The sequence below is a fragment of the Hyla sarda genome, chromosome 5 (genome assembly GCF_029499605.1).
Source record: "Hyla sarda isolate aHylSar1 chromosome 5, aHylSar1.hap1, whole genome shotgun sequence".
Taxonomy (NCBI): Eukaryota; Metazoa; Chordata; class Amphibia; order Anura; family Hylidae; genus Hyla; species Hyla sarda.
Window position 1 is genome coordinate 9,657,000 of NC_079193.1, and position 144,179 is coordinate 9,801,178.

Sequence of the window (144,179 nt, forward strand, 5' to 3'; positions counted from 1 at the left end):
ATAGATATGAGATAGATAGATATGAGATAGATAGATATGAGATAGATAGATAGATAGATATGAGATAGATAGATAGATATGAGATAGATAGATAGATAGATAGATATGAGATAGATATGAGATAGATAGATATGAGATATAGAGATATGAGATATAGAGATATGAGATAGATATGAGATAGATAGATAGATATGAGATAGATAGATAGGAGATAGATAGATAGATAGATAGATATGAGATAGATAGATATGAGATAGATAGATATGAGATATGAGATAGATAGATATGAGATAGATATGAGATAGATAGATATGAGATAGATAGATAGATATGAGATAGATAGATATGAGATAGATAGATATGAGATAGATAGATAGATAGACATGAGATAGATAGATATGAGATAGATAGATATGAGATAGATATGAGATAGATAGATAGATAGATATGAGATAGATAGATATGAGATAGATATGAGATAGATATGAGATAGATAGATAGATAGATGGATATGAGATAGATAGATATGAGACAGATAGAGAGATAATCCATGACACCAGCAGCACACGAAATTAGTGCAAAAATAGTGAAGATTTCTTACATAATTCCAGTGTTATACAGAAGCATCTTTCCGCAACCCCTTGTCGCCATTTTCAAGCTGGACGACAGGTCGCGGAATCATTGCTTCTGTTTCACAATGTTTTTATTGAATTTTATAAACATAAGAAATGTAACATATAACATATTATGACATCAGATGTGTCAGAGTTTACATATGAACATGCATAATAACCTTGACTGGTGGAGCATAATTGTTCATCCAAACAGTGTTATGCATATTCACAAAGGATCTATCAGGTCCAAAGGGACCTCAATTGAAATTTGAGAGCAAGATAATAACAATAAGAAGGAAAACAATAAAACAATAAAATAGTGAGTCTCCATTGATTTTGTAGGAATCATTGCTTCTGTACAACACTGGAATGATGCAATAAATCTTCACCATGTTTGCACTAATTTCGTGTGCCACTGGTGCCTGGCATGGGTATTTAGTTTTGGGCCATTCACCAAGGCTCCCAACCAGCGTGCACCATTTACGTTTGTACTTTATTAGTTGTGCTGCTCTTCTGGACTTTTTTAGATAGATAGATAGATAGATAGGACACATAGACAGTTTTCTACCTGTCACAGATGTATGGGAGCAGACATGTTTTCTTCCCTGTACTGAGAACAAGAGAGAGGTGCCGCATGTGAGGACTGGAGATGCAGCACCTAAAATGTTCCCCCAGGAAGGTAGTGGCTGCCATGAACCTGAGGCTCTCACTGCTCCCAGCAGGACAATGTTAGAAGATGCAAAAACTGCTTCCTCTCCCAGGAGATTACACGTAAGCAGGAGGGCTGTCACAGCTGTCGGGTAAGAGCGATGCAATAACTGCTTCCTCTCCCAGGAGATTACACGTGAGCAGGAGGGCCGTCACAGCTGTTGGGTAAGAGCAATGCAATAACTGCTTCCTCTCCCAGGAGACTACACGTAAGCAGGAGGGCTGTCACAGCTGTCGGGTAAGAGCGATGCAATAACTGCTTCCTCTCCCAGGAGATTACACGTGAGCAGGAGGGCTGTCACAGCTGTCGGGTAAGAGCGATGCAATAACTGCTTCCTCTCCCAGGAGATTATACGTGAGCAGGAGGGCTGTCACAGCTGTCGGGTAAGAGCGATGCAATAACTGCTTCCTCTCCCAGGAGACTACACATGAGCAGGAGGGCCGTCACAGCTGTCGGGTAAGAGCGATGCAATAACTGCTTCCTCTCCCAGGACACTACACATGAGCAGGAGGGCCGTCACAGCTGTCGGGTAAGAGCAGACGCCCATGCCAGGACAGTCACTGACCCTAGAGGGTGCACTGGGTTATACATCCCCTAGATCTATATGAGGGGACTGATACATTGTCACAATGACCTAGACAATCCTCTGTGAGCCTTACATATCAGTAGCACAAATCTCTCTCCTGTCCTGAGAGTTTGTTACAATGTATCAGTGCAGGTAGATTGTATTCTTATCCTGCAGATCATTGCCTAGACTGGATCCAATTGTGGGGACCCTCAGCTGTACGAGGGTCAGTATATGCTCCACAACCCTGGTGTCTGATTGCAAAGACCCCTCTGCCTCATAAGAAGACCCCGGTATTGTAGATGTCACATGATAGCCTAGGCAGGGGCCATTGTTATCAGATTTATGCCATCAAATTCTGGCTGTAAAACAGAGGGTTTCCATTCACTGACAGCAAGCAAGTTATTGAAAAAGTAAATGTAAAAATGTGCAGACGGTTCCTTACGCAACAATCTGACCTGATAATAGAGTTTGCCGCCTTTCTTGCAACAAAAAAAAAAAAAATACCGGTCATGCTAATTTACATAATTAATGATATTTGAGTGACATCACAGGATACACATGTGCGGGGGAAATTTTGTCCTATTCTGACCCCTAGAACTTTTTTTTATTTCTTCTGTATGAAGGGTCATTTTTTTGCGCCACAATCTGTAGATTTTAACAGGACCATTTTTGTTTTGATCGCTTTTTTTGTATTAAATTCGGGAGTTGCGGTTAGTTACTCACTACAACTCCCAGCATGCCCTGATACAGCTTGTGGCTCAGCATCTGCCACAAACGAAAACTACAACTCCCAGCATGTTGGACTATATTGTAGTATGTAGTATAGGTCAGTGTTTCTTAACATGGGGGGCCTCCAGCTGTTGCAAAACTACAACTCCCAGCATGTTGGACTATATAGTAGTATATAGTAGAGATCAGTGTTTCTTAACATGGGGTGCCTCCAGCTGTTGCAAAACTACAACTCCCAGCATGTTGGGCTATATTGTAGTATATAGTAGAGATCAGTGTTTCTTAACATGGGGTGCCTCCAGCTGTTGCAAAACTACAACTCCAAGCATGTTAGACTATATTGTAGTATATAGTAGAGATCAGTGTTTCTTAACATGGGGTGCCTCCAGCTGTTGCAAAACTACAACTCCAAGCATGCCAACGGCTGTCCGGGCATGTTGGGAGTTGTAGTTTTGCAACAGCTGGAGGCACTCTGGTTGAGAAACACTGGTGTAGGTTATGGTGCAACATTCCAGGAGTTGTAGGATTGGTTGGATAAATATCAGCCATTGCATTGCCAGTATTTTTAATATAAAAACACCAGCAGGGTGACCAAAATATCGTCCGTGCCAGAAAAATACCGTCCAGGTGGCCACCCTAGGCGGTGGAGTGGGGGGGGGGGAGACCCTGGGCACCCTCTGATGGCCATTTGGATATTTTTGTCATCACTCGGGGGCAGTACAAATTAATCAACTTCAAATTATTTGCTGTATTCGCACAAATGTTTAATTAACTCCGCCCCTAATGTGATGGTCGGATCGGCTTCTCTATCGGGGGACGTGGGATGTGGCCTGGGACTGCTGAGTCTGCTTTTCCACGTTTATGTCAAAAGGTAGCTTGCCCCTGTTGGTAGACTTTCCCCCCCCCCCCCCCCCCCGAAGGTAGCTTGCCCCTGTGGGTAGGTGGTCCCGCCCGGAAGGTAGCTTGCCCCTATGGGTAGTCTGTCCCCCCTGAAGGTAGCTTGCCCCTGTGGGTAGGTGGTCCCGCCCGGAAGGTAGCTTGCCCCTGTGGGTAGTCTGACCCCCGTGAAGGTAGCTTGCCCCTGTGGGTAGGTGGTCCCGCCCGGAAGGTAGCTTGCCCCTGTGGGTAGACTGTCCCCCCCCCCCTCCCCGAAGGTAGATTGCCCCCGTGGGTAGTCTGTCCCCCCCTGAAGGTAGCTTGCCCCTCTGGGTAGTCTGACCCCCCTGAAGGTAGCTTGCCCCTGTGGGTAGGTGGTCCCGCCCGGAAGGTAGCTGGCCCCTGTGGGTAGACTGTCCCCTCCCCCTCCCCGACGGTAGATTGCCCCCGTGGGTAGTCTGTCCCCCCCTGAAGGTAGCTTGCCCCTTTGGGTAGTCTGTCCCCCCTGAAGGTAGATTGCCCCTGTGGGTAGTCTGTCCCCCCTGAAGGTAGCTTGCCCCTGTGGGTAGGTACTCCCGCCCGGAAGGTAGCTTGCCCCTGTGGGTAGTCTGTCCCCCCTGAAGGTAGCTTGCCCCTGTGGGTAGTCTGTCCCCCCTGAAGGTAGCTTGCCCCTGTGGGTAGGTGGTCCCGCCCGGAAGGTAGCTTGCCCCTGTGGGTAGTCTGTCTCCCCCCCCCCCTGAAGGTAGCTTGCCCCCTCTATGTAGGACCCATGGGCATAAATTGAAGGGGTACATAGATATGTAGTTTGCCCACTGTATGTAGGACATCCCATTAGGTAGTTTACCCCTGCAGGTAGGACTCCCCTTTAAAGGTTGCTTGCCCCTGTAGGTAGTTTGCCCCCTGTAGGTAGGACCACCTGAAAGGTAGCTTTCGCTCTGCAGTTAGGACACTATGGAAGGTAGATAGATTATTTTAAAAAAAGAAATACTTACCTTCTCAGCTCCCCCCACAGTCACCACTGTCTTCTCCAGCCTTAGGTTGCAGACGGCTTCTTCCTGCAGCCACTAGAGGCTTCTCTAACTACAGGATGTGCTTGATGATGTCACTCATTGTGCGAGAGGCTCCTGGGCTCTAGTGGCTGCAGGCGTAGACGTGCTAGGACACCGGTGGCAGTGCTTAAAGGGGTACTCCGGCACTAAGACATCTTATTCCCTATCCAAAGGATAGGGAATAAGATGCCTGATCGCGGGGGTCCTGCCGCTGGGGACCCCCGTGATCTTCCACGCTGCACCCCGTTAGAATCAGCCCCGGAGCGTGTTCGCTGAGCGTCTGATTACTGGCGATCACGGGGACGGAGCATAGTGACGTCACGGCTCCGCCCCCTCCATAGGCTTGCATTGAGGGGACGGAGCCGTGACGTCACTATGCTCCTACCCCCGTGATCGCTAGTAATCAGACCCCCAGCGATCACACTCCGGGACTGATTCTAACGGGGTGCGGCATGGAAGATCACGGGGGACCCCAGCTCAAAACCTACAAATCCTGTGTGACTACTGGACCCAAATCCCCCCTAAATTCAGTAGCACATTGGATGGCAGAATCCAAGCTCATTCAACTCAAAAGTCCCAGCAAACCTGTGAGGAGCCTGAACCACGGTCCTCGTACAAAAGACCATCTGCTATCTCCAGTTGCATAAAATATGCAGGAAAGTTATTCCTGGTTTACTTCAACTTCTGCTGCGGACATTCCTTTATTCCTCCCTATTGTGGTGGCCCGGTACCGTATTGCATACCGTACCTAGTGTAGAGGTCCCCAAAGTCAGAGTAACTACGCTCAGGTAGGGTCCCTCAGGTGGGACAGCCCCTAGTCTCCTCTCCTTAAGTCTAATTCTTTAATGCTAATAAATGTATATATTTAATAATAATGTATATTTAATATAATGTATAGTTTAGCGTCGCAGGACCTTCGGTCATGTGACCATGTTAATAACCTTTATGGTATGTTGGAAGACCTTTGGAGGTCCTTGGGTCACGTGTTACCCACAAGCCTTTGTAATGGTGATTTACATCAGTATTGGACCAATTAGCACTAGTCCAGCCCCTGCCCATATAAGGGAGCTGTAGCCAATGATCGCTCTCTTGGGTTGCTGCTCTCGTGGATGCCTGACTAGCGGGACGAATCTGCGCAACTTTCAAAGCCACGCTAGGCCTGAAAAACCTACCGGCCTCAGCTGAACCAAAACCGTGAGTTCTAAACTAATCCCTGCTAAAGCTAGCGTGACTACTGGACCGCAACTAAATCCCCTAAATCAGGTGGAACAGCGCATATTACCTTAAAGACTCTAAATTGCTAAAGTCCCAACCTTTGTCAATCTCCAAAGAAAGCAGTTTGTATGCATAGAGACTGTTCAGTTTATGAAGCTTGCAGAAAATCTTCAGTAAAAGTTATACCTGTTTCAGAAAACTCTCCGGTTGTGGACATTCTATTATTAACTACCTCCCTATCGCTCTTGGGAAGGGTGGCGGTAGGACAAGCATTACAGAGGAGCCCACACCCTGGCGTCACGAATAGCAAGGGTTAACAAGCACCCTTTAATTACCGCACAGCTACACTCCCCGTACCCTACATCCCCCAGGTTATCACACTATCGTCTGTGGGACGGGTGGCGGTAGGACTATTGCATTGAGGAACCCGCACCCTGGCGTCACGACAACAAAGGGTTAATACCAGCACCCTACATCACTACCACTCGCAACACCCCATTGCATCCTTCACCCCAGACTACCACACATCTTGTCGCCATCTTCCCTACCAGGATGTTACGGAGCCACTGGTCTATTGCCTTGGGGGCCAAATGGTGTCAGCCGTTCCCCGCCCCCATTGTGGAAGGACGGTGCCTTCTGCACCCCCCCGATACAGACTCCATCCCCCCTCTATCGCTTTCTCCATCCATCCCCCTGTCTCCCTCTTTCTTTATTTGGCACGGACCGGGATCACATCTTAACCTCAAATAATATTATGTTCCTCTCTTTTCTAGACATTCATTTCCTAACCCCGTTGCCAACCTCTGTCGGCCTCCCGGTTGGCGCACGGCTGAGTGTTATGTGGTAAAGGGGGCCGCTCCCGCCAATATACTGACGGTGAGGATCACCGCGACCAAAAATGTCTCAGTCCAAACCGATGGGGGGCGAATGATGTAACCGACACGTATGAGAACACGTAGAATATCAACAATTCGTGGGTCCGTATGGGGGGCTTGTTTTTTGCGGGATGAGTTGCAGTTTTTATTGGCTCCATTTGGATGTACATAGAATTCATTGATTTGTTTTTTGGGGGCATTGAACAAAAGCAGCAAGTCCATTATTTGGGCAATACCTTGGTATATTACACCCCATGCTACAGTGGTCCCAAAGTGTGGCCCTCCAGATGTTGTAAAACTTCAACTCCCAGAATGCCTGAACACTAAAGGTCTGTCTGCCTCTTCCAGAGGATGCACACTGTCCTTGAAAGATAAATCAAGACTTCCCTCTTATCTTATCCCTTAGTACAGTGGTCTTCAAAGTGTGGCCCTCCAGATGTTGCAAAACTTCAACTCCCAGAATGCCCCAACAATAAAGGTCTGTCTGCCTCTTCCAGAGGATGCACACTGTCCTTGAAAGGTAAATCAAGGCTTCCCTCTCATTTTATCCCTTAGTGCAGTGGTCTTCAAACTGCAGTCATCCAGCTGTTGCAAAACTTCAACTCCCAGGATGCCCGAACACTAAACCTCTGTCTGCCTCCTCCAGAGTATGCACACTGTCCTTGAAAGGTAAATCAAGGCTTCCCTCTCATTTTATCCCTTGCAGTAGTTTTCAAACTGAGGTCCTCCAGCTGTTGCAAAACGTCAACTCCCAGCATGCCCCAACACTAAACCTCTGTCTGCCTCTTCCAGAGGATGCACACTGTTCTTGAAAGGTAAATCAAGGCTTCCCTCTCATTTTATCCCTTAGTGCAGTGGTCTTCAAACTGTGGTACTCCAGCTGTTACAAAACTTTAACTCCCAGCATGTCCGGACATGCTGGGAGTTGAAGTTTTGCAACAGCTGGAGGACCACACTTTGAGACCACTTCCATACTATGAACCAAGTTCTATATACCGTCAGTGTTAAAATATCCATAAGGGATCAGAGTCATCTGTGGAGAACGTTGTCTGAGGAGCTCTCCTGCGTTACGTTAATGAATGCGCCATCATGCGACATTGATTGATACATAAAGGGGGACAAACTGCGATGACCTCTTGTAAATCCGCGTCCTGTATGCGCCATCATGCAACATTAATATTCCGATAATGACAATTCATAGGAGGCCGGGGGTCTGTCAGTACAATATATATATAAAGGGGGTCCAACTTGTGTCTCCCTAATAAAGTTCCCTGAGGGTCCTCTACGGGTTTTCTGCTGCGTATTTGAAAGTGGGCGGGCTCTTCTCGGCTGTCCGTAGCAGATTTTCCGTGGCGGAACTTATGCTGCGGAAAATCTGCCGCAGTCCCTACTAACTTCAATGGGGCTTGCGGCAGATTTTCCACAGCGTAAATCCCTCCGTGGATAATCTGCTGTGGAAAGCCGAGAAGAGCCCGCCCACTTTCAAATACGCAGCGGAAAACCCGCAACAAATAGCATGTGAACGCACCCAAAAAGGGGTACTCCACCAGAATTATTATTATTTTTTTTTTTTTTTTAATCAACTGGTGCCAGAAAGTTAAACAGATTTGTAAATTACTTCTATTTAAAAATCTTAATCCTTCCAGTACTTATCAGCTGTTGTATGCTCCACAGGAAGTTCTTTTCTTTTTGAATTTCCTTTCTGCCTGACCTCAGTGCTCTCTGCTGACACCTATGTCCATGACAGGAACTGTCCAGAGCTGGAGAGGTTTGCTAAGGGGATTTGCTTCTACTATGGACAGTTCCTAAAATGGACAGAGGTGTCAGCAGAGAGCACTGTGGTCAGACTGAAAGGACATTCAAAAAGGAAAAGAACTTCCTGTGGAGCATACAGTAGCCAATAAGTACTGGAAGGATTAAGATTTTTAAATAGAAGTAATTTACAAATATTCTTAACTTTCTGGCACCAGTTGATTTGCAAAAAAAAAAGTTTTCCAGTGGAGTAACCCTTTAACATTCATACAATTAAAATAAACAGGCCCAGGGTCTGTCCTTAAAGGGGTACTCCGGTGGAAATTTTTTTTTAACCTCTTAAGGACCCAGGGCGTATGGATACGCCCTCACACCCTGGGCCTTAAGGACCCAGCAGGCATCCAGGGCAAACGCCGAGGGGGGCCATGTAGGCCCCCCATGTGGGCGATCGCCGCAAATCGCAAGGGAAATCGCCCTTGCGATCTGCGGCAATACCGGGCTGATTGGGTCCGACCGCCCGGTAATTTTGCATGATCCCGGTTGTCACAGACAGCCAGGACCAATCGCAGGGGGGGGGGGGGTTACTTCCTCCCGCCCTGCCCGGCCCCTGGAAGTCCGGAGAGGACGGGAGGAAGACCGGAGGAAGCGGCGGGGGACAGGGGAGTGCTGGGGACCGGCCCCGGTACTTACCTCGTCCCTGAAGACCCGGATCCCGGCGATGAAGACGGCGGCGGCGGCGGCGACAGGTGAGTTGATCTTCAGCCGCGGTCGGGCCCTTTACAGCAATGCACGTCGCCGTAAAGCGACATGCATTGCTGTAATTGGACCCTGTAAACTACAACTCCCAGCATGCCCAGACAGCCCTTGGCGTCTGGGCATGCTGGGAGTGGCAGTTTTGCAACATCTGGAGGTCCACAGTTTGGAGACCACTGTGCCCTTCCAGATGTTGCAAAACTACACATCCTCAGCATGCCCTTACTGTCCAGGCATGCTGGGAGTTGTAGTTCTGTAACATCTGGCCCTTCAGATGTTGCAGAACTACAACTCCCAGCATGCCTGGACAGTTTTGGCATACTGGGAGTTGTAGTTTTGCAACATCTGGAAGGGCACAGATTGGGAACCACTGTATTAGTGGTCTGCAAACTGTAGTCCTCCAGATGTTGTAAAACTACAACTCCAAGCATGCTGGCTCTAAAGATGTTGCCGAACTACTACTCCCAGCATGCCTGAGAATGTTTGGGAGTTGTGGTTTTGCAACAATTGGAGGCACACTGGTTGGGAAACATTGTCTGTTTCCTAACTCAGTGTTTCCCAACCCGTGTGCCTCCAGCTGTTGCAAAACTATAACTACCAGCATGCACTGATAGACTGTACATGCTGGGAGTTGTAGTTTTGCAACAGCTGGAGGTCCCCCCCCCCCCCTGTGAATGTACAGGGTTCATTCACATGGGCAGGGGGCTTACAGTGAGTATCAGGCTGCAAGTTTGCGATGCAGAAAATTTGGCGCGGCAGCTCAAACTCGCAGCGGGAAACTCGCTGTAACCCCCCGCCCCGGCCGCCCGTGTGACTGTACCCTAAAAACACTACACTACACTATACTAACACAAAATAAAATAAAAAGTAAAAAACACTACATATACACATACCCCTACACAGCCCCCCTCCCCTCCCCAATAAAAATGAAAAACGTCTGGTACGCCACTGTTTCCAAAATGGAGCCTCCAGCTGTTGCAAAACAGCAACTTCCAGTATTGCCGGACAGCCGTTGACTGTCCAAGCATGCTGGGAGTTTTGCAACAGCTGGAGGCACCCTGTTTGGCAATCACTGGCGTAGAATACCCCTATGTCCACCCCTATGCAAATCCCTAATTCAGGCCTCAAATGCGCATGGCGCTCTCACTTCGGAGCCCTGTCGTATTTCAAGGCAACAGTTTAGGGTCACATATGGGATATCGCCGTACTCGGCAGAAATTGTGTTACAAATTTTGGGGGGTATTTTATCCTTTCACCCCTTATGAAAAGGTGAAGTTGGGGTCTACACCAGCATGTTAGTGTAAAAAAATTAATTGTTTACACTAACATGCTGGTGTTGCCCTATAATTTTCATTTTGACAAGAGGTAAAAGGGAAAAAAGCCCCCCAAAATTTGTAACGCAATTTCTCCAGAGTACGGATATACCCCATATGTGGGCGCAAAATGTTCTGGGGGCGCACAACAAGGCCCAGAAGGGAGAGTGCGCCATGTACATTTGAGGTGATTTGCACAGGGGTGGCTGATTGTTACAGCGGTTTTGACAAACGCAAAAAAACCAAAACCCCACATGTGACCCCATTTCGGAAACTACACCCCTCACGGAATGTAATGAGGGGTGCAGTGAGAATTTACCCCCCACTGGTGTCTGACAGATCTTTGGAACAGTGGGCTGTGCAAATTAAAAATGTTGTACAGCCCACTGTTCCAAAGATCTGACAGACACCAGTGGGGGGGCAAATGATCACTGTACCCCTTGTTATGTTCCTCAAGGGGTCTAGTTTCCAAAATGGTATGCCATGTGTTTTTTTTTGTTTTTTTTGCTGTTTTGGCACCATAAGGGCTTCCTAAATGCAACATGCCCCCCAAAAACCATTTCAGAAAAACGTACTCTCCAAAATCCCCTTGTCGCTCCTTCGCTTCTGAGCCCTCTACTGCGCCCGCCGAACACTTTACATAGACATATGAGGTATGTGCTTACTCGAGAGAAATTGGGCTACAAATACAAGTAAAAATTTTCTCCTTTTACCCCTTGTAAAATTTCAAAAATTGGGTCTACAAGAACATGCGAGTGTAAAAAATGAAGATTGTGAATTTTCTCCTTCACTTTGTTGCTATTCCTGTGAAACACCTAAAGGGTTAAAACACTGACTGAATGTCATTTTGAATACTTTGGGGGGTGCACTTTTTATAATGGGGTCATTTGTGGGGTATTTCTAAGATGAAGACCCTTCAAATCCACTTCAAACCTGAACTGGTCCCTGAAAAATAGTGAGTTTGGAAATTTTGTGAAAAATTGGAAAATTGCTGCTGAACTTTGAAGCCCTCTGGTGTCTTCCAAAAGTAAAAACACGTAAATTTTATGATGCAGATTTAAAATAGACATATTGGAAATGTGAATCCAAAAAAAAAAATTATTTGGAATATCCATTTTCCTTACAAGCAGAGAGCTTCAAAGTTAGAAAAATGCAAAATTTTATAATTTTTCATAAAATTTGGGGATTTTTCACCAAGAAAGGATGCAAGTTACCACAAAATTTTACCACTGTGTTAAAGTAGAATATGTCACAAAAAAACAATCTTGGAATTAGAATGATGACTAAAAGCATCAGAGTTATTAATGTTTAAAGTGACAGTGGTCAGATGTGCAAAAAATGGCCGGGTCCTAAGGTGTAAAATGGCCTGGTCCTTAAGAGGTTAAAATTAACTGGTGCCAGAAAGTGAAACAGATTTGTAAATTACTATTAAAAAAATCTTAATCCTTCCAGTACTTATTAGCTGCTGAATACTACAGAGGAAATTGTTTTCTTTTTGGAACACAGAGCTCTCTGCTGACATCACGAGCACAGTGCTCTCTGCTGACATCTCTGTCCATTTTAGGAACTGTCCAGAGTAGCATATGTTTTCTATGGGGATTTCCTTTTACTCTGGACAGTTCCTAAAATGGACAGAGGTGTCAGCAGAGAGCACTGTGCTTGTGATGTCAGCAGAGAGCTCTGTGTTCCAAAAAGAAAATAATTTCCTCTGTAGTATTCAGCAGCTAATAATTACTGGAATAAGTACTGGAAGGATTAAGATTTTTTAATAGAACAAATTTACAAATCTGTTTAACTTTATGGCACCAGTTGATTTAAAAAAAAAAAAAAAATTTCCACCGGAGTACCCCTTTAAAGTATCCCTAACAAAGTTGCCTAAGGGCCTCATGAGTTCCTGCCCTGCAGCGCCATCATCCAACATGAACATTCACAGAAAGATGCCGGGGTCTGTCAGTATAATAAACATAAATAGGGTCCAAATTTGTGTTTCCCTAATAAAGTTGCCTGAGGGACCTCTATGAACCTTGCCCCTGTCTGCACCATCATGCCACATTAAAGGGGTATTCCCGGAAAAACTTTTTATATTATATATATATATATATATATATATATATATATATATATATATCTCAACTGGGTCCAGAAAGTTAAACAGATTTGTAAATTACTTCTATTAAAAAAAATCTTAAACCTTCCAATAATTATCAGCTGCTGAAGTTGAGTTGTTCTTTTCTGTCTGGCAACAGTGCTCTCTGCTGACATCTCTGCTTGTCTCGGGAACTGCACAGAGTAGAAGAGGTTTGCTATGGGGATTTGCTTCTTCTCTGGACAGTTCCCGAGACACGTGTCATCAGAGAGGACTTGGACAGAAAAGAACAACTCAACTTCAGCAGCTTATAAGTACTGAAAGGATTAAGATCTTTTTTTTTTTTTTTTAATAGAAGTAATTTACAAATCTGTTTAACTTTCTGGAGCCAGTTGATATACATATAAAAAGTTTTTTCCTGGATAACCCCTTTAACCTTCATCCAGAAGGAAGAGAGTTTGTATATGTCCGGCACCGCTGATGTAGAAAGCAACAAAGCAGTGAGCTGGGTAAAGGGAATCAATGAATGTACCTGTGATATCGCTATAATGTTCCCCAGGTGGCGGTACGATAATCCAAATAGGCAGAAAGGCAAATGCAAACTGTGCAAACATACAACAGGCACACGGGGAGCTGTAGATGGAAACAGGCAGGGGGCGGCAACTAGTTTCACGCACGTAGGCGCTTCCTCTGGCTCGTACGAGCCAGAGGAAGCGCCTACGTGCGTGAAACTAGTTGCCGCCCCCTTCACGCCCCCTGCCTGTTTCCATCTCTTGAGCCCCTGCCCTGTGTGCGCCATCCTGCAACATTAACATTCACAAAATAACCATCCCCAGAAGGTCTGTTAGTACAAGCTTATTTTATTCAGAAATCATCCTCCAATTTATTTACAATACTGACGTGCCGGATAATAACAGAGCATCGCAGCTAAGCAGGAAAGCGATTCCTATAACGTCCAGTCCTAGGATACAGCAGCCGCCGTCTGACAACTAACAGTGTTACCGAGCAACGAGCGAGCGAATATCGCAGTCTCATCCTGAGAAGTTTACGGTCATATACAAAAAAATTTTACCCCCCCGGTGGGCGCCAGGATCCTGGAACTCAAAGGGTTACTCAGAAAATGAAAAAAACATTTACAGAAAATGCCTTAAATGGGTCCTAGATGTTGTATGGACAGTTGGCGGATGGTGGTGCGATTAGTCTAGGCGCGGATTATATATTACTCCTTTATTGTTGTTAGGGTTTTTTTTTGTTGTTGTTGAAAACAAAATCCATAAAAATTTTTAATTTTTGTCAAATATTTTTTTGTAATACCAACAAAACATAAAAAATTACATTTAAGAGGCGACTATTGCATTCAGGAGGCAACTCTGTATCATATTCTTAAGACAATGTTCCCACACAGTAAAAGCGGCCACGTTTTCCCCCCCATAAACAGCTGAAAATGATTAAATTCACGATTTACAGTTTAAATTAAAAAAAAAAAACGCTGGGCGTGAAATTTTGTTCAAAAGTGTAAATTTTCGCCAAAAATTACAGAAATTTCCCATCATTTCTGCACTGTATGAAATATTAACACCTTCTCGCTCGCGACCTTTCTATATTTTACACGACATGCAATTCCCATCTGGCTTGAAACTGGTTGTACAGAAAAAAAATATGGCTGCTTTTTTCCCAAAAAAAAAAAAAAAAGTTCAACAGCGCCACTGCGGTCTACAGGTTGCATCTGGTATTGCAGCTGATGTGCATTAAAACGGGAACCACCTGCACTACCACACGCAACCTGTGCACAGGCGTGGCGCTGTTTTTTTTTCTTCTCCTGTAGAACCTCTTTAATACATTTATATACCGTATATATATTTTATATTTAACTTCCTGTGATGAATAGAAAGTGTTTACAATTCTACCGATGTAATACCTATTTCTGCCACTTCACTGAGTGTTGGCGCTGTTGTGTCATTATTTTTTAAAGAGGTACTCCACTGGCCAGCGTTCAGAACATTTAGTTCTGAAAGCTGTGTGCGAACTACGGGGGGGGGGGGTCGGCCACGCCCCCTCGTGATGTCACACCACGCCCGCTCAATGCAAGTCTATGGGAGGGGGTGTGACGGCTGTCACGCCCCCTCCCATAGACTTGCATTGAGGGGGAATGGTGTGACGTCACGAGGGGGGCGTGGCCTAACCCCCGCAGCGCACACCCAGCATTCGGAACTAAATGTTCCAAACCAGTGGCGTACCCCTTTAATCTGTGATTCCCGTTACATCATGTGATCTATCTAAGCTCCTCCCTATGATTTTTTTTGTTGTTGTTGTTGTCCCCTATTGATATGTAGCATGCAATCGCCTATAAAAAGTATAAAATCTTACAGTACGTCTTGTATGGTAATCGCGAGGTTAGGGCATAAACGGCAAAAGGCGAAAACAAAGCACAAAATTTAAAAACAAACTGCGAAAAAAAACAAAACCCATTTTGGAATATTTTTGTTTCTTTTTTTTTTTGTACAAATATATGTCCATAATACTGACGCCTCCAGAAGTTTTTGTGTTTTTTTTTGTTTTGTATCGCTCTTCTTTATTTTGGTTTCATCTCCATGCGGGCGTTGTCTTCGCCGTCCAGCTCGTACTCCTCCACCTGTCCGTTGGTCCAGACCTTTAGGCGGTCTGTTAAGTCGCTGGTTCTCGGCGCTAAGATGAAATCATAAATAATGGCGGCGGCTGCTCCTCCGATCATTGGTCCAACCCAGAAGATCTGGAGGGGTAAAAAATAAATAAATAAATAATATGTTAATTTGAGATGACTTTTAAAGGACCAGTCCAGGGATATGCTGATAGACTGGAAAGGGGCGGAACTTGACACTTGAATTCAAAGATGAGCTAGGTGTCATGCTCCGCCCCTAGTCAAATAACTAAACAAGACTGTATGTAAAAAAAAAAGAAAAAGCATCTATCTACACTGCTCAAAAACATAAAGGGAACACATAACCAACACAATGTAACTCCAAGTCACCGACACTTGTGTGAGATCCCACTGTCCACTCAGGAAGAACACTGATTGACAATCGATTTCACATGGAACAGACAACACGTGGAAATTATAGGCAATTAGCAAGACACCCCCAATAAAGGAGTGGTTCTGCAGGTGGTGACCACAGACCACTACTCAGTTCCTATGCTTCCTGGCTGATGTTTTGGTCACTTTTGAATGCTGGCGGTGCTTTCACTCTAGTGGTAGCATAAGACGGAGTCTACAACCCACACAAGTGGCTCAGGTAGTGCAGCTCATCCAGGATGGCACATCAATGCGAACTGTGGCAAGAAGGTTTGATGTGTCTGTCAGCGTAGTGTCCAGAGCATGGAGGCGCTACCAGGAGAAAGGCCAGTACATCAGGAGATGTGGAGGAGGCCGTAGGAGGCAACAACTCAGCATCAGGACCGCTACCTCCGCCTTTGTGCAAGGAAGAGCAGGAGGAGCACTGCCAGAGCCCTGCAAAATGACCTCCAGCAGGCCACAAATGTGCATGTGTCCACTCAAACGGTCAGAAACAGACTCCATGAGGGCGGTATGAGGGCCCGACGTCCACAGGTGGGGGTTTTGCTTACAGCCCAACACCGTGCAGGACGTTTGGCATTTGCCAGAGAACACCAAGATTGGCAAATTCACCACAGGCGCCCTGTGCTCTTCACAGATGAAAGCAGGTTCACACTGAGCACATGTGACAGAGTCTGGAGACGCTGTGGAGAATGTTCTGCAGCCTGCAACATCCTCCAGCATGACCGGTTTGGCGGTGGGTCAGTAATGGTGTGGGGTGGCATTTCTTTGGGGGGGGTCGCACAGCTCTCCATATGCTTGCCAGAGGTAGCCTGACTGCCATTAGGTACCGAGATGAGATCCTCAGACCCCTTGTGAGACCATATGCTGGTGCGGTTGGCCCTCGGTTCCTCCTAATACAAGACAATGCTAGACCTCATGTGGCTGGAGTGTGTCAGCAGTTCCTACAAGAGGAAGGCATTGATGCTATGGACTGGCCGCCCGTTCCCCTGAATCCGATTGAGCACATCTGGGACGTCTCGCTCCATCCACCACAGACTGTCCAGGAGTTGGCGGATGCTTTAGTCCAGGTCTGGGAGGACATCCCTCAGGAGACCATCCTCCACCTCATCAGGAGCATGCCCAGGCGTTGTAGGGAGGTCATACGGGCACGTGGAGGCCACACACACTACTGAGCCTCATTGGGACTTGTATTAAGGACATTACATAAAGTTGGATCAGCCTGTAGTGGGGTTTTCCACTGTGATTTTGAGTGTGACTCCATATCCAGACCTCCAGGGGTTGATGATTTCCATTGATAATTTTTGTGGGATTTTGTTGTCAGTGCATTCAACTACGTAAAGAGGAAATCATTTTTTTGAGCAGTGTATTTATGCTGAATGGAAAGAGAGAAAAAAAAGAAAATGTCCTGGGAAGCGGCCTGGTCTAGGGGCCCAAGGGCAGCAGTGAGGGGAAGGTTAACTGCGGAGATAAGGGCAGCACAGGTGGAGTCTTACCCAGTGATACTGGAAGTTTTTAGCAACTACTGCAGAACCGAAAGACCTTGCAGGGTTCATTCCGCACCCAGTGTAATCGATCTGTGGAAACAAAACATAAGAGAGTGTGACCCATCAATAAGACCCCGGATCTACAGGAGGGAGTCTATAGGGGGCAGTATTATAGTAGTTATATTCCTGTATATAGGAGCAGTATTATAGTAGTTATATTCTTGTATATAGGAGCAGTATTATAGTAGTTATATTCTTGTATATAGGAGGCAGTATTATAGTAGTTATATTCTTGTATATAGGAGGCAGCATTATAGTAGTTATATTCTTGTATATAGGAGGAGTATTATAGTAGTTATATTCTTGTATATAGGAGCAGTATTATAGTAGTTATATTCTTGTATATAGGAGGCAGTATTATAGTAGTTATATTATTGTATATAGGAGCAGTATTATAGTAGATATATTCTTGTATATAGGAGCAGTATTATAGTAGTTATATTCTTGTATATAGGAGCAGTATTATAGTAGTTATATTCTTGTATATAGGAGCAGTATTATAGTAGTTATATTCTTGTATATCGGAGGCAGTATTATAGTAGTTATATTCTTGTATATAGGAGCAGTATTATAGTAGTTATATTCTTGTATATAGGAGCAGTATTATAGTAGTTATATTCTTGTATATAGGAGCAGTATTATAGTAGTTATATTCTTGTATATAAGAGCAGTATTATAGTAGTTATATTCTTGTATATAGGAGCAGTATTATAGTAGTTATATTCTTGTATATAAGAGCAGTATTATAGTAGTTATATTCTTGTATATAGGAGCAGTATTATAGTAGTTATATTCTTGTATATAAGAGCAGTATTATAGTAGTTATATTCTTGTATATAGGAGCAGTATTATAGTAGTTATATTCTTGTATATCAGAGGCAGTATTATAGTAGTTATATTCTTGTATATATGAGCAGTATTATAGTAGTTATATTCTTGTATATCGGAGGCAGTATTATAGTAGTTATATTCTTGTATATAGGAGCAGTATTATAGTAGTTATATTCTTGTATATAGGAGCAGTATTATAGTAGTTATATTCTTGTATATAAGAGCAGTATTATAGTAGTTATATTCTTGTATATAGGAGCAGTATTCTAGTAGTTATATTCTTGTATATAGGAGCAGTATTCTAGTAGTTATATTCTTGTATATAGGAGCAGTATTATAGTAGTTATATTCTTGTATATAAGAGCAGTATTATAGTAGTTATATTCTTGTATATAGGAGCAGTATTATAGTAGTTATATTCTTGTATATAGGAGCAGTATTATAGTAGTTATATTCTTGTATATAAGAGCAGTATTATAGTAGTTATATTCTTGTATATAGGAGCAGTATTATAGTAGTTATATTCTTGTATATAAGAGCAGTATTATAGTAGTTATATTCTTGTATATATGAGCGGTATTATAGTAGTTATATTCTTGTATATAGGAGTAGTATTATAGTAGTTATATTCTTGTATATAGGAGCAGTATTATAGTAGTTATATTCTTGTATATCAGAGGCAGTATTATAGTAGTTATATTCTTGTATATATGAGCAGTATTATAGTAGTTATATTCTTGTATATCGGAGGCAGTATTATAGTAGTTATATTCTTGTATATAAGAGCAGTATTATAGTAGTTATATTCTTGTATATAGGAGCAGTATTATAGTAGTTATATTCTTGTATATAGGAGACAGTATTATAGTAGATATATTCTTGTATATAGGAGCAGTATTATAGTAGTTATATTCTTGAAAATAGGAGCAGTATTATAGTAGTTATATTCTTGTATATAGGAGCAGTATTATAGTAGTTATATTCCTGTATATAGGAGCAGTATTATAGTAGTTATATTCTTGTATATAGGAGCAGTATTATAGTAGTTATATTCCTGTATATAGGAGCAGTATTATAGTAGTTATATTCTTGTATATAGGAGGCAGTATTATAGTAGTTATATTCTTGCATATAGGAGCAGTATTATAGTAGTTATATTCTTGTATATAGGAGGCAGTATTATAGTAGTTATATTCTTGTATATAGGAGCAGTATTATAGTAGTTATATTCTTGTATATAGGAGACAGTATTATAGTAGTTATATTCTTGTATATAGGGGCAGTAATATAGTAGATATATTCTTGTATATAGGAGCAGTATTATAGTAGTTATATTCTTGAAAATAGGAGGCAGTATTATAGTAGTTATATTCTTGCATATAGGAGCAGTATTATAGTAGTTATATTCTTGTATATAGGAGACAGTATTATAGTAGATATATTCTTGTATATAGGAGCAGTATTATAGTAGTTATATTCTTGAAAATAGGAGCAGTATTATAGTAGTTATATTCTTGTATATAGGAGCAGTATTATAGTAGTTATATTCCTGTATATAGGAGCAGTATTATAGTAGTTATATTCTTGTATATAGGAGCAGTATTATAGTAGTTATATTCCTGTATATAGGAGCAGTATTATAGTAGTTATATTCTTGTATATAGGAGGCAGTATTATAGTAGTTATATTCTTGCATATAGGAGCAGTATTATAGTAGTTATATTCTTGTATATAGGAGGCAGTATTATAGTAGTTATATTCTTGTATATAGGAGCAGTATTATAGTAGTTATATTCTTGTATATAGGAGACAGTATTATAGTAGTTATATTCTTGTATATAGGGGCAGTAATATAGTAGATATATTCTTGTATATAGGAGCAGTATTATAGTAGTTATATTCTTGAAAATAGGAGCAGTATTATAGTAGTTATATTCTTGTATATAGGAGCAGTATTATAGTAGTTATATTCTTGTATATAGGAGCAGTATTATAGTAGTTATATTCTTGTATATAGGAGCAGTATTATAGTAGTTATATTCTTGTATATAGGAGCAGTATTATAGTAGTTATATTCCTGTATATAGGAGCAGTATTATAGTAGTTATATTCTTGTATATAGGAGGCAGTATTATAGTAGTTATATTCTTGTATATAGGAGCAGTATTATAGTAGTTATATTCTTGTATATAGGAGCAGTATTATAGTAGTTATATTCTTGTATATAGGAGCAGTATTATAGTAGTTATATTCCTGTATATAGGAGCAGTATAATAGTAGTTATATTCTTGTATATAGGAGCAGTATTATAGTAGTTATATTCTTGTATATAGGAGCAGTATTATAGTAGTTATATTCCTGTATATAGGAGCAGTATTATAGTAGTTATATTTTATACATGGTGCAATGTGATAGAAGTATTTTGTGTTTATAAAGGGCAGTATTATTTTCCTTGGAGTTTGCCCCTGATGAACCCCTCTATCATACAGGAGGAAACACATTGGAATATCCTATAACATAATGGAATCTTTCTGCAGGTGACATTTTCTCACTTAGCGTCTGTATTTACTTTCTGGACGTCCCTATTGTGTATCACTAGGTTATTGGTTGTGCAGTTGTGACTCTGTGGTGTTGATCTTGTGCTTTTTTGCTGCTTTCATGCCAATTTGTTTTTTTATTCCTTTTTAATAAGTAAATGAATGTCACAGTCCCGTGGTATGTGCAATGTGATTAACCCTTTTATGAAACAGAATTGTGCTCAGAGCATTTATTTTCCTTGGCAGATGACACACAGAGCATTACTCAGCAGAAGACGATGTTGAGAAAGGAGAAGGGACCTACCAGCATATACAGAATATGACATATGGGCTCTATGCTGACATATCTGAAAGGATAAAGTGTATACAGTATATATATATTTGCCTGTGTATGCGTTTGTGTGTATGTATGTATGTCTGTATATGTGTGTGTATGTGCATATGTGTGTGTGTATGTATTTGTGTATATGTATGGGTGTGTGTGTAGGTTTGTGTATTTATGTGTGTATTTGTATTTATGTGTGTGTACATGTGTTTGTGTATGTGTGTGTATGGGTGTATTTATGTGTTTGTGTATGGGTGTGTTTGTGTGTATGCGTTTGTTTATGTGTGTATTTATGTGTGTGTGTTTGTGTAGGCATGTGTGTATGTATATTTATGTGTGTGTATGTGTGTGTTTGTTTATGTGTGTATGTGTATTTATGTGCATGTATGTGTGTGTATATGTGTGTTTGTGTAGGCATGTGTGTATGTATATTTATGTGTGTGTATGTGTTTGTTTGTTTATGTGTGTTTGTGTATTTATGTGTGTGTGTATGTATATTTATGTGTGTGTATGTGTGTGTTTGTTTATGTGTGTATGTGTATTTATGTGCATGTATGTTTGTGTATGTGTTTGTGTATGTGTATTTATGTGTGTGTTTGTGTGTGTGTTCTTTACAATCAGTGTTACATTGTGGAGATGTCCTATGATCCTGCGATGACACAGACAGGACAGGTTGTAGATGTCATTGTTTTTTCTTACCGCAATGAGATGTCCGAGGGCAACAGAGAGTCCTATGGCCAGAGGAACGGACCCCGAGATATCGTGTCGTCTTCTGTCTGTGACAGCAACAACGCAGAGGACCAGCTGGAAGGTGACCATGATCTCCACCCCAAGACCCTGCCCGGCCGTCACCCCGTCACTCAGCTGAAATACACAAGAAGATACAACATTACATGATAGGGAATGTGGCTTCTCACAGATTGTATCAAACAGAAAAGGCTTAGATACACTTCTGCAGAAGTAGACAGTATCGCAAACCATGTGCTTAGATACATTGGGTCACAGGTGGAATCACAATGTACAACACAATACAACAGCCCGCACTATTTATATGATGGTTTATCTGAGCAATCACACTATCTGGAAGCTGTATGACACTATGTATCTGAGCACTGTATGACACTATGTATCTGAGCACTGTATGACACTATGTATCTGAGCACTGTATGACACTATGTATCTGAGCACTGTATGACACTATGTATCTGAGCACTGTATGACACTATGTATCTGAGCATGGTATGACACTATGTATCTGAGCACGGTATGACACTATTTATCTGAGCACTGTATGACACTATGTATCTGAGCACTGTATGACACTATGTATCTGAGCACTGTATGACACTATGTATCTGAGCACTGTATGACACTATGTATCTGAGCACTGTATGACACTATGTATCTGAGCACGGTATGACACTATTTATCTGAGCACTGTATGCCACTATGTATCTGAGCACTGTATGACACTATTTATCTGAGCACTGTATGACACTATTTATCTGAGCACTGTATGACACTATGTATCTGAGCACTGTATGACACTATTTATCTGAGCACTGTATGACACTATTTATCTGAGCACTGTATGACACTATTTATCTGAGCACTGTATGACACTATTTATCTGAGCACTGTATGACACTATTTATCTGAGCACTGTATGACACTATGTATCTGAGCACTGTATGACACTATGTATCTGAGCACTGTATGACACTATGTATCTGAGCACTGTATGACACTATGTATCTGAGCACTGTATGACACTATTTATCTGAGCACTGTATGACACTATTTATCTGAGCACTGTATGACACTATTTATCTGAGCACTGTATGACACTATTTATCTGAGCACTGTATGACACTATGTATCTGAGCACTGTATGACACTATTTATCTGAGCACTGTATGACACTATTTATCTGAGCACTGTATGACACTATTTATCTGAGCACTGTATGACACTATTTATCTGAGCACTGTATGACACTATGTATCTGAGCACTGTATGATACTATTTATCTGAGCACTGTATGACACTATGTATCTGAGCACTGTATGACACTATGTATCTGAGCACTGTATGACACTATCTGAGCACTGTATGATACTATTTATCTGAGCACTGTATGACACTATGTATCTGAGCACTGTATGACACTATGTATCTGAGCACTGTATGACACTATTTATCTGAGCACTGTATGGCACTATGTATCTGAGCACTGTATGACACTATTTATCTGACCACTGTATGACACTATGTATCTGAGCACTGTATGACACTATTTATCTGAGCACTGTATGACACTATGTATCTGAGCACTGTATGACACTATGTATCTGAGCACTGTATGACACTATGTATCTGAGCACTGTATGACACTATTTATCTGAGCACTGTATGACACTATGTATCTGAGCACTGTACGATACTATTTATCTGAGCACTGTATGACACTATGTATCTGAGCACTGTATGACACTATGTATCTGAGCACTGTATGACACTATTTATCTGAGCACTGTATGACACTATTTATCTGAGCACTGTATGACACTATGTATCTGAGCACTGTATGATACTATTTATCTGAGCACTGTATGACACTATGTATCTGAGCACTGTATGATACTATGTATCTGAGCACTGTATGACACTATGTATCTGAGCACTGTATGACACTATTTATCTGAGCACTGTATGACACTATGTATCTGAGCACTGTATGACATTATGTATCTGAGCACTGTATGACACTATTTATCTGAGCACTGTATGACACTATGTATCTGAGCACTGTATGACACTATGTATCTGAGCACTGTATGACACTATTTATCTGAGCACTGTATGACACTATTTATCTGAGCACTGTATGACACTATTTATCTGAGCACTGTATGACACTATGTATCTGAGCACTGTATGACACTATGTATCTGAGCACTGTATGACACTATGTATCTGAGCACTGTATGACACTATGTATCTGAGCACTGTATGACACTATGTATCTGAGCACTGTATGACACTATTTATCTGAGCACTGTATGACACTATTTATCTGAGCACTGTATGACACTATGTATCTGAGCACTGTATGACACTATTTATCTGAACACTGTATGACACTATGTATCTGAGCACTGTATGATACTATTTATCTGAGCACTGTATGACACTATGTATCTGAGCACTGTATGATACTATGTATCTGAGCACTGTATGACACTATGTATCTGAGCACTGTATGACACTATTTATCTGAGCACTGTATGACACTATTTATCTGAGCACTGTATGACATTATGTATCTGGAGTTTGTATGACACAATTTCTAGATGCTATATGGCACTATTTATCTGGATCCTGTATAACACATTGTTATATCTTCCTGAATGTTACTGTTGTTACATACACTATTTGTCTGGACGCTGTTCACATTATGTGCGTACAGTGTGGACATATTCATATTGGCATGGTATAGAATTATCTAGTACTGTAACCTGGGGACTGTATGGAACTTCCTAAGAGGTTGGTTTGGATAAATAGATCGATAAATAGAAAGATAGATATTTTTGAGATAGGTAGATAGATAGATAGATATGAGATAGATAGATGAGATAGATAGATAGATATGAAATAGATAGATAGATAGATAGATAGATATGAGATAGATAAGAGATAGATAGATCTGACAAAGATATGAGAGATAGATAGATATGAGATAGATAGATAGATAGATAGATAGATATGAGATAGACAGATATGAGATTGATAGATAGATAGATATTATATAGATAGATAGATATAAGATAGATAGATAGATAGATATGAGATAGATAGATAGATAGATAGATATGAGATAGATATGAGATAGATAGATATATATATATATATATCTCATATCTATCTATCTATCTATCTATCTATCTCATATCTATTTATCTCATATCTATCTATCTCCTATCTATCTATCTATCTATCTATCTATCTATCTATCTCATATCTATCTATCTATCTATCTCATATCTATCTATCTCCTATCTATCTATCTATCTCATATCTATCTATCTATCTCATATCTATCTATCTCATATCTATCTATCTCATATCTATCTATCTCATATCTATCTATCTCAGATAGATAACAGATATATATATATATATATATATCTCATATCTATCTATCTATCTATCTGTTATCTATCTGAGATAGATAGATAGATATGAGATAGATAGATATGAGATAGATAGATATGAGATAGATAGATAGATATGAGATAGATAGATAGATAGGAGATAGATAGATATGAGATAGATAGATAGATAGATATGAGATAGATAGATAGATAGATAGATAGGAGATAGATAGATATGAGATAAATAGATATGAGATAGATAGATAGATAGATAGATAGATAGATAGATAGATAGATAAATAGATATGAGATAGATAGATATTAGATAGATAGATATGAGATAGATAAATAGATATGAGATAGATAGATATTAGATAGATAGATATGAGATAGATAGATAGATAGATAGATAGATAGATATGCTGTTGTAATGCAGTATATACAGGGCCCATTGTAATTCTGTCCCCCAGAGGCCGATATAATCCTGGATGTGATTTGCGCCGTGTGATGTAAATTTGACTCATGTATTTGATCCTAATGTAAAGAGATGAAGTAATGGGAAATCTCCGGCCGCGTTCACACAGCGCAGATAGATACGGATTAGGCTGCATTTACATCTGAGATGGGGGCAGAATACTTGACACTCTTGTGGCTCTCCCCCGGCCGCCATGCTGCGGACAGATCACGGTGTCTCTGACATTTCACGCCGTCAGCAGCGCATTTCTCGGGCCGTCAGATAACTCTCCAGAGTTCCGTAACCATGGCGTCCATTCTGTGCCCCTATACCCGGCTCATTAATAATCAACCTTTTATTGTTTCTTGTATTTTGTGCTCGCAGTGGCGTTTACTTTATACACGACGCGCCAAATTACAATAACACTGGAAAAATCTCCCTGTACGATTAGGAACGCCCGTCCCTCGCCTGTGTGAGTGCGGATGCCATAGCGACTGCATCAGAAATGTTTATCGCCACTTTTGGGGAACTTTTTGTTGTGGTCCCATGAATAGAATTTTTCTTTTCCTAATTCCGAGCGAATTTTCCGCCGCGGATATGGTAACGCAGATGTTTCCATTGGTGTTTTTTTTTGTGCATTAAAGGAAGGTCTCATGATTTCATCGGGGAGGGGTTTTATATGGTGGTGGCTCCTGTTGTTTATGGCGCGCACGAGGACAGAATCAGGATAAGCCACTCTTTCATCGCCATGGCGGGCGTGTTCCCTGCGCACACTATAGCAAATGTCCTGGCACAGCGAGAGGCTGTGAAAATCTATGACTAAAGCCTCTATTCATGGAGCCCCCGGCCGCATTCCTCCGCTAACCTTTAAGAAAAGCATCGGGAGCTATAGGTATTCTGTGCCGCCATTTATCACACAAATATCACAGCCTAAGCGCATTAAAGGCCGTTCACGCATTCAGCGCTGCAGCCAAAATTTGACAGGAGAATTTTGGGTCTTTTTGAACTTTTTCCAACTTTCCTTCTTTTATTTATTTTTTCTCTTCCCGATAGAGGAGGAAGTCAATGTGATCGCTACGTTACATCGGATCTGCAGTTGTCTTTATAATCAACATGATTTATGTATTAAATAAAAGAAAATAGAACCCGAAACGCGTTGTCTGTAACTTCAGTCTGCAATTTCATAAACGTGCGGCGGATCTCTGCTATGTGACATTCTGCCCTGAAAAGTATCTATTCTTCATCCGGGGCACATAGTGCTATATATCAGACACTATACACCACCATATAATGCTTTATATACACTATATACCGCCATATCATACACTATACACCACCATATAGTAATATATATATCATACACTATACACCACCATATAGTACTATATATATCATACACTATACACCACCATATAGTACTATATATATATCATACATTATACACCACCATATAGTACTATATATATATCATACACTATACACCACCATATAGTACTATATATATATATATCATACATTATACACCACCATATAGTACTATATATATCATACATTATACACCACCATATAGTACTATATATATATATCATACACTCTACACCACCATATAGTACTATATATCATACACTCTACACCACCATATAGTACTATATATAACATACACTATACACCACCATATAGTACTATATATATCATACATTATACACCACCATATAGTACTATATATATATCATACATTATACACCACCATATAGTACTATATATATATATATATATATATATATATATCATACACTATACACCACCATATAGTACTATATATATCATACACTATACACCACCATATAGTACTATATATATATCATACACTATACACCACCATATAGTAATATATATATATCATACACTATACACCACCATATAGTAATATATATATCATACACTATACACCATCATATAGTACTATATATATATCATACATTATACATCACCATATAGTACTATATATATATCATACATTATACACCACCATATAGTACTATATATATTATACACTATACACCACCATATAGTACTATATATATCATACACTATACACCACCATATAGTACTATATATATCATACACTATACACCACCATATAGTACTATATATATCATACACTATACACCACCATATAGTACTATATATATCATACACTATACACCACCATATAGTACTATATATATATCATACACTATACACCACCATATAGTACTATATATATATCATACACTATACACCACCATATAGTACTAAATATATATCATACACTATACACCACCATATAGTACTTTATATATATCATACACTATACACCACCATATAGTACTATATATATATCATACATTATACACCACCATATAGTACTATATATATATATATCATACACTATACACCACCATATAGTACTATATATATATATATATATCATACACTATACACCACCATATAGTACTATATATATCATACACTATACACCACCATATAGTAATATATATATCATACACTATACACCACCATATAGTAATATATATATATCATACACTATACACCACCATATAGTACTATATATATATATCATACATTATACACCACCATATAGTACTATATATATATCATACACTCTACACCACCATATAGTAATATATATATATATCATACACTATACACCACCATATAGTACTATATATATCATACACTATACACCACCATATAGTACTATATATATCATACACTATACACCACCATATGATATTATATATATCATACACTATACACCACCATATAGTACTATATATATCATACACTATACACCACCATATAGTACTATATATATCATACACTATACATAACCATATAGTACTATATATATATCATACACTATACACCACCATATAGTACTATATATATATCATACACTATACACCACCATATAGTACTATATATATCATACACTATACACCACCATATAGTACTATATATATCATACACTATACACCACCATATAGTACTATATATCATACACTATACACCACCATATAGTACTATATATATCATACACTATACACCACCATATAGTATTATATATATATATATATATCATACACTATACACCACCATATAGTACTATATATTATACACTATGCACCACCATATAGTACTATATATCATACACTATACACCCCCATATAGTACTATATATATCATACACTATACACCCCCATATAGTACTATATATATCATACACTATACACCACCATATAGTACTATATATATTATACACTATAAACACCATATAGTACTATATATATCATACACTATACACCACCATATAGTACTATATATATCCTACACTATACATCACCATATAGTACTATATATCATACACTATACACCACCATATAGTACTATATATATCATACACTATACACCACCATATAGTACTATATATCATACACTATACACCACCATATAGTACTATATATATCATACACTATACACCACCATATAGTACTATATATATATATCATACACTATACACCACCATATAGTACTATATATCCTACACTATACACCACCATATAGTACTATATATCATACACTATACACCACCATATAGTACTATATATATCATACACTATAAACACCATATAGTACTATATATATATATATATATATCATACACTATACATCACCATATAGTACTATATATATTATACACTATGAACACCATATAGTACTATATATATCATACACTATACACCACCATATAGTACTATATATATCCTACACTATACACCACCAGATAGTACTATATATCATACACTATACACCACCATATAGTACTATATATATCATACACTATACACCACCATATAGTACTATATATATATCATACACTATACACCACCATATAGTACTATATATATCATACACTATACACCACCAGATAGTACTATATATCATACACTATACACCACCATATAGTACTATATATATCCGACACTATACACCACCATATAGTACTATATATATCATACACTATACACCACCAGATAGTACTATATATCATACACTATACACCACCATATAGTACTATATATATCCGACACTATACACCACCATATAGTACTATATATATCATACACTATACACCACCATATAGTACTATATATATCATACACTATACACCACCATATAGTACTATATATCATACACTATACACCACCATATAGTACTATATATATCATACACTATACACCACCATATAGTACTATATATATCATACACTATACACCACCATATAGTACTATATATCATACACTATACACCACCATATAGTACTATATATATCATACACTATACACCACCATATAGTACTATATATATATATCATACACTATACACCACCATATAGTACTATATATATATATATATATATATATATATCATACACTATACACCACCATATAGTACTATATATCCTACACTATACACCACCATATAGTACTATATATATCATACACTATACACCTCCATATAGTACTATATATATATCCTACACTATACAGCACCATATAGTACTACATATATCATACACTATACACCACCATATAGTACTATATATTATACACTATACACCACCATATAGTACTATATATCATACACTATACACCACCATATAGTACTATATATCATACACTATACACCACCATATAGTACTATATATATCATACACTATAAACACCATATAGTACTATATATATATATATATATATATATATATCATACACTATACATCACCATATAGTACTATATATATTATACACTATAAACACCATATAGTACTATATATATCATACACTATACACCACCATATAGTACTATATATATCCTACACTATACACCACCAGATAGTACTATATATCATACACTATACACCACCATATAGTACTATATATATCATACACTATACACCACCATATAGTACTATATATCATACACTATACACCACCAGACAGTACTATATATATCCGACACTATACACCACCATATAGTACTATATATATCATACACTATACACCACCATATAGTACTATATATATCATACACTATACACCACCATATAGTACTATATATCATACACTATACACCACCATATAGTACTATATATATCCGACACTATACACCACCATATAGTACTATATATATATATATTATACACTATACACCACCATATAGTACTATATATATCATACACTATATACCACCATATAGTACTATATATATCATACACTATACACCACCATATAGTACTATATATATCATACACTATACACCACCATATAGTACTATATATATATTATACACTATACACCACCATATAGTACTATATATATATATCATACACTATACACCACCATATAGTACTATATATATATCATACACTATACACCACCATATAGTACTATATATATCATACACTATACACCACCATATAGTACTATATATATATCATACACTATACACCACCATATAGTACTATATATATCATACACTATACACCACCATATAGTACTATATATATCATACACTATACACCACCATATAGTACTATATATATCATACACTATACACCACCATATAGTACTATATATCATACACTATACACCACCATATAGTACTATATATTATACACTATACACCACCATATAGTACTATATATATCATACACTATACACCTCCATATAGTACTATATATATATCCTACACTATACAGCACCATATAGTACTATATATATCATACACTATACACCACCATATAGTACTATATATATCCTACACTATACACCACCATATAGTACTATATATATATATCCTACACTATACAGCACCATATAGTACTATATATATCATACACTATACACCACCATATAGTACTATATATATATCCTACACTCTACAGCACCATATAGTACTATATATATCATACACTATACACCACCATATAGTACGATATATATATCCTACACTATACAGCACCATATAGTACTATATATATCATACACTATACACCACCATATAGTACTATATATATATCCTACACTCTACAGCACCATATAGTACTATATATATCATACACTCTACACCACCATATAGTAATATATATATATCATACACTATACACCAACATATAGTACTATATATATCATACACTATACACCACCATATAGTACTATATATATGATACACTATACACCACCATATAGTACTATATATATATCATACACTATACACCACCATATAGTACTATATATATATATATATCATACACTATACACCACCATATAGTACTATATATATCCTACACTATACAGCACCATATAGTACTATATATATCATACACTCTACACCACCATATAGTACTATATATATCATACACTATACACCACCATATAGTACTATATATATCATACACTATACACCACCATATAGTACTATATATATCATACACTATACACCACCATATAGTACTATATATATCCGACACTATACACCACCATATAGTACTATATATATATATATTATACACTATACACCACCATATAGTACTATATATATCATACACTATACACCACCATATAGTACTATATATATCATACACTATACACCACCATATAGTACTATATATATCATACACTATACACTACCATATAGTACTATATATATCATACACTATACACCACCATATAGTACTATATATATCATACACTATACACCACCATATAGTACTATATATATCATACACTATACACCACCATATAGTACTACATATATCATACACTATACACCACCATATAGTACTATATATATCATACACTATACACCACCATATAGTACTATATATATCATACACTATACACCACCATATAGTACTATATATATCATACACTATACACCACCATATAGTAATATATATATCATACACTATACACCACCATATATTACTATATATATCATACACTATACACCACCATATAGTACTATATATATCATACACTAAACACCACCATATAGTACTATATATCATACACTATACACTACCATATAGTACTATATATATCATACACTATACACCACCATATAGTACTATATATATATCATACACTATACACCACCATATAGTACTATATATATCATACACTATACACCACCATATAGTACTATATATATATCATACACTATACACCACCATATAGTACTATATATATCATACACTATACACTACCATATAGTACTATATAAATCATACACTATACACCACCATATAGTACTATATATATCATACACTATACACCACTATATAGTACTATATATATCATACACTATACACCACCATATAGTACTATATATATCATACACTATACACCACCATATAGTACTATATATATCCGACACTATACACCACCATATAGTACTATATATATATATATTATACACTATACACCACCATATAGTACTATATATATCATACACTATACACCACCATATAGTACTATATATATCATACACTATACACCACCATATAGTACTATATATATATATCATACACTATATACCACCATATAGTACTATATATATCATACACTATACACCACCATATAGTACTATATATATCATACACTATACACCACCATATAGTACTATATATCATACACTATACACCACCATATAGTACTATATATATCATACACTATACACCACCATATAGTACTATATATATCATACACTATACACCACCATATAGTACTATATATCCTTCACTATACACCACCATATAGTACTATATATATCATACACTATACACCACCATATAGTACCATATATATCATACACTATACACCACCATATAGTACTATATATATCATACACTATACACCACCATATAGTACTATATATATCATACACTATACACCACCATATAGTACTATATATATCATACACTATACACCACCATATAGTACTATATATATCATACACTATACACCACCATATAGTACTATATATATCATACACTATACACCACCATATAGTACTATATATATCATACACTATACACCACCATATAGTACTATATATATCATACACTATACACCACCATATGATATTATATATATCATACACTATACACCACCATATAGTACTATATATATCATACACTATACACCACCATATAGTACTATATATATCATACACCACCATATAGTACTATATATATCATACACTATACACCACCATATAGTACTATATATTATACACTATACACCACCATATAGTACTATATATATCATACACTATACACCACCATATAGTACTATATATATATATCATACACTATACACCACCATATAGTACTATATATATTATACACTATACACCACCATATAGTACTATATATATCATACACTATACACCACTATATAGTACTATATATATCCTACACTATACACCACCATATAGTACTATATATATTATACACTATACACCACCATATAGTACTATATATATTATACACTATAAACACCATATAGTACTATATATCATACACTATACACCACCATATAGTACTATATATTATACACTATACACCACCATATAGTACTATATATATCATACACTATACACCTCCATATAGTACTATATATATATCCTACACTATACAGCACCATATAGTACTATATATATCATACACTATACACCACCATATAGTACTATATATATCATACACTATACACCGCCATATAGTACTATATATCATACACTATACACCACCATATGATATTATATATATCATACACTATACACCACCATATAGTACTATATATCATACACTATACACCACCATATAGTACTATATATATATCCTACACTCTACAGCACCATATAGTACTATATATATCATACACTATACACCACCATATAGTACTATATATATCATACACTATACACCACCATATAGTACGATATATATCCTACACTATACAGCACCATATAGTACTATATATATCATACACTATACACCACCATATAGTACTATATATATATATATCCTACACTCTACAGCACCATATAGTACTATATATATCATACACTCTACACCACCATATAGTACTATATATATATATCATACACTATACACCAACATATAGTACTATATATATATCATACACTATACACCAACATATAGTACTATATATATATCATACACTATACACCACCATATAGTACTATATATATCCTACACTATACAGCACCATATAGTACTATATATATCATACACTATACACCACCATATAATAATATATATATCATACACTATACACCACCATATAGTACTATATATATCATACACTATACACCACCATATAGTACTATATATATCATACACTATACACCACTATATAGTACTATATATATCATACACTATACACCACCATATAGTACTATATATATCATACACTATACATCACCATATAGTACTATATATATCATACACTATACACCACCATATAGTACTAAATATCATACACTATACACCACCATATAGTACTATATATATCCGACACTATACACCACCATATAGTACTATATATATATATATATTATACACTATACACCACCATATAGTACTATATATATCATACACTATACACCACCATATAGTACTATATATATCATACACTATACACCACCATATAGTACTATATATATCATACACTATACACCACCATATAGTACTATATATATCATACACTATACACCACCATATAGTACTATATATCCTTCACTATACACCACCATATAGTACTATATATATCATACACTTTACACCACCATATAGTACCATATATATCATACACTATACACCACCATATAGTACTATATATATCATACACTATACACCACCATATAGTACTATATATATCATACACTATACACCACCATATAGTACTATATATATCATACACTATACACCACCATATAGTACTATATATATCATACACTATACACCACCATATAGTACTATATATATCATACACTATACACCACCATATAGTAATATATATATCATACACTTTACACCACCATATAGTACTATATATATATCATACACTATACACCACCATATAGTACTATATATATCATACACTATACACCACCATATAGTACTATATATATCATACACTATACACCACCATATAGTACTATATATATATCATACACTATACACCACCATATAGTACTATATATCCTACACTATACACCACCATATAGTACTATATATATCATACACTATACACCACCATATAGTACTATATATATTATACACTATAAACACCATATAGTACTATATATCATACACTATACACCACCATATAGTACTATATATATATCATACACTATACACCACCATATAGTACTATATATATATCATACATTATACACCACCATATAGTACTATATATATATCATACATTATACACCACCATATAGTACTATATATTATACACTATACACCACCATATAGTACTATATATATCCTACACTATACACCACCATATAGTACTATATATATCATACACTATACACCACCATATAGTACTATATATATCATACACTATACACCACCATATAGTACTATATATATCATACACTATACACCACCATATAGTACTATATATCATACACTATACACCACCATATAGTACTATATATATATATCATACATTATACACCACCATATAGTACTATATATATATCATACACTATACACCACCATATAGTACTATATATATATATATCATACACTATACACCACCATATAGTACTATATATCATACGCTATACACCACCATATAGTACTATATATATCATACACTATACACCACCATATAGTACTATATATCATACACTATACACCACCATATAGTACTATATATATCATACACTATACACCACCATATAGTACTATATATCATACACTATACACCACCATATAGTATTATATATATCATACACTATACACCACCATATAGTACTATATATATCATACACTATACACCACCATATAGTACTATATATATCATACACTATACACCACCATATAGTACTATATATATCATACACTATACACCACCATATAGTACTATATATATCATACACTATACACCACCATATAGTACTATATATATCATACACTATACACCACCATATAGTACTATATATATATATCATATACTATACACCACCATATAGTACTATATATATATCATACACTATACACCACCATATAGTACTATATATTATACACTATACACCACCATATAGTACTATATATATCATACACTATACACCACCATATAGTACTATATATATATCATACATTATACACCACCATATAGTACTATATATCCTACACTATACACCACCATATAGTACTATATATATATCATACACTATACACCACCATATAGTACTATATATATCATACACTATACACCACCATATAGTACTATATATATATCATACACTATACACCACCATATAGTACTATATATATATATCATACATTATACACCACCATATAGTACTATATATATATCATACACTATACACCACCATATAGTACTATATATTATACACTATACACCACCATATAGTACTATATATATATATCATACATTATACACCACCATATAGTACTATATATATCATACACTATACACCACCATATAGTACTATATATTATACACTATACACCACCATATAGTACTATATATCATACACTATACACCACCATATAGTACTATATATATCTAACACTATACACCACCATATAGTACTATATATCATACACTATACACCACCATATAGTACTATATATATCATACACTATACACCACCATATAGTACTATATATATCATACACTATACACCACCATATAGTACTATATATATATATATATATATATATATATATCATACACTATACACCACCATATAGTACTATATACCATACACTATACACCACCATATAGTACTATATATCATACACTATACACCACCATATAGTACTATATATATATATATATATATATATCATACACTATACACCACCATATAGTACTATATACCATACACTATACACCACCACATAGTACTAAATATCATACACTATACACCACCATATAGTACTATATATTTCATACACTATAAACCACCATATTAGAGTATATTGCAGTGAATAACAACCAGGGTGTCTCCAGCTGTTGCCAAACTACAACACCCAGCATGCCCGGACAGCCAACGGCTGTCCGGGCATGCTGGGAGTTGTAGTTTGGCAACAGTGAGTGGCATCCTGGCGTATTGTCCTACAGAGATCCCTCCTGACCTTCTACTGATAACCAGCTGAATCCCTGGCTCAGCATTTCTCAGTTTCCTGGCTCTAACAGTAAAGAATCCTTTCACAATCTGAGATGTAATCTCTCCTTTCACCTTCAGAGGGCGACCTTGAGACTTTAGGTCGCTCATCTGCTCTAGTCATCTGCCAGTGCTTGTGGTCCAGAGTTTCCTGTATATATTTATCTATCGTTTGATCCTCCTGTGACTCCTCCTGGCCTGACTGTGTTATCCTGCCCTCACGTGTGACTAGGTGAACAATCCAGGACAGTCAGCCATAAACGTATCATCGAGCATTATCTCATCCTGCAGGGGCTACTGATGCCTAAAAAGGGATTTTTGGAGCGTGCATTAAAACTGGACCGAATTTCATCATGACACCCATCCAAGATGGCGACTGCCAAGTCTTTAAAACTGATGCCAATTACTGTAACAGTACGAAAACAATGGCCGTTGCTATATATCCTGATTCCATAGAGATAGCAGCAGTATACAGATAGAGCTAGAGGGAAGGGGTATGCCTACTATATATCCTGATCCCATAGATATCCGCAGTATACAGATAGAGCTAGAGGGAAGGGGTATGCCTACTATATATCCTGATCCCATAGATAGCAGCAGTATACAGATAGAGCTAGAGGGAAGGGGTATGCCTACTATATATCCTGATCCCATAGATAGCAGCAGTATACAGATAGAGCTAGAGGGAAGGGGTATGCCTACTATATATCCTGATCCCATAGAGATAGCCGCAGTATACAGATAGAGCTAGAGGGAAGGGGTATGCCTACTATATATCCTGATCCCATAGATATCCGCAGTATACAGATAGAGCTAGAGGGAAGGGGTATGCCTACTATATATCCTGATCCCATAGAGATAGCCGCAGTATACAGATAGAGCTAGAGGGAAGGGGTATGCCTACTATATATCCTGATCCCATAGATAGCAGCAGTATAAAGATAGAGCTAGAGGGAAGGGGTATAACTACTATATATCCTGATCCCATAGATAGCAGCAGTATAGAGATAGAGCTAGAGGGAAGGGGTATAACTACTATATATCCTGATCCCATAGAGATAGCAGTATATTGGTATACTGCTGCTATCTCTATAAAATCTGGATAAATAGTAGTTAAAAACCTCCCCTCTAGCTCTGTCTGTATACTGCTGCTATCTCTATGGGAACAGGATATATATATAGTAGTTATACACCTCCCCTCCATCTCTATCTGTATACTGCTGCTGCTATCTCTATGAGCAAGTATCCAATCTCATGTATCTGCCCCGCCCACTAATGATTATATAGTATTCACGTTATGATTACATTGTATCTGGTCTCATGTATCTGCCCCGCCCACTCATGATTATAAAGTATTCACGTTATGATTACATTGTATCTGGTGTCATATATCTGCCCCGCCCACTAATGATTATATAGTATTCACGTTATGATTACATTGTATCTGGTGTCATGTATCTGCCCCGCCCACTAATGATTATATAGTATTCACGTTATGATTACATTGTATCCGGTCTCATGTATCTGCCCCGCCCACTAATGATTATATAGTATTCACGTTATGATTACATTGTATCCGGTCTCATGTATCTGCCCCGCCCACTAATGATTATATAGTATTCACGTTATGATTACATTGTATTTGGTCTCATATATCTGCCCCGCCCACTAATGATTATATAGTATTCACGTTATGATTACATTGTATCTGGTCTCATATATCTGCCCCGCCCACTAATGATTATATAGTATTCACGTTATGATTACATGGTATCTGGTCTCATGTATCTGCCCCGCCCACTAATGATTATATAGTATTCACGTTATGATTACATTGTATCTGGTGTCATATATCTGCCCGCCCACTAATGATTATATAGTATTCACGTTATGATTACATTGTATCTGGTGTCATATATCTGCCCCGCCCACTAATGATTATATAGTATTCACGTTATGATTACATTGTATCTGGTCTCATGTATCTGCCCCGCCCACTAATGATTATATAGTATTTACGTTATGATTACATTGTATCTGGTCTCATCTATCTGCCCCGCCCACTAATGATTATATAGTATTCACGTTATGATTACATTGTATCCGGTCTCATGTATCTGCCCCGCCCACTAATGATTATATAGTATTCACGTTATGATTACATTGTATCCGGTGTCATATATCTGCCCCGCCCACTAATGATTATATAGTATTCACGTTATGATTACATTGTATCTGGTCTCATGTATCTGCCCCGCCCACTAATGATTATATAGTATTTACGTTATGATTACATTGTATCTGGTCTCATCTATCTGCCCCGCCCACTAATGATTATATAGTATTCACGTTATGATTACATTGTATCCGGTCTCATGTATCTGCCCCGCCCACTAATGATTATATAGTATTCACGTTATGATTACATTGTATCTGGTGTCATATATCTGCCCCGCCCACTAATGATTATATAGTATTCACGTTATGATTACATTGTATCTGGTCTCATGTATCTGCCCCGCCCACTAATGATTATATAGTATTCACGTTATGATTACATTGTATCTGGTCTCCTGTATCTGCCCCGCCCACTAATGATTATATAGTATTCACATTATGATTACATTGTATCTGGTGTCATGTATCTGCCCCGCCCACTAATGATTATATAGTATTTACATTATGATTATTTTGTATCTGGTCTCATGTATCTGCCCCGCCCACTAATGATTATATAGTATTCACGTTATGATTATTTTGTATCTGGTCTCATGTATCTGCCCCGCCCACTAATGATTATATAGTATTCACGTTATGATTATTTTGTATCTGGTGTCATATATCTGCTCCGCCCACTAATGATTATATAGTATTCACGTTATGATTACATTGTATCAGGTCTCATGTATCTGCCCCGCCCACTAATGATTATATTGTATTCACGTTATGATTACATTGTATCCGGTCTCATGTATCTGCCCCGCCCACTAATGATTATATAGTATTCAAGTTATGATTACATTGTATCCGGTCTCATATATCTGCCCCGCCCACTAATGATTATATAGTATTCACGTTATGATTACATTGTATCCGGTCTCATATATCTGCCCCGCCCACTAATGATAACCTCTCGGCTGATACAGATTTCCTAATTTTCATGACTTGCAGTAACTCCTCCAGGGTCCTTATTAGTGTTGTGGTAAAATTTCTGGATCCCTAATATTTACCTCTGACCTACAAGGATGAGAGAAAACACCTGCGTAATTCCCAGGACCGTACACAGCGCTAGCTACAAACTCAAAACAGTAATATATGCAACATAGACTCACATTATTTCTCCCATACAGTACTTTACATATCTCTGCTGACTTTACAGGTGCTCTCACAGTGCAGTATACATCTCCTCTCACTTTACAGGTACTCTCACAGTACAGTATACATCTCCTCTCACTTTACAGGTGCTCTCACAGTACAGTATACATCTCCTCTCACTTTACAGGTGCTCTCCCAGTGCAGTATACATCTCCTCTCACTTTACAGGTGCTCTCACAGTACAGTATACATCTCCTCTCACTTTACAGGTGCTCTCACAGTACAGTATACATCTCCTCTCACTTTACAGGTGTTCTCACAGTACAGTATACATCTCCTCTCACTTTACAGGTGCTCTCACAGTACAGTACACATCTCCTCTCACTTTACAGGTGCTTTCACAGTACAGTATACATCTCCTCTCACTTGACAGGTGCTCTCACAGTACAGTATACATCTCCTCTCACTTTACAGGTACTCTCACAGTACAGTATACATCTCCTCTCACCTTACAGGTGCTCTCACAGTACAGTATACATCTCCTCTCACTTTACAGGTGTTCTCACAGTACAGCATACATCTCCTCTCACTTTACAGGTGCTCTCACAGGACAGTATACATCTCCTCTCACTTTACAGGTGTTCTCACAGGACAGTATACATCTCCTCTCACTTTACAGGTGCTCTCACAGCACAATATACATCTCCTCTCACTTTACAGGTGCTCTCACAGGACAGTATACATCTCCTCTCACTTTACAGGTGCTCTCACAGTACAGTATACATCTCCCCTCACTTTACAGGTGCTCTCACAGTACAGTATACATCTCCTATCACTTCACAGGTGCTCTCACAGTACAGTATACATCTCCTCTCACCTTACAGGTGCTCTCACAGTACAGTATACATCTCCTCTCACTTTACAGGTGCTCTCACAGTACAGTATACATCTCCTCTCACTTTACAGGTGCTCTCACAGTACAGTATACATCTCCTCTCACTTTACAGGTGCTCTCACAGTACAGTATACATCTCCTATCACTTTACAGGTGATCTCACAGTACAGTATACATCTCCTATCACTTTACAGGTGCTCTCACAGTACAGTATACATCTCCTCTCACTTTACAGGTGCTCTCACAGTACAGTATACATCTCCTCTCACTTTACAGGTGCTCTCACAGTACAGTATACATCTCCTCTCACTTTACAGGTGTTCTCACAGTACAGCATACATCTCCTCTCACTTTACAGGTGCTCTCACAGGACAGTATACATCTCCTCTCACTTTACAGGTGTTCTCACAGGACAGTATACATCTCCTCTCACTTTACAGGTGCTCTCACAGCACAATATACATCTCCTCTCACTTTACAGGTGCTCTCACAGGACAGTATACATCTCCTCTCACTTTACAGGTGCTCTCACAGTACAGTATACATCTCCTCTCACTTTACAGGTGCTCTCACAGTACAGTATACATCTCCTCTCACTTTACAGGTGCTCTCACAGTACAGTATACATCTCCTCTCACTTTACAGGTGTTCTCACAGTACAGTATACATCTCCTCTCACTTTACAGGTGCTCTCACAGTACAGTACACATCTCCTCTCACTTTACAGGTGCTTTCACAGTACAGTATACATCTCCTCTCACTTGACAGGTGCTCTCACAGTACAGTATACATCTCCTCTCACTTTACAGGTACTCTCACAGTACAGTATACATCTCCTCTCACCTTACAGGTGCTCTCACAGTACAGTATACATCTCCTCTCACTTTACAGGTGTTCTCACAGTACAGCATACATCTCCTCTCACTTTACAGGTGCTCTCACAGGACAGTATACATCTCCTCTCACTTTACAGGTGTTCTCACAGGACAGTATACATCTCCTCTCACTTTACAGGTGCTCTCACAGCACAATATACATCTCCTCTCACTTTACAGGTGCTCTCACAGGACAGTATACATCTCCTCTCACTTTACAGGTGCTCTCACAGTACAGTATACATCTCCCCTCACTTTACAGGTGCTCTCACAGTACAGTATACATCTCCTATCACTTCACAGGTGCTCTCACAGTACAGTATACATCTCCTCTCACCTTACAGGTGCTCTCACAGTACAGTATACATCTCCTCTCACTTTACAGGTGCTCTCACAGTACAGTATACATCTCCTCTCACTTTACAGGTGCTCTCACAGTACAGTATACATCTCCTCTCACTTTACAGGTGCTCTCACAGTACAGTATACATCTCCTATCACTTTACAGGTGATCTCACAGTACAGTATACATCTCCTATCACTTTACAGGTGCTCTCACAGTACAGTATACATCTCCTCTCACTTTACAGGTGCTCTCACAGTACAGTATACATCTCCCCTCACTTTACAGGTGCTCTCACAGTACAGTATACATCTCCCATCACTTTACAGGTACTCTCACAGTACAGTATACATCTCCCATCACTTTACAGGTGCTCTCACAGTACAGTATACATCTCCTATCACTTTACAGGTACTCTCACAGTACAGTATACATCTCCTCTCACTTTACAGGTGTTCTCACAGTACAGTATACATCTCCTATCACTTTACAGGTGCTCTCACAGTACAGTATACATCTCCTCTCACTTTACAGATGCTCTCACAGTACAGTATACATCTCCTCTCACTTTACAGGTGCTCTCACAGTACAGTATACATCTCCTCTCACTTTACAGGTGCTCTCACAGTACAGTATACATCTCCTCTCACTTTACAGATGCTCTCACAGTACAGTATACATCTCCTCTCACTTTACAGGTACTCTCACAGTACAGTATACATCTCCTCTCACTTTACAGGTGCTCTCACAGTACAGTATACATCTCCTCTCACTTTACAGGTGCTCTCACAGTACAGTATACATCTCCTCTCACTTTACAGGTGCTCTCACAGTACAGTACACATCTCCTCTCACTTTACAGGTGCTCTCACAGTACAGTACACATCTCCTCTCACTTTACAGGTGATCTCACAGTACAGTACACATCTCCTATCACTTTACAGGTGCTCTCACAGTACAGTATACATCTCCTCTCACTTTACAGGTGCTCTCACAGTACAGTATACATCTCCTCTCACTTTACAGGTGTTCTCACAGTACAGTATACATCTCCTCTCACTTTACAGGTACTCTCACAGTACAGTATACATCTCCTCTCACTTTACAGGTGCTCTCACAGTACAGTATACATCTCCTCTCACTTTACAGGTGCTCTCACAGTACAGTATACATCTCCTATCACTTTACAGGTGCTCTTACAGTACAGTATACATCTCCTCTCACTTTACAGGTGCTCTCACAGTACAGTATACATCTCCTCTCACTTTACAGGTGCTCTCACAGTACAGTATACATCTCCTCTCACTTTACAGGTGTTCTCACAGTACAGTATACATCTCCTCTCACTTTACAGGTGTTCTCACAGTACAGTATACATCTCCTCTCACTTTACAGGTGCTCTCACAGTACAGTATACATCTCCTATCACTTTACAGGTGCTCTCACAGTACAGTATACATCTCCTCTCACTTTACAGGTGCTCTCACAGTACAGTATACATCTCCTCTCACTTTACAGGTGCTCTCACAGTACAGTATACATCTCCTATCACTTTACAGGTACTCTCACAGTACAGTATACATCTCCTCTCACTTTACAGGTGCTCTCACTGTACAGTATACATCTCCTATCACTTTACAGGTGCTCTCACAGTACAGTATACATCTCCTCTCACTTTACAGGTGCTCTCACAGTACAGTATATATCTCCTCTCACTTTACAGGTGCTCTCACAGTACAGTATACATCTCCTATCACTTTACAGGTGCTCTCACAGTACAGTATACATCTCCTCTCACTTTACAGGTGCTCTCACAGTACAGTATACATCTCCTCTCACTTTACAGGTGCTCTCACAGTACAGTATACATCTCCTTTCACTTTACAGGTGCTCTCACTGTACAGTATACATCTCCTCTCACTTTACAGGTGATCTCACAGTACAGTATACATCTCCTCTCACTTTACAGGTACTCTCACAGTACAGTATACATCTCCTCTCACTTTACAGGTGCTCTCACAGTACAGTATACATCTCCTCTCACTTTACAGGTGCTCTCACAGTACAGTATACATCTCCTCTCACTTTACAGGTGCTCTCACAGTACAGTATACATCTCCTATCACTTTACAGGTGCTCTCACAGTACAGTATACATCTCCCCTCACTTTACAGGTGCTCTCACAGTGCAGTATACATCTCCTCTCACTTTACAGGTGCTCTCACAGTACAGTATACATCTCCTCTCACTTTACAGGTGCTCTCACAGTACAGTATACATCTCCTCTCACTTTACAGGTGCTCTCACAGTACAGTATACATCTCCTATCACTTTACAGGTGCTCTCACAGTACAGTATACATCTCCTATCACTTTACAGGTGCTCTCACAGTACAGTATACATCTCCTATCACTTTACAGGTGCTCTCACAGTACAGTATACATCTCCTCTCACTTTACAGGTGCTCTCACTGTACAGTATACATCTCCTATCACTTTACAGGTGCTCTCACTGTACAGTATACATCTCCTATCACTTTACAGGTGCTCTCACAGTACAGTATACATCTCCTCTCACTTTACAGGTGCTCTCACAGTACAGTATACATCTCCTCTCACTTTACAGGTGATCTCACAGTACAGTATACATCTCCTCTCACTTTACAGGTACTCTCACAGTACAGTATACATCTCCTATCACTTTACAGGTGCTCTCACAGTACAGTATACATCTCCTCTCACTTTACAGGTGCTCTCACAGTACAGTATACATCTCCTCTCACTTTACAGGTGCTCTCACAGTACAGTATACATCTCCTCTCACTTTACAGGTGCTCTCACAGTACAGTATACATCTCCTCTCACTTTACAGGTGTTCTCACAGTACAGTATACATCTCCTCTCACTTTACAGGTGCTCTCACAGTACAGTATACATCTCCTCTCACTTTACAGGTGCTCTCACAGGACAGTATACATCTCCTCTCACTTTACAGGTGCTCTCACAGTACAGTATACATCTCCTCTCACTTTACAGGTGCTCTCACAGTACAGTATACATCTCCTCTCACTTTACAGGTGCTCTCACAGTACAGTATACATCTCCTCTCACTTTACAGGTGCTCTCACAGTACAGTACACATCTCCTCTCACTTTACAGGTGATCTCACAGTACAGTATACATCTCCTCTCACTTTACAGGTGCTCTCACAGTACAGTATACATCTCCTATCACTTTACAGGTACTCTCACAGTACAGTATATATCTCCTCTCACTTTACAGGTGATCTCACAGTACAGTATACATCTCCTCTCACTTTACAGGTGCTCTCACAGTACAGTATACATCTCCTCTCACTTTACAGGTACTCTCACAGTACAGTATACATCTCCTCTCACTTTACAGGTGCTCTCACAGTACAGTATACATCTCCTATCACTTTACAGGTGCTCTTACAGTACAGTATACATCTCCTCTCACTTTACAGGTGCTCTCACAGTACAGTACACATCTCCTCTCACTTTACAGGTGCTCTCACAGTACAGTATACATCTCCTCTCACTTTACAGGTGTTCTCACAGTACAGTATACATCTCCTCTCACTTTACAGGTGTTCTCACAGTACAGTATACATCTCCTCTCACTTTACAGGTGCTCTCACAGTGCAGTATACATCTCCTCTCACTTTACAGGTGTTCTCACAGTACAGTATACATCTCCTCTCACTTTACAGGTGATCTCACAGTACAGTATACATCTCCTCTCACTTTACAGGTGCTCTTACAGTACAGTATACATCTCCTTTCAATTTACAGGTGCTCTCACAGTACAGTATACATCTCCTCTCACTTTACAGGTGCTCTCACAGTACAGTATACATCTCCTCTCACTTTACAGGTGCTCTCACAGGACAGTATACATCTCCTCTCACTTTACAGGTGCTCTCACAGTACAGTATACATCTCCTCTCACTTTACAGGTGTTCTCACAGTAAAGTATACATCTCCTCTCACTTTACAGGTGCTCTCACAGTACAGTATACATCTCCTCTCACTTTACAGGTGCTCTCACAGTACAGTACACATCTCCTCTCACTTTACAGGTGCTCTCACAGTGCAGTATACATCTCCTCTCACAGTACAGTATACACCTCCTCTCACTTTACAGGTGCTCTCACAGTACAGTATACATCTCCCCTCACTTTACAGGTGCTCTCACAGTACAGTATACATCTCCTCTCACTTTACAGGTGCTCTCACAGTACAGTACACATCTCCTCTCACTTTACAGGTGCTCTCACAGTGCAGTATACATCTCCTCTCACAGTACAGTATACACCTCCTCTCACTTTACAGGTGCTCTCACAGTACAGTATACATCTCCTCTCACTTTACAGGTGCTCTCACAGTACAGTATACATCTCCTCTCACTTTACAGGTGCTCTCACAGTACAGTACACATCTCCTCTCACTTTACAGGTGCTCTCACAGTACAGTATACATCTCCTCTCACTTTACAGGTGCTCTCACAGTACAGTATACATCTCCTCTCACTTTACAGGTGCTCTCACAGTACAGTATACATCTCCTCTCACTTTACAGGTGCTCTTACAGTACAGTATACATCTCCTCTCAATTTACAGGTGCTCTCACAGTACAGTATACATCTCCTCTCACTTTACAGGTGCTCTCACAGTACAGTATACATCTCCTCTCACTTTACAGGTGCTCTCACAGGACAGTATACATCTCCTCTCACTTTACAGGTGCTCTCACAGTACAGTATACATCTCCTCTCACTTTACAGGTGCTCTCACAGTACAGTATACATCTCCTCTCAATTTACAGGTGCTCTTACAGTACAGTATACATCTCTCACTTTACAGGTACTCTCACAGTACAGTATACATCTCCTCTCACTTTACAGGTGCTCTCACAGTACAGTATACATCTCCTCTCACTTTACAGGTGTTCTCACAGTACAGTATACATCTCCTCTCACTTTACAGGTGATCTCACTGTACAGTATACATCTCCTCTCACTTTACAGGTGCTCTCACAGTACAGTATACATCTCCTCTCACTTTACAGGTGCTCTCACAGTACAGTACACATCTCCTCTCACTTTACAGGTGCTCTCACAGTACAGTATACATCTCCTCTCACTTTACAGGTGCTCTCACAGTACAGTATACATCTCCTCTCACTTTACAGGTGCTCTCACAGTACAGTATACATCTCCTCTCACTTTACAGGTGCTCTCACAGTACAGTATACATCTCCTCTCACTTTACAGGTGCTCTTACAGTACAGTATACATCTCCTCTCAATTTACAGGTGCTCTCACAGTACAGTATACATCTCCTCTCACTTTACAGGTGCTCTCACAGTACAGTATACATCTCCTCTCACTTTACAGGTGCTCTCACAGTACAGTATACATCTCCTCTCACTTTACAGGTGCTCTCACAGTACAGTATACATCTCCTCTCACTTTACAGGTGCTCTCACAGTACAGTACACATCTCCTCTCACTTTACAAACCTTACGTATGTGAACACAACACATTTCCTGAGGTAAGGGAGCTCCGGCAGTCATGTCAGCTGAATGGGACCCACATCAACCCATGGGGGTCCCAATCAGTGAGAGCATTATAGGGCAGGTGCATAAAAAGGGCAGGGGCCCCCTTTTTAATCTATGTGTGCACATCCCAGCTGTCACTACCCTCATATCTAAAACGTAGGACCAGCTTAAAGGGGCACTCCGGTAGTAAACATCTTGTTTTTATTTATTCAACTGGTGACAAAATTTTAAACAGACTTGTAAGTTACTTCTATTAAAAAATCTTTACCCTTCCAGTACTTATTAGTGGCTGTATTTCACAGAAAAAGTTCTTTTGTTTTTCGATTTCTTTTTTTTCTGTCCACAGTGCTGACACCTCTGTCCCCATTAGGAACTGTCCAGAGCAACATAGGTTTGCTATGGGGATTTTCTCCTGTTCTGGACAATTCTTGATACGGACAGAGGTGTCAGCAGAGAGCACAGTGGACAGAAAAAAAAAAAAGAAATCCAAAAAGGAAAGAACTTTCTCTGTAGTATATAGCAGCTAATAAGTACTGGAAAGATAATGGCTGTCCGGTAGAGATGAGCAAACTTACAGTAAATTCGATTCGTCACGAACTTCTCAGCTCGGCAGTTGATGACTTTTCCTGCATCAATTAGTTCAGCTTTCCGTTGCTCCGGTGGGCTGGAAAAGGTGGATACAGTCCTAGGAGACTCTTTCCTAGGAATGTATCCACCTTTTCCAGCCCACCGGAGCACCTGAAAGCTGAACTAATTTTAGCTGGATAAGTCAGCAACTGCCGAGCCGAGAAGTTCGTGACGAATCAAGTTTACTGTAAGTTCGCTCATCTCTACTGTCCGGGCATGCTGGGAGTTGAAGTTTTGGAACTGCTGGAGGAGGGCAGTTTGAAAACCTCTGCACTAAGCGATAAGATGAAAGGGAAGTCTTGATTTACCTTTCAGGGACAGTGTGCATCCTGTGGAGGAGGCAGACAGACCTTTAGTGTCCGGGCTTGCTGGGAGTTGAATTTTTGCAACATCTGGAGGGCCCTGAGTTTAGGAGTCCAGTGGGTGGTCCTACTCTGTAATTGGCAGTTATCTAGATAGACAGGAGCGCCCCCTGGACTCCCAAGCCCAGAAGAAGCAGAGATTGAAGCAAACAAATATCAAGTTTTTCTGAATCTTTTTCTCAGCAGTGTCACGATTCGGCAGGCTGGAGGTGGATCCTCTGTGCCAGAGAGGGATTGGCGTGGACCGTGTCGGTGGACCGGTTCTAAGTTGCTACTGGTTTTCACCAGAGCCCGCCGCAAAGCGGGATGGTCCTGCAGCGGCGGTAGCAACCAGGTCGTATCCACCGGCAACGGCTCAACCTCACTGACTGCTGAAGATAGGCGCGGTACAAGGGAGTAGACAAGAGCAAGGTCGGACGTAGCAGAAGGTCAGGGCAGGCAGCAAGGATCGTAGTCAGGGGCAACGGCAGGAGGTCTGGAACACACAAGGAAACGCTTTCACTGGCACAATGGCAACAAGATCCGGCGAGGGAGTGCAGGGGAAGTGAGGTAATAAAGCCAGGGAGCAGGTGGTAACTAATTAGGGTGATTGGACCGGGCACTAATCATTGGTGCACTGGCCCTTTAAATCTCAGAGAGCTGGCGCGCGCGCGCCCTAGAGAGCGGAGCCGCGCGCGCCAGAGCATGACAGCCGGGGACCGGGACAGGTGAGTGACTTGGGATGCGATTCGCGAGCGGGCGCGTCCCGCTATGCGAATCGCATCCCCGCCGGCAATGTCAGTGCAGCGCTCCCGGTCAGCGGGTCTGACCGGGGCGCTGCAGATAGAGGGATGCCGCGAGCGTTCCGGGGAGGAGCAGGGACCTGGAGCGCTCGGCGTAACAAGCAGTTGGCTGTCCGGGCATGCTGGGAGTTGAAGTTTTGCAACATCTGGAGGTCCACAGTCTGAGACCACAGCCTTAAAAGGAGCCTTAGAAGACGACCAAAGATCTGCTCACGCGTTTCCTGCACTCTTCCTAATTACTCCTCTGACTCTCCTCAAGGAACGCTGAGGATTTCCACGAATGTCATTTCGGGCAGTCACCGCCACCCTCGTGAACCACAACGCCAATGCAAGGAAGATGTGCCAGGTCTGTCACCCGTGGTGGAAACTGCTCCATCACCTGTCAACCACAATGTTATGAAACAACAGGAAATGGTTGTGGGCGATGTAGCTCCCGCGGGTGGTGAACGGGAGACACATGAAATGAATTCCTGCCGCTCGTTTCTTGCTGGCTTGGCAACATCTCCTTCTCCAGCTGGTTTGGAATTGTGTCCCACCAGCTTCTTGTTGGCATCGTATACCCGGGCACACAACTCCAGCTACAATCCATGACGACCAGGACAGAAAACCCCAGAAAATACAAGCGGATTGGAGGAGATGTTACATTCGCTTATAGCCGCTTATCTCCCCACTGTCCGCCATTTTTATTATCACAACCACTGTGATTGGCTCAGAACACGAATGTGACTTAATGCCCAGACCTGGTGCAAGGATTATTGCCACCCTAGGCGAAAGCTCATTTTGCCGCCCCTTGACCTCGCCCACTGGCTCCACCCTTTGACACGCCCCGCCTTACTATTGAGGTGACACACTGTAGCAAACCCCATCCTCATGTAATCTCCTTACTACTGGGGTGACACACTGTAACAAACCTCCTCCTCATGTAATCTCCTTACTACTGGGGTGACACACTGTAACAAACCTCCTCCTCATGTAATCTCCTTACTACTGTGGTGACACACTGTAACAAACCCCCTCCTCATGTAATCTCCTTACTACTGGGGTGACACACTGTAACAAACCTCCTCCTCATGTAATCTCCTTACTACTGTGGTGACACACTGTAACAAACCTCCTTCTCATGTAATCTCCTTACTACTGGGGTGACACACTGTAACAAACCTCCTCCTCATGTAATCTCCTTACTACTGGGGTGACACACTGTAACAAACCCCCTCCTCATGTAATCTCCTTACTACTGGGGTGACACACTGTAACAAACCTCCTCCTCATGTAATCACATTACTACTAGGGTGACGCACTGTAACAAACCTCCTCCTCATGTAATCTCCTTACTACTGGGGTGATACATTGTAACAAACCTCCTCCTCATGTAATCTCCTTACTACTGGGGTGACACACTGTAACAAACCTCCTCCTCATGTAATCTCCTTACTACTGGGGTGACACACTGTAACAAACCTCCTCCTCATGTAATCTCCTTACTACTGGGGTGACACACTGTAACAAACCTTCGCCATATGTAATCTCCTTACTACTGGGGTGACACTCTGTAACAAACCTCCTCCTCATGTAATCTCCTTACTACTGGGGTGACACACTGTAACAAACCTCCTCCTCATGTAATCTCCTTACTACTGGGGTGACGCACGGTAACAAACCTCCTCCTCATGTAATCTCCTTACTACTGGAGTGATACACTGTAACAAACCTCCTCCTCATGTAATCTCCTTACTACTGGGGTGATACACTGTAACAAACCTTCTCCTCATGTAATCTCCTTACTACTGGGTGACACACTGTAACAAACCTCCTCCTCATGTAATCTCCTTACTACTGTGGTGACACACTGTAACAAACCTCCTCCTCATGTAATCTCCTTACTACTGGGGTGACACACTGTAACAAACCTCCTCCTCATATAATCTACTTACTACTGGGGTGACACACTGTAACAAACCTCCTCCACATGTAATCTCCTTACTACTGAGGTGACACACTGTAATAAACCTCCTCCACATGTAATCTCCTTACTACTGGGGTGACACACTGTAACAAACCCCTTACTCATGTAATCTCCTTACTACTGAGGTGACACACTGTAACAAACCCCCTCCTTGTGTAGTCTCCTTACTACTGGGGGGCAGCATGGCAGAGTTTTGTTGGATGGGCGGGTACTTTAGATGCTGGCTAACTTTATTGCGGCAGACAGAGCGGCGCCCCCCTCAAGAGTGCGCTCTAGGCGGCTGCCTATTTTGCCTATATATAACCGGCCCGGTTAATACGTGACAATATCCTACATCGTGGTCCCCAACCCAATCCTCAGGGCCCTCCAGTGTTCTGGGTTTTTCCAGTTACTCCATTGGAATAGAATAGGGATGAATTCTGATCCTGGACTGTTGGTGGAGCCTTGAGGACTGGGTTGGGGACCTCTGTCCTACACGACTGATGACATCATCACTATTGGGTCTAGGAAGGTCACAGCCACGAGCACACGTGGACCCTTCACGGCCACAGACATAACACAAATATCCATTGCAGGAGGAGCGGCTGCCAGACACGGACACCATCTCTGGTGCCGCTTATCTCCATGGAGGACACAATAGGGTCAGTGAGGTCGACGCTAAGTTCATGTTTTTTTTTTTCCACCATTGACAGAGGTCGGTGGACTTGCAATTCTCATAGAACTAACGGTAAAATAAATAACTCCGCTCTCATCTTCATAAGAACAAAAGGATCAGGCAATTAAAAAGGATCAGGCAATTAAAAAAGGATCAGGCAATTAAAAAGGATCAGGCAATTAAAAAAGGATCAGGCAATTAAAAAAGATCAGGTAAGGAAAAAGAATCAGGCAATGAAAAAGGATAAGGCAATTAAAAAGGATCAGGCAATTAAAAAAGGATCAGGCAATTAAAAAAGATCAGGCAATTAAAAATGATCAGGCAATGAAAAAGGATCAGGCAATGAAAAAGGATCAGGCAAATAAAAAGGATCAGGCAATTAAAAAGGATCAGGCAATTATAAAAAATCAGGCAATTAAAAAAGGATCAGGCAACTAAAAAGGATCAGGCAATGAAAAAGGATCAGGCAATTAAAAAGGATCAGGCAATTAAAAAAGGATCAGGCAATTAAAAAAGATCCGGCAATTAAAAAAGGATGAGGCAATTAAAAAGGATGAGGCAATTAAAAAGGATCAGGCAATCAAAATCCAACATCTGGCTATTACATTACCCCCTTACGACATTAGGGGCCCCCATACACATTGGGGGGTATTTACTATCCGTGGTGTTTTTGTGCAATGTATTGCGATTATTTAGTCGACTGAGGGTGTGTTGCACCCAAAACGCATCATTTCCTGTTCTCCCATCCCGTTGTGTCGATCCACAAGTCTTTATGCAACAACACTGCGCTAGATTTCCTTCTTATAAATTGGGCTGCAAGACCACACACAAACTGAAGACAGGTGTGGCGCTGTTTTTGGTAAAAAAAAGAACAGCTCTGTTTTTGCTAATCCTTGATAAACTTTTTTTAATCCTCGATAAATTTTATGGTGTCCTGTATGGGTTTTTCCCATACAGGAAACCATAAAATTATCTTTATGGACCTGAGGAAGGCATGAGAACACGCCAAAACGCGTTGTCCATTTGTTACTTTTATTCATAACAAAAAAAGTTCCTGTGTACCTTTGGCATCTTCGCATAATTTTACTATTTGCTTTAAAAATTACATAATCTTGTCTGTGATTTCAGAAAATAGCGGTAAAATTGCTTTCGTAATTAGCATGAACACGCCCTCAAAGGGGTAAATCAGAATTTGAGAACTGACCCCTCTCCTATGGATCCTGTGGATGGGGGAGAACCCCTTTAATGTGGAACATTCCATGAACGATAAAGTTGCAGATTATCTTAATTAACATTTTTCTTTTTTTAAATTTAAAGCAAATAAAAATTGCGCAGTCAGGTATGGCTGATCAGGGGATGGCGTGGGATTTGCGCAATGTTTTTGCTACTTTTCAAAAGTCGCAGATGATAAATCTGGCGCCAAAAGATTTACCATGAAACCGTGCCAACTCTGCCCAACAAAAACGCCATCTAGCGCAGACGGCGGGGGACAATGGTGGATGCAGATTCACGGTTTACATATTTGCACTACATTTACAGGTGCAAATACTTTAGTAAATGTCCCCCATTCGGTTGACATAACTCACCGCCAAAATCTTTAATTACCGGGGTCCCCGTAACCCACGGCGATAAGCAATGAAGTGACGGTATATGAGGGTGTCACACAAAGCCACGCCTTATTCTGAATATAATTGGGGTCCCTAAACAACATGAAGGACTGCGTTATGTGCTGTGGCCCCTAAAAGGGTCCTGCTCATCTCTTCACGTCCTGGAGGTATAACTGAGTCAAGAGCGGAAGGAGGCCAGTCGCAATCATCTCATGCGCCAAAACCACGCCCGCGCGGAGTGTCTGATAACGCAACCGCACGCGATGTCTGTCGCAACGACATTCCACAGCTAGGTTTGGCCCTAACGGGCTCGGTTTGGCCCTAACGCAATGACCATGGCCAGCACCGTCCTTTCTCGTCTCTTAGGTATAAGGAGATTGTCTGGTTGTTCTGTTTTTGTTTTTACAAATAAAGTTTGATCACGACATGGCTGTATCACTATTAGCTATAAGAAAAAACTGCCCTCGCTGCCCATGGCAACTACAAATGGCCGCTGAGCTCTGACTGGTTACTATGGGCAACAAGGACAGGTTTTCCTAGGAGTTGTTTTCATAACCTAAACTGTCTTTCACTTTCACTTTCTAAGCTCACCTGAGCCTGGTTGCTATGGGCAACAGGCAGCTTTTCTAAATGAGGCCTATAGATTCCCTGGTTGCTATGGGCAACAGGCAGCTTTTCTAAATGAGGCCTATAGATTCCTTGGTTGCTATGGGCAACAGGCAGCTTTTCTAAATGAGGCCTATAGATTCCTTGGTTTCTATGGGCAACAGGTAGCTTTTCTAAATGAGGCCTATAGATTCCTCACCATATATATTTTTTTCTAAGATCTCTGCTTGCTGTCAGCGAATGGAATGTAAGCGAAGCTGAGGGTTTGCCAAACTTTATTCAGTCTAAACAACCGTCAGAGACAGTGTTTCCTAACCAGGGTGTCTCCGGCTGTTGCAAAACTACAACTCCCAGCATGCTGGCCTGGCTCATGTATAATACTACATAATACAATCTAATAAGTCATTGTTTCCCAACCAGGGTGCCCCCAGCTGTTACAAAACTACAACTCCCAGCATGCCCGGACAGCCGTTGGCTGTCCGGGCATGCTGGGAGTTGTAGTTTTGCAACAGCTGGAGACCCCCTGGTTGGGAAACACTGTAATAAACTGAGGGTTTGCCAAACTTTATTCAGTCTAGACAACCGTCGGTGACAGTGTTTCCTAACCAGGGTGTCTCCGGCTGTTGGCTGTCCAGGGATGCTGGGAGTTGTAGTTTTGCAACAGCTGGAGACCCCCTGGTTGGGAAACACTGTAATAAACTGAGGGTTTGCCAAACTTTATTCAGTCTAGACAACCGTCGGTGACAGTGTTTACTAACCAGGGTGTCTCCGGCTGTTGGCTGTCCAGGGATGCTGGGAGTTGTAGTTTTGCAACAGCTGGAGGCACTCTGGTTGGGAAACACAGTAATAAGCTGAGGGTTTGCCAAACTTTATTCAGTCTAGACAACCGTCGGTGGCAGGGTTTCCTAACCAGGGTGTCTCTGGCTGTTGGCTATCCGGGCATGCTGGGAGTTGTAGTTTTGCAACAGCTGGAGACCCCCTGGTTGGGAAACACTGTAATAAACTGAGGGTTTGCCAAACTTTATTCAGTCTAGACAACCGTCGGTGACAGTGTTTCCTAAACAGGGTGTCTCCGGCTGTTGGCTGTCCGGGCATGCAGGGAGTTGTAGTTTTGCAACAGCTGGAGGCACCCTGGTTGGGAATCACCGAGGGTTTGCCAAACTTTATTCAGTCTAGACAACCGTGGGTGACAGTGTTTCCTAACCAGGATGTCTCCGGCTGTTGGCTGTCCGGGCATGCTGGGAGTTGTAGTTTTGCAACAGCTGGAGGCCCCTTGGTTGGGAAACACTGTAATAAGCTGAGGGTTTGCCAAACTTTATTCAGTCTGGACAACCGTCGGTGACAGTGTTTCCTAACCAGGGTGTCTCTGGCTGTTGGCTGTCCGGGCATGCTGGGAGTTGTAGTTTTGCGACAGCTGGAGGCACTCTGGTTGGGAAACACTGTAATAAGCTGAGGGTTTGCCAAACTTTATTCAGTCTAGACAACCGTCGGTGACAGTGTTTCCTAACCAGGGTGTCTCCGGCTGTTGGCTGTCCGGGCATGCTGGGAGTTGTAGTTTTGCGACAGCTGGAGGCACCCTGGTTGGGAAACACTGTAATAAGCTGAGGGTTTGCCAAACTTTATTCAGTCTAGACAACCGTCGGTGACAGTGTTTCCTAACCAGGGTGTCTCCGGCTGTTGGCTATCCGGGCATGCTGGGAGTTGTAGTTTTGCGACAGCTGGAGGCACTCTGATATGGAAACACTGTTCTGTATCAGAGCACGGTTTTATCACCATGACAGAAACCCATCAGACCCCCTTTAAAGTCACTGGGGTCTGACGGGGGACCACTGGGGACCTTTGCGTAACAAATCTGCCGCCGCAGTTATTTTTGTTGTTCTGCCCCAGCGCAGACTTGAACGAAGCCTCATCCCTTCTGATAGTTTGTTACAATGTGTCAGTGCAGCATAAAATGTTTCGGTCTGAGACGTCAATCACGCGCGACTGCGCCGCCGTTACGTAAATTTTTACGTACTATGATTTTGTATGTGTTATCACAGTTATCGTATATAGATGTAGCAGAGCTGAGTTTGTCTTTTTCACCGCATTCTTTTTCTGGATACAGATAATGCAGTCACATGATCGTGCGTGGTGCCAAGTGACATATTTAGTTCTGGTATGCAGGTAGGGTGTTCTGGAAAGAGCCGCCATTCTACCAATACATTGTCACCCAGCTTTCCCAGAAGCAGATATTACTTAGATTCAGCAGGATTTCTCATGAATTGTGATTGCGCAGAGCTGAGCGTGTTTCCTGACAGTGAAGCTGCTCCGAAATTCTTCCCTAGAGAACGCCACTCATCCAGCAGCTGACAGGAATACTAATAATGGCGCAGCCTTGAGGAGAAAGTGTTTATCTCCAGCAGTCTATAGAAAGCGTGTCACCTGCTGATAACAACACCAGCTACTGCCTCATGTATGTCACCACGTGTTATCTGGGGTGTTACATAGGACTGCAGGTTACATCTATACATTATCTGTACTCAGAGAGTTATCACTGTGTTATCTGGGGTGTTACATAGGACTGCAGGTCACATCTATACATTATCTGTACTCAGAGAGTTATCACTGTGTTATCTGTGGTGTTACATAGGACTGCAGGTCACATCTACTACATAATCTGTACTCAGAGAGTTATCACTATGTTATCTGTGGTGTTACATAGGACTGCAGGTCACATCTACTACATTATCTGTACTCAGAGAGTTATCACTGTGTTATCTGTGGTGTTACATAGGACTGCAGGTCACATCTACTACATAATCTGTACTCAGAGAGTTATCACTGTGTTATCTGTGGTGTTACATAGGACTGCAGGTCACATCTACTACATTATCTGTACTCAGAGAGTTATCACTGTTACGCCTAGCGCTCCGGGTCCCCGCTCCTCCCCGGAGCGCTCGCTTCTCTCTCGCTACCGCAGCGCTCCGGGCAGCTCCACTGACCCGGTGCGCTGCGATACCGTCTCCAGCCGGGATGCGATTCGCGATGCGGGTAGCGCCCGCTCGCGATGCGCATCCCGACTCCCGTACCTGACTCGCTCTCCGTCTGTCCTGTCCCGGCGCGCGCGGCCCCGCTCCCTAGGGCGCGCGCGCGCCGGGTCTCTGCGATTTAAAGGGCCACTGCGCCGCTGATTGGCGCAGTGGTTCCAATTAGTGTGTTCACCTGTGCACTCCCTATTTATACCTCACTTCCCCTTCACTCCCTCGCCGGATCTTGTTGCCATTGTGCCAGTGAAAGCGTTTCCTTGTGTGTTCCTAGCCTGTGTTCCAGACCTCCTGCCGTTGCCCCTGACTACGATCCTTGCTGCCTGCCCCGACCTTCTGCTACGTCCGACCTTGCTTCTGTCTACTCCCTTGTACCGCGCCTATCTTCAGCAGTCAGAGAGGTTGAGCCGTTGCTAGTGGATACGACCTGGTCACTACCGCCGCAGCAAGACCATCCCGCTTTGCGGCGGGCTCTGGTGAAAAACCAGTAGTGACTTAGAACCGATCCACTAGCACGGTCCACGCCAATCCCTCTCTGGCACAGAGGATCCACTACCTGCCAGCCGGCATCGTGACAGTAGATCCGGCCATGGATCCCGCTGAAGTTCCTCTGCCAGTTGTCGCCGACCTCACCACGGTGGTCGCCCAGCAGTCACAACAGATAGCGCAACAAGGCCAACAGCTGTCTCAACTGACCGTGATGCTACAGCAGTTACTACCACAGCTCCAGCAATCATCTCCTCCGCCAGCTCTTGCACCTCCTCCGCAGCGAGTGGCCGCTTCTGGACTACGACTATCCTTGCCGGATAAATTTGATGGGGACTCTAAATTCTGCCGTGGCTGTCTTTCCCAATGTTCCCTGCACTTGGAGATGATGTCGGACCAGTTTCCTACTGAAAGGTCTAAGGTGGCTTTCATAGTCAGCCTTTTGTCTGGAAAAGCTCTGTCATGGGCCACACCGCTCTGGGACCGCAATGACCCCGTCACTGCCTCTATACATTCCTTCTTCTCGGAAATTCGAAGTGTCTTTGAGGAACCTGCCCGAGCCTCTTCTGCTGAGACTGCCCTGTTGAACCTGGTCCAGGGTAATTCTTCCGTTGGCGAGTACGCCGTACAATTCCGTACTCTTGCTTCAGAATTATCCTGGAATAATGAGGCCCTCTGCGCGACCTTTAAAAAAGGCCTATCCAGCAACATTAAAGATGTTCTGGCCGCACGAGAAATCCCTGCTAACCTACATGAACTCATCCATCTTGCCACTCGCATTGACATGCGTTTTTCCGAAAGGCGTCAGGAGCTCCGCCAGGATATGGACTTTGTTCGCACAAGGCGTTTTTTCTCCCCGGCTCCTCTCTCCTCTGGTCCCCTGCAATCCGTTCCTGTGCCTCCCGCCGTGGAGGCTACGCAGGTCGACCGGTCTCGCCTGACACCTCAAGAGAGGACACGACGCCGCATGGAGAATCTCTGCCTGTACTGTGCCAGTACCGAACACTTCCTGAAGGATTGTCCTATCCGTCCTCCCCGCCTGGAAAGACGTACGCTGACTCCGCACAAAGGTGAGACAGTCCTTGATGTCTACTCTGCTTCTCCACGTCTTACTGTGCCTGTGCGGATATCTGCCTCTGCCTTCTCCTTCTCTACTATGGCCTTCTTGGATTCCGGATCTGCAGGAAATTTTATTTTGGCCTCTCTCGTCAACAGGTTCAACATCCCAGTGACCAGTCTCGCCAGACCCCTCTACATCAATTGTGTAAACAATGAAAGATTGGACTGTACCATACGTCTCCGCACGGAGCCCCTTCTAATGTGCATCGGACCTCATCACGAGAAGATTGAGTTTTTGGTCCTCCCCAATTGCACTTCCGAAATCCTCCTTGGACTACCCTGGCTTCAACTCCATTCCCCAACCCTGGATTGGTCCACTGGGGAGATCAAGAGTTGGGGGCCCTCTTGTTTCAAGGACTGCCTAAAACCGGTTCCCAGTACCCCTTGCCGTGACTCTGTGGTTCCCCCTGTAACCGGTCTCCCTAAGGCCTATATGGACTTTGCGGATGTTTTTTGCAAAAAACAAGCTGAGACTCTACCTCCTCACAGGCCTTATGACTGTCCCATTGACCTCCTCCCGGGCACTACTCCACCCCGGGGCAGAATCTATCCTCTGTCCGCCCCAGAGACTCTTGCTATGTCGGAGTACATCCAGGAAAATTTAAAAAAAGGCTTTATCCGTAAATCCTCCTCTCCTGCCGGAGCCGGATTTTTCTTTGTGTCCAAAAAAGATGGCTCTCTACGTCCTTGCATTGACTACCGCGGTCTTAATAAAATCACGGTAAAGAACCGCTACCCCCTACCCCTCATCTCTGAACTCTTTGATCGCCTCCAAGGTGCCCACATCTTTACCAAACTGGACTTAAGAGGTGCTTATAATCTCATCCGCATCAGAGAGGGGGATGAATGGAAAACGGCATTTAACACTAGAGATGGACACTTTGAGTATCTGGTCATGCCCTTTGGCCTGTGCAACGCCCCTGCCGTCTTCCAAGACTTTGTTAATGAAATTTTTCGTGATCTCTTATACTCCTGTGTTGTTGTATATCTGGACGATATCCTGATTTTTTCTGCCAATCTAGAAGAACACCGCCAGCATGTCCGTATGGTTCTTCAGAGACTTTGTGACAATCAACTTTATGCCAAGATAGAGAAATGTCTGTTTGAATGCCAATCTCTTCCTTTCCTAGGATACTTGGTCTCTGGCCAAGGACTACAAATGGATCCAGACAAACTCTCTGCCGTCTTAGATTGGCCACGCCCCTCCGGACTCCGTGCTATCCAACGTTTTTTGGGGTTCGCCAATTATTACAGGCAATTTATTCCACATTTTTCTACCGTTGTGGCCCCTATCGTGGCTTTAACCAAAAAAAATGCCAATCCCAAGTCTTGGCCTCCTCAAGCGGAAGACGCCTTTAAACGGCTCAAGTCTGCCTTTTCTTCGGCTCCTGTGCTCTCCAGACCTGACCCATCTAAACCCTTCCTATTGGAGGTTGATGCCTCCTCTGTAGGAGCTGGAGCGGTCCTTCTACAAAAAAATTCTTCCGGGCATGCTGTTACTTGTGGTTTTTTTTCTAGGACCTTCTCTCCGGCGGAGAGGAACTACTCCATCGGGGATCGAGAGCTTCTAGCCATTAAATTAGCACTTGAGGAATGGAGGCATCTGCTGGAGGGATCAAGATTTCCAGTTATTATTTACACCGATCACAAGAACCTCTCCTATCTCCAGTCTGCCCAACGGCTGAATCCTCGCCAGGCCAGGTGGTCTCTGTTCTTTGCCCGATTTAATTTTGAAATTCACTTTCGGCCTGCCGATAAGAACATTAGGGCCGATGCTCTCTCTCGTTCCTCGGATGCCTCGGAAGTTGAACTCTCTCCGCAACACATCATTCCTCCTGACTGCCTGATTTCCACTTCTCCAGCCTCCATCAGGCAAACTCCTCCAGGGAGGACCTTCGTCACTCCACGCCAACGCCTCGGAATCCTCAAATGGGGTCACTCCTCCCATCTCGCAGGCCATGCGGGCATCAAGAAATCTGTGCAACTCATCTCTCGCTTCTATTGGTGGCCGACTCTGGAGACGGATGTCGTGGACTTTGTGCGAGCCTGCACTGTCTGTGCCCGGGATAAGACTCCTCGCCAGAAGCCCGCTGGTTTTCTTCATCCTCTGCCTGTCCCCGAACAGCCTTGGTCTCTGATTGGTATGGATTTTATTACAGACCTACCCCCATCCCGTGGCAACACTGTTGTTTGGGTGGTCGTTGATCGATTCTCCAAGATGGCACATTTCATCCCTCTTCCTGGTCTTCCTTCAGCGCCTCAGTTGGCTAAACAATTTTTTGTACACATTTTTCGTCTTCACGGGTTGCCCACACAGATAGTCTCGGATAGAGGCGTCCAATTCGTGTCAAAATTCTGGAGGGCTCTCTGTAAACAACTCAAGATTAAATTAAACTTTTCTTCTGCATATCATCCTCAATCCAATGGACAAGTAGAAAGAATTAACCAGGTCTTGGGTGATTATTTACGACATTTTGTTTCCTCCCGCCAGGATGATTGGGCAGATCTTCTACCATGGGCCGAATTCTCGTATAACTTTAGAGTCTCTGAATCTTCCTCCAAATCCCCATTTTTCGTGGTGTACGGCCGTCACCCTCTTCCCCCCCTCCCTACTCCCTTGCCCTCTGGTTTGCCCGCTGTAGATGAAGTGACTCGTGATCTTTCCACCATATGGAAAGAGACCCAAGATTCTCTTTTACAGGCTTCATCTCGCATGAAAAAGTTTGCCGATAAGAAAAGAAGAGCTCCCCCCATTTTTGCTCCCGGAGACAAGGTATGGCTCTCCGCTAAATATGTCCGCTTTCGTGTCCCCAGTTACAAACTGGGTCCACGCTATCTTGGTCCTTTCAAAGTCTTGTGCCAAATTAATCCTGTCTCTTACAAACTTCTTCTTCCTCCTTCTCTCCGTATTCCTAATGCCTTTCATGTCTCTCTTCTTAAACCACTCATCATCAACCGTTTCTCTCCCAAATTAGTTTCTCCCACTCCTGTCTCCGGTTCTTCTGACGTCTTCTCAGTGAAAGAGATACTGGCCTCCAAGACGGTCAGAGGAAAAAGGTTCTTTTTGGTGGATTGGGAGGGCTGTGGACCTGAAGAGAGATCCTGGGAACCTGAGGACAACATCCTAGACAAAAGTCTGCTCCTCAGGTTCTCAGGCTCTAAGAAGAGGGGGAGACCCAAGGGGGGGGTACTGTTACGCCGAGCGCTCCGGGTCCCCGCTCCTCCCCGGAGCGCTCGCTTCTCTCTCGCTACCGCAGCGCTCCGGGCAGCTCCACTGACCCGGTGCGCTGCGATACCGTCTCCAGCCGGGATGCGATTCGCGATGCGGGTAGCGCCCGCTCGCGATGCGCATCCCGGCTCCCGTACCTGACTCGCTCTCCGTCTGTCCTGTCCCGGCGCGCGCGGCCCCGCTCCCTAGGGCGCGCGCGCGCCGGGTCTCTGCGATTTAAAGGGCCACTGCGCCGCTGATTGGCGCAGTGGTTCCAATTAGTGTGTTCACCTGTGCACTCCCTATTTATACCTCACTTCCCCTTCACTCCCTCGCCGGATCTTGTTGCCATTGTGCCAGTGAAAGCGTTTCCTTGTGTGTTCCTAGCCTGTGTTCCAGACCTCCTGCCGTTGCCCCTGACTACGATCCTTGCTGCCTGCCCCGACCTTCTGCTACGTCCGACCTTGCTTCTGTCTACTCCCTTGTACCGCGCCTATCTTCAGCAGTCAGAGAGGTTGAGCCGTTGCTAGTGGATACGACCTGGTCACTACCGCCGCAGCAAGTCCATCCCGCTTTGTGGCGGGCTCTGGTGAATACCAGTAGTGACTTAGAACCGATCCACTAGCACGGTCCACGCCAATCCCTCTCTGGCACAGAGGATCCACTACCTGCCAGCCGGCATCGTGACAATCACTGTGTTATCTGTGGTGTTACATAGGACTGCAGGTCACATCTATACATTATCTGTACTCAGAGAGTTATCACTGTGTTATCTGTGGTGTTACATAGGACTGCAGGTCACATCTACTACATTATCTTTACTCAGAGAGTTATCACTGTGTTATCTGTGGTGTTACATAGGACTGCAGATCACATCTATACATTATCTGTACTCAGAGAGTTATCACTGTGTTATCTGTGGTGTTACATAGGACTGCAGGTCACATCTACTACATTATCTGTACTCAGAGAGATATCACTGTGTTATCTGTGGTGTTACATAGGACTGCAGGTCACATCTACTACATTATCTGTACTCAGAGATTTATCACTGTTATCTGTGGTGTTACATAGGACTGCAGGTCACATCTATACATTATCTGTACTCAGAGAGTTATCACTGTGTTATCTGTGGTGTTACATAGGACTGCAGGTCACATCTACTACATTATCTGTACTCAGAGAGTTATCACTGTGTTATCTGTGGTGTTACATAGGACTGCAGGTCACATCTATACATTATCTGTACTCAGAGAGATATCACTGTGTTATCTGTGGTGTTACATAGGACTGCAGGTCACATCTACTACATTATCTGTACTCAGAGAGTTATCACTGTTATCTGTGGTGTTACATAGGACTGCAGGTCACATCTATACATTATCTGTACTCAGAGAGTTATCACTGTGTTATCTGTGGTGTTACATAGGACTGCAGGTCACATCTACTACATTATCTGTACTCAGGGAGTTATCACTGTGTTATCTGTGATGTTACATAGGACTGCAGGTCACATCACTACATTATCTGTACTCAGAGAGTTATCACTGTGTTATCTGTGGTGTTACATAGGACTGCAGGTCACATCTATACATTATCTGTACTCAGAGAGTTATCACTGTTATCTGTGGTGTTACATAGGACTGCAGGTCACATCTATACATTATCTGTACTCAGAGAGTTATCACTGTGTTATCTGTGGTGTTACATAGGACTGCAGGTCACATCTATACATTATCTGTACTCAGAGAGTTATCACTGTTATCTGTGGTGTTACATAGGACTGCAGGTCACATCTACTACATTATCTGTACTCAGAGAGTTATCACTGTGTTATCTGTGGTGTTACATAGGACTGCAGGTCACATCTACTACATTATCTGTACTCAGAGAGTTATCACTGTTATCTGTGGTGTTACATAGGACTGCAGGTCACATCTATACATTATCTGTACTCAGAGAGTTATCACTGTTATCTGTGGTGTTACATAGGACTGCAGGTCACATCTATACATTATCTGTACTCAGAGAGTTATCACTGTGTTATCTGTGGTGTTACATAGGACTGCAGGTCACATCTATACATTATCTGTACTCAGAGAGTTATCACGGTTATCTGTGGTGTTACATAGGACTGCAGGTCACATCTATACATTATCTGTACTCAGAGAGTTATCACTGTGTTATCTGTGGTGTTACATAGGACTGCAAGTCACATCTACTACATTATCTGTACTCAGAGAGTTATCACTGTGTTATCTGTGGTGTTACATAGGACTGCAGGTCACATCTATACATTATCTGTACTCAGAGAGTTATCACTGTTATCTGTGGTGTTACATAGGACTGCAGGTCACATCTATACATTATCTGTACTCAGAGTTATCACTGTTATCTGTGGTGTTACATAGGACTGCAGGTCACATCTACTATATTATCTGTACTCAGAGAGTTATCACTGTGTTATCTGTGGTGTTACATAGGACTGCAAGTCACATCTACTACATTATCTGTACTCAGAGAGTTATCACTGTGTTATCTGTGGTGTTACATAGGACTGCAGGTCACATCTATACATTATCTGTACTCAGAGAGTTATCACTGTGTTATCTGTGGTGTTACATAGGACTGCAGGTCACATCTATACATTATCTGTACTCAGAGAGTTATCACTGTGTTATCTGTGGTGTTACATAGGACTGCAGGTCACATCTACTACATTATCTGTACTCAGAGAGTTATCACTGTGTTATCTGTGGTGTTACATAGGACTGCAGGTCACATCTATACATTATCTGTACTCAGAGAGTTATCACTGTGTTATCTGTGGTGTTACATAGGACTGCAGGTCACATCTACTACATTATCTGTACTCAGAGAGTTATCACTGTGTTATCTGTGGTGTTACATAGGACTGCAGGTAACAGGTGTATCAGCCTATACCTCCAGCCTTTGTGATCCTCTTGCCATTTCTTCCCTATTGTCCAATGAGATTATTGTATTTATTAATAATTAGCCAATTAGTAACATGTAGGTGCAATCCTGTGGGGGGCGCTGTCTGTCATACCCGGTTTGGAATGGATACTTATTGGGAGAAACACTCTTCAAATGCAACATACATGCAGATATAGCAGAGCTGGGTGAGATCCCATAGATGATGCTGCAGAGCTTAATATGATGCTGCAGAGTTCAATGTAAACTACATGACTGATCACAGCTTCAAATCTGCAGGATCAAATATGTGCAGGATACTGTACGTGTGAATATAACCTAAGAGAGATCATGGCAGTAGGTGTTACTTGCAGTCCTATAACATGTGCTCCCTTACAGACGCAGCTCTGCTGCATCTAAACAGCAGTGTCACAAAATATGCAGAATATTTTTCTTCTACCTTTTTGACCATTACTTGTACCACTGTCAACTTTGCAATATGGAAAAAAAAAAAAAAAAGCAATAGTTAAAGGGGTATTCCAGGAAAAAAAAAAATGTTTTTATATATATCAACTGGCTCCAGAAAGTTAAACAGATTTGTAAATGACTTCTATTAAAAAAAAAATCTTAATCCTTTCAGTACTTATGAGCTTCTGAAGTTAAGGTTGTTCTTTTCTGTCTTAAGTGCTCTCTGATGACACGTGTCTCGGGAACCGCCCAGTTTAGAAGAGGTTTTCTATGGGGATTTCCTTCTAAACTGGGCATTTCCCGAGACAGATGTCATCGGAGAGCAATTAGACAGAAAAGAACAACTCAACTTCAGCAGCTCATAAGTACTGAAAGGATTAAGACTTTTTTTTTTATAGAAGTAATTTACAAATCTGTTTAACTTTCTGGAGCCAGTTGATCTATATATATAAAAAAAAAGTTTTTTCCTGGATAACCCCTTTAAGGATAAGGAAGATTCGGTACGGCTGGAGAAGAGATTAGAGAGAGAAATAAATGAATAAATATGAATCTTGAAATATTTTATGGAAAATCTATTTTTTTATTATTATTATTATTATTATTATTTTTTTTTTTTTTGTCCTTGCCGGGAGTCGGTCGTACGGGGCGGGTGGTTGGGCAGGGGAGTGTAATGGGTTAAAGATTTTGGATTATTCTGTGTGTCCTTATGTCTATGGATGGAATATGCTGTCGAAAATAAAGATTTAAATAAAAAAATAAAAAATAAATAACGTTGCAATATGGACGCCCCCAAAAATGTGCGTTACATCCTATAGAACTGCGCCATTAATAAACAATGACATTTGCGTGTAGCAGAGCCGGATATGTATTATAACTTTTTTTTAGTTAAATGGATATGCGAATTGTCATTGCCAGTGGTGGCTTTTCCTGCAGTCCTATGTAACGCCACAGGTGACACATGGACATGTTACAAATGACAAACTCAGCTCCACTACACCTGACAAATTTGGAATTGTTACAAAGACAGAAAATAGGCTCATAAAATCGCTACTATATAATACAATCTAATAAGTCAGTGTTTCCCAACCAGAGTGCCTCCAGCTGTTGCAAAATACAACTCCCAGCATGCCCGGACAGCCGTTGGCTGTCCGGGCATGCTGGGAGTTGTAGTTTTGCAACAGCTGGAGGCACCCTGGTTGGGAAACACTGAGGGTTTGCCAAACTTTATTCAGTCTGGACAACCGTCGGTGACAGTGTTTCCTAACCAGGGTGTCTCCGGCTGTTGGCTGTCCGAGCATGCTGGGAGTTGTAGTTTTGCAACAGCTGGAGGCACCCTGGTTGGGAAACACAGTAATAAGCTGAGGGTTTGCCAAACTTTATTCAGTCTAGACAACCGTCGGTGACAGTGTTTCCTAACCAGGGTGTCTCCAGTTGTTTGCTGTCCGGGCATGCTGGGAGTTGTAGTTTTGCAACAGCTGGAGGCACTCTGGTTGGGAAACACAGTAATAAGCTGAGGGTTTGCCAAACTTTATTCAGCCTAGACAACTGTCGGTGACAGCGTTTCCTAACCAGGGTGTCTCCGGCTGTTGGCTGTCCAGGGATGCTGGGAGTTGTAGTTTTGCAACAGCTGGAGGCACTCCGGTTGGGAAACACTGTAATAAGCTGAGGGTTTGGCAAACTTTATTCAGTCTAGACAACCGTCGGTGACAGCGTTTCCTAACCAGGGTTTCTCCAGCTGTTTGCTGTCCGGGCATGCTGGGAGTTGTAGTTTTGCAACAGCTGGAGGCACCCTGGTTGGGAAACACTGTAATACGTTGATACAACAAACATACCAGTTGTATCTAAAGCGAATCCATTCATAATAACTCACCCCATTCAGCCCGAGCGTGTTGCCCTCCAGGTTGCTGGTGATGCCGGACAGGATGGCGGTGGCGACCACGGCGCCCAGGCACTGCGCGATGATGTACATGACGGCCTTTAGGATGCTGATCTGACAGCTGAGGAGGCAGCCCAGGGTGACGGCGGGGTTCAGGTGGGCTCCGCTGATGTGCCCCACGCTCTGCGCCATGGTGGCGATGGACAGCCCAAAAGCCAGGGACACCTTCACGATATCTTGCGTCCGGCCGGCGGTTTCGTTCGTCTTGTCTTGGATGGGAAAATTGAAGCCGAGAGCGGCGCCGATACTTATAAAAACGAACATGATCATGGCTAAAAACTCGGCGATCACCGCCCTCCAGAAGGCTTTCTTTTTTAATTCACTGGCCATCTTCTTTTCTTCTTTTTTTTTTTTTTTTTTTTCGGACAAAACTGAAGAAAAAAAAAATTAAATTATCGGAAATAAATTTTTTTTTTTTAAATATCGAAATTTTTCAAGTCCTCTCCTAGAAAAGTGGGAGACGGATTGTGAGGAAAAAGTTGTAGTGTTGGGTTATTTATAGGGATTGGGTGGTCTGCGATGAGGAAAGGGGTGTTCCACAAAAGAAGGAAGGAACATTTACATAGAAAAAAAAATAGAGAAAAAAAAAAAATAGAGCTGCCACCGGGCGGCTGCCAAGTCCTCCCAGCACTTTCCATCAATTCTTCTTTCCCTCCCGTCTTTTTGTAAAAAAAAAAAAAAAAAATGCATTCAGAGACTTCACTGTACGGACATTCCAGCCCCATAAGACATTTACGCTGCTATCTCCGGGGAACCTGCATCTGTTTCTTTCGTTTGTACGTGAAACTTTTTGAAAGTTTTTGGTGTTTATTTTTTGTTTTCATTTTCTTCATGAGGCTCTTTGTAATATTTTATATCACATTTTGCTGTAACAGCTTTTCTTCTTTTCTTTTTTCTTTACGTTTTTTTTTTTTTTTTTTCTGCACCAAACAGATAACACTTTATCTTCTGTTACATTGTTTACTTGGTTAATGTGCTTTTTTTTTTTTCTTTCTTAAAGAAAATGTTTCCTTTATTTGACTGTTTTTATTTTATTGTTGTTTTAAGCATTCCGGGCCACATGTTGCCTGTTTGTTTCTTTTTGAAGCTCTCCACACTGACAGACTGTCATTTTTATTTATTTATTTATTTATTTATTTATTTATTTTTTTTTTGGGGGGGGGGGGGGGGGGTAAAAATGTTAATTGTTTAGTGTGTATACATTATAATTTTTTTCTTAAATCCAGTAGGCATGCATATTTTTGTTAACGTTTTACCTTTTAAAAATAAATTTTTTTGAAATAAAATTTTACACATAGAAAATATTTTTTTTAACTTTTTTTTATAGTATGTGAACATTGTGCTTTTTTTCAATTATTTTTATTGTTTTTATAGCTCTATAAACACATACACCATATGTTTCAATTTCAGCATACATATACAGTATGTCTGTGTTTATTTGTTTTTTTTTATTTGTAAATGTTTTGTGTTTTTTCCTTAACTTAAAGGGGTACTCCGCCCCTAGACATCTTATCCCCTATCAAAAGGATAGGGGATAAGATGTCTAATGGTCATCACGCCCCCTCCCATAGACATGAATGAAGGGGGTGGGGCGTCATAAAGGGGCGTGGCATGACGTCACGTCTCCCCCTGCGGGAACCCAGCGTTCAAAGCATACTGTTTGAAATGCGGGGTGCTGCGTGGAGATCGCGGGTGATGGCAGTGGCGGGACTCCCACGATCAGACATCTTATCCCCTATCCTATGAAGATGTCTGTGGGCGGAGTACCCCTTTAAAGCTCTATACACAACAAGTAACACATTTTTGTACAAGCCTAGTGTTGCTGGGTTTATGACGCTCATGATTCCCTGGGCAGGGCATAGTGACAACTGTAATATTAACAGTTATCACTAGATGTCACTGTTGTTGCAGAATCTAGGAGGTTATAAAAGGATCTGCAGGCAGGAAATGAGTCAGTTGGTGGCTGAGTCAGTGTGGCTTCCATAGTTTAGCATATTTACAGTAACATTAGCAAAAAATTGGAGTAATTTATACCTGAAATATGCACCTGTAGGTTTCAGCCCCATAACTCTCGGCAAGTATATTAAAGGGGTTTTCCAGGGAAAATTAGCTAATGGCCTATCCTCAGAAATGCAATCAATAGTTGATTGGCGCGGTGCTGACACCTGTCACAGCCCCCACCAATCAGCTGATTAGCACAGCCGCGGCACCTGGATATAAACAGTGTGAGCTCTGAAAGCAGTTGGCTCTGCACATCATGCAGTGGTGGTGCCTGGTCACTGCAGGTTGGCTCCTATTAATGGGAATAAGCACTGAGCTGCAATAACCATGAGCCACCACTGCACAATGTACAGAGCCAACTGCACCCAGCTCCTACATTGTTTACATCCAGTCATCAGCTGATCGTGGGGGTGCCTAGTGTTGGAATCAAAACTTTTAACATATCTCTTGGACAGTGCCCAAAGTTCCATTGAGAAAATGTTATATATATATATATATATATATATATATATACATATCATAAAATGTTGCAGTATCCTGTAATAACCTTTTTTATTGGACTAACAGCATTTTGTAGAGAAGCTTTCGGGATTCCTCCCTTTATCAAGTCCAAAGCAAATCTAATCTCACAAGGAGAAGACACCGGTTACATCTCACAAATATACAGGGGTAAAGACAATAGATGTGGAGAATTCACACTAAGATGGGCCATAAATTGTCCTGTTATAGGAACAAGAGTAAATAGATAAGAATGAGAAAAAGGGGGAGGGAGGGGGGAGCAGGGGGGAGACTGGTAATTAAGCAGGAAAAAGAGAGATACAAAAGAGAAGACAGTGCAGGTTATAAGAAATTTTGATAATGAGATAAGAAGCTCAAATCCACATTGAGTCCCCTGTTTTTCGAGTCAAAAAAACAGTATCATTTTGGCTTCAAATGTCTTTCTCTCTTGTGTGTTTTTGAAATTACCTCTCAGTATCTTGATTGTAAGGTCCTGTATGGAGGGGCCTGATTGGGTAACTGGGGTGTCCAACTGGGGGGCAGTGGTCCTTTTCTTTATGGCGGTTGATAGAATGTCTGTGTAGGTTCATCCTTTTGTTGAGTTTCCGTCCATAAAGAAAAGGACCACTGCCCCCCAGTTACCCAATCAGGCCCCTCCATACAGGACCTTACAATCAAGATACTGAGAGGTAATTTCAAAAACACACAAGAGAGAAAGACATTTGAAGCCAAAATGATACTGTTTTTTGACTCGAAAAACAGGAGACTCAATGTGGATTTGAGCTTCTTATCTCATTATCAAAATCTCTTATATCCTGTACTGTACTGTATTCTCTTATATCCTGTGCTGTACTGTATTCTCTTATATCCTGTACTGTACTGTATTCTCTTATATCCTGTGCTGTACTGTATTCTCTTATATCCTGTACTGTACTGTATTCTCTTATATCCTGTGCTGTACTGTATTCTCTTATATCCTGTGCTGTACTGTATTCTCTTATATCTCCTGTACTGTACTGTATTCTCTTATATCCTGTACTGTACTGTATTCTCTTATATCCTGTAATGTACTGTATTTTCTTATATCCTGTGCTGTACTGTATTCTCTTATATCCTGTACTGTACTGTATTCTCTTATATCCTGTACTGTACTGTATTCTCTTATATCCTGTGCTGTACTGTATTCTCTTATATCCTGTGCTGTACTGTATTCTCTTATATCCTGTGCTGTACTGTATTCTCTTATATCCTGTACTGTACTGTATTCTCTTATATCCTGTGCTGTACTGTATTCTCTTATATCTCCTGTACTGTACTGTATTCTCTTATATCCTGTACTGTACTGTATTCTTTTATATCCTGTACTGTACTGTATTCTCTTATATCCTGTACTGTACTGTATTCTCTTATAACCTGTACTGTACTGTATTCTCTTATATCCTGCGCTGTACTGTATTCTCTTATATCCTGTACTGTACTGTATTCTCTTATATCCTGTGCTGTACTGTATTCTCTTATATCCTGTACTGTACTGTATTCTCTTATATCCTGTACTGTACTGTATTCTCTTATATCCTGTACTGTACTGTATTCTCTTATAACCTGTACTGTACTGTATTCTCTTATATCCTGTACTGTACTGTACTCTCTTATATCCTGTACTATACTGTATTCTCTTATATCCTGTACTGTACTGTACTCTCTTATATCCTGTACTGTATTCTCTTATATCCTGTACTGTACTGTATTCTCTTATATCCTGTGCTGTACTGTATTCTCTTATATCCTGTACTGTACTGTATTCTCTTATATCCTGTACTGTACTGTATTCTCTTATATCCTGTGCTGTACTGTATTCTCTTATATCCTGTGCTGTACTGTATTCTCTTATATCCTGTGCTGTACTGTATTCTCTTATAACCTGTACTGTACTGTATTCTCTTATATCCTGTACTGTACTGTATTCTCTTATATACTGTACTGTACTGTATTCTCTTATATCCTGTGCTGTACTGTATTCTCTTATATCCTGTACTGTACTGTATTCTCTTATATCCTGTGCTGTACTGTATTCTCTTATATCCTGTACTGTACTGTATTCTCTTATATCCTGTACTGTACTGTATTCTCTTATATCCTGTACTGTACTGTATTCTCTTATAACCTGTACTGTACTGTATTCTCTTATAACCTGTACTATACTGTATTCTCTTATATCCTGTACTGTACTGTATTCTCTTATATCCTGTACTGTACTGTATTCTCATATATCCTGTACTGTACTGTATTCTTTTATATCCTGTACTGTACTGTATTCTCTTATAACCTGTACTGTACTGTATTCTCTTATATCCTGTACTGTACTGTATTCTCTTATATCCTGTACTGTACTGTATTCTCTTATATCTCCTGTACTGTACTGTATTCTCTTATATCCTGTACTGTACTGTATTCTCTTATATCTCCTGTACTGTACTGTATTCTCTTATATCTCCTGTACTGTACTGTATTCTCTCATCTCCTGTACTGTACTGTATTCTCTTATATCCTGTAATGTACTGTATTCTCTTATATCCTGTGCTGTACTGTATTCTCTTATATCCTGTGCTGTACTGTATTCTCTTATATCTCCTGTACTGTACTGTATTCTCTTATATCCTGTAATGTACTGTATTCTCTTATATCCTGTACTGTACTGTATTCTCTTATATCCTGTACTGTACTGTATTCTCTTATATCCTGTGCTGTACTGTATTCTCTTATATCCTGTACTGTACTGTATTCTCTTATATCCTGTACTGTACTGTATTCTCTTATAACCTGTACTGTACTGTATTCTCTTATAACCTGTACTATACTGTATTCTCTTATATCCTGTACTGTACTGTATTCTCTTATATCCTGTACTGTACTGTATTCTCATATATCCTGTACTGTACTGTATTCTCTTATATCCTGTACTGTACTGTATTCTCTTATATCCTGTACTGTACTGTATTCTCTTATAACCTGTACTATACTGTATTCTCTTATATCCTGTACTGTACTGTATTCTCTTATATCCTGTACTGTACTGTATTCTCATATATCCTGTACTGTACTGTATTCTCTTATATCCTGTAATGTACTGTATTCTCTTATATCCTGTACTGTACTGTATTCTCTTATATCCTGTACTGTACTGTATTCTCTTATATCCTGTGCTGTACTGTATTCTCTTATATCCTGTGCTGTACTGTATTCTCTTATATCTCCTGTACTGTACTGTATTCTCTTATATCCTGTACTGTACTGTATTCTTTTATATCCTGTACTGTACTGTATTCTCTTATATCCTGTACTGTACTGTATTCTCTTATATCCTGTACTGTACTGTACTCTCTTATATCCTGTACTGTATTCTCTTATATCCTGTACTGTACTGTATTCTCTTATATCCTGTACTGTACTGTATTCTCTTATATCCTGTACTGTACTGTATTCTCTTATATCCTGTACTGTACTGTATTCTCTTATAACCTGTACTGTACTGTATTCTCTTATATCCTGTACTGTACTGTACTCTCTTATATCCTGTACTATACTGTATTCTCTTATATCCTGTACTGTACTGTACTCTCTTATATCCTGTACTGTATTCTCTTATATCCTGTACTGTACTGTATTCTCTTATATCCTGTGCTGTACTGTATTCTCTTATATCCTGTACTGTACTGTATTCTCTTATATCCTGTGCTGTACTGTATTCTCTTATAACCTGTGCTGTACTGTATTCTCTTATATCTCCTGTACTGTACTGTATTCTCTTATATCCTGTGCTGTACTGTATTCTCTTATATCCTGTGCTGTACTGTATTCTCTTATAACCTGTACTGTACTGTATTCTCTTATATCCTGTACTGTACTGTATTCTCTTATATACTGTACTGTACTGTATTCTCTTATATCCTGTGCTGTACTGTATTCTCTTATATCCTGTACTGTACTGTATTCTCTTATATCTCCTGTACTGTACTGTATTCTCTTATATCCTGTGCTATACTGTATTCTCTTATATCCTGTACTGCACTGTATTCTCTTATATCTCCTGTACTGTACTGTATTCTCTTATATCCTGCGCTGTACTGTATTCTCTTATATCCTGTGCTGTACTGTATTCTCTTATATCCTGTACTGTACTGTATTCTCTTATATCCTGTGCTGTACTGTATTCTCTTATATCCTGTACTGTACTGTATTCTCTTATATCCTGTACTGTACTGTATTCTCTTATATCCTGTACTGTACTGTATTCTCTTATAACCTGTACTGTACTGTATTCTCTTATAACCTGTACTATACTGTATTCTCTTATATCCTGTACTGTACTGTATTCTCTTATATCCTGTACTGTACTGTATTCTCATATATCCTGTACTGTACTGTATTCTCTTATATCCTGTACTGTACTGTATTCTCTTATAACCTGTACTGTACTGTATTCTCTTATATCCTGTACTGTACTGTATTCTCTTATATCCTGTACTGTACTGTATTCTCTTATATCTCCTGTACTGTACTGTATTCTCTTATATCCTGTACTGTACTGTATTCTCTTATAGCCTGTACTGTACTGTATTCTCTTATATCTCCTGTACTGTACTGTATTCTCTCATCTCCTATACTGTACTGTATTCTCTTATATCCTGTGCTGTACTGTATTCTCTTATATCTCCTGTACTGTACTGTATTCTCTTATATCCTGTAATGTACTGTATTCTCTTATATCCTGTACTGTACTGTATTCTCTTATATCCTGTGCTGTACTGTATTCTCTTATATCCTGTACTGTACTGTATTCTCTTATATCCTGTACTGTACTGTATTCTCTTATAACCTGTACTGTACTGTATTCTCTTATAACCTGTACTATACTGTATTCTCTTATATCCTGTACTGTACTGTATTCTCTTATATCCTGTACTGTACTGTATTCTCATATATCCTGTACTGTACTGTATTCTCTTATAACCTGTACTGTACTGTATTCTCTTATATCCTGTACTGTACTGTATTCTCTTATATCCTGTACTGTACTGTATTCTCTTATATCTCCTGTACTGTATTCTCTTATATCCTGTACTGTACTGTATTCTCTTATATCCTGTACTGTACTGTATTCTCTTATATCCTGTACTGTACTGTATTCTCTTATATCCTGTACTGTACTGTATTCTCTTATAGCCTGTACTGTACTGTATTCTCTTATATCTCCTGTACTGTACTGTATTCTCTCATATCCTGTACTGTACTGTATTCTCTTATATCCTGTAATGTACTGTATTCTCTTATATCTCCTGTACTGTACTGTATTCTCTTATATCCTGTAATGTACTGTATTCTCTTATATCCTGTACTGTACTGTATTCTCTTATATCCTGTACTGTACTGTATCCTCTTATATCTCCTGTACTGTACTGTATTCTCTTATATCCTGTAATGTACTGTATTCTCTTATATCCTGTACTGTACTGTATTCTCTTATATCCTGTAATGTACTGTATTCTCTTATATCCTGTACTGTACTGTATTCTCTTATATCCTGCGCTGTACTGTATTCTCTTATATCCTGTACTGTACTGTATTCTTTTATATCCTGTACTGTACTGTATTCTCTTATATCCTGTACTGTACTGTATTCTCTTATATCCTGTACTGTACTGTATTCTCTTATATCCTGTACTGTACTGTATTCTCTTATATCCTGTACTGTACTGTATTCTCTTATATCCTGTACTGTACTGTATTCTCTTATATCCTGTGCTGTACTGTATTCTCTTATATCCTGTACTGTACTGTATTCTCTTATATCCTGTGCTGTACTGTATTCTCTTATATCCTGTGCTGTACTGTATTCTCTTATATCTCCTGTACTGTACTGTATTCTCTCATATCCTGTACTGTACTGTATTCTCTTATATTCTGTACTGTACTGTATTCTCTTATATCCTGCACTGTACTGTATTCTCTTATATCCTGTACTGTACTGTATTCTCTTATATCCTGTACTGTACTGTATTCTCTTATATCCTTTGCTGTACTGTATTCTCTTATATCCTGTACTGTATTCTCTTATCTCCTGTACTGTACTGTATTCTCTTATATCCTGTGCTGTACTGTATTCTCATATATCCTGTACTGTACTGTATTCTCTTATATCCTGTGCTGTACTGTATTCTCTTATAACCTGTACTATACTGTATTCTCTTATATCCTGTACTGTACTGTATTCTCTTATATACTGTACTGTACTGTATTCTCTTATATCCTGCACTGTACTGTATTCTCTAATATCCTGTGCTGTACTGTATTCTCTTATATCCTGTACTGTACTGTATTCTCTTATATCCTGTACTGTACTGTATTCTCTTATATCCTGTAATGTACTGTATTCTCTTATATCCTGTGCTGTACTGTATTCTCTTATATCTCCTGTACTGTATTGTATTCTCATATATCCTGTACTGTACTGTATTCTCTTATATCCTGTGCTGTACTGTATTCTCTTATAACCTGTACTGTACTGTATTCTCTTATATCCTGTACTGTACTGTATTCTCTTATATCCTGTACTGTACTGTATTGTATTCTCTTATAACCTGTACTGTACTGTATTCTCTTATATCCTGTACTGCACTGTATTCTCTTTTGTATCTCACTTTGTCCTGCTTATTTACCAGTCTCCCCCTGCTCCCCCCTCCCTCCCCCTTTTTCTTATTCTTATCTATTTACTCTTGTTCCGATAACAGGACAATTTATGGCCCATCTTAGTGTGAATTCTCCACCCCTGAGTCCTTAAGGGGTTAAAGGGGTACACCATCCCTAGACATCTTATTCCCCCCGCGATCACTGTGCAGCACTCGACATTCGACAAGTCTATGGAAGGGGGCGTGTCGGCCACCACGCCCCCTCCCACAGACTTGCGTTGAGGAGGCGTGGTGTGACATCACAAGGGGGTGTGGCCATGATGTCACAATCACCCCCCACCCCGCCGTGCCGACCGCTCCAAGCGTTCGGGAAAAAATGTTACGAACCCTGGGGCAGCGGAGTACCCCTTTAACAGTTGTCACTAGATGTCACTGTTGTTTCAGAAACTAGGAGGTTAAAAAAGGACCTGCCAGCAGGAAATAAGTCAGTTGGTGGCTGAAGCCACATGGCATACAGGAGGACATGCTAGTCATGAAGTGTTTGCAGTAAGCATCATATCTGTCCTTGTGGGACTTGCTCAAGTCAGGCTGTTGCATATTTAGTGTAGTTAAGCATATGATCCTAGCTGGCATTATAGTGTCCATGTGTGAAGGAAGATTGAGTATGAGATGGTTCAACAGAAAGTTCTACAGATTTGTAAATTACTTCTATATAAAAATCTTAATCCTATCAGAACTTATCGGCTGCTGTATATTCCACAGGAAGTTGTGTAATTCTTTCCAGTCTGACCACAGTGCTCTCTGCTGCCACCTCTGTCCGTGTCAGGAACTGTACATTTAATAAACTGAATAAATAACTGAATGGCACGAGTTGATTTGAAATATTTTTTTTCCTCGTACTATGCCCTCAATTGCTTAAAAGTAGACAGTCTAACAAAAGACTGCGTACTGTGTACTGTGACATTACTGTGTGTATTATCCCTGTACTGTGACATTACTGTGTGTATTATCCCTGTACTGTGACAACACTGTGTGTATTATCCCTGTACTGTGACATTACTGTGTGTGTTATCCCTGTACTGTGACATCACTGTGTATTATCCTTGTACTGTGACATCACTGTGTGTATTATCCCTGTACTGTGACATTACTGTGTGTGTTATCCCTGTACTGTGACATCACTGTGTGTATTATCCCTGTACTGTGACATCACTGTATATTATCCCTGTACTGTGAAATCACTGTGTGTATTATCCCTGTACTGTGACATCACTGTGTATATTATCTCTGTACTGTGACATCACTGTGTATTATCCCTGTACTGTGACATCACTGTGTACTATTCCTGTACTGTGACATCACTGTGTATTATCCCTGGACTGTGACATCACTGTGTGTATTATCTCTGTACTGTGACATCACTGTGTATTATCCCTGAACTGTGACATTACTGTGTGTATTATCCCTGTACTGTGACATCACTGTGTACTATTCCTGTACTGTGACATCACTGTGTATTATCCCTGGACTGTGACATCACTGTGTGTATTATCTCTGTACTGTGACATCACTGTGTATTATCCCTGAACTGTGACATTACTGTGTGTATTATCCCTGTACTGTGACATCACTGTGTACTATTCCTGTACTGTGACATCACTGTGTATTATCCCTGTACTGTGACATTACTGTGCGTATTATCCCTGTACTGTGACATCACTGTGTATTATCCCTGTACTGTGACATTACTGTGTGTATTATCCCTGTACTGTGACATCACTGTGTGTATTATCCCTGTACTGTGACATTACTGTGTGTATTATCCCTGTACTGTGACATCACTGTGTGTATTATCCCTGTACTGTGACATTACTGTGTATTATCCCTGTACTGTGACATCACTGTGAATTAACCCTGTACTGTGACATCACTATGTATATTATCCCTGTACTGTGACATCACTGTGTGTATTATCCCTGTCCTGTGACATCACTGTGTGTATTATCCCTGTACTGTGACATTACCGTGTGTATTATCCCTGTACTGTGACATCACTGTGTACTATTCCTGTACTGTGACATCACTGTGTGTATTATCCCTGTACTGTGACATCACTGTGTATTATTCCTGTACTATGACATTACTGTGTGTATTATCCCTGTACTGTGACATTACTGTGTGTATTATCCCTGTACTGTGACATCACTGTGTATTATTCCTGTACTGTGACATCACTGTGTATTATCCCTGTACTGTGACATTACTGTGTGTATTCTCCCTGTACTGTGACATCACTGTGTGTATTATCCCTGTACTGTGACATCACTGTGTATTATCCCTGTACTGTGACATCACTGTGTATTATCCTGTACTGTGACATCACTGTGTATTATCCCTGTACTGTGACATCACTGTGTATTATCCATGTACTGTGACATCACTGTGTGTATTATCACTGTATTGGGACATCACTTTGTATATTTTCCCTGTACTGTGACATCACTGTGTATTATCCCTGTACTTTGACGTCACTGTGTATATTATCCCTGTACTGTGACGTCACTGTGTGTATTATTCCTGTACTGTGAAATCACTGTGTATATTATCCCTGTACTGTGACATCATTGTGTGTATTATCCCTGTAATGTGACATCACTGTGTATTATCCCTGTACTGTGACATCACTGTGTATTATCCCTGTACTGTGACATCACTGTTTGTATTATCCCTGTACTGTGACATCACTGTGTGTATTATCCCTGTACTGTGACATCACTGTGTGTATTATTCCTGTACTGTGACATCACTGTGTAATATCCCTGTACTGTGACATCACTGTGTAATATCCCTGTACTATGACATCACTGTGTAATATCCCTGTACTGTGACATCACTGTGTATTATCCCTGTACTGTGACATCACTGTGTGCATTATCCCTGTACTGTGACATCACTGTGTGTATTATTCCTGTACTGTGACGTCACTGTGTATATTATCCCTGTACTGTGACAGCACTGTTTATTATCCCTGTACTGTGACATCACTGTGTGTATTATCCCTGTCCTGTGACATCATTGTGTGTATTATCCCTGTACTGTGACATCACTGTGTATTATCCCTGTACTGTGACATCATTGTGTGTATTAACTCTGTACTGTGACATCACTGTGTATTATCCCTGTACTGTGATATCACTGTGTGTATTATCCCTGTACTTTGACATCACTGTGTGTATTATCCCTGTACTGTGACATCACTGTGTGTATTTCCCTGTACTGTGACATCACTGTGTGTATTATCCCTCTACTGTGACATCACTGTGTGTATTATCCCTGTACTGTGACATCACTGTGTGTATTATCCCTGTACTGTGACATCACTGTGTGTATTATCCCTGTACTGTGACATCACTGTGTGTATTATCCCTGTACTGTGACATCACTGTGTGTATTATCCCTGTACTGTGACATCACTGTGTGTATTATCCCTGTACTGTGACATCACTGTGTGTATTATCCCTGTACTGTGACATCACCTGGTGTATTATCCCTGTACTGTGACATCACTGTGTATTATCCCTGTACTGTGACATCACTGTGTATTATCCCTGTACTGTGACATCACTGTGTGTATTATCCCTGTACTGTGACATCACTGTGTATTATCCCTGTACTGTGACATCACTGTGTATTATCCATGTACTGTGACATCACTGTGTGTATTATCACTGTACTGGGACATCATTGTGTATATTATCCCTGTACTGTGACATCACTGTGTATTATCCCTGTACTGTGACGTCACTGTGTGTATTATTCCTGTACTGTGACATCACTGTTTATATTATCCCTGTACTGTGACATCATTGTGTGTATTATCCCTGTACTGTGACATCACTGTGTATTATCCCTGTACTGTGACATCCCTGTGTATTATCCCTGTACTGTGACATCACTGTGTGTATTATCCCTGTGCTGTGACATCACTGTGTGTATTATCCCTGTACTGTGACATCACTGTGTGTATTATTCCTGTACTGTGACATCACTGTGTAATATCCCTGTACTGTGACATCACTGTGTAATATCCCTGTACTGTGACATCACTGTGTAATATCCCTGTACTATGACATCACTGTGTAATATCCCTGTACTGTGACATCACTGTGTATTATCCCTGTACTGTGACATCACTGTGTGTATTATCCCTGTACTGTTACATCACTGTGTGTATTATTCCTGTACTGTGAAGTCACTGTGTATATTATCCCTGTACTGTGACAGCACTGTTTATTATCCCTGTACTGTGACATCACTGTGTGTATTATCCCTGTCCTGTGACATCACTGTGTGTATTATCCCTGTACTGTGACATCACTGTGTATTTTCCCTGTACTGTGACATCATTGTGTGTATTATCTCTGTACTGTGACATCACTGTGTATTATCCCTGTACTGTGATATCACTGTGTGTATTATCCCTGTACTGTAACATCACTGTGTGTATTATCCCTGTACTGGGACATCACTGTGTGTGTTATCCCTGTACTGTGACATCACTGTGTGTATTATCCCTGTACTGTGACATCACTGTGTGTATTATTCCTGTACTGTGACATCACTGTGTGTATTATCCCTGTACTGTGACATCACTGTGTATTATCCCTGTACTGTGACATCACTGTGTATATTATCTCTGTACTGTGACATCACTGTGTGTATTATCCCTGTACTGTAACATCACTGTGTATATTATCCCTGTACTGTGACATCACTGTGTGTATTATCCCTGTACTGTGACATCACTGTGTGTATTATCCCTGTACTGTGACATCACTGTGTGTATTATCCCTGTACTGTGACATCATTGTGTGTATTATCCCTGGACTGTGACATCACTGTGTGTATTATCCCTGGACTGTGACATCACTGTGTGTATTATCCCTGTACTGTGACATCACTGTGTGTATTATCCCTGTACTGTGACATCACTGTGTGTATTATCCCTGTACTGTGACATCACTGTGTGTATTATCCCTGTACTGTGACATCATCGTAAGCTTTTTATGATCTCCTCTTGCTGCTATAGGGAGTGATGGTAAAATGGGGATTAATTCCTGACTTAGTTTGAGGGCCCAGGGCGATTTCCCTGTTCAGTATCTTCTGCCTTCAGCATTGTATAGAGAAGTGGAGGAAGTTGTGTCCAGATTGTTGGTTATGAAGTGTGAAGTTCATGAATCTTGTTAGATTCCAAATCATTGGTAGAAAAAAACAAAAATTAATATTGTTGTGGTTTTTTTTGTAGACTTTCAGAAATGTGACATCTGTAGCAGGAGAAATCTTTTATAGGAAACAGAGTCGTCTCTTGTGGTTTCTGGCAGCGCCTTACTGAGCAGCGAGTCACCGCACTTGTTGCTTTTTCCATTGTCTCCTGGTTTTATCCGTGATGTATTCCCTCTATTTCTAGATGCTGACAGATGGAAGAGGATTCCTCAGCTCCTTGGCTGACTTACCGCAGACTGTTCCATCCCATAGGTCCCTCAGCCCCATATCAACAGGTACCTGAAAGGACATCCACCGCCTGAGGACATCCACCGCCTGAGGACATCCACCACCTGAGGACATCCTCCACCTGAGGACATCCACCACCTGAGGACATCCACCCCCTGAGGACATCCTCCACCTGAGGACATTAACCGCCTGAGGACATCCACCGCCTGAGGACATCCTCCACCTGAGGACATCCATCGCCTGAGGACATCCACCGCCTGAGGACATCCACCACCTGAGGACATCCACCCCCTGAGGACATCCACCCCCTGAGGACATCCTCCACCTGAGGACATCCACCGCCTAAGGACATCCACCGCCTTAGGACATCCACCGCCTGAAGACATCCTCCACCTGAGGACATCCACCGCCTGAGGACATCCACCACCTGAGGACATCCTCCACCTGAGGACATCCACCGCCTGAGGACATCCACCGCCTGAGGACATCCTCCCCCTGAGGACATCCACCGCCTGAGGACATCCTCCACCTGAGGACATCCACCGCCTGAGGACATCCACCGCCTGAGGACATCCTCCACCTGAGGACATCCACCACCTGAGGACATCCACCGCCTGAGGACATCCTCCCCCTGAGGAAATCCTCCCCCTGAGGACATCCACCGCCTGAGGACATCCACCGCCTGAGGACATCCTCCGCCTGAGGACATCCTCCGCCTGAGGACATCCACCGCCTGAGGACATCTTCCACCTGAGGACATCCACCGCCTGAGGACATCCACCGCCTGAGGACATCTACCGCCTGAGGACATCTACCACCTGAGGACATCCACCCCCCCTCCGAGGACATCCTCCCCCTGAGGACATCCACCGCCTGAGGACATCTACCGTCTGTGGACATCTACCACCTGAGGACATTCACCCCCTGAGGACATCCACCGCCTGAGGACATCTACCGTCTGTGGACATCTACCACCTGAGGACATTCACCACCTGAGGACATCCCCTGCCTGAGGACATCCACCGCCTGAGGACATCCACCGCCTGAGGACATCCACCACCTGAGGACATCCTCCACCTGAGGACATCCACCACCTGAGGACATCCACCCCCTGAGGACATCCTCCACCTGAGGACATTAACCGCCTGAGGACATCCACCGCCTGAGGACATCCTCCACCTGAGGACATCCATCGCCTGAGGACATCCACCGCCTGAGGACATCCACCACCTGAGGACATCCACCCCCTGAGGACATCCACCCCCTGAGGACATCCTCCACCTGAGGACATCCACCGCCTAAGGACATCCACCGCCTTAGGACATCCACCGCCTGAAGACATCCTCCACCTGAGGACATCCACCGCCTGAGGACATCCACCACCTGAGGACATCCTCCACCTGAGGACATCCACCGCCTGAGGACATCCACCGCCTGAGGACATCCTCCCCCTGAGGACATCCACCGCCTGAGGACATCCTCCACCTGAGGACATCCACCGCCTGAGGACATCCACCGCCTGAGGACATCCTCCACCTGAGGACATCCACCACCTGAGGACATCCACCGCCTGAGGACATCCTCCCCCTGAGGAAATCCTCCCCCTGAGGACATCCACCGCCTGAGGACATCCACCGCCTGAGGACATCCTCCGCCTGAGGACATCCTCCGCCTGAGGACATCCACCGCCTGAGGACATCTTCCACCTGAGGACATCCACCGCCTGAGGACATCCACCGCCTGAGGACATCTACCGCCTGAGGACATCTACCACCTGAGGACATCCACCCCCCCTCCGAGGACATCCTCCCCCTGAGGACATCCACCGCCTGAGGACATCTACCGTCTGTGGACATCTACCACCTGAGGACATTCACCCCCTGAGGACATCCACCGCCTGAGGACATCTACCGTCTGTGGACATCTACCACCTGAGGACATTCACCACCTGAGGACATCCCCTGCCTGAGGACATCCACCGCCTGAGGACATCCACCGCCTGAGGACATCCACCCCCTGATGACATCCACCTCCTGAGAATATCTCCCTCTGGCCTCACCATAGACCTCCACATTGTATCTCCTCCGGTTTTGTATTTTCTGTTTTAATGTCCATTTGTGTCTTTATGTTCTGTGTCATGATGGTTACACCCTTGGAGACATTTTTGTAATGTGGAGGTGGAACTGAGTCATATAGGATGCTGAAAATAGAATCATACATCTGAGATCCAACATTAGGAATCATTTCAGAGAAAACTCAGTTTCTCCAGAAACTTTACATTTCCAAAAGATTTTAACAGTCAGGGATACAAGGAGGGGCAAGTGTGTGAGGCAACAAGTCTGCTGAGCCAAGTGCCCCCTACTCGCAGTGCCTCAAGACTATGACCATAAACGGTGCTACTCATCATGAGGATATTGCAGGGACCCATAATGTGTACCACTGGGACCAGAACATTGGTCCTTTTGCACTGTGTAAGCACCATATCATATCAGTGGCACTATTTAGTTTTATGCAAGCAGATATAGCAGTTTGGGCACTATCTAGCTGCATGTGGGTAAAGTATAGCTTTCCTGGACATCCTTGGCAGCATTAAAGGGGTATATAGAGCTGCCTATGAACTCCAGGAAATAAAATTTTCAGGTAAGCAAAATGTAATTGATCCTTGACAGCACTGAATGGGATATAAAGTGTTGCATACAGACTCCAGGAAATAACATCTATTTAATTTTTCCTCAACATTTTTGGCAGCAGTATATATGCTATTCAGTGCTGCTTATGGTGTCCAAGAAATAACATTTATTCATTCTTTCTGGACATCCTTGCAAGCATTATATATTCCATTCAGTGCTGCCCATGGACTCCAGGAAAAAACATTTATTTAATTCTTCCTGTTCGTCCTTGGTAGCAATATATATCTCATCCAGTATTGCTTGCGGACTTCAGGAAATAAGGTTTATTTAATTTTTTCTGGACATCTTTGGCAGCATTATACATACCATTCAGTGCTACCTACAGACTGCAGGAAATAACATTTCATTTTTCCTGATGACCTTGACGCATTATACTGTATATCACACTCAGTGCTGCCTACAGACCCCAGTGAGTTACTTTCGTTTTATTCTGCCTGGACATCCTTTTCAGCACTGAATGGCATTTATAGTGCTGCCTATGGACTCCAGGAATTTACATTTATTTAATTATTCCTGGACATCATTGGAAGCAATATGTTTCCCATGCAGTGCTGCCTATGAACTCCAGGAAATTACATTTATTTAATTCTTCCTGGATGTCCTTGGAAGAATTATATCTCCAATTGAGCGTTGCCTGCACACTAAGAAATAACATTTGTTTAATTTTTCGTGGATGTCCTTGGCAGCATAATATATTACATTCAGTGATACAGACCCCAAGGAAGTTACATTTGTTTAATGCTTCCAGGACATCCTTTGAAGCACTGAATGGGATATATATATAGCTGCCAACAGACTCCAGGAAATTACATATTTTTTTAATTCTTCCTGGACATAACTTGGTACAACATATATCGCATTCAGTGCTGCCTATGGACTCCAGGAAATAACATTTATTTAATTTTTCCTGGTTGTCCCTGGAAGCATTATACATCCCACTCAGTGCTGCCTATGGACTCCAGGAAATTACATTTTTTTTCTAAACAGTAAGATATATCCCACTGAGTGCTGCCCACAGACTCCAAGAAATTACAATTAGTTAACATTTCCTGGACACCCTTGGCAGCAATATATATATACCCCATTGAGTGCTGCCTACAGACTTCTGCAAATATCATTTATTTAGTTTTTCCTGGTTGTCCTTGTAAGCATTATACATCCCATTCAGTGCTGCCTACGGTCTCCAGGAAATTACATTTAGCTAAAATTTCCTGGACATCCTTGGCCACATTATTTATCCCAATTCCCAGACAATTCTCCCTCTTGAAGCACGAACAGGATATTTGAGGCGAACGTCCTCAATATGGACAGTAAAATTGCCATGTGGTGCCGTGATCACTGTGACGTACCCAGAGCTCAGGCTCAGGTAACACTTTAACACAGTGTTTTCCAAACAGTGTGCCTCCAGCTGTTGCAAAACGACAACTCTCAGCATTTATCTATCTCATAAATGTCTAAATTGTAATATTCAGTAACAGTGTTTCCCAACTGGTGTGCCTCCAGCTATTTAGAAACTACAACTCCCAGCATGCCCGGGCAGCCGAAGGCTGTCCGGGCATGCTGGGAGTTGTAGTTTTGCAACAGCTGGAGACACACTGTTTGGATAACACTGACCTAGTTGGAAGCAACCAGGCTCAGTGTCCGCTCACTACCTTAGCTAGGGCTCTCTGGGAAGAAAGGGTTGGGCTTGGGAGACTCCTCCCTCAGAACTCTTCTGGCATGTTCTACATAGAAACCACTGAAAATAAAATAAACCACTACGGTGTTTTATAATACAGGAGTATTATAATACACCGTAGTGGTTTATTAAAGTAAAAGAAAATAATAAAACATACAGAGATGACGCGTTTCAGGGGAGCTACCCCCTTCCTCAGATCAGTCTGAATCTGAGGAAGGGGGTGGCTCCCCCGAAATGCGTCATCTCTGTATGTTTTATTATTTTCTTTTACTTTAATGAACCACTACAGTGTTTTATAATACTCCTGGCTTGGATCCACTTCTTACTTGAACCAGCAGCGCCGTCAAAGGGTCATTTTTTTCTGCTCCATATGTACATAAAAAGCAGTCAGGGGGAAGGTCATGCGACCAAAGTTCCATGCATCCTTACATGTGTAATCTGCCAGCGGTGGCAGTAAAGAGCAAAATGTTAACCCCTGCACTTTCCTGATACTGTAGTTTATGCAGAGATAATAACTAACCAATAAATATCCTGCAAAAGTCTAAAAAAAAATAAAAAATAAAAACCTAGAGGTGACTAGAGGATAAAACATAATGTAACATAATACAAGATAAAGTATTTGCGAAATAGCTCGGCATCAATAACAGGGATTGTGCACGGTTATTGGACTCCTAATCCTGCTTTGTCACACACTCAGCTCTACTATGTCACCTCGAGTGAACCTTGGTTTCTCTGACTACCTTCTTGAACTGCCCACTCGGCTCTGCTACATCACCCGACCTTCGCTGACCTTGAGAGACCTTTGACCTTGGTCTATGTAGCTATGAACCTTGGCTCTTCTAACTATCCACCTGATCTACATGCTACTGTACCGCGTACTCGGCTCTACTACATCACCATACCTGCCTCTCATTGCTGCCTGACCCTTGTCCTGTAAACTCCTCCCACTGTTATAGATCAGTGTTTCCCAAACCAGGGTGCCTCCAGCTGTTGCAAAACTACAACTCCCAGCATGTTCGGATATCCCTCGGCTGTCCAGGCATGCTGGGAGTTGTAGTTTTGCAACAGCTGGAGGCACCCTGGTCAGGAAACATTGATACAGATACTTTGTTGTTTTTGTCCTTTTAATAAAGATATTGTATATCATAACCTGCCTTACCCAACGCTGCCAGCAGGAGGCAACATCACTCCCTTAAGGTTCGAATGAATAGAGACGCAGGTATAACTTTAGGTACAATGTGGTGGTTTGTGTTATATGGCGCTCTTTGTGCTCTATATGGCGCTATTTGGCCACCATATAGCAAAATGTCGCCTAAGAATGGTGCTCTGGGTGCTATACGGCAGCAAAAGACACTATTAGCTACTATATAAGAGTGTGCCTGTCAAAGAAATGTCACATATTAACACTGCATAGGTACAGCGTGGCGGTATTCTCTGTGTGCACAGTATGGCACTATAGGGACACAGCGTGATGTATTATTCTCTGTGCGCACAGTAGGTACAATATGGACAGAGTGTGACAATATTATACTATAGGTGAGCACAGAATGGCATTATATGGGCACAGTGTGATGGTTTTAAACTATGTATGAACAGTGTGGCGGTGTTATACTCTATGTACTCACAGTATGGCACTATATGGGCACAGTGTGATGGCATTATACCACTCCTCATCTCCTCACCTCATCTCCTCACTCCTCACCTCATCTCCTCACTCCTCACCTCATCTCCTCACTCCTCACCTCATCTCCTCACTCCTCACCTCTTCACTCCTTACCCCATCTCCTCACTCCTCACCTCGTCTCCTCACTCCTCATCCCATCTCCTCACTCCTCACCTCGTCTCCTCACTTCTCATCCCATCTCCTCACTCCTCACCTCATCTCCTCACTCCTCACCTCATCTCCTCACTCCTCACCTCATCTCCTCACTCCTCACCTCTTCACTCCTTACCCCATCTCCTCACTCCTCACCCCGTCTCCTCACTCCTCATCCCATCTCCTCACTCCTCACCTCATCTCCTCACTCCTCACTCCTCACCTCATCTCCTCACTCCTCACCTCTTCACTCCTTACCCCATCTCCTCACTCCTCACCCCATCTCCTCACTCCTCACCCCATCTCTTCACTCCTCACCTCATCTCCTCACCTCATCTCTTCACTCCTCACCTCATCTCCTCACCTCATCTCCTCACTCCTCACCCCATCTCCTCACCTCATCTCTTCACTCCTCACCTCATCTCCTCACCTCATCTCTTCACCCCATCTCCTCACTCCTCACCCCATCTCCTCACCTCATCTCTTCACTCCTCACCTCATGTCTTCACTCCTCACCTCATCTCTTCACTCCTCACCTCATCTCCTCACTCCTCACCTCACCTCCTCACTTCTCATCTCCTCACTCCTCACCTCATCTCCTCACTCCTCACCTCACCTCCTCACTTCTCACCTCATCTCCTCACTCCTCACCTCACCTCCTCACTCCTCATCTCCATCTCCTCACTCCTCACCTCCACACTTCTCATCTCCTCACTCCTCACCTCATCTCTTCACTCCTCACCTCATCTCTTCACTCCTCACCTCATCTCCTCACTCCTCACCTCACCTCCTCACTCCTCACCTCATCTCCTCACTCCTCACCTCATCTCTTCACTCCTCACCTCATCTCCTCACTCCTCACCTCATCTCCTCACTCCTCACCTCATCTCCTCACTCCTCACCTCCACACTCCTCATCTCCACACTCCTCACCTCCACACTCCTCATCTCCTCACTCCTCACCTCATCTCCTCACTCCTCACCTCCACACTCCTCATCTCCTCACTCCTCACCTCATCTCCTCACTCCTCACCTCCACACTCCTCATCTCCACACTCCTCACCCCACCTCCTCACCTCATCTCCTCACTCCTGGGCCCCTCAGCTTTCCTGGAGTTTTGATGTCTCAATGGGTTAAAGGCACAGGGATGAATTACATTTTTCTATACTTTGCTATGACAGATGATCAGATAAGTTTCCCGTAAGTTTTGGGTTTTTATTTATTTATTTTGTCTGTTTTTAGGCCATAAATTGTTGACTTGTGATCTTCTGTATCATCCGTCATGTGGAGAGGATATTGTAATCTCATGACCAGGCTGCCAGCCGCGCCCGCACCAGACCATCCTGTGCCCTCCACAACAGGAAAACTTTCTTCTTCTTCAGTTTTCTTCCCACAAAGTGTTTGGCAGCCGAATTCTGGGTCAGGAGCGGAAGGTATTTATAAATGTGAACTTTAAGATTTTGGAAGCAGAAGGGGGGGGGGGGGCACAGCTGGATTCTGCATTATCCCCCCTGGATCATCTCCAACATGAGCAAGAAGAAAACTCTACAAGATGTCTCGTCACTTACTAGTGATACCGGCACCAGCATTGGGCGCAGACTAGAGCTGTCCTTGGAGACCCCTGAAACAAGGGGGACACTGCCTGGAAAGTCCTTCATTGGTGTACGTAACATCTATTGGCTGCACCAAGAGAGGCGCCGCTTATCCTCTAATGAGCTCAGCCTCCCCCTCCCCTGTGGAATGACCTCTTCAAAGGTCACATAGAATACCCAGTAATGTTTCCAATTCATATCTACGGGACAGTTATTGTTGTCAATGGCTCCTGCAGTAAGGCAGTCTCTAAATGCTGTCAAAAACAGCTCAGACAAGATGGCCGCCCCCATAATAATGTACAAAAAAAATGAATAAAAAAATGACAGTCAGAAAATAGAAACAAATTTGAAAAAAGAACATGTATAAGTATCTGGGTCTGATCAGAATAGAGATAAAGCTGATAAATCCCTTTAAGTGAAGGCATCTTGTCTCCCTGTTGGAGTTCTTCTTTATTAGGCCATTTGTTTCCAAATTTCTTCAGGCCAAGGAACCCCAAACCCGCCAGGCGCCCCACAAACTGATGACAGAAGGAAGACAGAACATGGGGCCCTGCGGTATTATTTGAGCACTATACGGTAGCATTATTTTGGTCACAATATTGTTCTATTTTTATTAGCACTAAATCGTCGTATTATTTAAGCGCTATATGGTGGTCTAATGTAAGGACTATGGGGGGAGATTTATCAAAACCTGTGCAGATGGAAATCTGCTCAGTTGCCCATAGCAACCAATCAGATCGCTTCCTTCATTGTTCACAAGGCCTCTAAAAAATTAAAGAAGCAATCTGATTGGTTACTATTAGAGATGAGCGAACTTACAGTAAATTTGATTCGTCACAAACTTCTCGGCTCGGCAGTTGATGACTTATCCTGCATAAATTAGTTCATTTTTCAGGTGCTCCCGTGGGCTGGAAAAGGTGGATACATTCCTAGGAAAGAGTCTTCTAGGACTGTATCCACCTTTTCCAGCCCACCGGAGCACTGGAAAGCTGAACTAATTTATGCAGGAAAAGGCATCAACTGCCGAGCCGAGAAGTTTGTGACGAATCGAATTTACTGTAAGTTCGCTCATCTCTGGGCAACGTTTCTCTGCACAGGTTTTGATATATATCCCCCTATATGCCAATATTATTTTAAGCACTATATGGTGGTATTATGTAAGCACTATATGCCTGTATAATTTTGAGCACTATATGGCAGTATTATTTATATGTATTTACCATGTGTAGCACTGTAAGTACGGGGGCGGGGGAGTTATATATATTTTTTAATCTGGGTATTATTATCGCCATTACTATTATTCTTCATCAATCACCGCGCTCCGGAGCACCGGCAGGAATGTGCAGCTTAACACTTTTCTCCCAGTATCTTTCTTAATAGTATAAACAATATAACTTCTCAGTGTTGTGTAATACGGAGCCTGTGCCTGGCAGATCCACCAGAGACGATAGGACGGTAGAAGAGTGAGGAGTGATCCGGCACAGAAACCGGGAGGAAAGATCAAATCCCTGAAAAAGAACTGAGATAGAGATGAGAAAAGGGAATTATTACTATGTAAAGCGTGTCCAACCCAACAGTACAGCATAAAATGGTGGACATAGTGACGAAGTACAAAACAATGCACATAGTGACAAAGTACAAAACAATGCACATAGTGACATCATACAAAACAATGCACATAGTGACATCATACAAAACAATGCACATAGTGACATCATACAAAACAATGCACATAGTGACATCATACAAAACAATGCACATAGTGACATCATACAAAACAATGCACATAGTGACTACATACAAATCAATGCACATAGTGACAACATACAAAACAATGCACATAGTGACAACATACAAAACAATGCACATAGTGACAACATGCAAAACAATGCACATAGTGACAACATATAAAACAATGCACATAGTGACGACATACAAAACAATGCACATAGTGACATCATACAAAACAATGCACATAGTGATGACGTACAAAACAATGCACATAGTGACATCATACAAAACAATGCACATAGTGACGACGTACAAAACAATGCACATAGTGACATCATACAAAACAATGCACATAGTGATGACGTACAAAACAATGCACATAGTGACGACGTACAAAAAAATGCACATAGTGACAACATACAAAACAATGCACATAGTGACAACATACAAAACAATGCACATAGTGACGACGTACAAAACAATGCACATAGTGACAACATACAAAACAATGCACATAGTGACATCATACAAAACAGTGCACATAGGGACAACATGCAAAACAATGCACATAGTGACAACATACAAAACAATGCACATAGTGACGACGTACAAAAAAATGCACATAGTGACAACATACAAAACAATGCACATAGTGACAACATACAAAACAACGCACATAGTGACAACATACAAAACAACGCACATAGTGACGACGTACAAAAAAATGCACATAGTGACAACATACAAAACAATGCACATAGTGACATCATACAAAACAATGTACATAGTGACGACGTACAAAACAATGCACATAGTGACAACATACAAAACAATGCACATAGTGACATCATACAAAACAATGCACATAGTGACAACATACAAAACAATGCACATAGTGACGACATGAAAACAATGCACATAGTGACAACATACAAAACAATGCACATAGTGACAACGTACAAAGCAATGCACATAGTGACAACATACAAAACAATGCACATAGTGACTACATACAAAACAATGCACATAGTGACATCATACAAAACAATGCACATAGTGACAGCATACAAAACAATGCACATAGTGACTACATACAAAACAATGCACATAGTGACGACGTACAAAACAATACACAAAGTAATAACATGCAAAACAATGCACATAGTGACAACGTACAAAACAATGCACATAGTGACAACATACAAATCAATGCACATAGTGACAACATACAAAACAATGCACATAGTGACATCATACAAAACAATGCACATAGTGACAACATACAAAACAATGCACATAGTGACAACATGCAAAACAATGCACATAGTGACAACATATAAAACAATGCACATAGTGACGACATACAAAACAATGCACATAGTGACATCATACAAAACAATGCACATAGTGATGACGTACAAAACAATGCACATAGTGACATCATACAAAACAATGCACATAGTGACAACGTACAAAACAATGCACATAGTGACTACATACAAAACAATGCACATAGTGACATCATACAAAACAATGCACATAGTGACAACATACAAAACAATGCACATAGTGACAACGTACAAAGCAATGCACATAGTGACAACATACAAAACAATGCACATAGTGACTACATACAAAACAATGCACATAGTGACATCATACAAAACAATGCACATAGTGACATCATACAAAACAATGCACATAGTGACTACATACAAAACAATGCACATAGTGACGACGTACAAAACAATACACAAAGTAATAACATGCAAAACAATGCACATAGTGACAACGTACAAAACAATGCACATAGTGACATCATACAAAACAATGCACATAGTGACATCATACAAAACAATGCATATAGTGACATCATACAAAACAATGCACATAGTGACAACATACAAAACAATGCACATAGTGACAACATACAAAACAATGCACATAGTGACAACATACAAATCAATGCACATAGTGACAACATACAAATCAATGCACATAGTGACATCATACAAAACAATGCACATAGTGACAACATACAAAACAATGCACATAGTGACAACATGCAAAACAATGCACATAGTGACAACATATTAAACAATGCACATAGTGACGACATACAAAACAATGCACATAGTGATGACGTACAAAACAATGCACATAGTGACTACATACAAAACAATGCACATAGTGACATCATACAAAACAATGCACATAGTGACGACGTACAAAAAAATGCACATAGTGACATCATACAAAACAATGCACATAGTGACAACATACAAAACAATGCACATAGTGACAACATACAAAACAATGCACATAGTGACGACGTACAAAACAATGCACATAGTGACGACATACAAAACAATGCACATAGTGATGACGTACAAAACAATGCACATAGTGACATCATACAAAACAATGCACATAGTGACATCATACAAAACAATGCACATAGTGACGACGTACAAAACAATGCACATAGTGACATCATACAAAACAATGCACATAGTGATGACGTACAAAACAATGCACATAGTGACATCATACAAAACAATGCACATAGTGACGACGTACAAAACAATGCACATAGTGACATCATACAAAACAATGCACATAGTGTCAACATATAAAACAATGCACATAGTGACGACATACAAAACAATGCACATAGTGACATCATACAAAACAATGCACATAGTGATGACGTACAAAACAATGCACATAGTGACATCATACAAAACAATGCACATAGTGACATCATACAAAACAATGCACATAGTGACGACGTACAAAACAATGCACATAGTGACATCATACAAAACAATGCACATAGTGACATCATACAAAACAATGCACATAGTGACATCATACAAAACAATGCACATAGTGACATCATACAAAACAATGCACATAGTGATGACGTACAAAACAATGCACATAGTGACATCATACAAAACAATGCACATAGTGACGACGTACAAAACAATGCACATAGTGACATCATACAAAACAATGCACATAGTGATGACGTACAAAACAATGCACATAGTGACAACATACTGTTACGCCGAGCGCTCCGGGTCCCCGCTCCTCCCCGGAGCGCTCGCTTCTCTCTCGCTACCGCAGCGCTCCGGGCAGCTCCACTGACCCGGTGCGCTGCGATACCGTCTCCAGCCGGGATGCGATTCGCGATGCGGGTAGCGCCCGCTCGCGATGCGCATCCCGGCTCCCGTACCTGACTCGCTCTCCGTCTGTCCTGTCCCGGCACGCGCGGCCCCGCTCCCTAGGGCGCGCGCGCGCCGGGTCTCTGCGATTTAAAGGGCCACTGCGCCGCTGATTGGCGCAGTGGTTCCAATTAGTGTCTTCACCTGTGCACTCCCTATTTATACCTCACTTCCCCTTCACTCCCTCGCCGGATCTTGTTGCCATTGTGCCAGTGAAAGCGTTCCCTTGTGTGTTCCTAGCCTGTGTTCCAGACCCCCTGCCGTTGCCCCCGACTACGATCCTTGCTGCCTGCCCCGACCTTCTGCTACGTCCGACCTTGCTTCTGTCTACTCCCTTGTACCGCGCCTATCTTCAGCAGTCAGAGAGGTTGAGCCGTTGCTAGTGGATACGACCTGGTCACTACCGCCGCAGCAAGACCATCCCGCCTTGCGGCGGGCTCTGGTGAAAACCAGTAGTGACTTAGAACCGATCCACTAGCACGGTCCACGCCAATCCCTCTCTGGCACAGAGGATCCACTACCTGCCAGCCGAATCGTGACAGTAGATCCGGCCATGGATCCCGCTGAAGTTCCTCTGCCAGTTGTCGCCGACCTCACCACGGTGGTCGCCTAGCAGTCACAACAGATAGCGCAACAAGGCCAACAGCTGTCTCAACTGACCGTGATGCTACAGCAGCTACTACCACAGCTTCAGCAATCATCTCCTCCGCCAGCTCCTGCACCTCCTCCGCAGCGAGTGGCCGCTTCTGGTCTACGACTATCCTTGCCGGATAAATTTGATGGGGACTCTAAGTTTTGCCGTGGCTTTCTTTCCCAATGTTCCCTGCACTTGGAGATGATGTCGGACCAGTTCCCTACTGAAAGGTCTAAGGTGGCTTTCGTAGTCAGCCTTCTGTCTGGAAAAGCTCTGTCATGGGCCACACCGCTCTGGGACCGCAATGACCCCGTCACTGCCTCTATACACTCCTTCTTCTCAGAAATTCGAAGTGTCTTTGAGGAACCTGCCCGAGCCTCTTCTGCTGAGACTGCCCTGTTGAACCTGGTCCAGGGTAATTCTTCCGTTGGCGAGTACGCCGTACAATTCCGTACTCTTGCTTCAGAATTATCCTGGAATAATGAGGCCCTCTGCGCGACCTTTAAAAAAGGCCTATCCAGCAACATTAGAGATGTTCTGGCCGCACGAGAAATCCCTGCTAACCTACATGAACTCATTCATCTAGCCACTCGCATTGACATGCGTTTTTCCGAAAGGCGTCAGGAGCTCCGCCAGGATATGGACTTTGTTCGCACAAGGCGTTTTTTCTCCCCGGCTCCTCTCTCCTCTGGTCCCCTGCAATCTGTTCCTGTGCCTCCCGCCGTGGAGGCTATGCAGGTCGACCGGTCTCGCCTGACACCTCAAGAGAGGACACGACGCCGCATGGAGAATCTCTGCCTGTACTGTGCCAGTACCGAACACTTCCTGAAGGATTGTCCTATCCGTCCTCCCCGCCTGGAAAGACGTACGCTGACTCCGCACAAAGGTGAGACAGTCCTTGATGTCTACTCTGCTTCTCCACGTCTTACTGTGCCTGTGCGGATATCTGCCTCTGCCTTCTCCTTCTCTACTATGGCCTTCTTGGATTCCGGATCTGCAGGAAATTTTATTTTGGCCTCTCTCGTCAACAGGTTCAACATCCCAGTGACCAGTCTCGCCAGACCCCTCTACATCAATTGTGTAAACAATGAAAGATTGGATTGTACCATACGTTTCCGCACGGAGCCCCTTCTAATGTGCATCGGACCTCATCACGAGAAGATTGAATTTTTGGTCCTCCCCAATTGCACTTCCGAAATCCTCCTTGGACTACCCTGGCTTCAACTCCATTCCCCAACCCTGGATTGGTCCACTGGGGAGATCAAGAGTTGGGGGCCCTCTTGTTTCAAGGACTGCCTAAAACCGGTTCCCAGTACCCCTTGCCGTGACTCTGTGGTTCCCCCTGTAACCGGTCTCCCTAAGGCCTATATGGACTTTGCGGATGTTTTTTGCAAAAAACAAGCTGAGACTCTACCTCCTCACAGGCCTTATGATTGTCCTATTGACCTCCTCCCGGGCACTACTCCACCCCGGGGCAGAATTTATCCTCTCTCTGCCCCAGAGACTCTTGCTATGTCTGAGTACATCCAGGAAAATTTAAAAAAAGGCTTTATCCGTAAATCCTCCTCTCCTGCCGGAGCCGGATTTTTCTTTGTGTCCAAAAAAGATGGCTCTCTACGCCCTTGCATTGACTACCGCGGTCTTAATAAAATCACGATAAAGAACCGCTACCCTCTACCCCTCATCTCTGAACTCTTTGATCGCCTCCAAGGTGCCCACATCTTTACCAAACTGGACTTAAGAGGTGCTTATAATCTCATCCGCATCAGAGAGGGGGATGAATGGAAAACGGCATTTAACACTAGAGATGGACACTTTGAGTATCTGGTCATGCCCTTTGGCCTGTGCAACGCCCCTGCCGTCTTCCAAGACTTTGTTAATGAAATTTTTCGTGATCTCTTATACTCCTGTGTTGTTGTATATCTGGACGATATCCTGATTTTTTCTGCCAATCTAGAAGAACACCGCCAGCATGTCCGTATGGTTCTTCAGAGACTTCGTGACAATCAACTTTATGCCAAGATAGAGAAATGTCTGTTTGAATGCCAATCTCTTCCTTTCCTAGGATACTTGGTCTCTGGCCAGGGACTACAAATGGATCCAGACAAACTCTCTGCCGTCTTAGATTGGCCACGCCCCTCCGGACTCCGTGCTATCCAACGTTTTTTGGGGTTCGCCAATTATTACAGGCAATTTATTCCACATTTTTCTACCGTTGTGGCCCCTATCGTGGCTTTAACCAAAAAAAATGCCAATCCCAAGTCTTGGCCTCCTCAAGCGGAAGACGCCTTTAAACGGCTCAAGTCTGCCTTTTCTTCGGCTCCCGTGCTCTCCAGACCTGACCCATCTAAACCCTTTCTATTGGAGGTTGATGCCTCCTCTGTAGGAGCTGGAGCGGTCCTTCTACAAAAAAATTCTTCCGGGCATGCTGTTACTTGTGGTTTTTTTTCTAGGACCTTCTCTCCGGCGGAGAGGAACTACTCCATCGGGGATCGAGAGCTTCTAGCCATTAAATTAGCACTTGAGGAATGGAGGCATCTGCTGGAGGGATCAAGATTTCCTGTTATTATTTACACCGATCACAAGAACCTCTCCTATCTCCAGTCTGCCCAACGGCTGAATCCTCGCCAGGCCAGGTGGTCTCTGTTCTTTGCCCGATTTAATTTTGAAATTCACTTTCGGCCTGCCGATAAGAACATTAGGGCCGATGCTCTCTCTCGTTCCTCGGATGCCTCGGAAGTTGAACTCTCTCCGCAACACATCATTCCTCCGGACTGCCTGATTTCCACTTCTCCAGCCTCCATCAGGCAAACTCCTCCAGGAAAGACCTTCGTCTCTCCACGCCAACGCCTCGGAATCCTCAAATGGGGTCACTCCTCCCATCTCGCAGGTCATACAGGCATCAAGAAATCTGTGCAACTCATCTCTCGCTTCTATTGGTGGCCGACTCTGGAGACGGATGTCGTGGACTTTGTGCGAGCCTGCACTGTCTGTGCTCGGGATAAGACTCCTCGCCAGAAGCCCGCTGGTTTTCTTCATCCTCTGCCTGTCCCCGAACAGCCTTGGTCTCTGATTGGTATGGATTTTATTACAGACCTACCCCCATCCCGTGGCAACACTGTTGTTTGGGTGGTCGTTGATCGATTCTCCAAGATGGCACATTTCATCCCTCTTCCTGGTCTTCCTTCAGCGCCTCAGTTGGCTAAACAATTTTTTGTACACATTTTTCGTCTTCACGGGTTGCCCACACAAATAGTCTCGGATAGAGGCGTCCAATTCGTGTCAAAATTCTGGAGGGCCCTCTGTAAACAACTCAAGATTAAATTAAACTTTTCTTCTGCTTATCATCCTCAATCCAATGGACAAGTAGAAAGAATTAACCAGGTCTTGGGTGATTATTTACGACATTTTGTTTCCTCCCGCCAGGATGATTGGGCAGATCTTCTACCATGGGCCGAATTCTCGTATAACTTTAGAGTCTCTGAATCTTCCTCCAAATCCCCATTTTTCGTGGTGTACGGCCGTCACCCTCTTCCCCCCCTCCCTACTCCCTTGCCCTCTGGTTTGCCCGCGGTAGATGAAGTGACTCGTGATCTTTCCACCATATGGAAAGAGACCCAAGTTTCTCTTTTACAGGCTTCATCTCGCATGAAAAAGTTTGCCGATAAGAAAAGAAGAGCTCCCCCCATTTTTTCTCCCGGAGACAAGGTATGGCTCTCCGCTAAATATGTCCGCTTTCGTGTCCCCAGTTACAAACTGGGTCCACGCTATCTTGGTCCCTTCAAAGTCTTGTGCCAAATTAATCCTGTCTCTTACAAACTTCTTCTTCCTCCTTCTCTCCGTATTCCTAATGCCTTTCATGTCTCTCTTCTTAAACCACTCATCATCAACCGTTTCTCTCCCAAATTAGTTTCTCCCACTCCTGTCTCCGGTTCTTCTGACGCCTTCTCAGTGAAAGAGATACTGGCCTCCAAGACGGTCAGAGGAAAAAAGTTCTTTTTGGTGGATTGGGAGGGCTGTGGACCTGAAGAGAGATCCTGGGAACCTGAGGACAACATCCTAGACAAAAGTCTGCTCCTCAGGTTCTCAGGCTCTAAGAAGAGGGGGAGACCCAAGGGGGGGGGTACTGTTACGCCGAGCGCTCCGGGTCCCCGCTCCTCCCCGGAGCGCTCGCTTCTCTCTCGCTACCGCAGCGCTCCGGGCAGCTCCACTGACCCGGTGCGCTGCGATACCGTCTCCAGCCGGGATGCGATTCGCGATGCGGGTAGCGCCCGCTCGCGATGCGCATCCCGGCTCCCGTACCTGACTCGCTCTCCGTCTGTCCTGTCCCGGCGCGCGCGGCCCCGCTCCCTAGGGCGCGCGCGCGCCGGGTCTCTGCGATTTAAAGGGCCACTGCGCCGCTGATTGGCGCAGTGGTTCCAATTAGTGTGTTCACCTGTGCACTCCCTATTTATACCTCACTTCCCCTTCACTCCCTCGCCGGATCTTGTTGCCATTGTGCCAGTGAAAGCGTTTCCTTGTGTGTTCCTAGCCTGTGTTCCAGACCCCCTGCCGTTGCCCCCGACTACGATCCTTGCTGCCTGCCCCGACCTTCTGCTACGTCCGACCTTGCTTCTGTCTACTCCCTTGTACCGCGCCTATCTTCAGCAGTCAGAGAGGTTGAGCCGTTGCTAGTGGATACGACCTGGTCACTACCGCCGCAGCAAGACCATCCCGCCTTGCGGCGGGCTCTGGTGAAAACCAGTAGTGACTTAGAACCGATCCACTAGCACGGTCCACGCCAATCCCTCTCTGGCACAGAGGATCCACTACCTGCCAGCCGGCATCGTGACACATACAAAACAATGCACATAGTGACAACATATAAAACAATGCACATAGTGACGACATACAAAACAATGCACATAGTGACATCATACAAAACAATGCACATAGTGATGACGTACAAAACAATGCACATAGTGACATCATACAAAACAATGCACATAGTGACATCATACAAAACAATGCACATAGTGATGACGTACAAAACAATGCACATAGTGACGACATACAAAACAATGCACAAAGTGATGACGTACAAAACAATGCACATAGTGACATCATACAAAACAATGCACATAGTGACAACATACAAAACAATGCACATAGTGACATCATACAAAACAATGCACATAGTGACAACATGCAAAACAATGCACATAGTGACAACATATAAAACAATGCACATAGTGACGACATACAAAACAATGCACATAGTGATGACGTACAAAACAATGCACATAGTGACGACATACAAAACAATGCACATAGTGATGACGTACAAAACAATGCACATAGTGACAACATACAAATCAATGCACATAGTGACAACATACAAAACAATGCACATAGTGACATCATACAAAACAATGCACATAGTGACAACATACAAAACAATGCACATAGTGACAACATGCAAAACAATGCACATAGTGACAACATATAAAACAATGCACATAGTGACGACATACAAAACAATGCACATAGTGATGACGTACAAAACAATGCACATAGTGACGACATACAAAACAATGCACATAGTGATGACGTACAAAACAATGCACATAGTGACATCATACAAAACAATGCACATAGTGACATCATACAAAACAATGCACATAGTGACGACGTACAAAACAATGCACATAGTGACATCATACAAAACAATGCACATAGTGATGACGTACAAAACAATGCACATAGTGACATCATACAAAACAATGCACATAGTGACGACGTACAAAACAATGCACATAGTGACATCATACAAAACAATGCACATAGTGACAACATATAAAACAATGCACATAGTGACGACATACAAAACAATGCACATAGTGACATCATACAAAACAATGCACATAGTGATGACGTACAAAACAATGCACATAGTGACATCATACAAAACAATGCACATAGTGACATCATACAAAACAATGCACATAGTGACGACGTACAAAACAATGCACATAGTGACATCATACAAAACAATGCACATAGTGACATCATACAAAACAATGCACATAGTGATGACGTACAAAACAATGCACATAGTGACATCATACAAAACAATGCACATAGTGACATCATACAAAACAATGCACATAGTGACGACGTACAAAACAATGCACATAGTGACATCATACAAAACAATGCACATAGTGACATCATACAAAACAATGCACATAGTGATGACGTACAAAACAATGCACATAGTGACATCATACAAAACAATGCACATAGTGACGACGTACAAAACAATGCACATAGTGACATCATACAAAACAATGCACATAGTGATGACGTACAAAACAATGCACATAGTGACAACATACAAAACAATGCACATAGTGACAACATATAAAACAATGCACATAGTGACGACATACAAAACAATGCACATAGTGACATCATACAAAACAATGCACATAGTGATGACGTACAAAACAATGCACATAGTGACATCATACAAAACAATGCACATAGTGACATCATACAAAACAATGCACATAGTGATGACGTACAAAACAATGTACATAGTGACAACATACAAAACAATGCACATAGTGACATCATACAAAACAATGCACATAGTGACAACATACAAAACAATGCACATAGTGACAACATACAAAACAATGCACATAGTGACATCATACAAAACAATGCACATAGTGACATCATACAAAACAATGCACATAGTGACAACATACAAAACAATGCACATAGTGACATCATACAAAACAATGCACATAGTGACATCATACAAAACAATGCACATAGTGACGACGTACAAAACAATGCACAAAAGCTGATTTTGCCAACCACTGACTTCAATGGATGGGAAAATATGCAGTGTGACCCTACACTAAAAAGAAATCAATTAAAGGGGTACTCCGGTGGAAAAAAAATTTTTTTAAATGAACTGGTGCCAGAAAGTTAAACAGATTTGTAAATGACTTCTATTAAAAAATCCTAATCCTTCCAGTACTTATTAGCAGCTGTATGCTACAGAGATAATTCTCTGCTTTTTGAACATCTATTTGTCTTGTCCACAGTGCTCTCTGCTGACACCTCTGTCCCTGTCAGGAACTGTCCAGAGCAGCACAGGTTTCCTATGAGGATTTTCTCCTGCTCTGGACAGTTCCTGTTATGGGCATCAGGTGTCAGCAGAGAGCACTGTGGCCAAGACAAAAAAAAAAACTCAAAAAAGAAAAGAATTTCCTCTGTAGCATACAGCTACTAAAAGGTACTGGAAGGATTAAGATTTTTTTTTAAATAGAAGTCATTTACAAATCTGTTTAACTTTCTGGCACCAGTTGATTAAAAAAAAAAAAAAAAAAAAGATGTTTTCCACCGGAGTACCCCTTTAATTTCACCACAAGACATAGAAAGGTTCTATCTAATGTCAGACAACAGGGACATCCGCCCATAAAATTGTGAAAGTCAAGAATATCCCCAGCAAACAATCACATGACTCTGGATCAGTACCGCTGCCAGCAACATAGGGGATGCACAGACTAATGCAGTGTTTCCCAACAAGGGTGCCTCCAGCTGTTGCAAAACTACAACTCCCAGCATGCCCGGACAGCCAACGGCTGTCCGGGCATGCTGGGAGTTGTAGTTTTGCAACAGCTGGAGGCACCCTGGTTGAGAAACACTTACCTAATGCATGAAATGAATGCAAAAATCTGTCTCTCCACTGCCCCCTATAGGGGTCACCTAGAAAGTCAATGTCTGACCAAAGATATCCATCTTTAGACAGCTCTACAGGGTGCGACATGAAGAGATCATGAAGTAGGGTGTGTACAGGGTCTTCACTAATAGGGGGTGCACCCTAGAGACCCCACTTTCTATATAATTTCCCAGATTTGTATTGCTTCAAGTTACGTCACAGAATCATTTGCTATAACTCCCCAAGGGGAATTAAATCCTTTTCATAAGCAATTTTATAAAGTCTAGACAATGCTCTGTGAGCTTAACATCCTGGACCCCAGACTGATACATTGAAGCAGCTTGTGATTATGTATTTAGTTCTTAATACAATTGTCCAGGATGTTTAGCTCACAGAGCATTGTCTAGACTGGATACAATTGTATATACTTCTCAGCTGAGAGCAGGACTAGCTATGTACAATGTATCAGTCTGGGGTCCAGGATGTTTAGCTCACAGAGCATTGTCTAGACTGGTTACAATTGTATCACTTCTCAGCTGAGAGCAGGACGAGCTATGTACAATGTATCAGTCTGGAGTCCAGGATGTTTAGCTCACAGAGCATTGTCTAGACTGGATACAATTGTATCACTTCTCAGCTGAGAGCAGGACTAGCTATGTACAATGTATCAGTCTGGGGTCCAGGATGTGTAGCTCACAGAGCATTGTCTAGACTGGATACAATTGTATCACTTCTCAGCTGAGAGCAGGACTAGTTATGTACAATGTATCAGTCTGGAGTCCAGGATGTTTAGCTCACAGAGCATTGTCTAGACTGGATACAATTGTATCACTTCTCAGCTGAGAGCAGGACGAGCTATGTACAATGTATCAGTCTGGGGTCCAGGATATTTAGCTCACAGAGCATTGTCTAGACTGGATACAATTGTATCACTGCTCAGCTGAGAGCAGGACGAGCTATGTACAATGTATCAGTCTGGAGTCCAGGATGTTTAGCTCACAGAGCATTGTCTAGACTAGATACAATTGTATCACTTCTCAGCTGAGAGCAGGACTAGCTATGTACAATGTATCAGTCTGGAGTCCAGGATGTTTAGCTCACAGAGCATTGTCTAGACTGGATACAATTGTATCACTTCTCAGCTGAGAGCAGGACTAGCTATGTACAATGTATCAGTCTGGGCTCCAGGATGTTTAGCTCACTGAGCATTGTCTAGACTGGATACAATTGTATCACTTCTCAGCTGAGAGCAGGACTAGCTATGTACAATGTATCAGTCTGGAGTCCAGGATGTTTAGCTCACAGAGCATTGTCTAGACTGGATACAATTGTATCACTGCTCAGCTGAGAGCAGGACTAGCTATGTACAATGTATCAGTCTGGAGTCCAGGATGTTTAGCTCACAGAGCATTGTCTAGACTGGATACAATTGTATCACTTCTCAGCTGAGAGCAGGACTAGCTATGTACAATGTATCAGTCTTAGAGTCCAGGAAGTTTAGCTCACAGAGCATTGTCTAGACTAGATACAATTGTATCACTGCTCAGCTGAGAGCAGGACTAGCTATGTACAATGTATCAGTCTGGGCTCCAGGATGTTTAGCTCACAGAGCATTGTCTAGACTGGATACAATTGTATCACTTCTCAGCTGAGAGCAGGACGAGCTATGTACAATGTATCAGTCTGGAGTCCAGGATGTTTAGCTCACAGAGCATTGTCTAGACTGGATACAATCGTATCACTTCTCAGCTGAGAGCAGGACTAGCTATGTACAATGTATCAGTCTGGGGTCCAGGATGTTTAGCTCACAGAGCATTGTCTAGACTGGATACAATTGTATCACCTGTCAGCTGAGAGCAGGACGAGCTATGTACAATGTATCAGTCTGGGGTCCAGGATGTTTAGCTCACAGAGCATTGTCTAGACTGGATACAATTGTATCACTTCTCAGCTGAGAGCAGGATTAGCTATGTACAATGTATCAGTCTGGGGTCCAGGATGTTTAGCTCACAGAGCATTGTCTAGACTGGATACAATTGTATCACTTCTCAGCTGAGGGCAGGACTAGCTATGTACAATGTATCAGTCTGGGGTCCAGAATGTTTAGCTCACAGAGCATTGTCTAGACTGGATACAATTGTATCACTTCTCAGCTGAGGGCAGGACTAGCTATGTACAATGTATCAGTCTGGAGTCCAGGATGTTTAGCTCACAGAGCATTGTCTAGTCTGAATACAATTGTATCACTTCTCAGCTGAGAGCATGACTAGCTATATACAATGTATCAGTCTGGGGTCCAGGATGTTTAGCTCACAGAGCATTGTCTAGACTGGATACAATTGTATCACTTCTCAGCTGAGATCAGGACTAGCTATGTACAATGTATCAGTCTGGGGTCCAGAATGTTTAGCTCGCAGAGCATTGTCTAGACTGGATACAATTGTATCACTTCTCAGCTGAGAGCAGGACTAGCTATGTACAATGTATCAGTCTGGAGTCCAGGATGTTTAGCTCACAGAGCATTGTCTAGACTGGATACAATTGTATCACTTCTCAGCTGAGGGCAGGACTAGTTATGTACAATGTATCAGTCTGGGGTCCGGGAGGTTTAGCTCACAGAGCATTGTCTAGACTGGATACAATTGTATCACTTCTCAGCTGAGGGCAGGACGAGCTATGTACAGATTTGTTGCCTTTTTATAATGTTTTTATTCACTGACAACAAACAATTATGTTGATAATAATAAGGAATTGTATTGATAAGTTGTATAACGTTTGATGTGAATTCTTGATCTGTGTTATATCAGGTTCAGTCGATCGTTTTCCCTGGATGCCGCGGATTGTTCTTTCTTTCTTTCTTTCTACATATAATGAGAATTATAATAAATAAAGAGTATAAAGAATTTGTCGCCCTTATATAATTTATATATAAGATGGACTCCCTGTAGGATCTGGGGGGACGTGCGTGTAGATGACTCGGGGTTCCCATTGTCTCCATAGTTGTCATGTGACCCCGCACGTGCTGTTATTTCAAGGCCGCGTCCTCCTTCCTGTAATAAATTGCCGCCATTTTGTTCCAGATCTTACGTTTCCCACATGAAAGGCTCGGTCTGGGGGGGCTGCGGGTTTCCTGCCCGCGTGTTATCGCACCAGCCTACGGGGAACGCAATCATTATTATTATTATTTGTTTTCATTAAAAACAATGGCGCGAGCTCCGCTATCAGCACAAACAATTGGAAAGTTTTAGAATATTTAGATTTACTGGCAAGATGGAGGCGCTGGCATCTATGTGATGTCTATAGAGGGAAGATCATAAATAAACTGGAGGGAGAAGAGAATCAAAGACTCTTCTGGGCTGAAGAATCAAAGTAAATAACACAATAGGGAGAAGGACGCCAAGAGATGGCAGCGAGGGCGGCGGACACCGGTAGAGGGAGCGCGGTACCAGGTGCGGCCAGTAGGGGCAGCAGCAAGAAAGGCAAATGTGATGGGAAAAGAATAATAGATATGAGATAGATAGATATGAGATAGATATAGATAGATAGATAGGAGATAGATATGAGATAGATAGATAGATAGATATGAGATTGATAGATATAAGATAGATAGATATGAGATAGATAGATAGATTTGAGATAGATAGATATGAGATAGATAGATATGAGATAGATAGATAGATAGATAGATATGAGATAGATAGATATGAGATAGATAGATATGAGATAGATAGGAGATAGATAGATAGGAGATAGATAGATAGATAGATATGAGATAGATAGATATGAGATAGATAGATATGAGATAGATAGGAGATAGATATGAGATAGATATGAGATAGATATAAGATAGATAGATAGATATGAGATGGATAGATATGAGATAGATAGATAGATATGAGATAGATATGAGATAGATAGATATGAGATAGATAGATATGAGATAGATAGATAGATATGAGATAGATAGATAGGAGATAGATAGATATGAGGTAGATAGATATGAGATAGATACATAGATAGATATGAGATAGATAGATAGATATGAGATAGATAGATAGATAGATAGGAGATAGATAGATAGATATGAGATAGATAGATAGATAGGAGATAGATAGATAGATAGATAGATAGATATGAGATAGATATGAGATAGATAGATATGAGATAGATAGATATGAGATAGATAGATATGAGATAGATACATAGATAGATATGAGATAGATATGAGATAGATAGATAGGAGATAGATAGATATGAGATAGATAGATAGGAGATAGATAGATAGATATGAGATAGATAGATAGATAGATATGAGATAGATATGAGATAGATAGATATGAGATAGATAGATAGATAGATAGATAGATAGATAGATAGATAGATATGAGATAGATAGATATGAGATAGATAGATAGATAGATAGATAGATATGAGATAGATATGAGATAGATAGATATGAGATAGATAGATATGAGATAGATAGATAGATAGATAGATATGAGATTGATAGATATAAGATAGATAGATATGAGATATATAGATAGATAAATATGAGATAGATAGATAGATAGATAGATATGAGATAGATATGAGATAGATAGATATGAGATAGATAGATAGATAGATAGATAGATAGATAGATAGATATGAGATAGATAGATATGAGATAGATAGATAGATAGATAGATATGAGATAGATATGAGATAGATAGATATGAGATAGATATGAGATAGATAGATATGAGATAGATAGATAGATAGATAGATAGATAGATATGAGATAGATAGATATGAGGTAAATAGATATGAGATAGATAGATATGAGATAGATAGATAGATAGATAGATAGATATGAGATAGATAGATATGAGATAGATAGATAGATATGAGATATATAGATAGATATGACATAGATAGATAGATAGATAGATAGATATGAGATAGATAGATAGATAGATAGATATGAGATAGATAGACATGAGATAGATAGATATGAGATAGATAGATATGAGATAGATAGATAGATAGATAGATATGAGATAGATAGATAGATATGAGATAGATAGATAGATAGATAGATAGATAGATAGATAAGAGATAGATATGAGATAGATAGACATGAGATAGATAGATATGAGGTAGATAGATATGAGATAGATAGATAGATAGATATGAGATAGATAGATATGAGATAGATATGAGATAGATAGATAGATAGATAGATAGATAGATATGAGATAGATAGATATGAGATAGATAGATATGAGATAGATAGATAGATATGAGATAGATAGATATGAGATAGATAGATAGATATGAGATAGATAGATATGAGATAGATAGATATGAGATAGATATGAGATAGATAGATATGAGATAGATATGAGATAGATAGATATGAGATAGATAGATATGAGATAGATAGATATGAGATAGATAGATATGAGATAGATATGAGATAGATAAATATGAGATAGATAGATATGAGATAGATAGATATGAGATAGATAGATATGAGATAGATAGATATGAGATAGATAGATAGATATGAGATAGATAGATATGAGATAGATAGATATGAGAAGATAGATAGATAGATATGAGATAGATAGATATGAGATAGATAGATATGAGATAGATAGATATGAGATAGATATGAGATAGATAGATATGAGATAGATATGAGATAGATAGATATGAGAGAGATAGATATGAGATGGATATGAGATAGATAGATAGATATGAGATAGATATGAGATAGATAGATATGAGATGGATATGAGATAGATAGATAGATAGATAGATAGATATGAGATAGATAGATAGATATGAGATAGATATGAGATAGATAGATATGAGATAGATAGATATGAGATAGATAGATAGATAGATAGATAGATATGAGATAGATAGATATGAGATAGATAGATAGATAGATAGATAGATATGAGATAGATAGATATAAGATAGATAGATATGAGATAGATAGATAGATAGATATGAGATAGATAGATATAAGATAGATATGAGATAGATAGATATGAGATAGATAGATATGAGATAGATAGATATGAGATAGATAGATATGAGATAGATAGATATGAGATAGATAGATATGAGATAGATAGATATGAGATAGATAGATATGAGATAGATAGATATGAGATAGATATGAGATAGATAAATATGAGATAGATAGATATGAGATAGATAGATATGAGATAGATAGATATGAGATAGATAGATATGAGATAGATAGATAGATATGAGATAGATAGATATGAGATAGATAGATATGAGAAGATAGATAGATAGATATGAGATAGATAGATATGAGATAGATAGATATGAGATAGATAGATATGAGATAGATAGATATGAGATAGATATGAGATAGATAGATATGAGATAGATATGAGATAGATAGATATGAGAGAGATAGATATGAGATGGATATGAGATAGATAGATAGATATGAGATAGATATGAGATAGATAGATATGAGATGGATATGAGATAGATAGATAGATAGATAGATATGAGATAGATAGATAGATATGAGATAGATATGAGATAGATAGATAGATATGAGATAGATAGATATGAGATAGATAGATAGATAGATAGATATGAGATAGATAGATATGAGATAGATAGATAGATAGATAGATATGAGATAGATAGATAGATATGAGATAGATAGATATGAGATAGATAGATAGATAGATATGAGATATAGATAGATATGAGATAGATAGATAGATAGATAGATATGAGATAGATAGATAGATAGATAGATAGATATGAGATAGATAGACATGAGATAGATAGATAGATATGAGATAGATATGAGAAGATAGATAGATATGAGATAGATAGATATGAGATAGATAGATAGATAGATATGAGATAGATAGATATGAGATAGATATGAGATAGATAGATAGATATGAGATAGATAGATAGATATGAGATAGATATGAGATAGATAGATATGAGATAGATAGATATGAGATAGATATGAGATAGATAGATAGATATGAGATAGATATATAGATATGAGATAGATATGAGATAGATAGATAGATAGATAGATATGAGATAGATATGAGATAGATAGATAGATATGAGATAGATAGATAGATATGAGATAGATAGATAGATAGATAGATAGATAGATATGAGATAGATAGATAGATATGAGATAGATAGATAGATATGAGATAGATATGAGATAGATATGAGATAGATAGATAGATAGATATGAGATAGATAGATAGATATGAGATAGATAGATAGATAGATATGAGATAGATAGATATGAGGTAGATAGATAGATATGAGATAGATAGATATGAGATAGATAGATAGATATGAGATAGATAGATATGAGATAGATAGATAGATATGAGATAGATAGATAGATAGATAGATATGAGATAGATAGATAGATATGAGATAGATAGATAGATATGAGATAGATATGAGATAGATAGATAGATAGATATGAGATAGATAGATATGAGATAGATAGATAGATAGATATGAGATAGATAGATAGATAGATATGAGATAGATAGATAGATATGAGATAGATATGAGATAGATAGATAGATATGAGATAGATATGAGATAGATATGAGATAGATATGAGATAGATAGATATGAGATAGATATGAGATAGATAGATAGATAGATAGATAGATAGATATGAGATAGATAGATATGAGATAGATAGATAGATAGATATGAGATAGATAGATAGATAGATATGAGATAGATAGATAGATATGAGATAGATATGAGATAGATAGATAGATATGAGATAGATATGAGATAGATATGAGATAGATATGAGATAGATAGATAGATAGATATGAGATAGATATGAGATAGATAGATAGATATGAGATAGATATGAGATAGATATGAGATAGATATGAGATAGATAGATAGATAGATATGAGATAGATATGAGATAGATATGAGATAGATAGATAGATAGATATGAGATAGATATGAGATAGATAGATAGATATGAGATAGATATGAGATAGATATGAGATAGATAGATAGATAGATATGAGATAGATATGAGATAGATAGATATGAGATAGATATGAGATAGATATGAGATAGATAGATAGATAGATAGATAGATATGAGATAGATATGAGATAGATATGAGATAGATATGAGATAGATATGAGATAGATAGATAGATATGAGATAGATATGAGATAGATAGATAGATATGAGATAGATAGATATGAGATAGATAGATATGAGATAGATAGATATGAGATAGATAGATATGAGATAGATAGATATGAGATAGATATGAGATAGATAGATAGATATGAGATAGATAGATAGATAGATATGAGATAGATAGATATTAGATATGAGATAGATAGATATGAGATAGATATGAGATAGATAGATAGATATGAGATAGATAGGTCACATAACTCCAGGAACGAAAAATGGCTGTTTGGGTCCAGTTTAGGGTCACCACCTTTCTTACAAAAAAATATCGTCCGTGCTAATTTGCATAATTAATAATATATGCGTGACATCACAGGATATACATATGCGGGGGAAATTTTGTCCTATTTTGACCCCTAGAACTTTTTTATTCCTCCTTACACGGGCTGTATGAAGGGTCATTTTTTGCGCCCCGATCTGTAGTTTTATTAACAGGACCATTTTTGTTTTGATGTGACTCTTTGATCGCTTTTTAAATGAAATTTGGGAGTTACAGTTAGTTACTAACTACAACTCCCAGCATGCCCTGATACAGCCTGTGGCTCAGCAGCTGCCCCAAATGAAAACTACAACTCCCAGCATGTTGGACTGTATAGTAGTGTATAGTATAGGTCAGTGTTTCCCAACCAGGGGTGCCTCCAGCTGTTGCAAAACTACAACTCCCAGCATGTTGGACTATATAGTAGTATATAGTATAGGTCAGTGTTTCCCAACCTGTGGTGCCTCCAGCTGTTGCAAAACTACAACTCCCAACATGTTGGACTTTATAGTAATATATAGTATAGGTCAGTGTTTCCCAACCTGGGGTGCCTCCAGCTGTTGCAAAACTACAACTCCCAACATGTTGGACTTTATAGTAATATATAGTATAGGTCAGTGTTTCCCAACCAGGGGTGCCTCCAGCTGTTGCAAAACTACAACTCCCAACATGTTGGACTTTATAGTAGTATATAGTATAGGTCAGTGTTTCCCAACCAGGGGTGCCTCCAGCTGTTGCAAAACTACAACTCGAGCATGTTGGACTATATAATAGTATATAGTATAGGTCAGTGTTTCCCAACCAGCGGTGCCTCCAGCTGTTGCAAATCTACAACTCCCAGCATGTTGGCCTACATAGTAGTATATAGTATAGGTCAGTGTTTCCCAACCAGGGGTGCCTCCAGCTGTTGCAAAACTACAACTCCCAGCATGTTGGACTATATAGTAGTATATAGTATTGGTCAGTGTTTCCTAACCAGGGGTGCCTCCAGCTGTTGCAAAAACTACAACTCCCAGCATGTTGGACTATATAGTAGTATATAGTATAGGTCAGTGTTTCCCAACCAGGGGTGCCTCCAGCTGTTGCAAAACCACAACTCCCAGCATGTTGGACTATATAGTAGTATATAGTATAGGTCAGTGTTTCCCAACCAGGCATGCCTCCAGCTGTTGCAAAACTGCAACTCCCAGCATGCCCGGACAGCCAACGGCTGTCTGGGCATGCTGGGAGTTGTAGTTTTGCAACAGCTGGAGGCACTCTGGTTGGGAAACACTGGTATAGGTTATGGTGCAACATTCCGGGGGTTGTAGGATTGGTTGGATAAATATCGGCCATTGCATTGCCTATATTTTTAGTATAAAAACACCAGCAGGGTGGCCAAAATACTGACCAGGTGGCAACCCTAGTCCAGCTGGACATTTCCTCTGTTTATAGCCCCATTTGCCCTGTACTCTTTATTATTGGAGATAGCGATTCATTTATTGTTGCACTAATGCACTAATGCAATGCAGCACAGCAGAGCGCCCCCTACAGACACTGAAGCATCATCCATATGTATCATATATGGTGTTACACCTCTTCTATCCCGTATACACAGCGCTCTCTGCGCCATTTACCATAATAGGAGGTGACATCTCGTGGTTTTATTACTATTAACTAGATTATGTAAGAAGTCATTACCTTGTCTGGTTCTTATTGTAGGAATGTTCCCCCCCGAGGCCGTTCTCGATGATTTCCTCCACCTTGTCTATTGTGCGCGCTCGCTCTTACGTCTCTGCAGGGGATGTTGTATTGCGTCCATGTTATGTTGTGTCTTATCATTTCCAGTAGTATAGATCAGCGCACACATCTTCTATACATAGAACTTTCCACTGCTGACCCCTGGGGGAGGATAGATGGGAACTTCGAGGGTTATTCTATATAGTGGGACATTCAGGGTAATATACCGTATACATTCAGGGTATATGCCGTATACATTCAGGAGTGATATGCCGTATACATTCAGGGGTGATATGCCGTATACATTCAGGGTAATATGCCGTATACATTCAGGGTAATATGCCGTATACATTCAGGGTAATATGCCGTATACATTCAGGGTGATATGCCGTATACATTCAGGGTAATATGCCGTATACATTCAGGTAATATGCCGTATACATTCAGGGTAATATGCCGTATACATTCAGGATAATATGCCGTATACATTCAGGGTATATGCCGTATACATTAAGGGTTAATATGCCGTATACATTCAGGGTATATGCCGTATACATTCAGGGTATATGCCGTATACATTCAGGGTAATATGCCGTATACATTAAGGGGTAAAATGCTGTATACATTCAGGGTAATATGCCGTATACATTCAGGGTAATATACCGTATACATTCAGGGTATATGCCGTATACATTCAGGGTAATATGCCGTAGGTATACATTCAGGGTATATGCCGTATACATTCAGGGGTAATATGCCGTATACATTCAGGGTAATATGGCGTATACATTCAGGGGTAATATGCCGTATACATTCAGGGTAATATGCCGGTATACATTCAGGGTAATATGCCGTATACATTCAGGGTAATATGCCGTATACATTCAGGGTAATATGCCGTATACATTCAGGGTATATGCCGTATACATTCAGGGTATATGCCGTATACATTCAGGGTATATGCGGTATACATTCAGGGTATATGCCGTATACATTCAGGGTATATGCCGTATACATTCAGGGTAATATGCCGTATACATTCAGGGTAATATGCCGTATACATTCAGGGTAATATGCCGTATACATTCAGGGTATATGCCGTATACATTCAGGGTATATGCCGTATACATTCAGGGTATATGCCGTATACATTCAGGGTGATATGCCGTATACATTCAGGGTACTATGGCCGTATACATTCAGGGTAATATGGCGTATACATTCAGGGTAATATGCCGTATACATTCAGGGTATATGCCGTATACATTCAGGGTAATATGCCGTAGACATTCAGGGTAATATGCCGTATACATTCAGGGGTAATATGCCGTATACATTCAGGGTAATATGCCGTATACATTCAGGGTATATGCCGTATACATTCAGGGTATATGCCGTATACATTCAGGGTAATATGGCGTATACATTCAGGATAATATGTCGTATACATTCAGGGTATATGCCGTATACATTCAGGGTAATATGGCGTATACATTCAGGGTAATATGCCGTATACATTCAGGGTATATGCCGTATACATTCAGGGTATATGCCGTATACATTCAGGGTAATATGCCGTATACATTCAGGGTAATATGCCGTATACATTCAGGGTAATATGCCGTATACATTCAGGGTAATATGCCGTATACATTCAGGGTAATATGCCGTATACATTCAGGGTAATATGCCGTATACATTCAGGGTAATATGCCGTATACATTCAGGGTAATATGCCGTATACATTCAGGGTAATATGCCGTATACATTCAGGGTATAATGCCGTATACATTCAGGGTATATGCCGTATACATTCAGGGTAATATGCCGTATACATTCAGGGGTATATGCGTATACATTCAGGGTATATGCCGTATACATTCAGGGTAATATGCCGTATACATTCAGGGTAATATGCCGTATACATTCAGGGTAATATGCCGTATACATTCAGGGTAATATGCCGTATACATTCAGGGTACTATGCCGTATACATTCAGGGTAATATGCCGATATACATTCAGGGTAATATGCCGTATACATTCAGGGTAATATGCCGTATACATTCAGGGTAATATGCCGTATACATTCAGGATAATATGCCGTATACATTCAGGGTAATATGCCGTATACATTCAGGGTAATATGCCGTATACATTCAGGGTATATGCCGTATACATTCAGGGTAATATGCCGTATACATTCAGGGTAATATGCCGTATACATTCAGGGTAATATGCCGTATACATTCATGGTAATATGCCGTATACATTCAGGGTAATATGCCGTATACATTCAGTGGTAATATGCCGTATACATTCAGGGTATATGCCGTATACATTCAGGGTATATGCCGTATACATTCAGGGTATATACCGTATACATTCAGGGTATTATGCCGTATACATTCAGGGTAATATGCCGTATACATTCAGGGGTAATATGCCGTATACATTCAGGGTAATATGCCGTATACATTCAGGGTAATATGCCGTATAATTCAGGTAATATGCCGTATTCATAGGGTAATATGCCGTATACATTCAGGATAATATGCCGTATACATTCAGGGTATATGCCGTATACATTCAGGGTATATGCCGTATACATTCAGGGTGATATGCCGTATACATTCAGGGTAATATGGCGTATACATTCAGGGTAATATGCCGTATACATTCAGGGTATATGCCGTATACATTCAGGGTAATATGCCATATACATTCAGGGTAATATGCCGTATACATTCAGGGTAATATGCCGTATACATTCAGGGTAAAATGCCGTATACATTCAGGGTATATGCCGTATACATTCAGGGTATATGCCGTATACATTCAGGGTAATATGCCGTATACATTCAGGGTGATATGCCGTTCTACATTCAGGGTAATATGCCGTATACATTCAGGGTATATGCCGTATACATTCAGGGTAATATGCCGTATACATTCAGGGTATATGCCGTATACATTCAGGGTATATGCCGTATACATTCAGGGTAATATGGCTGCATACATTCAGGGTAATATGGCGTATACATTCAGGGTAATATGGCGTATACATTCAGGGTATATGCCGTATACATTCAGGGTAATATGGCGTATCATTCAGGGTAATATGGCGTATACATTCAGGGGTAATATGCCGTATACATTCAGGGTATATGCCGCCTATACATTCAGGGTAATATGCGTATACATTCAGGGTATATGCGTATACATTCAGGGTATATGCCGTATACATTCAGGGTAATATGCCGTATACATTCAGGGTGATATGCCGTATACATTCAGGGTAATATGCGTATACATTCAGGGTATATGCCGTATACATCAGGGTAATATGCCGTATACATTCAGGGTATATGCCGTATACATTCAGGGTATATGCCGTATACATTCAGGGTAATATGGCGCATACATTCAGGGTAATATGGCGTATACATTCAGGGTAATATGGCGTATACATTCAGGGTAATATGCCGTATACATTCAGGTAATATGGCGTATACATTCAGGGTAATATGGCGTATACATTCAGGGAGTAATATGCCGTATACATTCAGGGTATATGCCGTATACATTCAGGGATAATATGGCGTATACATTCAGGGTAATATGCCGTATACATTCAGGGTAATATGCCGTATACATTCAGGGTAATATGCCGTTATACATTCAGGGTATATGCCGTATACATTCAGGGTAATATGGCGTATACATTCAGGGTAATATGCCGTATATATTCAGGTGTATATGCCGTATACATTCAGGGTAATATGCCGTATACATTCAGGGTATATGCCGTATACATTCAGGGTATATGCCGCATACATTCAGGGTAATATGCCGTATACATTCAGGGTAATATGCCGTATACATTCAGGGTAATATACCGTATACATTCAGGGTAATATGCCATATACATTCAGGGTATATGCCGTATACATTCAGGGTATATGCCGTATACATTCAGGGTAATATGCCGTATACATTCAGGGTAATATGCCGTATACATTCAGGGTAATATGCCGTGATACATTCAGGGTAATATGCCGTATACATTCAGGGTATATGCTGTATACATTCAGGGTATATGCCGTATACATTCAGGGTATATGCCGTATACATTCAGGGTGATATGCCGTATACATTCAGGGTAATATGGCGTATACATTCAGGGTAATATGCCGTATACATTCAGGGTATATGGCCATATACATTCAGGGTATATGCCGTATACATTCAGGGTATATGCCGTATACATTCAGGGTAATATGGCGTATACATTCAGGGTAATATGCCGTATACATTCAGGGTAATATGCCGTATACATTCAGGGTATATGCCGTATACATTCAGGGTATATGCCGTATACATTCAGGGTAATATGGCGTATACATTCAGGGTAATATGGCGTATACATTCAGGGTAATATGGCGTATACATTCAGGGGAATATGCCGTATACATTCAGGGTAATATACCATATACATCCAGGGTAATATGCCGTATACATTCAGGGTAATATGCCGTATACATTCAGGGTAATATGCCGTATACATTCAGGGTAATATGCCGTATACATTCAGGGTAATATGCCGTATACATTCAGGGTATATGCCGTATACATTCAGGGTATATGCCGTATACATTCAGGGTATATGCCGTATACATTTAGGGTATATGCCGTATACATTCAGGGTATATGCCGTATACATTCAGGGTGATATGCCGTATACATTCAGGGTAATATGGCGTATACATTCAGGGTAATATGCCGTATACATTCAGGGTATATGCCGTATACATTCAGGGTAATATGCCGTATACATTCAGGGTAATATGCCATATACATTCAGGGTAATATGCCGTATACATTCAGGGTAATATGCCGTATGCATTCAGGGTATATGCCGTATACATTCAGGGTATATGCCGTATACATTCAGGGTAATATGCCGTATACATTCAGGGTGATATGCCGTATACATTCAGGGTAATATGCCGTATACATTCAGGGTAATATGCCGTATACATTCAGGGTATATGCCGTATACATTCAGGGTAATATGCCGTATACATTCAGGGTATATGCCGTATACATTCAGGGTAATATGCCATATACATTCAGGATAATATGCCGTATACATTCAGGATAATATGCCGTATACATTCAGGGTAATATGCCGTATACATTCAGGATAATATGTCGTATACATTCAGGATAATATGTCGTATACATTCAGGGTATATGTCGTATACATTCAGGATAATATGCCGTATACATTCAGGGTAATATGGCGTATACATTCAGGGTAATATGCCGTATACATTCAGGGTATATGCCGTATACATTCAGGGTATATGCCGTATACATTCAGGGTGATATGCCGTATACATTCAGGATAATATGCCGTATACATTCAGGGTAATATGTCGTATACATTCAGGATAATATGCCGTATACGTTCAGGGTAATATGCCGTATACATTCAGGATAATATGCCGTATACATTCAGGGTAATATGGCGTATACATTCAGGGTAATATGCCGTATACATTCAGGATAATATGGCGTATACATTCAGGATAATATGCCGTATACATTCAGGGTAATATGGCGTATACATTCAGGGTAATATGCCGTATACATTCAGGGTATATGCCGTATACATTCAGGGTAATATGCCGTATACATTCAGGGTATATGCCGTATACATTCAGGGTATATGCCGTATACATTCAGGGTATATGCCGTATACATTCAGGGTATATGCCGTATACATTCAGGGTATATGCCGTATACATTCAGGGTAATATGCCGTATACATTCAGGGTAATATGCCGTATACATTCAGGATAATATGCCGTATACATTCAGGGTATATGCCGTATACATTCAGGGTATATGCCGTATACATTCAGGGTATATGCCGTATACATTCAGGGTAATATGCCGTATACATTCAGGGTAATATGCCGTATACATTCAGGGTAATATGCCGTATACATTCAGGGTAATATGCCGAATACATTCAGGGTATATGCCGTATACATTCAGGGTATATGCCGTATACATTCAGGGTATATGCCGTATACATTCAGGGTATATGCCGTATACATTCAGGGTATATGCCGTATACATTCAGGGTGATATGCCGTATACATTCAGGGTAATATGGCGTATACATTCAGGGTAATATGCCGTATACATTCAGGGTAATATGCCGTATACATTCAGGGTATATGCCGTATACATTCAGGGTATATGCCGTATACATTCAGGGTAATATGCCGTATACATTCAGGGTATATGCCGTATACATTCAGGGTAATATGCCGTATACATTCAGGGTAATATGCCGTATACATTCAGGGTAATATGCCGTATACATTCAGGGTATATGCCGTATACATTCAGGGTATATGCCGTATACATTCAGGATAATATGCCGTATACATTCAGGGTAATATGCCGTATACATTCAGGATAATATGCCGTATACATTCAGGGTGATATGCCGTATACATTCAGGGTAATATGCCGTATACATTCAGGGTATATGCCGTATACATTCAGGGTAATATGCCGTATACATTCAGGGTATATGCCGTATACATTCAGGGTATATGCCGTATACATTCAGGGTAATATGGCGTATACATTCAGGGTAATATGCCGTATACATTCAGGGTAATATGCCGTATACATTCAGGGTAATATGCCGTATACATTCAGGGTAATATGCCGTATACATTCAGGATAATATACCGTATACATTCAGGGTAATATGCCGTATACATTCAGGGTATATGCTGTATACATTCAGGGTGATATGCCGTATACATTCAGGATAATATGCCGTATACATTCAGGGTAATATGCCGTATACATTCAGGATAATATGCCGTATACATTCAGGGTAATATGGCGTATACATTCAGGGTAATATGGCGTATACATTCAGGGTAATATGGCGTATACATTCAGGATAATATGCCGTATACATTCAGGGTAATATGGCGTATACATTCAGGGTAATATGCCGTATACATTCAGGATAATATGCCGTATACATTCAGGGTAATATGCCGTATACATTCAGGGTAATATGGCGTATACATTCAGGGTATATGCCGTATACATTCAGGGTATATGCCGTATACATTCAGGGTAATATGCCGTATACATTCAGGGTGATATGCCGTATACATTCAGGATAATATGCCGTATACATTCAGGGTAATATGCCGTATACATTCAGGGTAATATGGCGTATACATTCAGGGTAATATGGCGTATACATTCAGGGTAATATGCCGTATACATTCAGGGTAATATGCCGTATACATTCAGGGTAATATGCCGTATACATTCAGGGTAATATGCCGTATACATTCAGGGTAATATGCCGTATACATTCAGGGTAATATGCCGTATACATTCAGGATAATATGCCGTATACATTCAGTTTAATTTGGCGTATACATTCAGGGTAATATGCCGTATACATTCAGGATAATATGCCGTATACATTCAGGATAATATGGCGTATACATTCAGGGTAATATGCCGTATACATTCAGGGTAATATGGCGTATACATTCAGGGTAATATGCCGTATACATTCAGGGTAATATGGCGTATACATTCAGGGTAATATGGCGTATACATTCAGGGTATATGCCGTATACATTCAGGGTATATGCCGTATACATTCAGGGTAATATGCCGTATACATTCAGGGTGATATGCCGTATACATTCAGGATAATATGCCGTATACATTCAGGGTAATATGCCGTATACATTCAGGGTAATATGCCGTATACATTCAGGGTAATATGCCGTATACATTCAGGATAATATGCCGTATACATTCAGGGTATATGCCGTATACATTCAGGGTAATATGCCGTATACATTCAGGGTAATATGCCGTATACATTCAGGGTAATATGGCGTATACATTCAGGGTAATATGGCGTATACATTCAGGGTAATATGGCGTATACATTCAGGGTATATGCCGTATACATTCAGGGTATATGCCGTATACATTCAGGGTGTATGCCGTATACATTCAGGGTAATATGCCGTATACATTCAGGGTAATATGCCGTATACATTCAGGGTAATATGGCGTATACATTCAGGGTAATATGGCGTATACATTCAGGGTAATATGGCGTATACATTCAGGGTATATGCCGTATACATTCAGGGTATATGCCGTATACATTCAGGGTAATATGCCGTATACATTCAGGGTGATATGCCGTATACATTCAGGGTAATATGCCGTATACATTCAGGGTAATATGCCGTATACATTCAGGGTAATATGCCGTATACATTCAGGATAATATGCCGTATACATTCAGGGTATATGCCGTATACATTCAGGGTAATATGCCGTATACATTCAGGGTAATATGCCGTATACATTCAGGGTAATATGGCGTATACATTCAGGGTAATATGGCGTATACATTCAGGGTAATATGGCGTATACATTCAGGGTATATGCCGTATACATTCAGGGTATATGCCGTATACATTCAGGGTAATATGCCGTATACATTCAGGGTGATATGCCGTATACATTCAGGATAATATGCCGTATACATTCAGGGTAATATGCCGTATACATTCAGGATAATATGCCGTATACATTCAGGGTATATGCCGTATACATTCAGGGTAATATGCCGTATACATTCAGGGTGATATGCCGTATACATTCAGGATAATATGCCGTATACATTCAGGGTAATATGCCGTATACATTCAGGATAATATGGCGTATACATTCAGGGTATATGCCGTATACATTCAGGGTATATGCCGTATACATTCAGGGTAATATGCCGTATACATTCAGGGTAATATGCCGTATACATTCAGGGTAATATGCCGTATACATTCAGGGTAATATGCCGTATACATTCAGGATAATATGCCGTATACATTCAGGGTATATGCCGTATACATTCAGGGTAATATGCCGTATACATTCAGGGTAATATGCCGTATACATTCAGGGTAATATGGCGTATACATTCAGGGTAATATGGCGTATACATTCAGGGTAATATGGCGTATACATTCAGGGTATATGCCGTATACATTCAGGGTATATGCCGTATACATTCAGCGTAATATGCCGTATACATTCAGGGTATATGCCGTATACATTCAGGGTAATATGGCGTATACATTCAGGGTAATATGGCGTATACATTCAGGGTAATATGGCGTATACATTCAGGATAATATGCCGTATACGTTCAGGGTAATATGCCGTATACATTCAGGATAATATGCCGTATACATTCAGGGTGTATGCCGTATACATTCAGGGTAATATGCCGTATACATTCAGGGTAATATGCCGTATACATTCAGGGTAATATGGCGTATACATTCAGGGTAATATGGCGTATACATTCAGGGTAATATGGCATATACATTCAGGGTATATGCCGTATACATTCAGGGTATATGCCGTATACATTCAGGGTAATATGCCGTATACATTCAGGGTGATATGCCATATACATTCAGGGTAATATGCCGTATACATTCAGGGTAATATGCCGTATACATTCAGGGTAATATGCCGTATACATTCAGGATAATATGCCGTATACATTCAGGGTATATGCCGTATACATTCAGGGTAATATGCCGTATACATTCAGGGTAATATGCCGTATACATTCAGGGTAATATGGCGTATACATTCAGGGTAATATGGCGTATACATTCAGGGTAATATGGCGTATACATTCAGGGTATATGCCGTATACATTCAGGGTATATGCCGTATACATTCAGGGTAATATGCCGTATACATTCAGGGTGATATGCCGTATACATTCAGGATAATATGCCGTATACATTCAGGGTAATATGCCGTATACATTCAGGATAATATGGCGTATACATTCAGGGTAATATGGCGTATACATTCAGGGTATATGCCGTATACATTCAGGGTATATGCCGTATACATTCAGGGTAATATGCCGTATACATTCAGGGTAATATGCCGTATACATTCAGGGTAATATGCCGTATACATTCAGGGTAATATGCCGTATACATTCAGGATAATATGCCGTATACATTCAGGGTATATGCCGTATACATTCAGGGTAATATGCCGTATACATTCAGGGTATATGCCGTATACATTCAGGGTAATATGGCGTATACATTCAGGGTAATATGCCGTATACATTCAGGATAATATGCCGTATACATTCAGGGTAATATGGCGTATACATTCAGGGTAATATGGCGTATACATTCAGGGTAATATGGCGTATACATTCAGGGTAATATGCCGTATACATTCAGGATAATATGCCGTATACATTCAGGGTAATATGGCGTATACATTCAGGGTAATATGGCGTATACATTCAGGGTAATATGCCGTATACATTCAGGATAATATGCCGTATACATTCAGGGTATATGCCGTATACATTCAGGGTAATATGGCGTATACATTCAGGGTAATATGCCGTATACATTCAGGGTAATATGGCGTATACATTCAGGGTAATATGGCGTATACATTCAGGGTAATATGGCGTATACATTCAGGGTAATATGGCGTATACATTCAGGGTAATATGGCGTATACATTCAGGGTAATATGGCGTATACATTTAGGGTAATATGGCGTATACATTCAGGGTAATATGGCGTATACATTCAGGGTAATATGGCGTATACATTCAGTGTAATATGGCGTATACATTCAGGATAATATGCCGTTAGAGGCATTAGCCTCTAACCCTTGACAAAGGTGATTTATCACCGAAACGTCGGGTGGGCTGGTAGTTAGTTTTAAACAGTGGAGGGATAACAATAGTTTAGAGCATAGGTATACTCTGCGCCAAAGCAATAGAAGATTGGCACGGAGAATTATATATTACAAGCTCCATATTCAAAGAGAGCAGTAATTATAGCTCCCTAACACTATACTCTCCACTGACAATTTTAACAATAGTGTGAAGGGGTAATATTTTAATAAGCTAAGAATAAAGATTGTTTTTAAGGGGGGTTCTAGTGAAGGGTTTAATCCCCGCGAGGGGGTAACCCCTCAAAGGTTGTTGAATTTTTGCTCTTACAGTATAGACTCCATAGTGTGACTGCTCTTACAGTAGACTCCATAGTGTAACTGCTCTTACGGTATAGACTCCATAGTGTGACTGCTCTTACAGTATAGACTCCATAGTGTGACTGCTCTTACAGTATAGACTCCATAGTGTGACAGCTCTTACAGTATAGACTCCATAGTGTGACTGCTCTTACAGTATAGACTCCATAGTGTGACTGCTCTTACAGTATAGACTCCATAGTGTGACTGCTCTTACAGTATAGACTCCATAGTGTGACTGCTCTTACAGTATAGACTCCATAGTGTGACCGCTCTTACAGTATAGACTCCATAGTGTGACTGCTCTTACAGTATAGACTCCATAGTGTGACTGCTCTTACAGTATAGACTCCATAGTGTGACAGCTCTTACAGTATAGACTCCATAGTGTGACTGCTCTTACAGTATAGACTCCATAGTGTGACTGCTCTTACAGTATAGACTCCATAGTGTGACTGCTCTTACAGTATAGACTCCATAGTGTGACTGCTCTTACAGTATAGACTCCATAGTGTGACCGCTCTTACAGTATAGAATCCATAGTGCGACCTCTCTTACAGTATAGACTCCATAGTGTGACCGCTCTTACAGTATAGACTCCATAGTGTGACTGCTCTTATAGTATAGACTCCATAGTGTGACTGCTCTTACAGTATAGACTCCATAGTGTGACTGCTCTTACAGTATAGACTCCATAGTGTGACTGCTCTTACAGTATAGACTCCATAGTGCAACCTCTCTTACAGTATATACTCCATAGTGTGACCGCTCTTACAGTATAGACTCCATAGTGTGACTGCTCTTATAGTATAGACTCCATAGTGTGACTGCTCTTACAGTATAGACTCCATAGTGTGACCTGTTACAGTATGGACTCCATAGTGTGACTGCTCTTACAGTATGGACTCCATAGCGTGACTGCTCTCACAGTATAGACTCCATAGTGTGACCGCTCTTACGGTATAGACTCCATAGTGTGACCGCTCTTACAGTATAGACTCAATAGTGTGACTGCTCTTACAGTATAGACTCCATAGTGTGACCGCTCTTACAGTATAGACTCCATAGTGTGACCGCTCTCACAGAAGACTCCATAGTGTGACTGCTCTTACAGTATAGACTAAATAGTGTGACCGCTCTTACAGTATAGACTCAATAGTGTGACTGATATTACAGTATAGACTCCATAGTGTGACTGCTCTTACAGTATAGACTCCATAGTGTGACTGCTCTTACAGTATAGACTCCATGGTGTGACTGCTCTTACAGTATAGACTCCATAGTGTGACCGCTCTTACAGTATAGACTCCATAGTGCAACCTCTCTTACAGTATATACTCCATAGTGTGACCGCTCTTACAGTATAGACTCCATAGTGTGACTGCTCTTATAGTATAGACTCCATAGTGTGACTGCTCTTACAGTATAGACTCCATAGTGTGACCTGTTACAGTATGGACTCCATAGTGTGACTGCTCTTACAGTATAGACTCCATAGCGTGACTGCTCTCACAGTATAGACTCCATAGTGTGACCGCTCTTACGGTATAGACTCCATAGTGTGACCGCTCTTACAGTATAGACTCAATAGTGTGACCGCTCTTACAGTATAGACTCCATAGTGTGACCGCTCTTACAGTATAGACTCCATAGTGTGACCGCTCTCACAGAAGACTCCATAGTGTGACTGCTCTTACAGTATAGACTAAATAGTGTGACCGCTCTTACAGTATAGACTCAATAGTGTGACTGATCTTACAGTATAGACTCCATAGTGTGACTGCTCTTACAGTATAGACTCCATAGTGTGACTGCTCTTACAGAATAGACTCCATAGTGTGACTGCTCTCACAGTATAGACTCCATATTGTGACTGCTCTTACAGTATAGACTCCATAGTGTGACTGCTCTTACAGAATAGACTCCATAGTGTGACTGCTCTCACAGTATAGACTCCATAGTGTGACCGCTCTTACGATATAGACTCCATAGAGTGACCGCTCTTACAGTATAGACTCAATAGTGTGACTGCTCTTACAGTATAGACTCCATAGTGTGACCGCTCTTACAGTATAGACTCCATAGTGTGACCGCTCTCACAGAAGACTCCATAGTGTGACTGCTCTTACAGTATAGACTCCATAGTGTGACCGCTCTTACAGTATAGACTCAATAGTGTGACCGCTCTTACAGTATAGACTCCATAGTGTGACCGCTCTTACAGTATAGACTCCATAGTGTGACCGCTCTCACAGAAGACTCCATAGTGTGACAGCTCTTACAGTATAGACTAAATAGTGTGACCGCTCTTACAGTATAGACTCAATAGTGTGACTGATCTTACAGTATAGACTCCATAGTGTGACTGCTCTTACAGTATAGACTCCATAGTGTGACTGCTCTTACAGAATAGACTCCATAGTGTGACTGCTCTTACAGAATAGACTCCATAGTGTGACTGCTCTCACAGTATAGACTCCATAGTGTGACTGCTCTTACAGTATAGACTCCATAGTGTGACTGCCCTTACAGAATAGACTCCATAGTGTGACTGCTCTCACAGTATAGACTCCATAGTGTGACCGCTCTTACAGTATAGACTCAATAGTGTGACCTCTCTTACAGTATAGACTCCATAGTGCGACCGCTCTTACAGTATAGACTCCATAGTGTGACTGCTCTTATAGTATAGAATCCATAGTGTGACTGCTCTTACAGTATAGACTCCATAGTGTGACCGCTCTTACAGTATAGACTCCATAGTGCGACCTCTCTTACAGTATATACTCCATAGTGTGACCGCTCTTACAGTATAGACTCCATAGTGTGACTGCTCTTATAGTATAGACTCCATAGTGTGACTGCTCTTACAGTATAGACTCCATAGTGTGACCTGTTACAGTATGGACTCCATAGCGTGACTGCTCTCACAGTATAGACTCCATAGTGTGACCGCTCTTACGGTATAGACTCCATAGTGTGACCGCTCTTACAGTATAGACTCAATAGTGTGACTGCTCTTACAGTATAGACTCCATAGTGTGACCGCTCTTACAGTATAGACTCCATAGTGTGACCGCTCTCACAGAAGACTCCATAGTGTGACTGCTCTTACAGTATAGACTAAATAGTGTGACCGCTCTTACAGTATAGACTCAATAGTGTGACTGATCTTACAGTATAGACTCCATAGTGTGACTGCTCTTACAGTATAGACTCCATAGTGTGACTGCTCTTACAGTATAGACTCCATAGTGTGACTGCTCTTACAGAATAGACTCCATAGTGTGACTGCTCTCACAGTATAGACTCCATAGTGTGACTGTTCTTACAGTATAGACTCCATAGTGTGACTGCTCTTACAGAATAGACTCCATAGTGTGACTGCTCTCACAGTATAGATTCCATAGTGTGACCGCTCTCACGGTATAGACTCCATAGTGTGACCGCTCTTACAGTATAGACTCCATAGTGTGACCGCTCTTACAGTATAGACTCCATAGTGTGACCGCTCTCACAGAAGACTCCATAGTGTGACTGCTCTTACAGTATAGACTACATAGTGTGACCGCTCTTACAGTATAGACTCAATAGTGTGACTGCTCTTACAGTATAGACTCCATAGTGTGACCGCTCTTACAGTATAGACTCCATAGTGTGACCACTCTCACAGAAGACTCCATAGTGTGACAGCTCTTACAGTATAGAATAAATAGTGTGACCACTCTTACAGTATAGACACAATAGTGTGACTGATCTTACAGTATAGACTCCATAGTGTGACTGCTCTCACAGTATAGACTCCATAGTGTTACCGCTCTTACAGTATAGACTCCATGGTGTGACCACTCTTACAGTATAGACTCCACAGTGTGACTGCTCTTACAGTATAGACTCCATAGTGAGACCGCTCCTACAGTATAGACTCCATAGTGTGACTGCTCTTACAGTATAGACTCCATAGTGTGACTGCTCTTACAGTATAGACTCCATAGTGAGACCGCTCTTACAGTATAGACTCCATAGTGTGACTGCTCTTACAGTATAGACTCCATAGTGTGACCGCTCTTATAGTATAGACTCCATAGTGTGACTTCTCTTACAGTATAGACTCCATAGTGTGACTGCTCTTACAGTATAGACTCCATAGTGTGACTGCTCTTACAGTATAGACTCAATAGTGTGACTGCTCTTACAGTATAGACTTCATAGTGTGACTGCTCTTACAGAAGACTCCATAGTGTGACTGCTCTTACAGTATAGACTCCATAGTGTGACTGCTCTTACAGTATAGACTCCATAGTGTGACTGCTCTTACAGTAGAGATTCCATAGTGTGACGGCTCTTACAGTATAGACTCCATAGAGTGAATTCTCTTACAGTATAGAGTCCATAGTGTGACTGCTCTTACAGTATAGACTCCATAGTGTGACTGCTCTTAGAGTATAGACTCCATAGTGTGACCGCTCTTACAGTATAGACTTCATAGTGTGACTGCTCTTACAGAAGACTCCATAGTGTGACTGCTCTTACAGTACAGACTCCATAGTGTGACTGCTCTTACAGTATAGACTCCATAGTGTGACTGTTCTTACAGTAGAGATTCCATAGTGTGACGGCTCTTACAGTATAGACTCCATAGTGTGAATTCTCTTACAGTATAGACTCCATAGTGTGACTGCTCTTACAGTATAGACTCCATAGTGTGACTGCACTTACAGTATAGACTCCATAGTGTGACCGCTCTTACAGTGTAGGCTCCATAGTGTGACCGCTCTTACAGTATAGACTCCATAGTGTGACTGCTCTTACAGTATAGACTTCATAGTGTGACTGCTCTTACAGAAGACTCCATAGTGTGACTGCTCTTACAGTATAGACTCCATAGTGTGACTGCTCTTACAGTATAGACTCCATAGTGTGACTGCTCTTACAGTATAGACTCCATAGTGTGACCGCTCTTACAGTATAGACTTCATAGTGTGACTCCTCTTACAGAAGACTCCATAGTGTGACTGCTCTTACAGTATAGACTCCATAGTGTGACTGTTCTTACAGTATAGACTCCATAGTGTGACTGCTCTTACAGTAGAGATTCCATAGTGTGACCGCTCTTACAGTATAGACTCCATAGTGTGACTGCCCTTACAGTATAGACTCCATAGTGTGATTGCTCTTACAGTATAGACTCCATAGTGTGACCGCTCTTACAGTATAGACTCCATAGTGTGACTGCTCTTACAGTATAGACTCCATAGTGTGACTGCTCTTACAGTATAGACTCCATAGTGTGATTGCTCTTTCAGTATAGACTCCATAGTGTGACTGCTCTTATAGTATAGTCTCCATAGTGTGACTGCTCTTACAGTATAGACTCCATAGTGTGACCGCTCTTACAGTATAGACTCCATAATGTGACTGCTCTTACAGTATAGACTCCATAGTGTGACTCCTCTTACAGTATAGACTCCATAGTGTGACTGCTCTTACAGTATAGACTCCATAGTGTGACCGCTCTTACAGTATAGACTCCATAGTGTGACCACTCTTACAGTAGACTCCATAGTGTGACCTCTCTCACAGTATAGACTCCATAGTGTGACTGCTCTTACAGTATAGACTCCATAGTGTGACCGCTCTTACAGTATAGACTCCATAGTGTGACCGCTCTTACAGTATAGACTCCATAGTGTGACTTCTCTTACAGTATAGACTCCATAGTGTGATCGCTCTTACAGTGTAGACTCCATAGTGTGACTGCTCTTACAGTATAGACTCCATAGTGTGACCGCTCTTACAGTATAGACTCCATAGTGTGACTGCTCTTACAGTATAGACTCCATAGTGTGACTGCTCTTACAGTATAGACTCCATAGTGTGACTGCTCTTACAGTATAGACTCCATAGTGTGACCCCTCTTACAGTATAGACTCCATAGTGTGACTGCTCTTACAGTATAGACTCCATAGTGTGACCGCTCTTACAGTATAGACTCCATAGTGTGACCGCTCTTACAGTATAGACGCCATAGTGTGACTGATCTTACAGTATAGACTCCATAGTGTGACCGCTCTTACAGTATAGACTCCATAGTGTGACCGCTCTTACAGTATAGACGCTATAGTGTGACTGATCTTACAGTATAGACTCCATAGTGTGACCGCTCTTACAGTAGAGACTCCATACTGCTCTTACAGTACACTATGGAGTCTTCTGTAAGAGCAGTCAAACTATGGAGTCTATACTGTAAGATCAGTCACACTATGGAGTCTATACTGTAAGATCAGTCACACTATGGAGTCTATACTGTAAGATCAGTCACACTATGGAGTCTATACTGTAAGAGTGGTCACACTATTGTTACACACAATGTAACTCCAAGTCACTGACACTTGTGTGAGATCCCACTGTCCACTCAGGAAGAACACTGATTGACAATCAATTTCGCATGGAACAGACAACAGGTGGAAATTATAGGCAACTAGCAAAACACCCCAAATAAAGGAGTAGTTCTGCAGGTGGTGACCACAGACCACTTCTCAGTTCCTATGCTTCCTGGCTGATGTTTTGGTCACTTTTGAATGCTGGTGGTGCTTTCACTCTAGTGGTAGCATGAGACGGAGTCTACAACCCACGCAAGTGGCTCAGGTAGTGCAGCTCATCCAGGATGGCACATCAATGCGAGCTGTGGCAAGAAGGTTTGCTGTGTCTGTCAGCGTAGTGTCCAGAGCATGGAGGTGCTACCAGGAGACAGGCCAGTACATCAGGAGACGTGGAGGAGGACGTAGGAGGGCAACAACCCAGCAGCAGGACCGCTACCTCCGCCTTTGTGCAAGGAGGAGCAGGAGGAGCACTACCAGAGCCCTGCAGAATGACCTCCAGCAGGACACAAATGTGCATGTGTCCACTCAAACGGTCAGAAACAGACTCCATGAGGGTGGTATGAGGGCCCGACGTCCACACGTGGGGGTTGTGCTTGCAGCCCAACACCGTGCAGGACGTTTGGCATTTGCCAGAGAACACCAAGATTGGCAAATTCACCACTGGCGCCCTGTGCTCTTCACAGATGAAAGCAGGTTCACACTGAGCACATGTCATAGACATGGAGATGCCGTGGAGAACGTTCTGCTGCCTGCAACATCCTCCAGCATGAGCGGTTTGGCGGTGGGTCAGTAATGGTGTGGGGTGGCATTTCTTTCGGGTGCCGCACAGCTCTCCATATGCTTGCCAGAGGTAGCCTGACTGCCATTAGGTACCGAGATGAGATCCTCAGACCCCTTGTGAGACCATATGCTGGTGCAGTTGTCCCTGGGTTCCTCCTAATACAAGACAATGCTAGACCTCATGTGGCTGGAGTGTGTCAGCAGTTCCTACAAGAGGAAGGCATTGATGCTATATACCGGCCGCCCGTTCCCCTGAATCCGATTGAGCACATCTGGGACGTCTCGCTCCATCCACCACAGACTGTCCAGGAGTTGGCGGATGCTTTAGTCCAGGTCTGGGAGGACATCCCTCAGGAGACCATCCTCCACCTCATCAGGAGAATGCCCAGGCGTTGTAGGGAGGTCATTCGGGCACGTGGAGGCCACACACACTACTGAGCCTCATTGGGACTTGTATTAAGGACATTACATAAAGTTGGATCGGCCTGTAGTGGGGTTTCCCACGGTGATTTTGAGTGTGACTCCATATCCAGACCTCCAGGGGTTCATACATTTCATTTCCATTGATCATTTTTGGTGATTTTGTTGTCAGCGAATTCAACTATGTAAAGAGGAAAGTATTTCATACGATTAGTTCATTCATTCAGATCTAGGATGTGTTATCTTGGTGTTCCCTTTAGTATTTTGAGTGGTGTATTCCCACATTACGAGGTCCCATGTTAGTGTTATGTGTCGTTACTTTTATCATATGTAAAGGGCTCGTGAGAGGAAGGAGCACTTGGAACCGGGAGCCCAAGTCAGGGTGAAAATTACCTGGATAAAGACTAACCAGGAGCCCATGAAAGGGTGAAAATAACCCGGAATCCAAGGTTGTCTGGTGCTTAGAGAGGACAATGGGTGAAAATTTTCTGTAACTTTTTATATTAACTAAATGTTACTTAAGCTTTTGAAATTCTAAAGATAAGAAATGTGCAGCTTCTCTAATGAAGTACGTTCTGAATGGACTGAGCATCCACTTACCGTTAGTCACACTTCTACCCTTGTGCTATATTCCGGGTGTGAATTCATTGTATTTGTTGAATCATATGTAAAGTGTCCTGGAACCAAGGGCGCTATATAAATAAATAATAAATATAATAATAATAATAAATATATAGTTGATACTTTATCTCCTCAATCAGGGGCAATAATGGTTCTATCACCAGCAGTAACAAAGGGCCTCATTGTCTAAGGTGCTGGAGATGCCATAATGATAGTGATGATGATGATGATGATGATGATGATGATGATGATGATGAAGATGACGTAGACCCCAAACCATCAGCCCGGCAGGAAAAAACTTGACTTTCCCTAAAACCACAACAAAACTCATGTCGGTAAATGTAGGAGTGAGATGTCCCATAAGGGAGAGGGTCGTTCCTGGAGATAAATGGAGGAAACCTCAGCCTGGATGAAGGGAAGGGATCTTTACAACAAGGGAAGTGGCTGCTGGGAGATTTACTGCTCCAGGAAGTCGTCTGGATGTTACTTGACATAAAGGGCCGTGACCCTCACACTCACTGAAGTCTATACTGGGACCTTATGTCTGGACTGTTTTGTCAGCGCAGCAAAAATGTAAAGAGAAAGTCAAAATCTAGACTCTTATATTTTACAGGGAATTTTGGCCTTAAGGGAGTGTCTTAAAGGGGTACTCCGGTGGAAATTATTATTTTTTTTTAATTCAACTAGTGCCAGAAAGTTATACAGATTTGTAAATTACTTCTATTTAAAAATCTTAACCCTTCCAGTACTTATCAGCTACTGTATGCTCCACAGGAAGTTGTGTAGTTCTTTCCTGTCTGACCACAGTGCTCTCTGCTGACACCTCTGTCCATGTCAGGAACTGTCCGGAGCAGGAGATGTTTGCTATGGGGATTTGCTTGTACTCTGGACAGTTCCTGACATGGACAGAGGTGTCAGCAGAGAGCACTGTGGGCAGACTGGAAAGAACTACACAACTTCCTGAGGAGCATAAAGCAGCTGATAAGTACGGGAAGGATTAAGATTTTTAAATATAAGTAATTTACAAATCTGTATAATTTTCTGGCACCAGTTGAATAAAAAAAAAAAACGTTTTCCACCGGAGTCTCCCTTTAAGAACACTCCGTGGGGACTCCTCTACTGTGGACCCAAATGACCCTTGGGACACTCTGGCTTTGACAGGGTGGGGGCTCCCGGGATGTGGGTTGCCATGTCAGGCACGAGCATCATTAAGTGTGGTTTTGTACGTCAATGCATACTTACTCTTGTCGACGCGTCACGCATTGACGTACAAAACGGGCGTCCTCAATGCCCCCACCATCTGTGCTTTTTCATTAAAGATTAAGGGAGGATAAAAAAAAAACGTATCCCCGATCCACAGGATGGGGACAAGTAGCTGATCGCGGGGTGAAGGGCGGGGGGTCCAACCATTGGGATTGCGATTACCGGGTTGGGACCCTGGCTCTTTCAGTGAGGAGCATGTGTGGTCTACCAGTAGACGGCGCGCGCTCCATTCATTTATTTGGGAGCGACGAAGAGACCCCAGTCCAGCACTTGGGTATTATCGGCGCTCCCATAGAAATGAATGGAGCGCGCGCCATCTACCAGTAGACCACACGCGCTGCTTACTGAGAGAGACGGGGTCCCGTCCCCCCAGGATCAGCTACTTATCCCCTATCCTGTGTATAGGAGATAATTTTTTTTTTTTGCTGGAGTTCTCCTTTAAAGGGGTACTCCGCCCCTAGACATCTTATCCCCTATCCAAAGGATAGGGGATAAGATGTCAGATCGCCGGGGTCCCGCTGCTGGGGACCCCGGGGATCGCCGCCGCAGCACCCCGCTATCATTACTGCGCAGAGCGAGATCGCTCTGCACGTAATGACGGGCGATACAGGTGCCGGAGCATCGTTACGTCACGGCTCCGCCCCTCGTGACGTCACGGCCCTCCCCGTCAATACAAGTCTATGGGAAGGGGGCGTGGCGGTCGTCACGCCCCCTGCCATAGACTTGCATTAAGGGGACAGGCCGTGATGTCATGAGGGGCGGAGCCATGACGTCACGCTGCTCCGGCACCTGTATCGCCCGTCATTACGCACAGAGCGAACTCACTCTGTGCAGTAATTATGGCGGGGTGTCGCAGCGGCGATCCCGGGGGTCCCCAGCAGCGGGACCGCGGCGATCTAACATCTTATCCCCTATCCTTTGCATAGGGGATAAGATGCCAGGGGCGGAGTACCCCTTTAATCTTCAATCAAAAAGCCGGGGGTAACACAGATGGCGCGGGGCATTCAGGACGACTATTTCGTACGTCAATGTGCACTTCCTCTTGCCGACGCGCCAGCGTCGGCAAGAGTAAGTGCGCATTGACGTACGAAACCCCACTTAATGATGCTCATGCCTGAAATGGCAACCACACGCCCCGAGAACCCACACCCTGTCAAAGCCAGAGTGTCCCAAGGGTCATTTGGGTCCACAGGTTAATTAAAGGGGAACTCCAGTGGAAAAAAAAATTCAAATCAACTGGCTCCAGACAGTTAAACAGATTTATAAATTACTTCTATTAAAAAAATCTTAACCCTTCCAGTACTTATCAGCTGCTGTATACCACAGAAAAAAATTGTGAAGTTCCTTCCAGTCTGACCACAGTGCTCTCTGCTGCCACCTCTGTCCGTGTCCAGAAACTGTCCAGAGCAGGAGAGGTTTTCTATGGGGATATGCTTCTAATCTGGACAGTTCCTGACACGGACAGAGGTGGCAGAAGAGAACAATGTGGTCAGACTGGAAAGAACTTTACTATTTTTTCTTTAGTGTACAGCAGCTGATAAGTACTGGATGGATTAAGATTTTTTAATAGAAGTCATTTACAAATCTGTCAAACTTTCTGGCACTGGTTGATTTGAAAACATTTGTTTTCCACCGGAGTACCCCTTTAATTTTGGCTGGAGTTCTCCTTTAAAGAATTCTCATTGTTCTTGCTGAGTGCCATTGTCTATATATATATATATATATACACCACATGCCATTATGTTGCTATTTGGTGTTGAGCACCGCCATCATAGTGGTGCGGGCGGTTCCTGTGCGGGTATCGGGACTGAGTGTGAACTTTGACCTGCTCTGCACTGCTGGAGCTGTTTCTTACTTTTGCTGACGGGTAACTTACCATTGGGTGAGGTAAGTCATGGCTTTACAAGGGTTTAGGTTTTAGGGCGCCATATCCTGACACACCCCACTCCATTGGGGTAGATTTTTAGGGCTTGGGTTACCACGGGGTGGTGGTTTTACCATATGGCATGCAGAGTTTCAGGTGTTGGTGAATCTAAACTTTTGGGATTCTTTTTGGGTTATCAGTCAGGGTTAGTGGGGTTAAGAAATGGGACACTAACCCTACTAACCGTATCCGTATATTAGCGTTACGCTGCGGTTGGATATAGTGCTAGGAGGCCTCAAAACTTTTTAGGGCACGAGGGGAACTTTCACCTTGGACCAAATTTAATCAAAAGATCAATTCAACTGAATCAGACCAGAAGGGATTTTCTGGAAATTTGTTCATCTCTAGGCCAAACTATAGGACCGTAAACAAAGAAAGAATATTCTGCTTAAAGGGGTACTCCCGTGGAAATTTTTTTTTTTTTTTTTTTAAATCAACTGGTGCCAGAAAGTTAAACAGATTTGTAAATCACTTCTGTTATAAAATCTTAATCCTTCCAGTACTTTTTAGGGGCTGTATACTAAAGAGAAATCCAAAAAAGAAATGCATTTCCTCTGATGTCATGACCACAGTGCTCTCTGCTGACCTCTGCTGTCCATTTTAGGAACTGTCCAGAGCAGCATATGTTTGCTATGGGGATTTTCTCCTTCACTGGACAGTTCCTAAAATGGACAGCAGAGGTCAGCAGAGAGCACTGTGGTCGTGACATCAGAGAAAATGCATTTCTTTTTTGGATTTCTCTTTAGTATACAGCCCCTAAAAAGTACTGGAAGGATTAAGATTTTTTAATAGAAGTGATTTACAAATCTGTTTAACTTTCTGGCACCGGTTGATTAAAAAAAAAAAAAATAAAGTTTTCCACGGAAGTACCCCTTTAAGGGTTATCCAGAATTTTGGAGAAAAAATTATATCCTACTGGGTAGAAAAAAAATAAAAAAGCTAAAAAAAAAAAAAAACAATACTTACCGACCCCCGATCCCTTGCCGATCCGGTCCTTCGATCTTCTTTATGTTTCCCAGATGAGCGCTCGTAGCAGGATGGTGCCAGATTGACCAATCACTGATACAATGTGCAAATCAAGAAGCGCCCGCCATCTCTTGGCAGATCGGGTGAGCTGGAGGAATTTTAGGGGATATACCCGGAATGTGGCTAAAATGTCCCTTATCCTTTACCCAAATGTCTATAGGGGAGATTTATCAAAACCTGTCCAGAGGAACTGGAGACAGGTTTAATGGTTGAGATATGTTGGGATCCTTCATGTGGATACAATTCTATTATGTGGGCGTTATGGCTGCCATTGAAGAGATTGTATCTAGAACAAAAGAGAGGCAGAGCTTCCCATAGAGCAGTATCGTTATAGGTATTTTGGAGCAGAGTTGTTAGATAAAACACTCAAAAGGAAAACTGCTCACCTGGTGTTGTTGTGAAAAAGCCACAACAACTATATGCGCATGGGTCATTCAAGACCAAAGAAATGGTGGTGCTGCTTCCCCGGCGTCAGTATGGAGGAACTTCAACCGATGGATATCAGGATGGATGAACAAGAAAAAGACCGGTGCTAGTAGCGCAATCCACTGCAGAAGCTGTTTCAAGTAGGTATACTTCTTTATTAAGCCGTGCAACAACGCGTTTCGAGGCCACAATGCCTCTTCATCAGGAAGAATGGCTTACTGTAAGCCATTCTTCCTGATGAAGAGGCATTGTGGCCTCGAAACGCGTTGTTGCACAGCTTAATAAAGAAGTATACCTACTTGAAACAGCTTCTGCAGTGGATTGCGCTACTAGCACCGGTCTTTTTCTTGTTCATCCATTGAAGAGATTGTGGCTCACACTTGGGTTACTAAGGGTTATTAAATATCTTATCCCCTATGCATAGGATAGGGTATAAGATGTCTGATAGCGGGGTCCCGCAGCTGGGACCCCCGTGATCTCTGTGCAGCACACAACGGTTTTGTTGGGGTCGTGATGTGATGCCACGCCCCTCATGATGTCACACCATGCCCCCTCAATGCAAGTCTATGGTCCCATAGACTTGCATTGAGGGGGCGTGGGGGGACATCACAAGGGGCGTGGTCATGATGTCCCGCTCCAAGCATTCAGGACAACATTTTCCGAGTGCTGGAGCAGCGGAGTACCCCTTTAAAGCTGTCATAAAGGCATCGGAGTTGACATTGGGGTCGTTGTTGCTGTTAGCAGGGTCATTGTGGTTGGCATGGGGGCTTTATAGATGTCACAGGGGGCATTGCGGCTGCCACGGAAACATCTTGACATTATGGTTATAATATGGGGCATTGGGGGCTATGATTTTTGACATTGGTGCTATCATAGGGGGAAAGGGGAAATTGGGGGAGATTTATCAAAAACTGTCCAGAGGAAAAGTTGCCCAGTTGCCCATAGCAACCAATCAGCTCACTTCTTTCATTTCCAACTAGGCCTCTGTAAAATGAAAGCAGCAATCTGATTGGTTGCTATGGGCAACTAGGCAACTTTTCCATTGTCCTGAGGGAATTATGACTTCCGGGGATCACTGTGGTGGTCAATGGGAACACTGGATGGAATCTGGGGCTATTTTGACAAGACGAGAGGTGACTGGGAGGAATTGTCGCACCAATGTTGGCCACATTACGAAGAAAATGAATGACAATGAAGACGCCTCCTATGAGTAAACCAGGGCCCCCGATATTGTAGGCGTCCACCACCACTTCTAGTCTAATTTTTGAAGACAATATATGGAATTTAAATGCCCTTTATCTTTCCTGAAATTATCAGACGGCCTATATGTTTCTGGTGACCGGATAGGCATTGGCGTATATCCCCCGTTGGGTGGCTGGAAGTATTGGTTCCCCAGTCCATATTTAACCACACTGACGGTAACTCAAGAACCCCTAAAGGATAATCTGAAGTGAACAAAGAGCGCGGTGAGGTAAATAACGCACAGACGGGAAGATGTAGATTTTCTGATGAGTGCGCCGCTTCCTTTTTCCCATTCTCAGGCTGAGGCTTATGTCAAGTGATAGGAAATGTCACTAAGCAGACACTCAACACTAAGCCAAACAGACTAAATATAGGACCCGGGCTTCCTATGGACTGATGTGCGCTGCCACTGGAAATTATTATTATTGTTTATTTATATAGGGCACTTTACATATGAGAAGGGTAACAGTACGTAAGACTAACATGGGGCCGTTGAGCATTACACAGAGTAACTTGTCAACTGCCAGAGGGATAGAGGGCCCTGCCCGAAAGAGCTTACAATCTAGAAGGATGGGGGAAGGAAACAGTAGGTGAGGGGACAGAAGGTCATCTGTGGGTAGGTGGTAAAGTGGCCATTATTGGTGCAGTGGTAGTAGGATTACTGAAGGCCATAGGCTTGCTTTAATAGATGGGTCTTCAGGCTTTTGAAGGTCTTGATGGTGGGTGAGAGCTGGATGTGCTTGGGTAGCGAGTTCCAGTGTATGGAGGAAGCTGGGGAGAAGTCTTGGAGACGGTCATGTGAAGTGCGAACCAGGGGGGTGCGTAGGCGAACGTCTTGAGATGATCATAGATTACGTGCGGGGCGGTATAGGGAGATCAGGTCAGAAATGTATGGAGGGGACAGGTTGTGGATGGTCGTGGTGAACAGCTTAAATTGAATACATTGGGCAATGTCGCAGTGCCAGTGAAGAGATTGGCACAGGGGAGAGGTAGAGGAGAAGCGAGGTGAGAGGTGGATTATTCAAGCAGCAGAGTTGAGAATGGATTGAAGGGGAGCAAGTGTTGTCAATGGAAGGCCGCAGAGGAGGATATTGCAGTAGTCCATGCGGGAGATGATGAGGACATGGAGGGGCAAGCTGTGCATAACTAGCTTGCCCCCTGACTGGTGAGCAGTAAGAGGTTAAGAAATATACAGGCAAGGTTTTTAGCCCCCTCCCCCGCCTGTAAAACTTGCAAATGGCTACAGTGGTATGTCCCATGGGTGGGGGGGGGAGGAGTGCACCAATCAGGGGTTTAATAGTTTCCCGGGCTTTCAGAGGCCCTCCCCTGGGTATTTATAGCTGTGGTGCCTCCCTTCCCCCCTCAATCTGCCCAGGACCCGGAGTTTTGTCTGCCGGTTGGTATGTTACTGCCCCTTATATTATGGCCCGGATGGAGCAGGAGGGTGAGGGTTGGCATGCTCGCTTGTGGCTGAGCTGGCCTCCCCTCCTGTTGCACCCTGGCGTTAGGTTCGGGAGGCTGGCGGACCTCTCGCCCTCTCACAGTCCCGCTCTCCTTTAACACCCCCCCCCCCCCACCCCCCGTCCGCCTGTCCTGCCCGTTCCTTTACTCCTCTTCCCTGCCCCGTTCCTTTAATCCCCTTCCCGTACCTTTAATCTTTTTCCCTGCCCGTTCCTACAATCCACTTCTCTGCCCCTGGCCCGAGCCCCTTTCCCATGCGTGCTCCTTTTGAGCGCGCTTTGCCTCCTTCCCCGTTGCTGTCCCCTCCGTCTGCGGTGGCGGCCCCTGGGTTGCTGCGGCTGTTTTATGTAGCCTTGCGCAAATGGACGTTTATTAACGTCCATTTGCGTGCTCCCAGCTATAATGCGCGCTCACAAGGCGAGCGCGCATCATAGCCTTTGGGTCCCAGTTGCTATTAGCAACCAGGACCCGTGCTAATGCCGGACATCGCCGATCGGGCAGATGTCCGGCATTACCTTTTCGGATGCGGCGATCAAAGTTGATCGCCGCATCTGAATGTATGTATAGGCGTCCCGGCTGCTCAGTCGGGCTGATCGGGACCATCGCGATTAAATCGCGATGTCCCGATCAGCTGGAACGCAGCAGGAGGGTCACTCACCTGCCTCCTGCGCGTCCGCTCGTGGATTGATTGCTCCAAGCCTGAAATTCAGGCTTGAGCAATCAATCACTGACAACCCAGATCATTGCCATGTTAATACATGGCGAGTGATCTGTGTGTGCAGTGTTATGGCTCCCTATGGAGCTATAGCATTGCGCACAAAAAAAAAAAAAAAAAAAAATTTAACCCTTGCCATGATAAATGTTTGGATCACTCCTCCCCCCCCCCCTTTTTCCCCCATACATAAAAACATGAATTAAAATATAAATACATAACTGATAATAATTACATAAATAAATAAAATAAAAACTGTATTACATCAAGCATGTATATGGTATCGCTGCGTGCGTACATGTCCGTACTATCTAAATATGTCTTCGATTGCAGCATTCCTTCAATGGCGTATGCGCAAAAAAATAAATAAATAAATAAATAAATAAATAAATATAAATTTACTTAATTAATTAATTTAAAAAAAAATAATTAATTAATAAAAGTAAAAAAAAAAAAAAAAAAAATACAAAAAAATTAAAATAAAAAAATAAATAAATAGAAGAAAAATTACAATAAAAAAAAAAAAAAAAAGTACGAACTGTGTAGATTTCAATGCACAGGCACATGTGGTATTGCCACGTGCGTCAATGTCCACACTATCAAGTTATATATTCTCATTTGATCCGCATGTAAGCGCGAATTGAAAATTAAATATATAAATTTTACTAGTCCCATATAGCGTATTTTGGTCGCTTTTCATACCTATAAAAAAAAAAATAAAAAAATAATAATAAATAAAATATATATATATATATATATATATTTATATCGCAACTCTGTTTGACACGATAATTGTATCGCTGTAAACTTCGGATCACGGTGCATGGTTCAGGCAGCCACTGCACCCCAAACCCTCTCCGCTGCTGTCCCTCTTCCTGAGTTCTCTGCTGATGGTTTCCCGGCGCCATTCCGGGCGGCGGCAGAGTACCCGCAACCAGGTGGTCTCCAGCGTGCCTTGTTCAACGCCTGCGGTGGTGAAGTGGTTCCTCCTGCTTTTGTGCCTTCTCCATCTTCTGGACTTAGTGAGTGTGCTGTTGCGGGGGGGCAGGGGGGGCTCTATTTTCGTGCCTGCCCTTGGGGCTTTGGCAGGCCAGTTGTCTTCAACTGGCTAGCTGGGTTGGTTCCCTCTCCTTCCCCGGTTAGTGTGCTTATGGCTGTTCTGGTAGTTTCCACCTTTTGTTCCTGTGGGTTTGTTGGGTTTGGGTCTCGGATATAGGTGTATGTCTATGTTGGTCTCTGGTTGTGAGTTGGGTACGTCTTTTCTTGACGGGGTGCTTTGGTGTGGTATCAATTTCTGCGGTGCACGCTTAGGTGAGTGGTCTTTTGGCCTTACGCTCTGGATGACCGGGTTTTGTGGATTTAGCTCCTGAGGCTTGTTCCTTATTTTGAATCGGTGGCACCCAGTTACGGTTTTGTTTCTTTTGGTTTTCTCCCCCTTTGTTTGGTGTTTCTCTCCGTCACTAGTTGTAGTCCCTCTCCGCTGCTCTGTTTGTCCTAGTGTATTGTCTGATGTTTTCTCCTGTTTTGCTCCCGATCTTTGGTAGGCATGGGACTCCTGTATGTCGTGCTGGGTGCTTTAGCTGATGTGGCGGTGGGTAGGTTTCGCTTTGAGTCTCAGTTTGTCTTTCCTCGTGGTTTCTTTTGTTTGTGGTGGTTTTCCGGAGGGGGATACTCCTGTGCTCTACGCTTGTTGGGGTGTGGTTTGTTGCAGTCTTCCGCATGCCGCGTTGGCGTTGGTCTGCAGTTTTTCCTGTGGACGGGGAGTGGTTGCGTTTTCTCTGCTTTGGTTTCCTCGGGGCTCGCTAGGTGCCCCTGTTCCGGTCCTTGCTGGTTTACTGTAAGTTCCGCATGGAATATGGTTCTGGGCGGAGTTTTTTCCTGCAGGTTGTCTTTGGCCGCCGAGGGTGTCTGGTATTTGGGCCCCCCGCATATGTGCCCCTGGTACGCTTTGGGCTGACATTTCGGTTGG

The 144,179-nt window shown here is 41.5% G+C and overlaps 1 protein-coding gene and 1 long non-coding RNA gene across 2 annotated transcripts; both read right to left on the reverse strand.

Annotated features, from left to right (window-relative positions):
* Positions 1-14,937: 14,937 nt before the first annotated feature.
* Positions 14,938-69,198, reverse strand: AQP1 (aquaporin 1 (Colton blood group)). The gene is made up of 4 exons (XM_056518833.1): positions 68,678-69,198; positions 21,528-21,692; positions 17,085-17,165; positions 14,938-15,288 (listed from the first exon to the last, which is right to left on the reverse strand). The coding sequence occupies exons 1-4, from the start codon at positions 69,071-69,073 to the stop codon at positions 15,112-15,114; spliced, it is 819 nt and encodes a 272-aa protein (XP_056374808.1). The 5' UTR covers positions 69,074-69,198; the 3' UTR covers positions 14,938-15,111.
* Positions 69,199-107,475: 38,277 nt separating this feature from the next.
* On the reverse strand, positions 107,476-138,518 carry LOC130272863 (uncharacterized). Its single transcript, XR_008843766.1, has 4 exons — positions 138,310-138,518; positions 134,136-134,465; positions 114,734-114,934; positions 107,476-107,680 (listed from the first exon to the last, which is right to left on the reverse strand). It is a non-coding gene; the product is annotated as an uncharacterized LOC130272863 (long non-coding RNA).
* Between the last annotated feature and the right edge of the window lie 5,661 nt (positions 138,519-144,179).

Excerpts from the sequence above, each read along its gene's own strand:
- AQP1 (XM_056518833.1), bottom strand. The coding sequence starts at position 69,073 with ATGGCCAGTGAATTAAAAAAGAAAGCCTTCTGGAGGGCGGTGATCGCC. Across the intron at positions 21,693-68,677 it reads ACACGCTCGGGCTGAATGGG|CTGAGTGACGGGGTGACGGC; the intron begins GTGAGTTATTAT and ends TGTGTATTTCAG. Across the intron at positions 15,289-17,084 it reads AAAACTTCCAGTATCACTGG|ATCTTCTGGGTTGGACCAAT; the intron begins GTAAGACTCCAC and ends TTACCCCTCCAG.